At 38.9% G+C, this 144,179-nt stretch overlaps 1 pseudogene across 1 annotated transcript; it reads left to right on the top strand.

Annotated features, from left to right (window-relative positions):
• The first annotated feature begins 86,569 nt into the window (after positions 1-86,569).
• Positions 86,570-90,096, top strand: LOC147608154 (F-box protein FBW2-like; annotated as a pseudogene). Its single transcript, XR_015264615.1, has 4 exons — positions 86,570-87,023; positions 87,281-87,876; positions 89,437-89,513; positions 89,694-90,096. The product of XR_015264615.1 is annotated as an F-box protein FBW2-like (transcript).
• The last annotated feature ends 54,083 nt before the right edge of the window (positions 90,097-144,179 follow it).

Here is a 144,179-nt window from a genome sequence, read left to right as displayed (position 1 = left end):
TATTTTTAAGAAAAATAACACTTTTAAAATAAAAATAAATCCTTTATGCATCTTTCTATGCATAAAATCAATTTTAATGAAATTAACACTTTCGAAATAAAAATAAATTCCCTTATGCATATTTCTATGCAAAAAATCAAATCAATGAGAATAACTCTTTTGAAATAAAAATAAATTCCCTTATGTATCTTTCTATAAATCAAAAATTAATGAGAATAACTCTTTTTAAATAAAAATAAATTCCCTTATGCATCTTTCTATGCATAAAATCAAAATTAATGAGAATAACTCTTTTTGAAATAAAATTAAATTTCTTTATGCATCTTTCTATGCATAAAATCAAAATTAATGAGAATAACTCTTTTTGAAATAAAAATAAATTTCCTTATGCATCTTTCTATGCATAAAATCAAAATTAATGAGAATAACTCTTTTGAAATAAAAATAAATTCACTTATACATCTTTCTATGCATAAAATCAAAATTAATGAGAATAACTCTTTTGAAATAAAAAAAATAAGTCTTTTATGCATCTTTCTATGCATAAATTCAATTTTAATGGAAATGACACTTTTGAAATAAAAACAAATCTTTTAGAATGCACAAACGGAAGGAATTACTCTTTTAGAATAACCTAATGAGATAAACTTTAGTTCCACAAAATTTAAGAAAATTTTGCCATAACCTCCTTTGTATCGCTGACCATTTCTCAATTTTAACATTCAATTTATGACTTGAATTAATCCAATTTGATTTCTAATATCTCTAATCTACTCCATTTTCTAAAAATCAAGAGAGTAAACAATGAAAAGAGTTTAATCAATCTTTTAATTAAACTTTCTAGTGTTAAGAAGGGCTGAATTGTAAAGAAGAGAAGGGGGTGGCCTTTCCATCAAGGCATAGCATCAGATTTTAATTCAAACATTTACAAAGCATAAAATTTAAGAAAACCATAGATTTAAAATTCACAATAAATAAGAATTAAGCTTACATGGAAGTTGTAAGCTTTCCTTTGGCGGCTTGAGGGATTGAGGGTTCTACTCTTGTTCGCAACCAGTTCTTTTGGAGAGGATTTAGTAAAAAACAATTGAATTATCAATTGAATTCAATGTATTTGACTATGGGGAGGAGTAGAGTAACAATGCATAAATACTATTAATGTTTTACAAAGGGGGGGAGGCTTCATTTTTTAGGAAAAAATGAGCCTCTAACCAAGCAAACTGATTCTAGAATTTTCCAGATCAGTTTGGTCAATTTTTGACCATTTTTTGGTCAGTTTAGCTCACTTTTTGGATCTAGTTGAAACAGGAGAGAGGAGAGATGAAAATATCTCATTATTTGTGAGTTTAAAACTCATCCACACATGTGAAATAGGCACCTCCTTCATGAGGGGAATTTCCCACACTGAGGTGTCAAAAATGCATCATTTCCTCTAAATATCTCTTCTTTTTTAACTGATAAACCTTGTCCTTAGTTTTAAACTCTTCATCTTATGTGAGTATTTACTCATTTTTGGGGGATTTTTCTTTTATTCTTCAATTTATCTCCTTCCTAAATTTGGATTAATCTTATTGGTCCATAAGAATCTTAATCCAAAATTTTCAGAAAATCTGGACCCTCAGGCTAAGGTCCTTTTTACCTATTTTCAATTTATTCCAATTGCACACTGGAAAGTTCTTTTTGAATTTCTGTTTAAGAGGAAATCATTTTAATAAGAAGGGATATTTTTCCATCCAAAGATATCTAGAAACTGAATTATCTCTCTCTAGAACATTTTCTCTCTCTAGGCCAAAACAGATATAGAAACAAGATGATCTGTTATTATTCTAAAAAGGGGATTGATTACAGGGGGAGAAACTGGACATCTTGAGGGGCTGTGGGAGGAATCTTACAAAGGCCACCAAAAAAGCTAATGCAAGGTCCACGGCAAAATTTCTTTATGAGTGCATGATCACTGTAAGATTCCTCCCCAGCTCCTACATATGTGTAAGTTCTCCTTTCAGACCCCAATGATCATCCCCTTTTCATAATGCAAAAAGGCATTGTTTTTCCTTGTTTTTGGCCTAGAGAGAGAAAATATTCTAGAGAAAGGTAATAAAATGTTGAAATATTTTTGGATAAGTATTTTCTTCCAGCCAATAGGAATAGGAGTTGGGCAGTCCTTGATCTAGTGCCCAAAACCTTGAGAGACAAAACATATGTTCTCACTTCAAAGCTCTTCCTTCTGTATCCTAGAAAGAGCCGGAGTTCCAGAAAATATGCTCCAAGAAAAAGGCCTTCCTTCCATTCTGAAACTTCTGATCTCCTGGGTTTGATTAGGACCTTGTTGTCTCTTAGGAGATGGAAAGTTGGAAGTACTTCCTAGGGTTTGGAATCTTTTGAAAGACGAGGGTGCTGGCTTCGGCGGAACCTTGACAACAAAGGCCTTGGTGAAATCCTTTGCCATCCGCACTGTTTCGGCCATAGAAACTGGCTTAGCATTTTCACCAAGGTATCCAAAGGTTCATTCATTCCCCAAATGAACCTAGCCACATATGTTTGAGGAGGAGACCGAATGCCTAGTGATATTCCTTCGTGGTGGTTCGGCTTCCCCCTGGGTTAGCTCCAGGAACTCATTTATCATTGTTTCCAAGAAGCCTGGAGGACAAAATCTCTTTCTGAGGTATGCTTTGAGATCATCCCACATCTGGGTGTTCTGATCCAAGTGGTTTGTCTCGTAGTGGTTCCTCTACGCTACTCTAGCTATTTCCATGATCTTCGGCCTAGCAAGAGCCACCTTACTTTTTTTGTTGTAACCTGTGACATTGAAGTACTCCTCCATAACTTCGATCCACTTTTCTACGGCCTCACCTAAGTGTTCCCCTTCGCCCTTGAAGGGACCTGGCTGAGATCTATGTAGAGCTTTACGAACGTCAGGGTCAAGCTCATCCTCATTCGTGTGAGGATCTGGTTGTCTACCATGTTACGCACGTCTCATGATTATGCCAAAACGATACATCGTTAAATTTTCGATTCAACTTCGTTCCGAGATTCTAAGACTTAAGAAGTTCAAAAATAATTCTTTCAAACAAAGTGATCGTTCTACTATAGATCCATGACATACATCTTGAGAAAACAGAACTTATTCCTTTAAACTCAATATCTGGTGCTCACAATCACTAGACAACTATAATTTTTGCAAAACATTCTTTATTTACATAAGGTTTATAATATATACATAGAGGAACGTGGCTCCAAAAAGTCAATGCCTCAATTGCATACACATGAAGTGGCAATACTGCGATGTGGACATGCCACGATGTAAGTGGTCCTCACCACCATTGGTGCTACAATCCTAATCCTTGGGATAAAATGGCTAAGAAGCCTGAAAATATGACAAGTGATCCTAAAATATCGAGGTGTGGGGTGATAAAGTATAACACCACGAACCACCCCTAGTCTCATCAAAACCAAAGCTAAAGAGGTGTTCTGTCTCAACCGATTGCAACAGGTGTGGATATATTACCCTAAGAACCACATGTGTTGTCGTCTCTCCACTGGGTCCAAAAAATACAGCTCCTGGAAATGATTAGCAAGACTGGCTCTACTCGATCGAGTCTTGGTGGAGGACAGAATATGCTCAAAAGAAAAGGCAGTCTGTAAGGTTTCCCCCTTCCACAAATAGGGGAAACGCTTAAGATAGTCCACTAAGTCTTATCTTAGAGGAAAATTTCCTACTCATCGACACCTTGGCCATGCAGAGATTCAAGGATACGATTCATAGGTAAGATCTAGTTCTTTCCCGCAGGGGGAGCATAGTCTTCTAAAAATCAAATCACCCATAGGGTAATTGATCATAAATTGGGCAACTACAAGACTTGATTTCTAGAGGCAATGCTTTTTTCCTCATCCATGCAAGCCGCTAGCCTAGTCTTCTAGAATAGAATTGCCTGAGAACCTATTTATCTAGCGTAGGGCTTTCACTTAATCTGTTGGAAAGCTACCCGGCTAATCGAGTCCACCCGTCCTCCGTAGGATGGTGCCGTCGGGGCATTCCATCCTCCCACTTTCCACCCTACTCACGCGTCAATTTGTTTTCTAATTAATCCTACCACACTGTTTTGACATAAATAAACATGTTCTTTAATTAAGGTCTTTTTCACAAGGTTTGTTAAAACATCCTTTTTACACAATACAATAATGCCAAGATAAGATTTAAAATAAAAGAGTTTATACATGAATCAATTTCATATAAGCCAAATCGGCTCTCTTATTCTTTTCCTTTATATCGCCGATGATCTAGAATTCGGCCTTCCAGCCTCTACATGCTAGGCAAAACCCTACGGGACCATACACCTCATCGTCGGCCGCTGGGGCGAGGACTCAAGCCGGCCTGTCGCCCTCTCAGGCTCCATCTCTCAATCCTCTCGCCCCTCAGAGGGATGTCTGTGCACTAGGGTGGGCTAATTCACCGCACTAGCCTGGGCCCGCAGAACTAGGCAGCCTCACAATCACTCGCCTCAATCGACAAACCTCATTCTCCCAATGGTATGAGGGATACCATGGCCAACTCCGGGCCTTACTAACGTCTCCGTCGTCCGGCTACACAAGCACAAGAATGGGGCAGCATCAAGGCAGGGAGAAGTTGTACCTGTACCTTAATTTAACCAAGATAACAATCCATTTACTCACTAAACCATAGGACTAGGATCCATGTCACCTTCTTAAGAAAACAATCCTTTTCACAAAGATTTTAGCATTTCAAGACATTCTTTATTAAGGCATATGCTGTTGTTTGAAAGAATACAAATTTTAAATAGTAAATCAATCAAATAGATCACTATTAGCAATTAATAGAGAAGCCGGGGCCATACCTCAACCCCTAAGAATGATATGTAATTGAAAAACAAAATATGTATATACCTTATAGAAATTTATCGTTTATCATTGCCTTTGCTCATTAACAAGAGCTTTAGAACTTGACATATGAGAATAGAGTCTTCTAATACCTTCTCTTATGATTGAAATCATCCAATCATCTCGAAGCTTTATCTCCTCTTACTCGTACTGTGACTCTTCTCTCTAAGGTCTATGGCAAAATAACCCTCTTACAGGGCTACAACATACTATTCTTTCTCTAAAAGAAAAGCTATGGAGTTTTGGTCTCTTCCTCTGAAAGACCATAGCAATCTAATCTTCTTTTCTAAGATATTAGATAAGAATGAAGGGATATATACATCTCAAACTCTAGGATTACCTTGAGGTTACTTGCTGCCTTCTCACAGATTTCTCTGTGTAGAGACCCTGGCAGAAACAGCAAATTGTTTCGGCCATAACTCTCTGATTAAACTCAGAATATGGTCATATAACCAGTCAAAAGAACGGGAAGGTATCTGGTCTACAAGCCATTGTATGGAAAATAGGCAAAAACGTTTGAATATAGCCACAAACATGCCATCTTTAGAAACGCGTTGTTTTTCCACATTTTTAGTATGCATAGACTCTAAATGTGTAAAAGTACTCTAAATATAACCTCTTATCACCTAAATTTGAAATTCTATTTTCGGGGATACTTATCTCTTAATAGAACTATTCTTATGTTCTTATTTCTTTTAGGATTTTTGGAGCTAATATTTTTATTCTAACACTTTCCTAATGTTTCTAGCCTTGTTGTCTCACTCTTCTCTAATTACACTCTCTTTCCTTATTGAAATCTATATTAAAAGAGACACCACATACATACATGGCTTCGGAGGGACCTTATAATCTCCCCCACTTAAAAGATTCGAGATGTCCTCATCTCACGAGCTGGGATAGTATCTAAGTAAATCCTCCTGTCTCCTTCAAAATAGTGTCCCCACTAGATAGAAATCTTCTTTTATCTAAACATTGTTCCGAGTCCCTTATTTTATGTGTTTGGCTTGTTTTGTTGTGCCTCCAAAATGTCTATTATTCTAAAGTTAATTGGCCTGATTATCCTAAGTTCATGCATCCATATACCTCTCATATGATATGAACCTTCGAATTCCTTATTCTATACCCCCATGTAATATGGTACTTAACAAATTATCATGGAAAAACGTAAGGGAATCAATTCTTTACGCAATCTAATCTATGATAGCAATTTCATAATTTTAGTATCATCTTGTAGAATACCTCTATTCATCATGCACATTACTTCACATGAATCTTGCACCAATCCTCTTCTATTTACTCATAGAAATACTTGTTGAATTCAGTTATCTTTAACCCTGCTATCCCTATTTCTTGACCTAATTTTTGCTCTAGCTCATGATTCCTTGTAGCCACGGGTGGGCTTGACGTTCCTCTTGAATTAGGAGACCTCTTCTTGATTAACATGGAAGGACTCATGTCGAGAAGACTCATGTCCTTCTCGACACTTTCTATATAAAAAAACTTTATCATAGTCTCTGGCTATAATTATGGCTTCTGAAATAGAGGATGGTTTTACATTCTTGATGAGGTTATTCAAAGGTAGATTAAGCTTCCAAATGAATCGATGGAGAAGAGTTACCTCATCCATATCTAGAGCAAATCGGAGAAGTTTAACAAAAGTTTGGTGGTATTCTTTTTGGGTCTTCCTTTTTTGGGTTAGCTCCAAAAATTCATTCATTTTATCCTCTCGAAATCCTGGAGGACAAAACCTTTCACGAAGGTGTAATTTCATGGAATCCCATAACTGATTCTAGTTCTAGTGGTTAGATTGACAACAGTGCTTCCAACTAATTCGGCATTTCTTTCAATTTTTAGACGAGCAAGGGTGAACTTGCTTCTTTCATTATATCCATGAAAAGTTCAAAACTATCAAATACTTATCATAGCACCACATTTAAAGGCAGTAAAAATTAGTACATCTAAGATCTTCATGTTTTTGAGAATTACACATCTGGTGCCTTGGGATTGACACATCCAAATATTATCAGGATTGACACATCTGAGATGATTAGTTTTTTGAAAATTACACATCTAGTATCTTGGGATTAACACATCTAAGAGCATGATCCTGTAGGAATTACACATCCGAAGTTAGACTCATGTTTGTCTGAGATGGGTTCTAGATCTTGGATGATCGTCCTAGTGTAAAGCATCCAATGGATGACATTCACACGTCAACTATTCAAACCTTAATAGAGTTATAATCTTAATAATTTATAATATGTGAACTAATGAGATATATCCTGAAAATTTCTCTTAACAAAGTTTTGGTCTATCCTTCTATTCAGTCTCTCACTAGATTCTTAATTTGATCACCCTATATTTTTTCTCACAAAAGGGTTTCTCCCCAATCTTATTTCTCAAATTTATTATATAAATATCTTGCGTGTGCACCCCCAAGATACAAGCACAATTTCATAGGATGATTGTCTCAACATGTGAGGATATTCAAATCACTTCTATGGCCAGTAGAGATGATTGATTCGTCCTCATATGATAAACAATCACTTGTTTTAATCCCTTTGATAGTTAATCTTTGAAAAACAAATCCTAGGAACTAAGATCGGCTCTGATACCACTTGTAAGGTTCCCTCCTTCCACAAATAGGGAAAACACTTAAGATAGTCCACTAAGTCTTATCTTAGAGGAAAATTTCCTACTCATCGACACCTTGGCCATGCAGAGATTCAAGGATACGATTCATAGGTAAGACCTAGTTCTATCCCACAGGGGGAGCGTGGTCTTCTAAAAATCAAATCACCCATAGGGTAATTGATCATAAATTGGGCAACTACAAGACTTGATTTCTAGAGGCAACGCATTTTTCCTCATCCATGCAAGGCACATCCGCTGGCCTAATCTTCTAGAATAGAATTGCCCGAGAACCTATTTATCTAGTGTAGGGCTTTCACTTAATCTGTTGGAAAGCTACCCGACTAATCGGGTCCACCCGTCCGTAGGATGGTGCCGTTGGGGCATTCCATCCTCCCACTTTCCACCCTACTCGCGTCAATTTGTTTTCTAATTAATCCTACCACACTGTTTGACATAAATAAACACGTTCTTTAATTAAGGTCCTTTTCACAAGGTTTGTTAAAACAGCCTTTTTACACAATACAATAATGCCAAGATAAGATTTAAAATAAAATAGTTTATACATGAATCAATTTCATATAAGCCAAACCGGCTCTCTTATTCTTTTCCTTTATATCGCCGATGATCTAGAATTTGGCCTTCCAGCCTCTACATGCTGGGCAAAACCCTACGGGACCATACACCTCATCGTCGACCACTGGCGAAAACTCAAGCCGGCTTGTCGCCCTCTCAGGCTCCATCGCTCGATCCTCCCGCCCCTTAGAGGGATGTCTGTGCACTAGGGTGGGCTAATTCACCACACTAGCCTGGGCCCTCAGAACTAGGCAGCCTCACAATCACTCGCCTCAATCGGCAAACCTCATTCTCCCAATGGTATGAGGGACACCATGGGCCAACTCCGGGCCTTACTAACGTCTCCGCCATCCGGCTACGTAAGCACAAGAACGGGGCAGCGTCAAGGCAGGGAGAAGTTGTACCTGTACCTTTATTTAACCAAGATAACAATCCATTTACTCACTAAACCATAGGACTAGGATCCATGTCACCTTCTTAAGAAAACAATCCTTTTCACAAAGATTTTAGCATTTCAAGACATTCTTTATTAAGGCATATGCTGTTGTTTAAAAGAATACAAATTTTAAATAGTAAATCAATCAAATAGATCACTATTAGCAATTAATAGAGAAGCCGGGGCCATACCTCAACCCCTAAGAATGATATGTAATTGAAAAACAAAATATGTATATACCTTATAGAAATTTGTCGTTTATCGTTGCCTTTGCTCGTTAACAAGAGCTTTAGAACTTGACATATGAGAATAGAGTCTTCTAATACCTTCTCTTATGATTGAAATCATCCAATCATCCCCAAGCTTTATCTCCTCTTACTCGTACTGTGACTCTTCTCTCTAAGGTCTATGGCAAAATAGCCTTCTCTTACAGGGCTACGACATACTATTCTTTCTCTAAAAGAAAAGCTATGGAGTTTTGGTCTCTTCCTCCGAAAGACCATAGCAATCTAATCTTCTTTTCTAAGATATTAGATAAGAATGAAGGGATATATACATCTCAAACTCTAGGATTACCTTGAGGCTACTTGCTGCCTTCTCACAGATTTCTCTGTGTAGAGACCCTAACAGAAACAGCAAATTGTTTCGGCCATAACTCTCTGATTAAAACTCAGAATATGGTCATATAACCAGTCAAAAGAACGGGAAGGTATCTGGTCTACAAGCCATTATAGGCAAAATAGGTAAAAATGTCTGTATATAGCCACAAACACGCCATCTTGAGAAACGCATTGTTTTTCCACATTTTTAGTATGCATGGACTCTAAATGTGTAAAAGTACTCTAAATATGACCTCTTCACATATAGTAGTTGTGTACTAACCCATATAGTGTGTACTCTTACATTTATGTTATGTTGGTTGAGTAGAGAAGAAGAAGATAGAAGAAAATTCAGATATCCATCTCTCTTGTGTCTTTCTCTCTCGTGTGTGTGTGTGTTTTCTTGCTAGGGTTTAAAGCTCTCCCTCTCCCCCACATTCTCTTTACCTGACAGCGGCCCTAAAAATGTTATGGCTCACTCAAACACCCATCTTGCGAAACACATCCAACAAGAAGATTGCCTGGTGAACCGCAACTACCATGGGGGATCTTTCCATTAGTCGAGCTTGTAACCCTTGAGGTATCCAAGCTCCACAACTCCTTGAGAAGAAATTCCACCACGCCTACCATGGGGATCTTTCCATTGGCTGAGCTCATAACCCTTGAGGTTTCCAAGCTCCACAACTCCTTGTTGAGAAGCAATTCCACTGTGCCTCCCGCGTGCGTTGTCACACCACCTCACAGTGGAATTGTTGAGAAGCAATTCCACTGTCCCTCCTCTCACCTCACGTCACTCACACACTCACTAGCATGGATTAGAGAGAGATTCGCAAGAGCAAGACTCCATTACACTATGGGAGAGTTCTTTGTATTATGAGAGATTTTCACTTATATACATGGCCATGTGTTCACCACTCACTTAAATTGTGGTCGGCCATGCACTTTAGGCTCATAAGAGGCCTAATGCTATCACAATGAATACTCTCATAATATATCCATGAAGTACAGCACTTGGGACTTCATCCTAATTTGCTATACCACACGCTCTTGAAGCGAAAATTGCCATAAGTATTCCGTTTGGGACCATTACGGGCACCCGTCCAAGTTGCAGATTTAGACACCATTGCTTTATATCTTGAATGTATGACCTTTTGGTATGCCTACCTTGACTCCTTGATGTAAGATAATGGTAGTAACTCTTGTTAACCCTAGAAAAAGTGTACTTTTTTTGAGTCAATCAAGCAATACGGGTGATGGCTCCCATAGTTAAGGAAGCTCCTTAACTATGTAAAAATGCTAACTTTTAGAGTGACACAAGTTACATCAATACAATCGTAACATAAAAGATATATTAGACAAGTTTGTGCGTGCTCTTTTCGAAAAATTTCTATACTCTTATTTTCCTGCAAAACATAGGTTTCTTGCCATGCAAATGATAGCCTTGCAAGACATAATAAGAACCTTGCCTAATGAAGCTTGTAATAACACCACATAGACCTGGAAAGCAACTATAGAATCGCTCCACCAAGTTCTTTTCTATGCATGAGCTCCATATGAAGACTCTGAAGTGCTTTCTGGCTGGCCCACAGCAAAAATTGGATAGCAGAAGGGCACACAAGGAAGTAAATTCTCCTTGGCTTTAGCACTAGAATCTGCTGATATCAAATATGCCAAGATGGGAAGAATAACTCTTCTTGTAGATCCACTTTATGAATGAGAAGACCATTTATATCAAGAATTAGAGCCATAGAAAACCCCTGAACCTTTTATCTCTTCTCTTTTTTCCTTTGACCTTTTCTCTTTTTATTTTTATTTATACTTTTTACTTTTTCTTTTTACTTGTTATATTTTACTTTTCACATTTTTAGCTTTAATTGTCGATTTTACCAAAAAGGGGCTTTCTTAGGATCTTTGACTTGGGGCCTGCACACAATAAATGCATCTAGCCCCACTCAAACTCACCCAAAAATGGGTACTGATAGGCTTTTGGACTTTTTAGGCTAGTGGCCTAAAAGCCTACACACATCAAATGTGGAGAGCTAGTCAAGATGTCCCATATTAGAGAGAGGACTACGCTTAATTAACTCACATTAATTACGCTAATGTAAAAAGGTAGAATGTGTAGAAAACACTTAAATTTTTGTGTTGTAAAATCCTCCCCCTAATTTTTTTTAAAATCTCGATTTCTCCACGTAAGGAGTCAAAATTGGGATAAATACTATGCTAAGAAACCGATTTTATGGTCTATTTAGCCCAATTCTTTCAATTCCATGTTCAATTGACTATTTTTTTCCTTTTTTGAAATTAAAAAATATAAAAAAATAGAAAATGTAGAAAAAAAAGAATTGAAAATGATAAGTGGGAGAAGAGTTAACCTAAATGCACAAATTGTAGAACTTGTAGAAAATGCACAAATTGTAGAACTTATAGAAAATGCACAAATTGTAGAACTCACAGAAAATGCAAAAATTATAGAAATTGAAAACATGCAGAAATTCAAAAAGATGTAAGATTTTTTAAACATGTAGAAATTATAGAAATTGAACATAAAGCTCTTCAGCTTTCAACAACAATGTAATAAAATAGACAAATTTTTAAAAATTCATTTCTACCATTCTTGAAAAAAAAATATAAAAATATAACAAAATAAAATCATACGTACATGAGGTGGGGCTATTCCCTAGCAGTGACGCCACTTATGGGAAGCCCTTACACCATAGAAAGAGTGCAAGAACAAACCAATGTCATGGGGCTTTTCCCCAACCACACTTGGGAGCATAAAACAACTCAATCAAAAAGCCAATATGCCATGACCTAACTCACAATTGCATGGTCAAGGTGTGTCATTCACCTCATGAGTATTTGTGCTTGGATTCTCATAGGAGACAATGTTTCCATGTAACCTCTCTCCAAAGCTCCACTCTACCACTACCACCACTGCTACACTCCAAAGGAAGCTCGACACTCCTCTCACACTGAATCTCTCTCTCTCTCTCACACACACACAATGAGCATATATAATATCTCACACTGAATCTCTCTCTCTCTCTCACACACAATGAGCATATATAATATCTCTAATCGAATTAGGCAGCAAGCAAGACCTAAGAAAGTAAGAGAGTAATAAGAAGAGCACTCTATTGGTTTCATAAGAGAATGAATCATGAGAGTTATATTTTAGGTTTTGTAGGTGACTCTAGGGTTCAAATTCTTTGGCAGCCAAAGTTAAAAGTCTGGTCCTCGGGCTCATTTTGCCACTCTAGCTAGTGTAAAGACCTATTCTAAAGATAGAACTCTCCACCTAAAATCCCATGGTGTGCCTTTAATATACAAGTGGCAAGCACACACGTAAAATATACAATACATGGTTTTCAAGTGAATTTCACACATTCTGGTGCCTGTGGCCCAAAGGTGGTGAAAATGATATGGTGGCTAGCATTGACACCCTAGAGGTCTCTGGCAAGGGTTAACATATGTCATTGTATTTAGATTGACCTACACTCAATGGAAACCCCACATGTAATTAAATCTCCAAAGTGTGAACAACGCTTAATAGCACTGCTACTAGATAAGCAAGCCAGGAAGTAATAAGCACAAAGAAGAGGGAAAAAAAAAGCAAGAAGAAGAAGATGACAATTGGGTACCTCCACAAAGAAATCCAAGTGATCTTCTAAGTCTACAAAAAAAGGTACTTCTTCAAAATCCATGAAAGAAACAAGGAAAGTGGAAGAGGTGGAAGAGGGAACTAAAAAAGAAGGCAAGAATGAAGACCATTACATGGTCACACATGGAACTCGTCTACAACTAGAATTCTTGCAGGATAATTTAAACAAAGTAAGGTAATTGTTATCCACTTTTTAAGTAATCTTGCATAAGGTCTTATTTTACGAGTGGCAAGCACAACCTCTGTGTGTACATTATAGGCAAAGTGATCCAACCACTCCCCTTTGCCACCTATTCCCTTATGCAAACTTGTGCCAAACCCCTCTATAAGAAAAGTACAGTTTAGGTACAAGAAGTTGGCAAAAGGTAATTCTACACAAATGGCTATGTTGCCAATCGATGCATTATTTGCTCTATCTCCTCATCCCACAATCCTATTAGAGAAGTATCACAGGATGATGTCACAGTGGGATGGGATGACATATGGCAAATGAAAAACGAGGAGCTTAAGAATGTGATCAAAGACACAGAGTGGGTATTCGTATCAAAGAAGATGTTTTATGTATGGGATGACAATTATCGCGTTGTGGCATGGATGGAGGAGATTAGTAAATGTGAGTCATTTTAAATTGCTAACTTTTTAAACATGGTGTTAAGTTTTTTAAAATAGGAATGGACTAATTAGGTTTGTACTAAATGTAGCATTTAAGAATGTTGTATAGAGACATCCATGTGTTGATGCTATCCTTATTGAATTTAATGAGGATAGTGAGATGGAGATTCTCACAGTCATAGCTCGCTCAAATAGGTAAGGGAACATACACATTATGAGAATATATGTCTTAAATATCTTTGACTTAGGATGGTCCAAGCGCAGTATGTTTTATCTTTTGTCATAACTCGTAACTTGTTTGCCATAGGATAAATGAAGTGGGATATGTTTCATCGTCTCTTATATGGACAAAGTGCATTAGGGTACTCGGATTAATAAATAAAGAAAGAGTGTGATATTCAAGACAAGGAACTAGATGGAGCCCAATCAAATTGTTACACAATGTAAAATAGGGAGATGGACAATCTATCCAAGACTATATCAACTGGGTGAGATACCTCCATTCTCGCTATAAAAATAGAGATAAGTTCTTTGATAAAAGACTGATCGAACGATTCCTAGAGGGCCTCGAAGATGTAGCCCTACACAACACCCTATATGATCTAGCCCACACTTCCTTTTTAGCAATGCTCCAGGAGTGCCATTTATTTCGAGGACAACTTCAAGGGAACTCGTTCCCAAGAATTGCATGAGGGAACTTCTAAAACATCTTTCAACACTACTAGCACGAAAACTAAAGGAAGGGGAAAAGAGTCCTTTTCAAGATAATAAGTGGAGTAGTTAGCTGCTGCTGCGCGAATGCAACAAATGACTCAACACTAGAGAACAAGCTAAGATTGTGACCAATTTGGACAACCCCATCTTTACCCAAAGAGAGAACTGGTATGGTGCCTGATTTGTCAAGCTAACTACACTAGTATGGAGTGTCCACATTTAAGACCCCCGAACAACTTTCTATTGTGCTTACTGCCAAAGGTGGGGTAATCACAAGACCTCCAATTGTTACCACCAAAGGGCCACTCAAGCACAAGCCCTACCCCAGTTCTTGCCTCCAAACCCTAAACAACCACTAGCCTTACCAACCCTAGCACAACACAATACACCTTAACCAAAACATGAAGTGGCCCTCGGGAGGAATCCTTAGGGTGCACGAGGTACCCTTACCACCCCTAGTCCTCCTAGCGCAAGCTCCATTAACTCGAATTACCTCGGTTGTAGGATCCCTGTCCCCACCGCGCAACAATTTCACGGGTGCTAGCAGCGGAAGTAGCACTTCTTGCGGGGCAGGGTCCCACACTCGGGGCCTCGCCCCCACGGATATCCGAACAAGAGACTAATCCATTGGTTTTTCCAAAACCGAACCCGGAAAAACTTCCTTTGCCTGGAAAGCACGGGCGATTCCACCAGGATAACTTTTCCCTAATGTAGTCAAAAGCCTTAACTAACTGAGCTCATCTAACTAAACCCGTAAGTCCCATAGTCATATCAGGGAAAAAGACTGTACTTGGATCATAGAGACCAATGCTTTTTTCCTCATTGAGAGGCACATCCGTTGATTCTTTTCCATAGAACAATTTTTGTCCGGAATTTACTTCATCTATCGAACTAAACAGAACTTGAGTCTCAATTTACGGATCCATCAGTCTAGCTAACCCCATCCAGTCCATGGGTTAGCCAACCGCCCAACCACTGTAGTGATGGGATCCAATTAGGAATTTGGTTAGGTTTTGTCCCGGGTACAAGGGAAAAGAGTTCCCATGCCCCCTAGCCGGATGTTCATGCAAACATAAAACTAGTCACACCACTTACACACCCAATATGAAATTGCCTTTTTCTCAGCATCAGCTATCTTCAAAATAATCCTTTAATGAAACCATTGTGTCACTGATCACAATCCTCAAAATCTCAGGTTGAATCTTAATTTCCATCAATCATTCCTTCATCGGAGTATCTATGGCATCATTGGCAACCAGAACGCTCACCACCTGTCCACTCAGGGGCCTTTTCAATAGTTCCTAGCTCATAGTACCCGGCAATATAATCACTTATAAAAATCAAGATGGAATATCCATTGAAGATCAGCAAGATCAACCAATAGATCCATTAAAAAAACCATGGACTCATCCGTTGATGAGGACCGGAAAGGTTAATCAACCAGTTCCATGCCCGGTTTCAGAAAACAACTCTTACTTCTTGTTTCAATATCTTCCACGACGCACGTGTGGGTATCTTTGGCAACCTAGAGTCCGAGCACCGTATGGTCACTACCCTCTTAGATCCTTCACAGGTCACCTAGCGCTTCACTCATAGGCCGCTTCCTTGGTCCCTCATCCACCGTATCGGAAGCTCACCATTTAAATCGAACCGAGGCTGGTCAAGACCTCGGTCGACCATGCTACGCGAGACGTCCTCCGTTGACTCTCCGTCAGTTGTTGCAACTTTATCAGTTAGGTCTCCACGATCTTAATCACAAGACGGTCAAAATGCTTCCCCAGCATTCTTGACATAAAACAATCATTTACAAACAGGTCACAATTACACTTTCTATAATGAACTCTCGTCTTTCCACATTATCTCTCATCAGTCCACATTACTTATTCCACATTCCATTCATATGTGTACTCATTCTCATCCAATTACATCATTTTTCATCTCATCACATCAGATTCATTCACATCACATATCATTTATTCACATCCCAATTCACATGTCATCACATCTCATCCATTCACTCATATCAATGTCACATCATTTCACATACACATTCGCATTCATTATTCCACATACACATCCACATTCGTACATCCACATCCATACATCCACTTTCACGTTCACATCCACATCCATACATCCATTTTCACATCCACATTCATACATCCATATCCACATCCACATTCATACATCCACATCCCCATTCACATTCATACATCCACATCCACATTCACATTCATACATCCACATCCACTTCTACATTCATACATCCACTTCCACATCCGTACTCATACATACACATCCATATCCACATCCATACATCCACATCCATACATCCACATCCATACATCCACATCCACATTCATACATCCACATCCACATCCACATCCATACATCCATTTTCACATCCACATCTTCACACATTAAACCACATCATCCATACATCAATCTACATTAATCTACATCATTCACACATCAAACCTCATCATCCATTCATCCATCTACATCAATTCACATCATTCACACATCAAACCACATCGTCCATTCACATTCGATTCACATGCCATCATTCATTCACATCCCTTATCATTCATTCATATCACGATTCACATGCCATCACATTCCTTCACATCCTATACCATTCATTCACATCCTAATTCAGAGGACATCACATCCATTCGTCCATTTTCATTTATCTGATTCATATCACTTCCATCCATCCATTTACATCTATCTGATTCCTATCACATCTCATCACATCTATTTATAGAATGTAAGAGAATTTTTTTTAATATAAAGATTCTTTACGCATCTAATTAGGCATAAAGACAACTTTATGCATCTATTTATGCATAAATTTAATTTTAAGGAAAATAACACTTTCGAATTAAAAATAAACCTTTTATGCATTTTACTATGCATAAATTCCATTTTAATGAGAATAACACTTTCAAAATAAAAATAAATCTTTTATGCATCTATCTATACATAAATTCAATTTCAATGAAAATAATACTTTCAAAATAAAAATAAATCTTTTATGCATCTTTCTATGCATAAAATCAAAATTGATAAGAATAACTCTTTTGGATTAAAAGTAAAATTCTTTATGCATCTATTTATGCATAAAATCAAAATTGATAAGAATAACTCTTTTGGAATAAAAATAAAATTCTTTATGCATCTATTTATGCATAAAATCAAAATTGATGAAAATAACTCTTTTGAATTAAAAATAAAATTCTTTATGCATCTTTCTATGCATAAAATCAAAATTGATAAGAATAACTCTTTTGGAATTAAAAAAAATTCTTTATGCATCTATTTATGCATGAATCAAAATTGATAAGAATAACTCTTGGAATAAAAATAAAATTCTTTATGCATCTATTTATGCATAAAATCAAAATTGATGAAAATAACTCTTTTGGAATAAAAATAAAATTCTTTATGCATCTATTTATGCATAAAATCAAAATTGATGAAAATAACTCTTTTGAAATAAAAATAGATTTCTTTATGCATCTTTCCATGCATAAATCCAATTTAGTAGGAATTACACTTTTAGAATAAAAGAATTTCTCTTATGCATCTAATTTATGCATAAAATCCAATTACGATGAAAATCACACTTTTAATATATAAAAAAATCTTTTATGCATATGTTTATGCATACAATTCATTTATAATGAAAATCATTGTTTTAATATAAAAGAATTTCTTTTATGCATCCATTTATGCATAAAAATCATTTATGATGAAAATCACACTTTTATAGGAAGAAGTTAGATGAAGCTGAATTTGCTGATTTTGAAGCCAATTTCTCTCAAATTGAAGATCGAGCATCATTGCCTGAATGCAAAACAGAGCAACCTCATGTGGTAGGTGTTAATTCAGAATTTTCTAGAGTTCAAATTCAGTTACAGAAGGCTGAAAGTGGTTCAAAGAATGCTCACATTAAAGAAGAACTCACTAATCTACTTGATTTTGACTCAAATTCAGATTTTTATGATGCTTATAAGGTGAAACATGAGCAAACTGATTTTGTTTTGCCAAAGTGTGTGAAGAAGAGGCTAATACAACGATTTTTAGCCCTGAATCAAATCAGATTGGGTCTGAAATAGATTGGACTTGTAATTTCATGAATAGGAAAAATCAGGAACAGAGGCTTTTGGAGCCTAAATCAGGTTCTGAAGTGAGGGATTCACATTTACAGATGTTGCAAATGTTGAAGAAGCAAACTTGGATAGTTGCAAAAGTGTTTTTCAACATTGAACCTTTCTTATGTCACTTTGAAGGGAAATCTGATTTGTCTGAAGTGTTATTTACTGCTAATTGGTGGTTGAAGATCATTTTGGAGATGTTTTTGGGTTGTATGAGCATGATTGCTAAGCCTAAAATTGTAAAAGTTTCTAATTTTGAAAGGTTTGAGGATCAAATTTCTATGCCTGAAGAGCAAATTTCTGAATTTTTGATTTTAGAAGTTGAAGATCAATTTTTGCAGAAGCAAGTTGATGAGTTTGATGATTCATTTGTCCATGTTTCATATGGTTTGAATAAGATTTTGCAGACTGATGATCATGCAAAGAGGGTTTTATGCATGATTTTGCAAAAAACTTGTGGATTTGATAGAGATGATATGTTTTGGATGTTGTTCTTACTTAAATTGCAGAGTTTGATGAGTGGGATGATTCAATCTCAAGGAAGGTGTTGTTTTGGGTCACCAATGCCCAAAATGCTTGATTTTGAAGAGGAGATGATTGTTGTTCATTTGAAGCAAGTTTTCTTTACTTGTTGGGAGCATTATTCTCATTTGCAAAGGTGTTTTGGGACTGAATATGCAGATATTTTATGGAATCAAGCTGATTTTCTCATGGAGGTGGATATTCCAAAATCAAATTTTTAGGTCTTGATGCCTAAATTACAGAAATCTGATTTTCAAAACCAGATTTTGATTTTGTAGAGATTCCAAAGATTGATTCTACTCATGTCTACTCCATTATCTTGGAGAAGGGACATACTCATTGACTTTTGGTTTCATAAATTCATTTTGTATGATGTACATTGGATGTTGATCTATATGAAAGGTTCCCAGCCTTGGCATGTTGCCTTAAAGTGGTTCACATGTATTCACATACTCATAAGGGATGCACAATGGGTATGCACTTGTAATGCCTTTAAGCTACATCTTTTTGAAGAATCTGGGGGGAAAGTAATTATCAAGCTAGTTGTATGTTTAAAGTATAATAAAGCTGAGGAGATAGCAATCAAATGGGTGGATGTTGTGCCAGAAGTTCTAGTGGAAGATTCAGCGGATGTGACTGATTATCAAGGCAGAAATGCTGACATATGGCTGCGGAGTTGTAGCGGAATGCGGATTGGATCCGGAAAGGAGGATGTTAAGAAGGTGGTAGTGCTGACTGAAGACAAGGAGGCAGAGCCGGATTTAGTCGAATGTCAAGCAACGGAAGGCGGAACAGAGGATGCAGTAAAGAAGTCATTGGAGGCTGCTGATAAGGAAAGTGGCTAAGCGGATCAAGGGATATGCGGATCCGAGTCAGATTTCTTTGAAATCCACCATCGGGACGTGCCATGTGTTGAAGGCATAGTTCTCTTAAGTCAGAATGTTGCTAAGTCGGATATGTAGTAAGTCGAATATGTGCTAAGTCGGATATGTGCTTAGTCGGATATGTGCTAAGTCGAAATTATAAGGCGGTAGGAATGTATGATGACTTTCTTGGGATCTTGGAAGTTAAGATATGTAACGGTTACTCAAGAATAACATTTTGGGAAAAGAGAAATGTTTTTTGAGCAACGTAGAAAAGAAGGGGAAGCAAGGTAATGTGGGGAGAAGAGAGAAGAAGAGGAGAAGGGAGGAAAGAATGAAGCAGATTTTTAGGGTTTTATCTCTCTTGTGTGACTTTGCTTTGTTAAAGTTCTGTCTGTGCATTACGTTTCTGCTATGTCTGAATCTCTATTTTTGCCTAATCAACATATTTCTTGTGGAGAAATTGTATCTGCTTAACTGCTTGGCTGTGTAACCATTAAACAATCTCCTAGTAAACACGTTTTGCAAAATTATGAATTGTGATAGCACCTCGGATGTCTCACATCAGCCCAATGGGGCTTTGTAATCTTTGTTTACCCAACATGGTAGCTCTTTCTACTTCTGATGCATTATGCTTTACCCAATCATGGATGACTCTTGGTAATTAGAGTGCAATGCTACCAAACTCGCCTTGTACCTGCTTATGCTTCCATCATTGTTATGTTTTACTTTGTACACCCACTTGCATCCAATGGCTTTCTTGCCTTCAGGCAATTGCACTAAATCCCATGTCTCATTTCCATATAGTGCATCCATCTCCTCATCCATAGCTTTCTCCTAACACACATTTCCAACAACCTCATCAATGCATGTGGGCTCTACAACCTGCACAACTTTTGCCATGTATGCATAGTGATGTGCCACATAACCATCATAGGTAAACCTCTACACAGGATTCTTCACTCTCCCAGATCTTCGTACCTTTGCATTCATGGCTTCCATAGCCTTCTTTACACCAGGTGTTCTCATAGCTGGTATCCCAAGCTCCTCATCAAGGCTCATCTCTGAGCCACAAGACTCTCCATCAACATGAGAATGCCCACTCCATGGTCTATCACTGAACCACTAGATGAGGACTCTCTTGGTCCACTCAAAGACTGTGATTGCTGACTTGCATTCTATGCAACCACATTTCAACTCACATCAGCCCCAACAGCTTCTTTTTCAGCAACATACCAGCTGCTCATCTCATCAAAAACAACATCTCTACTTACCCTCAACTCACATGTAGCAGGGTTATAACACCTGTATCCCTGCTTACCCTCACATCACGTGTAGCAAGGTTATAACACCTGTATCCCTTTTGCTCAAGGGAATACCCAATAAACACACATTTTTCAGCTTTTGGATCCAGCTTAGTTCTCAACTCATCTGGCACATGCACATATGCAATGCATCCAAAGACTTTCAGATGAGACAAATCAGGTTTTTTGCCAGTAAACCTCTCCTCTAGAGTTACATCATGTATGGCTGCAGAGTTGGAGTCCTGTTCATGATGTAAACAGCTGTAGAAACAGCCTTGTGTTATCTCTTTTGAGGGTTACTCTATACCAGAGGACTGGGTACTATTTAGTACATATATGAGTAACTCATTTTGGTGGCTTATTTAGTACGTCACATTTAAGGTGCAGCCAATCATGGATTGGGATGCAACGGTTCCAAACATTACAGTTTAGATATATGCTAAGATCATCAAGGGAGTGGTCCTTGATGGCAAGTCAGGAGTGAACATTATTTTGGATGCTACCCACTGGGAATCGGGAATCAAGGATCAGGACCTAGAGCCATTTTAAATCGGAATGGCTGACCACCAGCAAAGAGTGAAAACTCTTGGTCTAATATGAAGTACATATATTCAAATAGTAGGATGTGATTTCCAAGTCGCATTTATTATGTTAATGATAGAGAGAATATTCGGATCTTACCCAATGCTGTTGTGTAGATCTTGGTCTCAATAAAACAAAAAGCAAGCATAACTAGGCAATTGATCAAATTACAATTCAAAACCGAAAGAAGAAGTTTCGAGTATAGATGGCATCCGAAAGAAGAAGGTTCGAGTATAGATGGCATCCGAAAGAAGAAGGTCCGAGTATAGATGGCATCCAAAAATATGCTATAGCCAATCAGTCTACGTGATATGTGCTAAAGGATTGAATTGGTTGGAAGGGGTATATATTAATAAGGAGGAAGAGATTCTCATTCAGAATCCAGATTTGGTCTCATTATTGTTTGAGGTGGATGTGGACCAGATTATGTATTAGTTTATCCCAACTAGCAATTTGCATACATACATTTTTGATCTACAAACATCTTGAGGAACATCCTTTATGGTCAGAGGTTCTGCTCCACCCAAAAGTTTCCTGTACCACTTAGGGAATGGCTTACCTTTTTGTGTCACACTCTTGTTTGTTCATCTTCAAAATCCATGTTCATAGGAAATGGTGGGGAAGATTGTCCTCCATTAGAATGCGATGAAGCATGTGTTGCATGTGGAGGTTGTGTTGCTTTGGTGATTGCCTTCTTGCATGATGAAGAAGAAGGAAGCTTGTCCTCCATCCAATGAGGTTGTTCTTGGAATACCACATCACAGCTGACTATTTTCTTCTTTACCAAAGGGTCAGAGAGACCATATCCGTTTGATTCCATGATGTAACCTAAGAAGATGCATTTATAGCTTTTAGCATCCAATTTGGTCCTTTGAGCATCTGAATCATCTACATAATATTCACACTCAAAAACTTTTAAGTGTGTAGCTGCTTACTCAAGTAGGCCTGTAATGGATTCATCCCTTTGATGGCCTTTGTTGCACTCACATTAAGAATGTACAGAACCGTGTTAACTGCACTACCTAGTCCAAAAGTATTAAGGTATATTCTTACTATTAAGAATTCTCCTTGCCATCTCAACAATAGTATGATTCTTGCACTCTATAACACCATTTTGTTGCAAAGTATGAGCAATAGTGAGTTGCCTCTTTTTTTTAGAAACCCAACAATTCATTAGACATGAACTCTCCTCCTCGATCTATTATAAACTGCTTCAATTTTGTTCTTGTCCCACAAAAGCCATTCCTTAAACTTTCCAAAAGCCTGAGACTTTTCCTTAAGAAAATACACCCAAATCTTCCTATTGTAATCATCTATCAATTTGAAAAAATAGGAAGAACCTCAGAGTGCACTTTCCATAAAGATCAACGTGTAGAACTAAGGAGGAGTCTTGGCTCTAAAACTGGCCTCTTGTTAAAAGGGTTTTTGGTGCTACTTCACTATCATGCAAAATTTACATACATTAAAACTATTGGAAATTGGTGGCAAATTCTTAACTAGCTTACCTTTCTGCATCTGAAAGAGTTTGCATACTGAGATGTCTATATCTCTCATGCCAAAGTTTTCTATTACTCAAGTCAGTTTGGACTACAAATGCTAAAAGCTCATATAAGTTATTCCTCCGCATGCCCTTTAGAGTGAGCGTATTACCTCCATCAGGAATGACTGCACTATGCTTGTCAAAGTGAACTTGCAAGTCACAGTCCATGATGGCTAAAAGGAGGGTTCTCTTTATATTTATAACCCAAAGAACATTTGAAAGAATTTTTGTACAACCTTCTTTAGACATAAGTGAAATAGTACCTGAACCTTTTATTGGGAACTTTACATCATTGCCCATTTCCACCATGATGTCATCTCCCATAAGCTTTAGGGAGGAATACCAATCCTTGTGGGACTGTGGTCATGTGCCTAGAAGACCATTTCCACCATGATATCATCTCTCATAAGCTTTAGGGAGGAATACCAATCCTCTCGTGAGACTATGGTCATGTGCCTAGAAGCCCCACTATCAATGATCCAAGAATCATCATGTGATACAACATTAGCTTTCTCACTACACACTTCTTCAATGACAAATAGCTCTATTTTTGGCAGCATGACTAGATTATTCCTTGGTCTTCAAAGTGCCATTCTTGGCATCTGCTTGCTTTTTCCTACATTCTTTGGCTATTTTTCCTTTTTTTGTTTTATAATAAAAGCATTTAACCTTTTTCTTTTGATTTGAAGAGTTAGAATCCTTACCCTTCTTCTTTGTGTTGGTGAAGAAAGCCTGGTCCCTACCATTGCGACTTTGCATTCATTCTTCTAATTTGAAGAGTTAGAATCCTTACCCTTCTTCTTTGTGTTGGTGAAAGAAAGCCTGGTCCCTACCATTGTGACTTTGTATCCTTATCCGAAAGCAATGAGCGGAACTCCTCGAATGTAAGAGGAGGCACGATACCAACTGTATTCAAAACTGCCATACTTAGGTAGCAATACCCCTGAGTGAGATCCTAGGGATAGCACACTCATGTCTATTGCAACCATATGGTCATAGAGATCTTTGATTCCTCATGAGAAACATCTTTATTCAACTTCTCTTGTTGAAGCTGATTTTAAAGATTTTGAATCTTTGAGGGATTTATGGTCTCGTGTACTAGCTCCACGTGACAAGGTCACAAAGATAGTGTGGAGACATGCTGAATCATGGTCATCACACTCTCTTCCACACTCATGACGATGGCACAGAGAGAATCCTTGAGGGATTATGGTCTCGTGTAATAGCTCTGTGTGACAAGGTCATAAAGATAGTGTGGAGACATGCTGAATCATTGGTCATCACACTCTCTTCCACACTCATGATGATGGCACAGAGAGAATCTGAATCCCTTCATCTCTAAGCTGGACAAGGTTGGTAGCAGGTGGTATAGGGTTGTTGTTGGCGGCATCCCTTTTTGGTAGTGGGTGAACATCAACACTAATGACAGTGACCAAAGCTCATAGGAGGAAAGAATAGCCTTAAACTTGAACATCTAGAGAGGATAATTGGTGCCGTTTAGCTTTCCATGAGAATCGTGAATGGTGGTGGGCAGGGTCTTTTGAGAAGATGGCATTTCTTTTAGGGGACTACTAGCAAAACAATTAGAAAAGAAGTTCTGTCCTAAGCCAGATCTCTCATACCATTTAAAAGAATACAACTTGTGGTGTATATAAGAGAACACTTACAAGAAGTAGGATCTTTCATAACACAAAACTTTAAAACTCAAATTGCACAATAATAGAGATAGAGAAGAATATTGTATTACTGAAGTGAGATAATAGATGGCATATCCCCACACCCATGTGCTCCTATGAAGGGAGCTTTGATGGCTGATCTAAAACTTCCAAGGTAGAGGTTGTATACTAGAAGAAGGTAGGGAGTAAATTCATAGTGATGTGACTGATGAACTGTGTGGAGAAGTGGCTGTTATGTATCTATATAGGTCTATATACATGGGGTGGCTATGACATGATCACATAGGTCCATGGTCATGGTTGTTGCCACCATCCATAGTGTAGACTTGGCCCATAAAGATGTTTTAGGACATGGGTAGCATTGTATAGCAGTTTCCCCACCTCCCACTGCCATCTAGGCTCATCTTGCTCCTCGTTCAAGGCCTGCAATGTCTGTCTAAGAGTAAAGTCTACCTACTCCATCTATGGACCATTATGAGCTAATGATCTAGTGTAGCATGTAGCCTATTTGGCAGTGTGCCAAATCTAATTCAAGCCCTCTCTAAACAATCTGGCCTCATAGGCTACCTTATCGTGTGATATGAGTGAAAGATCCTTGCCCCCTCCGTGCAACAAATTCTGGGGTGCTAGCAGCGGAAGTAGCACTTCTTGCGCAAGGTAGAGCCTCTCACTCGCGGGGCCTCACCCATGGATATCCGGACAAGAGACTAATCCCTCGGTTCTTCCAAAATCGAACTCGGAAATACTTCCCTCGCCCAACTGACATAGGCGATTCCTCCAGGATATTTTATTCTAACGTACTCAAGGTCTTCACTAACCAAACTAATCCGACCAAACCCGTAAGTCTCATCATGGTCAGATCAAGGAAGAGACTTGCACTTGGATCATAGAGTCCAACACTTTTTTCCTCATCAAGAGGCACAACCGTTGATTCTTTTCCATAGAACAAGGGTTATCCGGGATTTACTTCAACTATCATAATTTAACAGAATTGAGCCTCATTTTAGGGATCCATCATCCAGCCTAACCCCATCCAATCCCAGGGGTTAGCCAACTGCCCAACCATTGTAGTGATAGGATCCATTTAGAAATTTGGTTATGTTTTGCCCCGGGTACTAGGGAAAAGAGTTCCCAGGCCCCCTAGCTGGCGCTTCAAGCAAACTTCAAGATAGTCACACCACTTACACACCCAATATGAAATTGCCTGTTTCACAGATTTAGTTGTCTTTAAAATAATATTTTAATGAAACCATAGTATCACTGATCATAATCCTCCAAAATATCTAGCTTGAATTCCAATTTACAGTCATTCCTTCATCGGTGTGCCTATGGCATCATTGGCAACCAGAAACCTCACCACCTGTTCACTCAGGGGCCTTTTCAATAGTTCCTAGCTCATAGTACCCGGAAATATAATCACATAAGAAAATCCAAATGGACTCTCCATTGAAGATCAGCAAGATCAACCAACAGATCCATATAAAAGAGCCATGGACTCATTCGTTGAGGACCAGCAAGGCGAATCAACTAGATCCATGCCCGAGTTCAGAAAACAACTCTAACACCTTGTTCCATTTTCTTCCTTGACGCATGCGTGGGTATCTTCGGTGACCCAGAGCCCGAGCACCGTATGGTCAGCACCCTCTAGGCTCCTTCCAGGTCACCTAGCGCTTCACTCATAGGCCGCTTCCTTGGTCCCTCATCCACCGTACCGGAAGCTCACCATTTAAATAGAACAATCGAGGCTAGTCAAGACCTCGTCCTCCATTGACTCTCCATCAGCTGTTGCAACTTTATCACTTAGGTCTCCACGACCTCATTCACAAGATGGTCAAAATGCTTCCCTAGCATTCTTGACATAAAACAATCATTTAAAAATAGGTCATAAATACAGTTTCTAACGAACTCTCATCTTTCCACATTATTCCACATCATTTCTCGTTATTCCACATTCTTCTAAATCAATTCACTTTGCTTATTCCTCATCTAGTCATATCTATTCCCATCATCCGTCATCCATTCTCATCCAATCACATCATATTACATCTCATCACATCTATCCACATCACATCACATTCATCCACATCACATCCACTTACATCTATTCAGATCCTCATCACATCATGTCACATCCATCCTCATCACATCTCAGAGGTGCCACCAAGGCATTGGCTAAGATTGTTTTTAGAGCTCCTCGAGAAAGACAAGAAGGCGATGTTGTGAATGGCAAAGTATGAGCACTACCTACCCTTGTATACATTATATAAACAGGTTTACCAAACTACACCATCAAACTATTTTGTGGGACTTCAATTTTCCTAAGGCTATATCTATGAGGTCTGCACACCTGGTTCTGTGAAGTGGGCCCTAAACCATAAGCTTCATCAACTTAATCTCTTTTTATGCAACATCCTTGACTTGATTAAGGGTTGTTGCAATTCTCTTTCTACTTAAAGAAAAACATCACAAATTTTTTGGTTTTCTTCTTCATAAATCAGCCCATTAACACTCTTGTAATCTCCCTTCAATACCCAATGTCAAAGGAAAGCACCCAAATTAAGAAGTTCTCAGGAGAGGGCTTCCACACTTGGCAAGTTCTTGTCAAGTATAAGATGATGTCAAAAGGTTTTTGGCCATTCATCTCCGGCACTAAGATTATTGATCGAACTAAGACTGAAGATATTGAAGATGATGAGAGGGCACAAGCCATCATCATGCTCCATCTTGATGAGGCTCTTATTCACCATGTGGACCAGCTTCCAATTGCAAAGGAGAAATGGCATGAGGCTGACAAGCTCTATGGAGCTCGTGGTAAGAATTCCAAGATCTCACTTAAATTTGAATTTTTCAGCTTGGAGCTCAAAGAGGGAGACGACATTGGAGCCTTTATCTCTTATTTGAAGGTCCTTATGGCTCAACTTGCATCAATGAATGCGAGAATGGATGAAGATGAAGCAGTGGGGCTATTTTGTTAAAAGCAGTCAAGAAGGTGTACCCCACCTTAGTCACCACCCTGAAGAACATACCTAATCCCACCCTTGAAGGAGTCATTCAATCTTGTCTTGATGAAGAAAAGAGGCCAAAGGGAGGAGCTGAATCTTCAAGTGCATCCACTCCATTGAATATTGAACTAGCTTTGTCACATCAAGTGAGCAAAGTAAGGTGTACCCATTGCAAAAAGGTAGGTCATTTTGCAAATAATTGTTGGATCAAATATCCCAACAAGATGAAATGTAACAAGTGTAAACAAACGGGACATATCACTTCTAAATGTCCTAACAAAGAGTCAGAGGCTAACTTTGTATCAACCTCTAACTCCTCTGAGCACTTGTTTTAAATCTCAATATAACAACACCTATATTCCTAACCTTGTACGCCTAATGTTATAAAGGCAACCTATGTCCAATACCACCTATTCCAATTCTTTCATAGTTGGTATTTGAGGGAAGGTATTAAGAGACTAAGGTCATGTAAAAGGGTAGGAGAAGGTTGTGTGTGTGAATGGACTTATGGTACACTAGCTCACCTATTTAAAGGTGAAGGTAGAAGGCATTATGTAGTGTGCAAAGGCCAAGTTGTATGCCTTCTACCTTCACCTATTTAAAGGTGAAGGTAGAAGGCATTATGTAGTGTGCAAAGGCCAAGTTGTATGCATAAGCAACTTAATAAACAAGATTTGTTCTTGTATTTGATGGGTCTCTCTCCTCCACTCATCTTGATCTAGCATAAACACCACGAATTTCAACAGTGATCCGTCGCTCGCGAGAGGCTTCCATCAATGTGTCAGCCACCAGACAGCACTCCGCATGAAGCCTCGTCAAGTCGGACGAAGTGGTCAAGACTGTCTGAGGGAGACTCGGAAAGAGCCCAACCTGGGGAGTTATGCATAAAAATCAATTTTAATAAGAATAACACTTTTGTAATTAAAAAATTTCCTTTATGCATCTTTCTATGCATAAAAATCAATTCACTTCTCTAACTTCAGTGGGAAAAAAAGCATGCTCAAGGTGGTGGTTCTAGAGGAACACCTACCTCAGCTCACTTTGGTGTTCTTGAAGTGCAAGGTATCCGGTCTCCACCTTAACCCCTTCAAGTGCCACTTCCTTGTGGGTCATGGTGCCCTTCTGGGTCACATCATCTCGGCCAATGGTCTTTCCCCTGATCCCGACAAGATCATCGTTATTCTCAAGTTAGGCCCCTTGTCCAATCCTAAAGGTGTGCAGGAGTTGCTCGGGCATACAGGCTACCAGCGTCGGTTTGTCTGCATGTATGCAGATATTTGTTTTCCACTCAACCGTTTGTCCCATTGTGGCCTAGATCAAGAGAGAGCCTTCACTTTTCTCAAGTACATGCTGGTGCATGATCCTGTCCTCACATCACTCCAAATTGGGAGTTGATCTTCCATGTGCACAGAGATGCCACTACAATAGCAGTAGGAGCAGTACTAGCACAGCCAGATGTGGATTTAAAGATGGATAGGCCTATTCACTATGCAAGCAAGCAGCTCAATCGGGCTGAGAGAAACTACTCCACCACAAAGTAAGAGGGTCTACTCATTTCAAAAATTCAGGCATTACTTATTAGGACATCATTTTGTGGTGATCACTAACCATCAAGCACTGAAGTATTTGTTGAATAAGGCCTAGGTCACCGGCAAGATTTGGAGATGGCTCCTTCTCTTTCAAGAATTTGACTTTGAGATTATGGCCCAGGGAAGGACCATGTCATGGCTGATCATCTGTCTAGAATCCCGACGAGTGGGGAGCCAGCCCTCGGATGAGGGGATTTGTGATGATCTCCCGGATAGCATGTTGTTTGTTGTGGATGCCACCCTTACTTGTTGGTATGAGGACATAGTGATGCTGTGCTGATGAGCACAGCAAGGTTTCCCCAGAATGTTGATGCCAAGGCAAAAAGGAGGCTTTTACTTAAGAGTAGGCCTTATCTGCTCATTGCCGAACAATTTTAAAAGAGGGGCAAGGATGAAGTGTCGAGGAGATGTGTCAACCCTCATGAGGTTTCCCTAATCATGGAAGATGCACATTCCAGATCAAGTGGTGGTCACTCGTCTGGCCTTGTCATCGCCCGAAAGATCATGTAGTCTGGTCTATGGTGGCCCTCCCTGTTCTCTGACTGCAGAAAGTGGGTACAACAATGTGACATATGTCAAAGCTCTAGACCCAAACCAAATAGTAGGCACTACTTGCCTCTCCATGCCACCACCCTCCTGGGAGCCTTTCGAGAAGTGGGGCATTGATTTTGTGGGCCCCATCACCCCACTGGCTGTGAGTACATTTTGGTGGCCACTGACTATGCGACCAAATGGGCTGAGGCCAAAGCCACTAACACCGCTGTTACAGTGGCCAAGTTCCTGTATGAGAGCATCTTCACCAGGTTTGGGTGTCCCATAGAAATTATCAGTGATAGGGGGAAACATTTTGTGAATGAAGTCATAGATACCCTGCTGGCACATTACCAAATCTTCCATCGGAGGTCTTGTGCATACTACCCCAAAGCTAATGGGCAAGTAGAGAGCACCAACACGGTCTTGTGCAAGTCCTTGTTACGGGTAGCCAAGGAGCACTCTCACCAATGGGACCAAGCCCTTTTGGGGGTATTGTGGGCCTATCGCACATCTTACAAGAGGCAACCACCTTACACACTCCTTTCCAACTTGATCCCTTCCATTGGTGAACGGATCTAGGGTCAAGAAGTATTGGCTTCCTCGAGGGTGACAAGCGAGCTAGTGGGCATAAGAAGGCAAGGGATTGTACATATTTTTATACATTTTTTGTATCGTTTTTTTTGTGACAATTTTTTTTTCTCCTTCATTTTTAGAGGGTTAGAGGGTGGCTTCACCCTCCCTTCCTCATCGACCCCCTCTCCTCTCACTTCTCCCCTCGGCCTTCTTCACCACTCAAAAAAAAACCCTCTAAGATTCGTTTTCCTTCTTCTTTTACAAGAGATGTGCTAAAAAAATAAATAAATAAATAAATCTCTCTCACCCAACCTCCTCACCGTCTCCCCACCATCTAGTGCCTCCCCCTTGTTCGCTCACCCGTGCTCGCCCCTCTCGCCCTTTCAAAAAAAAAAAGAAAACCAAATCCCCTCACCCACCGACCAACACATCTCCCTCTCCCCTTCGGACCCCACTGACCACCATTCCTCTCCTCTCCCCCTTCCCTCTGGCGACCCCATCACCTTCTCTTCCTCACCGTCACCCCACCGTCCAGTGGCCCCCCCTTGTTTGCTCACCTGTGCTCCCCCCTCTCGTTGGCCCTTTCAAAAAAAAAACCACAATCTCCCCACCTCACCCACCGACCATCCCCCTCTCTCAGTCTCCCCTCTCGCTCACCCCACCGACACTCCCTCAACCCACCGACCATCACAAACCCTCGGTCTATATTGTAGAAGAATAAGGTAACTTGGAGCATGAAATTGATGGCCCTCCTGAAACATAAAAGTAAAAAACTTCAAGAGGGACATTTAGAAATGTGTTTAAGTGTGTTTTTATCCCACAAACACAAGATTAATCAATTTGATTAATCTTTGATCTCACTCTTAAGCTTTAATCTCACTCTTACCAAAATAGCCTTCTGAGGTGTGTACATGCCCGATTGAGGTAGAAAGAAATGATTTCTGTCAATTTGGAGGCTGTAAATTGATTCACCATGCCCAAAAACCCCCAAATTTGATAGTATACGAGGTAATTTGGCCTAGAGAACCCACAGCAAAATCGAAAAGCTTCAAAAAAACAACTAGCATTGTATGCACGAATTAGCGGCATTGGTAATGATTTTTCCTTGCATGTGGCAATGAGCAGTAATGCCTAGAAGGTGAGAACCCTTCCCAAATTGAATTTTGTCAAATTCTTTTGTGTGGAGAGAGCATTCAACAATCAAAGGGCTGTAGGTTTTGAGAGAAAGAGGGAAATCTCATAGAGATTATTATTTTGATAATTATATGGTAATTAGGCTTACTTACAACATAAGCTAGTAGTCACTACTTTAATACAAGTGTAAAAGAGATTAATCCTAGGCTAGGTAAGCCCTTAGATTTGTATATATGCACATAATGAATTGACTAAGTCTTGTGTGTATAAGATTTACTTTTTATAGATTTGATTATGAATGTATATTGCAATTTGTGATGTTACTAGAATGTGGAATGCTTGTGCATGTTTCATGTTTTCTTTTCTTTACCTTGCAATCGAGGATGATTTCCTTCCTTTAGAAAGGGGGTATATAATCAGCCTATGTTCTTTTACACATGAAGCCACACATGCCACCATTGTGCACATGCTACATGGCACTGCCATAAAGTATTTGATGACGTGGAAGTTGGGTGTGTGTCGGGCATGCATATGTGAAGGGGATGATGGTTGTGCACACTCTCTAGAATTGCGGTTGATTCTCTCTAAATTTTTATATAATTTTTTTAACTTTTTTTACCCTATTTTGAAGGATTGCTTTTTTTGTGGTCTCTAGCGAGAAGCATGAAATGTCAAGAATTTATGAAGTACTAGTAAACAAATTGTAATTGTGTGATGAAATTCATACAAATTGATATTCAAAATAAAAAAATTCATAAATTGGTAATTGGGTCTTCAGATGGAAGTACTGTAATTGTATGGAATCCCTGACTTGCTTGAGGCCTAGATATGATGGTATTTACCTTATAATTCCAAGGATTGTGACTACTCGTATATACTGTGGGTATAACTGTAGCTCTTTACTAACAATATATACGAGTAAACCTAAGACTTGAAGTTATAAGCAAAAATGCTATCTAGATGATGAATTCGAATGCTGGTTGATATGATTTTAGAATTATGGTTGAGAATTGATGAATTGATTTGAATTCTGATTGAAAGATGATGATTCCTGAGTTGAACAAAGCCACAATGGGGATGAATGGGACGAATCCCAGTAATGATGTTAATAACTGGAATGACGATAATGACTTCAGCAAATCACTACAAGATTAGTGGATTGTGTTGACAGATTGCTGTTGTTTGACCTTTGACCCAGTGGCTCAAATTAAGGGATGACAAATTGAGACTTGCATAACTGAAATTTCTGTGGAGGAATGTTCAGCTGGAATTTTCGGTTTGAAGGACCATTATTGTGTTAAGGATATGAATGATATGTTCTGATGAATGAATTGATATCTGATAATGAGTTCTATATGTTCTTCTTGTAGAAGGGATCGTTATCCCAAGATTTTGTTGGGTTGATAGAACTATAAGGAACCCCAGAATCAGTTGGATCTTAAGGAAAAGAGTTTGTCCTCCAGTTGCGAGATGAGGACATCTCGCGTTTTTTAAGTGGGGTAGGATGTAAGATTCCTCCCTCCAGCTTTTGAGGTGTAAAGGTGTAAGAACCTCCCCTTCTATTCTTGTAATTATTCCCCTCTCTGAAATAAAAGAAAGATCTTGTTTTATCTTGTTTTGGCCTAGAGAGAGAAAATATCTAGAGAGAGGTAATCTAAAATTGAGATATTTTGAAATGGGTTCCCTTGAAACAGAAGTTCAAAATAAATTCTCCAAAGTGCATTAGGAATCAATTAAAAATGATTTAAAAGACCTTAGCCTAAGGGTCAAGATTTTTTGAAAATTTTGGATTATGGTCCAATTAAGGTTCCTATGGGCCAATAAGATTAATCCAAGTGTTGGGATGAGATAAATCCAAAGAATAAAAGACAATACCAAAAAATTAGTAAATGCTCACATAAGATGAAGAGTTGACTGAGTATAAGGTTTATTAGTTAAAAACTATGAGATATTACTAAAAAAATGAGATTTTTTGGAATAATGATACATTTTTGACACCTTGGTAAGGGGGGAGACTTTGAGGTAGGCACCTATTTCACACATGTGGATGAGTTTTTAATTCAAAAAAAATTGTAATATTTTTATCTCTTCTCTCTCTCCTAGATCAAACCAAATAAAAAAGGGAGCCAAATTGGTCCAAATCTTGTCCAAATTCAGCCAAACTGAAGCTGGAAAATTCTAGAACCTAGTTGGACTCAATTAGTGGCCTCCCTCACCTATAAATAGACCCTCTTCTTTTGTATTCTCATCTTTGAGCTATACCATGCCAGTATTACATTAAAATAATGATATTTTCTATTATCCCTTAAAAATCCTCTACTTTTGGAGAGAGTGGAGCTTCTCTCTCTCTTCAACCGTCCTTGGAGCTTTACTCTCAACACACTAACCAATTGATTGGTTTGGGGGCTTCTTCTAAGATAGAGAAGCAAGAAAAAACAAGAGTTAAGATGTAATTTCATGGTTTTTCTCTACTATTCTCAATGTTTTCACTTCTCAACCCCTCTCAAGCTCGAGAAGTTTCTAATTAAGTGTTTATAATGCAAATCAAGCTTTTCTTAAGAGTTATAATGAATAATTAAGAAAAGTTTATCTTTATGCTTAATTTAGGATGTTTTTATGTATATATCTCTCTCCCCAAAAGAATGGTCATTCCTATGACCAATTCTCTATTCAAATGATGCTTCTCATTGATAAATTCTCAATTCACAAATCAAACTCTAGGCTGTGAAGCTAGAGGTTGAGAAAATGGCTTTTTATACTTTTATGCTAATAAAATTATGGTAATCTTATGATTTAAATCCATAAATTAGATTTAAGTCTAAAAGATAGTTATACTATCATAATTGTATTACTAAGTCTTATTCTTTTAGAAAATATTAAAAATTATCAGTAATAGCAAACGAAGCTATGGCAAAATTTTTAAGAAATTAATACATAACTCATTCTTATGCATTATGTGAAAAGAGGACTTCCTACCATATTCTAGGATTGAATATCCTAGGCCAAAAGAATGATTTTCATCAAATTCATGGTAAAGTATTTTTTAAGGTTTATGCATAATTAAATAATTAAGAAAAGAGAAAATTTTAGTAATTTTATTTAAATGATAAAAGAGAAATTTCCATGACATTTGGAATTTAATCATTTAAATGGTAAAAGTGAAATTCTTGGCATATTTGAAAAATGGATATTTTTATTAAAGAAAAGAGAAATTTTAGATAAAATTATTTTATGATAAAAGTGGAATTCCAATGACATTTAGAATCCAATCAATTAAATGCGAAAAGAGGAATTCCCATGATATTTGAGATCCAAGAAATTAAATAGAAATAGAGGAATTTTTAGCATAATTTAAATTATGAGTATTTATCAAAAGTGAAATTTGAGCATTATTGGGAAATATGGATAGAATAGAGTTTTTTTTTATCCCATGAATCTTTTACTCAAAAAGAAGAATATTGAATGTATTTCACTTGAGAAAATTGAGAAAGAATATGAAAATATCTGTTGAGAAAAAGAACCTTTAACTAGGCCAAGCAATTGGCAAAAATTTAGAAAAGTCCCATCGGTATCAAAAATAGAAAATGTTACTAAATGTGAAATGGATGCGGATGTGAAACAAGAGATGAGAATGAGATGTGAGGATATGTTAAAGGATGTGATATAAATGGATATGGATGTGAATGAAGAGATGAGAATGAGATGTGAGGATATGTGAATGAAGAGATGAGAATGAGATGTGAGGATATGTGAAAGGATGTGATATAAATGGATGTGGATGTTAATGAAGAGATGAGAATGAGATGTGAGGATATGTGAAAGGATGTGATATAAATGGATGTGGATGTGAATGAAGAGATAAGAATGAGATGTGAGGATATATGATAGGATGTGATGTGATGTAAATGGATGTGGATGTGGATGTGATAAGATGTGGTGTGATGTAAATGGATGTGGATGTGGATGTGATAAGATGTGGTGTGATGTAAATGGATGTGATAAGATGTGGTGTGATGTAAATGGATGTGATGTGATGTAAATGGATGTGGATGTGATAAGATGTGATGTGATAAGATGTGGTGTGATGTAAATGTATGTGATGTGATGTAAATGGATGTGGACGTGGATGTGGATGAAATATGTTATGATGTGAATATATGTGGATGTGAATGTGAATGAATGGATGGATGTGGATAGATGTGCATGTGAATGACTGGATGGATATGGATGAATGAGATAGAATGTGTATGAATGTGATGCGATATAGATGGATGTGGATGTGATGTAATGTGGATTTAATGAATGAGATATGATGTGGATAGATGTTGATGTAATGTAATGTGGATAGAATGTATGTGATGGGATGGGGATATAATGAATGTGATGGATGTGAATGGATGAGATGTGATGTGAATGGATGTGATGTGATGTGAATCGGGATAGATGTGATGTGAATGGATGTGATATGATGTGAATCGAGATAGATGTGAATAGATGAGATGTGATGTGAATGGATGTGATATGATGTGAATAGGTATAGATGTGAATGAATGAGATGTGATGTGAATGGATATGATGTGATGTGATGTGAGTTGGGATAGATGTGAATGGATGAGATGTGATGTGATGTGAGTCAGGATAGATGTGAATGGATGAGATGTGATGTAATGTGAGTCGGGATAGATGTGAATGGATGAGATGTGATGTGAATCGGGATAGATGTGAACAGATGAGATGTGATGTGAATGGATGTGATGTGATGTGGTGTGAATCGGGATAGATGTGAACGGATGAGATGTGATGTGATGTGATGTGATGTGAATCGGGATAGATGTGAACGGATGAGATGTGATGTGATGTGATGTGATGTGATGTGAATCGGGATAGATGTGCATGGATGAGATGTGATGTGATGTGATCTGAATCGGGATAGATGTGAATGGATGAGATGTGATATATGAATGGATGTGTGATGTGGATCGGGGTAGATGTGAATGGATGAGATGAGATGTGAATGGATGTGATGTGATGTGATATGGATATGGGTAGATGAGAATGGATGAGATGAGATGTGAATGGATGGATGTGGATATGGGTAGATGAGAATGGATGAGATGTGATGAGGATAGATATGGATAGATAGGATGAGATGTAATATGATGTGATTGGATGACAATGGATGAAGGACGATGGGAATACACATGATTGGATGTGGATTAAGCAATGTGAATTAATGTAGAAGAATGTGGAATAACGGGAAATGATGTGGAAAGATGTGAAAAGATGAGAGTTCATTACAAACTATATTTATGACCTGTTTTTAAATGACTGTTTTATATCAAGAATACTGGGAAAGCATTTTGATCATCTTGTGAATGAGGTCATGGAGACCTAAGTGATGAAGTTGCAACAGTTGACAGAGAGTCAATGGAGGACGTCTCGCATAGCAAGGTCGTCGGCCGAGGTCTTGACCAGCCTTGGTTCGATTTAAATGGTGAGCTTCCGGTACGGTGGATGAGAGACCAAGGAAGTGGCCTATGAGTGAAGCGCTAGCTGACCTGCAAAGGATCCTAGAGAGTGCTGACCATACGGTGCTCGGGCTCTAGGTCACCAAAGATACCCACGCGTGCGTCGAGGAAGAAAATGGAACAAGGTGTTAGAGTTGTTTTCTAAACTTGAGCATGGATCTGGCTCATTGACCTTGCTGGTCCTCAACGGCGGATGAGTCCATGGCTCTTTTATATGGATCTGTTGGTTGATCTTGCTGATTTCAACGGAGAGTCCATCTAGATTTTTATAAGTGAATATATTTCCGGGTACTATGAGCTAGGAACTATTGAAAAGGCCCCTGAGTGAACAGGTGGTGAGCGTTCTGGTTGCCAATGATGCCATAGGTACACCGATGAAAGAATGATTGAAATTAGAATTCAATCGGATATTTTGGAGGATTATGATCAGTGATACTATGGTTTCATTAAAAGATTGTTTTAATGATCTGTGAAACAGGCAATTTCATATTGGGTGTGTAAGTGGTGTGACTATCTTGAAGTTTGCATGAAGCACCGGCTAGGGGACCTAGGAACTCTTTTCCCTGGTACCCGAGAACAAAACATAACCAAATTCCTAACACCTACCATAACGAGAAAACATTATGTTTGGATATCCATAAATAACATGTATACATAAAGGGAAATATTTGAGAGATTATGACTTACCCGTTCTCCATTCTCATCTCCATTCTCATACAAATAACTTGAATCCACATGAACAGACATTGTTCGATGCATGACCAATCCACTTTCTTTCTCATGGAATATATTTTAGGAAGTTGATCCATTAGACTCAAACACACAAACCAACCCTCATCAGCCACAAACAAACCAACAAAATTGAGTGTGGCACGTATCAATGATGAAGAAACTTGATTCCATGAGGGACACCCATCCGTATCTACATCAACAACCTGTAAACCTGTAGGAAAGTCAGCCCATACGAGGCGAGCCACTGTATCTGAGGGAGCACCTCTATGAGATAGAGCCTTGGGAATCTTTTCATCAAGAATTCTTCCACACTACATAAAAGATTTATGATGTTTGGTTTTGGTAAGTATAACTTGGAAAACTAATTATATGGTGAAATTGTTCTTTTTACCTATCTGAGCCCTCCGAAAGAGTGTGGACATCTACCAACAATATGTGTGAAAAACATCTCTCACCTGCAAGTAAACAAGACAAAAAATGAGATGCATTTCGAAAGCACACACTTCTCAAAATAAATTTGCGATGGAAAGTACTCTTACTAGTCATGTCCATGATGTCACGTTGTCCTGACACCTCCCCCTCTTGAAGATGCTCTGGAGGGTCTCTCTCTTGATCTTCATTTGTGGGGTCTCCCTCTTGAACATCATACATAATGTCAAGACGTCTCTTTGTTCGCCTCTCACATTGCACTTGATGTAGATGTATGCTCTTGGTGTGATTGTGGCACTCGTGACAGTGGTGTGGATGGTTTTGGGGCCACGTGCACGAGGATCCAACTACTGGAGACTGGGTCGAGTTTGTTGGCTGTGGGGAAGGTATTCTAGAGTCTTCTTGAGTTGGGGGCTCTCTTTCAAGCTCAGATTGGTAATTCTTAAATTCTTCAAGAAATAGATCAAGATAATTTAGTAAAAAGGTAGAAATCCCCAGACCTTTTTGTATATGTATATGTATGTAGGTTTATATGCATGTATATATATATGTGTATATGTGTATATGTATGTATATATATATATATATATGTATGTATATGTGTATATATGTATGTATATATATATATATATATATATATATATATATATATATAACATATGTATATGTATATGCATATGTATATATATATGTATATGTATATATATATGTATATATATATGTATATGTATATATATATATATGTATATGTATGTGTATATGCGGTATTTATATATCAAAACTTAACAACGTTTCTTTAAAATCTAATATGCCAAACCTTAAATGTAACATGAACTATGTATGTACGTATGTATGTATGTATGTACAAATTTGTAAAAAATTTGGACAGCGTCTCCTTTGCATTTTCTAAAAAATCCCAAAATAAACTTCAAAACTTAACAATGTTTCTTTAAAATCTAACATGCCAAATCTTAAATGTAACATGAACTTTGTATGTATGTAGGAATTTAGTATATAATTTAGTGTATGTATGTAGGTATGTATTGTCAACGCAGCGGTTGGCATCACAGACATGTGAGTGGTCTTCTTCTTTTTCTTTTTTTAAATTAATTGCCAAGGCATGGAGGTGAGCATGAGGGTGCACCCCTTGCACTCCCCTCCACGTGTGCCGAGTGGCAGAGGAGACCCCTAAGGAGACATGGGGAGCCGCATGGAGAGAGTGGAGACTCCTGCCATATGGCAAAGAGAGATGGGTGAAGTGAAGTGAAACATGTATGGTGCATGCAAAGTTGGAGCTAGTGTGAGGGCCATGGATTTATAGGTTTAAACTAGTGATGAATGTTTTGAGGCATTGAGGAACAATCACCTAGGACACGTGGACGAGTGGACAAGCGTGTGAGTCATAGTGGGTGATACTATCGAGTTAACTCACTCATGTTGGGGCGCATGCCCTCGTACGTCGAGTTAACTCACTCATGTTGGGGCGCATGCCCTCGTACGTCGAGGGGACCTTATGCATGCATGCACCCACTATGACTCACTCATGTGAGTCATAGTGGGTGGTACTATATCGAGTTAACTCACTCGTGTTGGGGCACATGTCCTCGTACTTCAAGGGGACCTTATGCATGCATGCATGCCTGGGATGGCTAATCCTTTGCTGAAGAGGTGGTGGATTATATAGATGCTTGGGGGGATTGGGAGCTTGAACAACAAGAGGAGATGAAGCACCCACGTGAAGATGAAGGTGGCGAGAGGGCAAAGAAGAAGAATGTCCTACACAAGATCAATGAGAGGCTTAGTAAACAGTCTGTGAATCAAGGGAAGGTAAGCATGATAGTCAACCCTGAGTTGATAAGGAATCAAATCAGGCTCTTCTCTTTGTGTAGTGTTATCATTTTTTGCTTGAGCAAGCCTCCTGCTAAAGCTGAGGTGGGCAAGTGGTTGCAGGAGGACATCTTTCATGAGAGAGTGGTTTCAAATGTGTTCTATCTAGGCAAAGGGTTTTTTAACATTTTGTTTATTAAGCATGATCCTGTGACAGAATTGTTTGAAAAGACTCCTCTCTTTATGGGGCATAGGTTGGTGCATGTGTTTCCCTTTGATCCTTTGTTTGATGTAAATAAGAGTCTACAAAGAGGCCTGCCTGGTATGGGTAGAAATTACTGGGCTTCCACCTTGGCTTAGACCTACATCATTAAGGGATATTGCATGTGCCTTGAGTCCAATTTTACACCTTCCAAGTGATGATGCTGCGAGTCGACAAGCTAATAGTGTGTGCATATCTTGGAATACTAAAGTTGAAATTCCTAAAACTATAGAGGTTGAGCTTGGGATGCTAGGGAAATTGGAATTAGGACTCAAATTTGGCCCTTTTCCGGGTGCATGTTTCAAATGCAGGGGCGTTGGTCACATAGCCAAATATTGCCCAGGATTGTTGCATGCAAAATCTGATGGGGGGAAAAAGAAGTAGGGGAATTAGGAGGGGAAAATAGTGCTAAGGGGGTGGAGGCTATTGCAACCTAGGGGGAAGAAGTAAGAGGGAAAGATAAAGTGTGTGGAGGAGAAGAGATACATTTAGAAGGAGAGTGGGTGAAGACAAAATAGAAAGTTAATATTAGGCAGATTAAAGATGAGGCAAGAAGAAATCATACCAAAACATGGAGGGAAGGGAAGGGAATAAATCTCAAGGTAGTGTGAGTCCATTGATATATTTAAATCCATTTAGTCCCTTCAGAGAAGAAGATAGTGGCACATCCTCTGTATAGAGATTTGGCTGTCAAGTAGAGGAGGCTTGGAGGATGATTCAATAGGAAGATGATGGGCAAAAGGGGGTTGAGGAAGTGGACATGGTACTTGAAACTATCTTGTCACATGAATAAGTCTGTAGATATCCCTAGGTGTACATGGAATGTTAAAAGTATTAAGGATAAAAGAAAAAAATGCTACTTTTTGGGGTTTGGCTAAGGAATGGGGATTATCCATTATCGCTATTCAAGAACACAATCTTTTTGGGGTTTGGCTAAGGAATGGGGATTATCCATTATGGCTATTCAAGAACACAATCTTTTTGGGTCTGAAATCTTTAGGAAAGATATGTTTAAGGATTGGGTTATTATGTATGGAGGGGTGAAGACTAGGTATAATGGTGTTATGGCTATTATCAAAAGTGATTTAAACCTGAGAGACCACCATACCCTTTTTCCATTTCTCAATATCTACAGCAGAAGACTAGCTTAAGGGTAGAGTGACCTCACTTGGGGCCTCGACACGACACTATCTCCATGTTCTACTACTCCAGCAGTTTTACCTCGTAACTACTAGCGCAAGCTTAACATTGAGAAATGCGTGTGATTCCTCCAAGGGTCATCCCTCCATAATTCTCACAAATAGGAGGCATATCAGTGGGCTCAAAGAACCATCGTCGATGTCATATTCCTTGATTATAGAGCAAAAAATTCTACGTGAGTGACACTGATTTTAATAAACAATCCCATTTTTCCCAAGTGTACCTAAGTTCACAATAATTTTTGTCTCAATTATTCCTTCCTTTTTGGGGAAAGCACCCGCATCTCGGGTCCACCCTTCCTCTCGCTTTCTGCTGATAGTTTAATCCGGTGACTCAACCTAGCCTCGATCAACACCATGGGTCTAACTCACCCTGCCCAACCATTGGGTCGATGGATCCGGTGTGAACTCACACACCCATAATTGACATTCCTTTTCGTTACGCACACATGCTAACAGCAAACAAGAAAATAGTTTACACACACACACACACCATAAAATAGTCCTTAAAAAATTCAATGTAGTATAACATATGTCCACAAGATCTCCTAGCCTACAACTACGATCCTTAGACTAGAAAGATATGCACTACTGCCCGAACACTCCGAGAGGACCACTAAGCCATCCAGCGTGGAGCCCACATGTCTCACACCCAATACTAACATCGTGCATATCCAAACAGAGCCGTTTTCTGACAACCATATCACTTTCGAGGCACGAACACTCGGACCAACCAATGCACCATGGTTCTTACAGCAACCGTCACCACTCGGATCGGTTCTCATAGCAACCGTGGCTCAGTACAATCGAGGTTGCCCCTTGTCCCATCACACAAGTTGCATCTGGAGCACACCCTCGTTCACCAAGATGGGTCAAGGTCTCGGTCGACTGTCTTCACAATGTGATCCCCCCCTTGGGCGAGATCCGTTTGGTACAATAATAATCTTACCTAGGTACCTTCACAAACTTCACAATCAATGGAATCCCATAAATAGAGTATTTAAATAGAAATCATGAACAATCAACCATGCATCACACGTGTTGTCCAATGTAGATTAAACCATTGCAAGTGGAGCAAGACTTTCTCAGTCCTCGAGTCGACACTTTGAATGTGAATCTCTCGTTTTATGAATCTGCCTGGTCGATAAGCTTACTTGTCTTACTCGATCTTGTTGTAGGACTCTTGCTATGCCTTCAACTAGACATATCTACCTTAATCATGGTCAATTTCTAAGGCCTTTATAGGACTACCAAAGGTATCCTAATAATCCATCCGAATTAGGTCTATCCTTTTGGAGTATTGCGGTCAAAACTTAAGTTAGGTCAACCACACCTTAAACTAGAGAACTAGCTAATTTTCTTGGCCTTATGATACTCTTAGGTTTAGATGTTGTATAGGATAGGTATTCTCATCCAAGGTATAATTTCAATAAATCAAGGTCTAAATCGATTCATAAGATCATCTTCTCTCTCTAGAAACTAGTCAGTTTCTCACTCTAGGATCTCCTTTATGGGTTCTGAATATGCAGGTAATCTGGAATATATCCAAGTATCTTAAGTCATTCGTATTTTTAGGTCTTGATGTCTTTCTAGGAATGATATAAGGCTTTGTTTCTCAAGGATCATTCTCATTTCTAGGCTTCATTCTTAAGAGTTAATCCTGTATGAACAATATGCATTTTTTTCACATGGACATAATTAATCCTCTCTTTTGATAGCCACTTAAACTACATGCCACTTCCTAAAGATTTGGACCATAATCTTAAGCTTAAATATGAACTACATATCCTTGGGAATTAATGTAGGAAAAAGCGTGTTACTAGAAAATTATTTGAATAAGGTATTTAGAGCTAATTAGAGTATTCATCCTAAGGTCTACTTGAAATTTAGATTAAAGACTCTAAGGTTTCCTATGAATGCTAATTTAATTTCAAGTCTTGATGCACATTTGTACACATCTTCATCTTTAGTTCATGGTATGTCTAACCATAACTAATGAAGCACAGTTCAAAAGGGTTTCAAAGCTTTATTCTAAGGTTCACTGTAATTTAATTTCAAAGCTTTATTCTAAGTCTCACTAATAACCTTAGCCTTTTATCCCATTATTTATAATAATTAATTGCCTAAGGTTTCTTTAACCTTAGTTTAGAGAGATTTTTAATTTATTTCATGGACCTAGACCTTTTCAAAAATCAAACCCTCGTAACCTTACGATAAACACCATATTCTGGACACATTGGGGGTCTTAGACTTACCAATTTTCAACTCTATCACATAGGTGTTGTTCACATGCACCTTAATCGGGTTGTGCTTTTGTGCTAATTTTGACCCTTTTCTTTGGCAGATGTTAGAGTATTGTTAGATTTACACATCCTAGGGATAATTTTGACCTTTTTCTTTGGCAGATGACCCTTTTCTTTGGCAAAGTATTGTTAGATTTACACATCCTAGGGATAATTTCATTTATTACTTATATTCACAATAGATTTTCTATGGGGTGCTATCCTCTAAACTGTTCGTACTTGCCTTTACACACAATGTGCACGTGCACCTAGGGGAGTTTGATTTTTTTGCGAGCTTTATTTGGCGAGCTTTTTGGAGATAAGATAGTTTTATGCGAGCTTGTAAGAAAATGATAGATTTTGGTGAGCTTTTATATAGTAAGTATTTATGAAAGAGAAATAAATACATTCACATACATACATACATACATACATACATATATACATTCATATTCTCAAATATACCTACCTACCTACCTACCTTTCTACATATATACACACATGTGTACAATACATACATACATACATGCATGCATACTCCCAAACATATACATGCATGCATACATACATACCTACATACCTACCTACCTTCCTACCTTCCTACATGCATGCATACATACATACATGCATGCATACATACATACATACATACCTACCTACCTACCTTCCTACATATAAACACACATTTTATGTCAAAGAAACTTAAATATAGGCACAAACATACCTATCTATGTACCTTTCTTCCAATACATACAATTTATGGGACAAGGATAATTCAACTTTTCATGCATACTCAAAGACCAATATTTATTTCAACACAAGTAAAAACAAGTATACCTGGTTCATATTTTCTTACAAAAAGATTGAGTTCACATTTCCTTACAAGAAGATATATGATTGGTACAACTCCTTTACCATAGCGTCGCAAGCTACCTACAATAAGACTTTAGAGTACATGACAGTATACTCCATCCCAAAGCAAGACAAAAATATTGGGTTCAAATTTTCTTACAAAAAGATTGACTTCACATTTCCTTACAAGCTTAAGTAGGCACAAACATGAGAGGCTTGATTAAAGCTTAAGTATAGGCACAAACATCCTTGCTTCGAGGACGTGATAGTATATTGCCCACATCCTCTGGTGATAGTGTCGGTTGATGCATTACCATATCCTCATTCTTATGTAATCCCAAAACTCGCAAGAAGACAAAATAGATATGCTCACATGCAACGTAAGACTTTCCTCTAGATTCTCTTTGCATGAAATCAGGACATGTACACCAAGGTTGTACCTTGATGTGTATAAAATAGTCCTCCCCACTCTCACATGCCAAATGAAAAATAGAGTAGGGGAACGGCTGCATTGCACTCTCATTAAGGACTGTCGTTGTCATGGCCTCGGCACTACCAATCCTCTTTTCTGCTTCTTTGGAAATCTAATGCCGCCACTTGGTTGATCTCTTTGTATTCTGTGTAGCATCATGTGGCCTCTTGTCACTTTCTTTGTTGCCCGCTGCTTGTGTGGACGTTTCTCCCACCCTTGACACAAAAGGTTCTTCATGAGTAACATCTAACTTGAACCCTACCTTTACTAATTTCTCTACCTCTTGGCTGGTTATGTGTTGAAAAATAGGTAGAGGGAGAGGAGACACACACACAGGAGCAAACCCTAATGTATATTACAAACCCTAACCATAGAGGGAAGCCATCTCCCTTCGCACACAATGCATAAAGCCATAATCCAAAATACACAAGACACACACTGTGTTGTGTCCACACACATCTAACCCTAGCTAATGTCCACACACTATGACGAGTTGGACGCGGTCATTTATGTCTCACACATGCTGCTACCTAACATGGCAGCACATAGCATAGCTAGCACACACTGACATCGAGCTTGAATCTCAATAGCCCCTCTCAAGCTCATGATGCACTGCCATAGATGAAGATGTAGATGAGCTTGGACTATCAAAGCTCTCAACACTCCCCCTCAAGCTCATCCCACGTTGTGTGGACAAAAATAGGAGTTGAAATGTGTACATACATGTACATGGTGTGTGTGAAGTTTCGCTTTTGAGAGCATTGTCAGGTGTACAGAGTAAATGTATTGATGTGAGCATGTACAGGCCTGTCCGGTGAGAGGTCCACTGAGGATGATATCAGCTGCTCGATGGCTTTGAATTGTGTACGCATCCCCAAAGAAATGAGTGGGAATTTACAGGTTTTATTTGAAGGTGTATGGAGTGGCACTCTTATGCTGCATCTTGAAGAGGTATGGAAGCATGGGCACTGCAAGGCTGGGTTTGAATGTGTGTGGAAACCGGGAAGCAATATGTGATGTGGCCAATGTTGCCTTTGTTGGTGTGAAAAGAAATATAATAGGTGGCTTTAAGTAAAAAATAAAAAATGAAAATGATAAAACAATGTGGCCAGCTGTTAAAGGTGAGCGTGGAGGCTAACCGGGCTGCCAACGCACCTTCTGGAGGTTGGCGAAGCTTGGTGAAGCACGTGAAGAGTGCGGGGCTGGTGATTGCGGGCACGGCAGGGATCGTCACCAAATAGAAGGCTATGGACCAGTTGTGAGGTGGCTTTTGCTGTGGAGAAGTTGCAGAGACAGGCACAGGTGAGGTGCTTTGATAAGGTAGGCCGCCGTGTTGTGGATGGGGGATCTCTCGCATAGCTGCAGACAGAGCCAAAGAAAGGCTGCAGGCAGGCGCAACTGAGGGTGCCGTCTTGTGAGAGGGGAGAGCTGTGCTGGAGGTCGCCAAAAGGTTGGAGGCGCCCAAGTGATCGAACGAAGAGAGGAGCAGCTGCTGGGAGAAGCTGCTGACGAGGAGCCTTTTAGCACGCTACCTGCTGGCGAGGACAAACAAAGGGACCCTCTTAGCACACCAGGCACAGGGAAGGTAGCTGATAAGGGGCTGTTTAGCATGGAGAGCTCAGTCGCAAGCGAGAGAAGCTGGCGGGTTCCTTTGGAAAGCGTGGATGACTGGTTGGAGTAGAGAGAGGGCCGTGTGGCTGCCTAGAGGTTAGGGACGGGGGGGCCCTATTCATTCAGCAGAGGATAGTGGACAGAGTAGCGGGGCCATCGTGTAGTCGTGGGGGGCCTCCCTTGTGGAGAGCGAAGACGTGAAGGCCGCCTGGTGGGAGGCCTGTAGGTAATCGCCCGGGCAGAATGAAGAGAGGCTAGCAGAGGCACTGTGGTTCCAGAAGGAGTTGAAGCCTCGTTGATGAGGGTGATTGCCTCGTCATGGTGAAGGAGCTCTGGTGAGCTGTAGACAGAAACAAAGAAAGTAGCTGCCTTGCAGTAGAGGTACTGGGACGACTCTGGTGATTCTGAAGATAGCTGGATGCAGACAACGGCTGGTGATATACAGTGTGGCTGCTTGGTGATGGGCTGGTAGCATTGCAAAGCTTGGGTTTGAAGTGTGGCTGACAAAGGATCAGCACAGAGAGCGAGAGAGAGAGTGCGTGTGTGTGGTATTTTGTGGTTTTCTACCTCTTCTGGGGACTCAAGCCAGAGTTGTAAATTTCTCTTGATTAGCTGTGGCTGGTGTTTGGTGATGCCAGAGAGTTTTTTTGTTTCTTTGTCTGTTTGGGTACAATCATTCCACATTCATTGACATTATCCCACATCATTCCACATTCATTTGACATCATCCCACATCATTTTCACATTCATTCACATCATCTCACATCATTCCACATTCATTCACATCATCCCACATTATTTCCACATTCATTCACATGATCTCACATCATTCCACACATCAATCCACATCAATCCACATCAACCACATCAATCCACATCAATCCTCATCAATCCACATCACTCCACATCACTCCACATCATTCCACACATCAATCCACACATCAATCCACATCAATCCACATCACTCCACATCATTCACATCATTCCACACATCAATCCTCATCAATCCACATCACTCCACATCATTCCACATCATTCACATCATTCCACACATCAACCACATCAATCCTCATCAATTCAATTTCTACAAACAAGATGGTCTCTTTTCGCTTTGAGCGAATCAGGTTTGATTATCAACTTTCCTTGATCTAGTTATCAGAATCTTGTTTCACAATCAACCATGTTAAAAGTACAGTTACTCTACTTTTCATACTGACAGAACTTTCTATGTCTCGACCATTACTTGGCTTAGTTAAAGGAGCTTTTTCTCGACTCAATTCAATTAAGTCTATATTTCCATTCTCTTTTGGATCCTCGATCCTTTCAAGAATTCCAGATTCCTTTCCTAGGGAATCTAGGAATAATTCAATCACAAGTATTTACATTCATCCAACTAAGCATGTTTCTGGTCTTTTTTTTGGGAAATCCTTTTCTCGTTCAGAGTGTACTTAAGATTCTATTTCTCGAGAATCTAGACGTATACTTCATAATTCTAAAAGTTAATTATATTCATGATTCCTCTTTCTGATTAAAAATTTATCCATGTTTTCTCGATGCATTCTTAAGAATATTTCACGTTCTTATCTCAAATTCTCCAAAATGAAATATGCACAGTATTCCTCTTTTTTGAATAAAAGATTTATGCATACATCCTTATGAGATTTATAAAATTAATTATACCCATAATTCCTCTTTCAGCATAAAACATTTATGCACACATACTAATTCATTTTTATCTAAATGAATTATATTCATAATCCTTTCCATAATTCTCATAAATTAAGTGAATCTAGAAAATTTATGCATAACCTTCTTTATTTTTCTAGTAGATGAATAATGCTCAAAACTCCACTTTTAGCATAAAATTTATTATGCATAAATTCATTCTCTAATGATATAAATTTTGCCATAGCTTCCCCACATTTTCTATAAAATGAAAATACTCAAAATTTCTCATTTAGCATAAAATTTAATTTATGAATAAACCTTCATTTTCTAATGATAAAATTTTGCCATAACTTCCCCGCATTTTCTATGAAATGAGAATGCTCAAAATTATTCTTTTTAGAATAAAATTTATTATGCATAAATCTTTATTTTCTAATGATAAAATTTTGCGATAACTTCTCCACATTTTCTATAAAATGAAAATACTCAAAATTCCTCTTTTAGCATAAAATTTAATTTATGAATAAACCTTCATTTTCTAATGATAAAATTTTGCCATAGCTTCCCCACATTTTCTATGAAATGAGAATGCTCAAAATTCTACTTTTTAGAATAAAATTTATTATTCATAAATCTTCATTTTCTAATGATAAAATTTTGCCATAACTTCCTTGCATTTTCTATGAATCGAGAATGCTCAAAATTTGACTTTTAATATAAAAATTAGTTTATGCATAAACCTAAGCATAAACATAAGCATTAATTCATCTAAACCAAATCATAAATCAAGAAAGGAATGGTTTTAAGAGGAAACCCATAAAATAAAATGCTTCCCAAGCATGAGAGAGGTTGGGAAGAAGATTAACATAAAAAAAAGAGAGTAAACATCATTGTTTAGTCTTACCCTTGGTTTGCTTGATTCTTTACCTTGCAAAATTTGTGTACCCTTCAAAGAAGAGGCTTGGCCACTAAGAAAAGAGGGTAATCTTCAAGAGAAGAAGAGGTTTAGTGAAGCACCAAAGCTTCACAATGGAGAGGCAAGGAAGAGGGATAAATGAATTACACTAAAATGAAAATTACACTAGCATGTAAATACACTAAGATGAAAATACAAAGGAATGGGGTTCTATTTATAGGTGAGGGAGGCCACCAACCAAGTCCAACGAAAATACAAAGGAATGGGGTTCTATTTATAGGTGAGGGAGGCCACCAACCAAGTCCAACGAAAATCTAGAGGCTTCCAGCTCCAGTTTGATCCAATTTGGATAAGTTTTAGACTAGTTAGGCCAACTTTGTTGATCTAGTTTTGAAAGAGGAGAGATGAAATATCTCTTTTTTTTAATAAAAGAATGGGGTAATGATGGAGATTCTAGGCGCCTCCTTCATGAGCTCCACTCACCCTCCCGAGGTGTCAAAATTCACATTTTTATATTGTTAAGTACCAGTACTAGTCAACTCTTTATCTTATGTGAGAATTTACTCAATTTTGGTGGATTTTCTTTTATTCTTGCATTTTTCTTATTCAAACACTTGGATTAATCCTATAGGCCCATTAGAACACTCTTTGGACCTTAATCCATAATTTTTTGAAAATAGGTACCCCTAGGCTAAGGTGTCCAGTGCACATATTCAATTAATTTGTAATGTTCTCTATTGTTTCTCCCAAGTTCTTCCCTTCACCTTTGAAAGGTCTAGGCTAAGATCTATGAAGAGCTTTAAACATCTGGGTCGAGATCTTCCTCATCGAGTCGGGGGCTAACATTTCTACCACGATGACCTCGATCCATGATCTTATCAATACGAAATTTTTTTGTCAAGTCCCTTTTTCCAACTTAACCAAGATGCTCAGGTGAAAAGACCACTTTATTTATAAGTTAAACTTTAGATCATCTAACTGATTCTGGGGTTCCTTAAAGTTTGGTCAACCTTCTCAGAATCTTGGGATAAAGATCCCTTCTATAAGAAGAAACATACAAAACTCATTATCAGAAAATAGTTCATTCATATCCTTAACACAATAATGGTCCATTAGACCAGTAATTTCCAATTAACATCTGAACATTCCCCATGGGAATTTTAATTATATAGGTTCTTAATTTGTCATTCCACAATTGGGTCCACTGGCAAGCTATGAACGAACAATCTGTCAGCCACCACGATTCACTAATCTTATAGTGATCTGCTGAAATCAATGGAATTCTCTCCATTCATCATCATCATGACTTATTCAACTCTTCTACTTTCAACCAGAATTCAAAAATCATCATCCTTCAATCAAAATCCAATTCAATTCATCAATTTTCAACCAGAATTCTAAAATCATAACAACCAGCATTCGAAATCATCATCTAGGAGGATAGCATTTTTGCTCATAATCCCTCGGTTCTTCCAAAACCGAACCTGGAAAAAACTTCCCTCACCCAGAAAGCATAGGCGATTCCTCCAAGAAAATCTTCTAACATAGTCAAGAGCCTTAACTATCCTTTGTATTCTGACCGAACCCGTGGGTCACATGGCCAGATCAAAGGAGGAGCTTTCCTTGCATTTTTCTTATTCGAACACTTGGATTAATCCTATAGGCCCATTAGAACACTCTTTGGACCTTAATCCATAATTTTTTGAAAATAGGTACCCTTAGGCTAAGGTGTCCCCAGTGCACATATTCAATTAATTTCTAATACACATTGGAAAACTCTTTTTTAGCTTCTTTTTCAGGGGATCACTTCCTATTGATTGGAAGAAAATACTTATCCAAAATATTTCAAAACTGTATTACCTCTCTCTAGACCAAAACAGGGTCAAACAATATCTTTTTCCATTCTGAAGGGGGGGATGATTACAAGAGACTAAAGGGGAGGTTCTTACATCTTTACATCATCAAAAGCTGGAGGGAGGAATCTTATAGGAAGCCAGACTTGGATGCAGCTAGACTGATCCTCAGGTACATAAAGTCCACAATTGATTATGGACTTTTCTACGAGGCTGGTGTACAGAGATACAGTTGCATGGGTACACAGATGCTGATTGGGCTGGTAGTATTGTAGTAGATAGGAGATCTACCAATGGTTTTATGTTCTCATTTGGGAGTGTAGCTGTGAGTTGTGTTAAATTTGCAACAATCTGATGAGCTATGGTGGATCAAATGCTAGAATCAACATCATTAACAAAGAGATTAGATGATAATTAAGATATGATTAGTGGATAGCTTAATGTAGGCATGGATAATCAAAAACCAACAAATTCTCATTAGGCCAATCCCTCAATTTATAGAGTTTACATCCAAGCATCCAATCCCACTGATTTCTCCTTGATTCACTCCACCTCTTTTGCTTGATTCTCTCCACCTCTCCCACAATATCTCCACACCTCCTAAATCTCCTCATGCTACCCTTTATTCTCTCCCAATAGATACTTCTCACCTTTTCACAGGTTCTCTCACATTTAGAGATTCTCTTTTACAGCCTCTTGCTAAGGGCTTGTTCCCGCACACACCCTATTTACTTGTATATTTTAACACCTCCCCTCAAGTGAATACTCCTAGCATACCTAGACCCTATACCAAGTTTCCCTCTTACTTGATAGTTCGCGACCAATGCCTCAAGTCCCTAAACTCATAGTCCTTGACTCTCTCTCTCTCTCTCTCTCTCTCTCTCTCTCTCTCTCTCTCTCTCTCTCTCTCTCTCTCTCAAAAGATGATCCGATTCCACTTCCTTAGGAGCCTCCATGAAGTTTGCCGATGTCATTCCTTCTCCACCACGGGGTTTGCTATAGCACTCTCTTGCCATGTGTCCTGGCTTTCCACAATTGTGGCAAGTGAAGGTCCTTCCTCCTATTTTGCCTCTTCCTCGTCCTCGTCCTCGAGAGAATCCTCCTCGGGTGAAGAATGCTTTTTCTTCTCCAGCTGTTGAGTCCAGCCATTTCTTCTCCTGCTGTTGAGTCCAGCCATTTCTTCTCTTTGCCTCTGGTCTCTTGCTCTAGTAGAGCTCCTTCTATCTCGTGTAGCTTCAATTCAGGTACATTCTTTAATGTTGCTACAATGTTTTCATATTCACCTTTGTCCACACTCTTCAGAAGCACTGCTCAGAAGCACTGCTAGTGCCTCATCATCTTCTACCTTTTTGCCAATAGCTGCCAGTTGTTGCTTAATGCTTTTATATCTATTCAAGTGTGTGATTAAAGGTTCACTTTCCTTCATATCCAATTTGTAGACTTGCATTAACAGATTTATATTTGAATTTTTAGCTTGTGGCCAAATAATTTATTGAGTTCATCCCATGCATCTTTTGCCCACTGTATCCCTATGACGTGATGAATGATTTCATCATTTAAACTAAGTGTGATAAGTCCCAATGCTTCTTCATTCCTGCTCTTCCACTCATTTTCCCCTCTCACCTCTGGGCATTCATCTCTTCCCTCAACTAGCCCCCACAGATTTTTCCTCATGAGGAGATACATGGTTTTTGTCTGCCATGTGTAAAACTGCTCCCCATTAAATTTGGCTATCTCTTGTGCCGTACTCATGATGATGTGAAGGGGATCTTACCTCTTGATCCAATTTCAAGATTTAAGGGCAGTGTCTACCCTTTTACAACTCAATCTGGTGTTTAGGTGATGATTACAACAAATTTATCAGCATAAAATCACCAGAAATTACATTAAACCAAAGGTAACAAATCTGTACGGAATGGTTGGAGTATCAAACCATCTCCGAATTGCAATATGAAGTTATAGGGATCTGTATCAAATACCTAAGGTTAATTTGAACCCTCAATTGCACCAAAATACAGTGATTACTGTTGATTAATCATTGATTAGCAAATTAATCCTCTATTTTGTGCACAAAAAACAGAGTATGCGGGGAGTCCAGATCTGAGGCCTTAGAGTGAGCTCAAATCCTTTCAAGGCCATCAATAGAAATTAGTCTAGTAGACGATTAAGCCAAGAAACATAAGATTTGAACAAACATTGAATGCTTAATCTCTGTTTTACCAAAGTCACCTACAAATTTGATGAAGAGCTTGGATCTCACTGTAGACTTCATCAAATCAAAATCTGTCTTCACCATCTTGTAGAGCACCCTTGAAACCCCCTAGGGCCAAGAGGAATTATACCCATTGCAACTAGAGCAGCAGAAATCACAGATTTGCTTCAGAAAAGTGGCGCGTGCTTTCTACAAAATTGCAAATTTCCGCAGCTGTGGAAGGCAGTTTGGCGTGCTGATTGGATGGGCTGAATTGTGGGGATATAGCTATGTTGGGCTAGAAGCATTTCCCCTAATGTTTCTCCTGGAGGGAGATCAAGCCCCTCCACTGGCTGCGGGTGCAGAGGGTAGTTGAAAAAAGAGGTAAAAAATCTAATTATCTACTAATCATAATTAGCCAAGTGAGTAGCAAGGTAATGGGCTCATAAACTTGATGGATTCTAGGCAGGCTCTGATACCATGTTAAATTTGCAGCAATATGATGAGCTATGGTGGATCAAATGCTAGAATCAATATCATTAACAAAGAGATTAGATGATAATTAAGATGTGATTAGTGATAGCAATTAATGATAGCTTAATGTAGGCATCAAAACCCAACAAAGTCTCATTAGGCCAATGCCTCAATTTATAGAGTTTACATCCAAGCATCCAATCCCACTGATCTCTCCTTGATTCACTCCACCTCTTTTGCTTGATTCTCTCCACCTCTCCCAGAATATCTCCACACCTCCTAAATCTCCTCATGCTACCCTTTATCCTCTCCTAGTAGATACTTCTCATCTTTTCACAGGTTCTCTCATATTTACAGATTCTCTTTTATAGCCTCTTGCTAAGGGCTTGTTCCCGCACACACCCTATTCACTTGTATATTTCAGCAAGTTGGAGCAGTAAGAAGTAGCCAAAAGTTACCTTGTTGAGTACAGAGGCAGAGTACATGGGTGCTGCTATGGCAGCTTGTGAGGTAGCTTGGTTTCAGAAGCTACTTGGTGACATGGGAGAGCGCGTGAATAGGGCAGTTGTCATATATTGTGAACATGAACAACATACAGTTGACCAGTAACCCAGTATATCATGATAGAACGAAGCACATTGAGGTGCATTATCACTTTGTGAGGGAGAAGGTTCTAGGAGGAGATGTAGATCTAGTATATGTCAGCACAGAGGATCAGGTAGCTGACATCTTCACGAAGAAGGCATTGGGCAGAGAGAAGCTCCATAGGTTTAGGATCTTACTTGGAGTGCAGTGTGTGGAGTTGAGCTTGAGGGGACGTGTTGAGATATCACACTTAACTAGTGCTACGGTGGACATTAATAACCCGCCTAGGTGATAGCTTTTGCATCTACACCACTAGCATGGTTGGTGAGATTATGGGTGATATGTAGTCAGTGGGATGATAGGCTGTGTGACAGCCATTTTGGGGACCGACCCTTGTATGTTGTAGTAGTTGAGTACTAACCCATATAGTGTGTACTCTTATCTGTATGTTATGTTGGTTTGAGTAGAGAAGAAGAAGATAGAAGAAAATTTAACTATCCATCTCTCTCTTGTGTCTTGCTGTGTGTGTGTGTGTGTGTTTGCTTGCTAGGGTTTGAAGCTCCCCCTCTCCCCCCCACATTCTCTTTATCCCACACATTCGCAGAGAAGCCTTGCTTCGAGGCTACGTAATTTTATCCTAGGAAATACACAGTCAAAAGAACCTCAACCCAGGATGAGAGGCATGAACCACAACCCCAGGAAAGCGAGTCCACTCCTTCTCTAGATCCTAGAGCAAAAGTAGGGCAAAGAGAAAGCCAATAGACCTAGACAAAACCACCCGTCTGGAGAGCCGTACCTGTTTTGGGTGGTATAGCTAATCTATATAGGGCCCAAGGACCGGCACAAAGTCCAAGGCCAGGTCCATCATCTCAAGGACTGGGAACATCACACCAAGGAGAAAGGGTCTACCCAGGCCCTTCACATTATCCCAATCTGCCCGTATATTAACAGTACCCACCACAAGGAGTTTACCCGAGGTACCACACGGAACCACAAGGGATACATTTAAACCCACCAATCAGACAGGGACCTCCTATGGTATACTATCCTCCCAGCCCTACTCCTCCACCAACCCTTCCTCAAACGACTTTGACACCAGCCATGGCAGGCCTAACGCTAGAAATGCTGAGATTGGCCATGGAATTAGGGAGGGGGTTGGCTATACAATTGCAATACTTCCATCTGAAGACCCAATTACCAATTTATGATTTTTTTATTTTGAATATCAATTTGTATGAATTTCATCACACAATTACAATTTGTTTACTGGTACTTCATAAATTCTTGACATTTCATGCTTCTCGGTTGATCCACTTTAGCCAATTCGCTCTGATACTAGCTGAAAGATTCCTGCCCCCTCTGCGCAATGAATTTGGGGGTGCTAGCAGCAGAAGTAGCACTTCTTGCGCAAGGCAGAGCCTCTCACTTGGGGCCTCGCCCACGGATATCCAGACAAGAGACTAATCCCTTGTCTCTTCCAAACCGAACCCAGAAAAAACTTCCCTCGCCCAGAAAGCACGGGCGATTCCTCCAGGATATTTTTATTCTAACGTAGTCAAAAGCCTTAACTAACCAAACTGATCCGACCAAACCCATAAGTCACATGGTCAGATCTAGGAAAAGACTTGCACTTGGATCATAGAGACCAATGCTTTTTTCCTCATCGAGAGGCACAGCCGTTGATTCTTTTCCATAGAACAAAGACTATCCAGGATTTAATTCATATATCGTACCATAACAGAATTGAGTCTCATTTTAGGGATCCATTAGTCCAGCCTAACCCCATCTAGTCCCATGGGTTAGCCAATCGCCCAACCACTGTAGTGATAGGATCCATTTAGGAATTTGGTTATGTTTTGTCCCGTGTACCAGGGAAAAGAGTTCCCAGGTCCCCTAGCCGGCGCTTCATGCAAACTTCAAGATAGTCACACCACTTACACACCCAATATGAAATTGCCTGTTTCACAGATTCAGTTGTCTTTGAAACAATCTTTTAATGAAACCATAGTATCACTGATCATAATCTTCCAAAACGTTATTCCACATTCTTCTACATTAATTCACATTGCTTAATCCACATCCAATCATGTGTATTCCCATCGTCCTTCATCCATTGTCATCCAATCACATCATATTACATCTCATCCTATCTATCCTCATCACATCTCATCCATTCTCATCTACTCATATCCACATCACATCCATTCACATCTCATCTCATCCATTCTCATCTACCCATATCCATATCACATCACATCACATCCATTCACATCTCATCTCATCCATTCACATGTACCCCGATCCACATCACATCCATTCACATCACATCTCATCCATTCACATCTATCCCGATTCACATCACATCACATCACATCTCATCCATTCACATCTATCCCGATTCACATCACATCACATCACATCCATTCACATCACATCTCATCCGTTCACATCTATCCCGATTCACATCACATCACATCACATCCATTCACATCTCATCTCATCCGTTCACATCCATCTCGATTCACATCACATCTCATCCATTCACATCTATCCCGACTCACATCACATCACATCTCATCCATTCACATCTATCCCGACTCACATCACATCACATCACATCCATTCACATCTATACCTATTCACATCATATCACATCCATTCACATCACATCTCATCCATTCACATCTATCCCGATTCACATCACATCACATCTCATCCATTCACATCTATCCCGATTCACATCACATCACATCCATTCACATCATATCTCATCCATTCACATCTATCTCGATTCACATCACATCACATCCATTCACATCACATCTCATCCATCACATTCATTATATCCCCATCCCATCACATACATTCTATCCACATTACATTACATCAACATCTATCCACATATATCTCATTCATTCCATCCACATTACATCACATCCACATCCATCTATATCTCATCACATCCATACACATTCTATCTCATTCATCCACATCCATCCAGTCATTCACATGCACGTCTATCCACATCCATCCACTCATTCACATTCACATCCACATATATTCACATCACATCATATTTCATCCACATCCACGTCCACATCCATTTAAATCACACCACATCTTATCACATCCACATCCACATCCATTTACATCACATCACATCCATTTACATCACACCACATCTTATCACATCCACATCTACATCCATTTACATCACATCACATCCTATCACATATCCTCACATCTCATTCTTATCTCTTCATTCACATCCACATCCATTTATATCACATCCTTTCACATATCCTCACATCTCATTCTCATCTCTTCATTAACATCCACATCCATTTATATCACATCCTTTCACATATCCTCACATCTCATTCTCATCTCTTCATTCACATCCATATCCATTTATATCACATCCTTTCACATTTATCCTTTCACATATCCTCACATCTCATTCTCATCTCTTTACATCCACATCCATTTACATCACATCACATCCATTTACATCACACCACATCTTGTCACATCCACATCTACATCCATTTATATCACATCACATCCTATCACATATCCTCACATCTCATTCTTATCTCTTCATTCACATCCACATCCATTTATATCACATCCTTTCATATATCCTCACATCTCATTCTCATCTCTTCATTAACATCCACATCCATTTATATCACATCCTTTCACATATCCTCACATCTCATTCTCATCTCTTCATTCACATCCATATCCATTTATATCATATCCTTTCACATATCCTCACATCTCATTCTCATCTCTTCTTTCACATCCACATCCATTTCACATTTTAGTAACATTTTCTATTTTTGATACCGATGGGACTTTTTTAAATTTTTGCCAATTGCTTGGCCTAGTGAAAGGTTCTTTTTCTCAACGGATATTTTCATATTCTTCCTCAATTTTCTCAAGTGAAATACATTCAATATTCTTCTTTTTGAGTAAAAGATTCATGGGATTTACAAAAATCAATTCTACCCATATTTCCCAATAATGCTCAAAAGTCCACTTTTGATAAATACTCATAAATTGAATTATGCTAAAAATTCCTATATTTCTATTTAATTTCTTGGATCTCAAATATCATGGGAATTTCTCTTTTTGCATTTAATTGATTGGATTCTAAATGTCATTAGAATTTCACTTTTATCATAAAATAATTTTATCTAAAATTTATCTTTTCTTTAATAAAAATATCCATTTTTCAAATATGCCAAGAATTTCATTTTTATCATTTAAATGATTAAATTTCAAATATCATGGTGAAAATTCCTCTTTTATCATTTAAATAAGATTACCAAAATTTTCTATTTAATTATGCATAAATCTTAAAAATTACTTTACCAAAATTTGATGAAAATCATTCTTTTAGCCTAGGATATTCAATCCTAGAATATGGTAGGAAGTCCTCTTTTCACATTATGCATAAGAATGAGTTATGTATTAATTTCTTAAAAATTTTACCATAGCTCCGTTGCTATTACTGATAATTTTTAATATTTTCTAAAAGAATAAGACTTAGTAATACAATTATGATAGTATAACTATCTTTTAGACTTAAATCCAATTTATGGATTTAAATCATAAGATCACCATAATTTCATTAGCATAAAGGTATAAAAAGCCATTTTCTTAACCTCTAGCTCCACAAGCCCAGAGTTTGATTTGTGAATTGAGAATTTATCAATGAGAAGCATCATTTGAATAGAGAATTGGTCACCATTCTTTTGGGGAGAGAGATATACATAAAACATACTAAATTAAGCATAAAGATAAACTTTTTTTAATCATTCATTACAACTCTTAAGAAAAGCTTGATTTGCATTATAAACACTTAATTAGAAACTTCTCAAGCTTGAGAGGGGTTGAGAAGTAAAAACATTGAGAATAGTAGAGAAAAACCATGAAATTACATCTTAACTCTTGATTTTACTTGCTTCTCTATCTTAGAAGAAGCCCCCAACCAATCAATTGGTTAGTGTGTTGAGAGAAAAGCTCCAAGGATGGTTGAAGAGAGAGAGAAGCTCCACTTTCTCCAAAAGTAGAGGATTTTTAAGGGATAATAGAAAATATCATTATTTTAATGTAATACTGGCATGGTATAGCTCAAAGATGACATTACAAAAGAAGAGGGTCTATTTATAGGTGAGGGAGGCCACTAACTAAGTCCAACTAAGTTCTAGAATTTTCCAGCTTCAGTTTGGCTGAATGTGGACAACCAGTTTGGCTCCCTTTTTGATTTGGTTTGTGATCGAGGAGAGATGAGAGATAAAAATATCACAATTTTTTTGAATTAAAAACTCATCCACATGTGTGAAATAGGTGCCTACCTCAAAGTCTCCCCCCTCCTTTACCAAGGTGTCAAAAATGTATCATTATTTCAAAATATCTCATTTTAGTAATATCTCATAGTTTTTAACTAATAAACCTTGTACTCAATCAACTCTTCATCTTATGCAAGCATTTACTCATTTTTGGGTATTTTCTTTTATTCTTTGGATCTATCTCATCCCAACATTTGGATTAATCTTATTGGCCCATAGGAACCTTAATTGGACCATAATCCAAAATTTTCAAAAAATCTTGACCCTTAGGTACGGTCTTTTAAATCATTTTTAATTGATTCCTAATGCACTTTGGAGAATTTATTTTGAATTTTTATTTCAAGGGAACCCATTTCAAACACTGGGAGGATTTTTTTATCAAAAAATATCTCAATTTTGGATTACCTCTCTCTAGATATTTTCTCTCTCTAGGCTAAAATAGGGTAAAACAAGCTCTTTCTTTTATTTCAGAGAGGGGAATAATTACAAGAATAGAAGGGGAGGTTCTTACACCTTTACACCTTAAAAGCTGGAGGGAGGAATCTTACATCCTACCCCACTTAAAAAACGCGAGATGTCCTCATCTCGCAAGCTAGAGGACAAACTCTTTCCCTTAAGATCCAACTGATTCTGGGGTTCCTTATAGTTCTATCAACCCAACAGAATCTTGGGATAAAGATCCCTTCTACAAGAAGAACATATAGAACTCATTATCAGATATCAATTCATTCAGAACATATCATTCATATCCTTAACACAATAATGGTCCTTCAGACCAAAAATTCCAGCTGAACATTCCTCCACACGGAAATTTCAGTTATGCAGGTTCTCAATTTGTCATCCCTTAATTTGAGCCACTGGGTCAAAGGTCAAACAACAGCAATATGTCTACACAATCCACTAATCTCGTAGTGATTTGCTGAAGTCATTATCGCCATTCCAGTTATTAACATCATTACTGGGATTCGTCCCATTCATCCTCATTGTGGCTTTGTTCACCTTATCTTCTTTCAACCAAAATTCAAGAATCATCATCTTTCAATCAGAATTCAAATCAATTCATCAATTCTCAACCAGAATTCTAAAATCATATCAACCAGCATTCGAATTCATCATCTGGATAGCATTTTTGCTTATAACTTCAAGTCTTAGGTTTACTCATATATATTGTCAGTAAAGAGCTACAGTTATACCCACGGTATATACGAGTAGTCACAATCCTTGGAATTATAAGGTAAATACCATCATATCTAGGCCTCAAGCAAGTCAAGGATTCCATACAATTACGGTACTTCCATCGGAAGACCCAATTACCAATTTATGAATTTTTTTATTTTGAATATCAATTTGTATGAATTTCATCACACAATTACAATTTTGTTTACTGGTACTTCATAAATTCTTGACATTTCATGCTTCTCGGTTGATCCACCTGAGCCAATTCACTCTGATACCAGCTGAAAGATCTCTGCCCCCTCTACGCAATGACTTTGGGGGTGCTAGCAGCTGAAGTAGCACTTCTTACGTAGGGCAGAGCCTCTCACTCAAGGCCTCACCCACCACCACGGATATCGGACAAGAAACTAATCCCTCAGTTCTTCTAAAACTGAACCCAAAAAAAAACTTCCCTCACCCAAAAAGCACGAGCGATTCCTCCAAGATATTTTTATTCTAACATAGTCAAGAGCCTTAACTAGCCAAACTGATCAGACCGAACCCGTAAGTCATATGGTCAGATCTAGGAAAAGACTTGCACTTGGATCATAGAGACCAACGCTTTTTTCCTCATCAAGAGGCACAGCCGTTGATTCTTTTCCATAGAACAAAGACTATCCGGGATTTAATTCATCTATCGTACCATAACAGAATTGAGTCTCATTTTAGGGATCCATCAATCTAGCCTAACCCCATCCAGTCCCATGGGTTAGCCAACCGCCCACAACCACTGAATGCATAAGTGATTGGGAATACATTGAAGTATAAGTATCCATCTTCAATTTTGTATCCTTGTATCTTATATATTTCTGAAGCAGTTTTACTTTCCTCATTTGATAAGGTAAGGATTGGTGCAAAGAACTCATCTGATCCAATTTCTTCTTTGATTTAAGTAGGAAGAGGGTTAGAAAATCATGGTTATAGAAAGCAAGGATGCTTTTCGACTCAAGGCATCGACGACTGTATCTTCTTTACCAGATCTATATTTATTCTCAAAGTCAAACTCTTATAATATCTGCATCCATCTTCTTTGACACATGTTAAGATCACTCTGAGTAAAAATCCATTTTAAACTTTTATGATTAGAAATAAGTGTAAATCTCTGGCCAAGAAGGTAATGTCTCCATAATCTTAATGCATGAACAATCGCTAATAATTCTAGATCATGAACTACATAATTCTGCTCTCATGAGGCTTGAGCTTTCGAGATTCACAAGCTACTAGCTTTCCTTCTTGCATGAGGATTCCTCCTATCGTAAAGCCACTTGCATCAGTAATGACTTCAAAAGGCTAATCAAACTCTGGTAGCTTCAATACTAGATTTGAAACTAGAGCAACTTTCAGTTTATCAAAAGCACTTTGGACACATCGACGAAGTCTAGTTGAAGAAAACATCCTTCTTGAGAAGAACTGTCAAAGATGAGGCTATCTTAGAATATCTTTGAATAAATATTTGGTACCAACCTATGAGCCCAAGAAATCCTCTAACTTCCTTCACATTTTTTGGCTCTGGCTAGTCAATGATAGCTTGAATCTTGGCAGGGTTTGTCCTTGGATACAGTAAATCCCAAGAACTCAATAATGCAATCAATGAATAATGTACACTTACTTTTCTTTGCAAAGATTCTATGTTTCCTCAAGATGTTGAGGACTTTTTGAACATGAGCCTTATGATTAGAAGCATTCTTGGAATAAACTAGGATGTTATCAAGAATACCAGAACAAAATCATCCAGATATTCCCTAAAGATTTCTTGCATTAGCCGATTAAAGGTAGCAGGGGCATTTGTTAGTCCAAAGGGCATCACAGTAAACTCATAGTGCCCATATCTAGTGTTGAATGTTGTCTTTGGTTTGTCCTTTTCCTTGATCCTAATTTGATAATACCCTGATTTTAGATCAATTTTGGTAAACGATTGTAAGCTCTTCTTGAAAAGGTCTCAACTCCTGGCGCACTAGCTTGATCTCGTGATCTAATTCCCTTGGTGGTGGCATCTTAGTTAATTCTTCTGAAAATATATCAACATACTCACTAAGCCAATTGGGTTCGTAAGAGCCTAATTCTTTTCCTATAGAATTTAGCTTTACTAAATAGATCTATTCTCCCTTCCTAAGTCCCTTCAACATCTTGGATGGCTTTATAAGATTTAGGGTTGGAGATCATGTTACTCCATTTCCTTTGACTTTGTTCCCATGAAGGTCTACAAAAGAGAGAGTCCCCTTATGGCAATGGATATCTGCCTGATTCTTGCTAAGCCAATCCATCTCGAGGATTCCATCATAGACTCCTAGTGATAAGATCTTAAATTTACATTGAGTCAGATTGAGGATATCAATCTCATGGCGATGAGTAAGTAGCATCAGAACACCGCTCAGCTTTGGAACTCGTGCTCATTCATTCATTGCATTGGTGTCAGAGCCTCCCTTTATTGCATGTCAATTGTATTCCTTGTTGGTAGTAGTTGCGTACATTGTTTGCCCCAAAGCATAGTGCATATTGCCTAGTAGAGCTGCAAGCAAGTCATTTTATCCATGTCTATAATACATAACTAAGACTTGCAAGACCAAAAAATTAAAATTTCTAGTGTCCAAAGAGCTAATTCCCCCTTACATTATATACCAAATAACCATTGACAAAATGGGCTACTTCGGTGTGCAAAAGAATTAGAGCAGGTGGGGGATGCATGCTAAAATATCATGTGAAGGATGGTCACACCAACAAAGCTTATTATGTAATGGTTCTATTTAGTGGAGTGTTACCACCTAATCTTGGAAGATGTAATGGTTCTATTTAGTGGAGTGCTACGTCAGATGTTCTAGAAGTGATATTTACATCTTTTCTGTATCTAGGTCTCCAGTGCTCTAGTTCCAGACATTGGCGCTGCTTGGTGGTTGCAGCCTTGGTGGGAGCATCTTTCTCCCCTCTGAAGTCTGAGAGAAGAAGAATTGAGAGCATGGATGTTCTGAAGGAAGGGGTTTCCTAGTCAATATGGACCTTATTCTATCTGCATTTTGAAAGTAATGTGGTAACTCCTTGTTGGCCTTCAGTAGCTCTGAGAACATCACATGAGAGGCTTCAAAAAATGGGTTATCTATGCTGGCCCATGGAACGACTGAGCTATTGACTAAGCTATCTTTTAGGTGCTCATTTTCTTTGTTCATGGCTTGGTTGGCATCCTGCAGCTTCCGAACCTCAATTAGTAGCTCCCCTTGCTCCTTTCTTGGCACGTCGGCCAGCAATATCTTTGTGCTCTTTGTGGCAAGCTCCACATTAGCTTTCACCTTGGCGATTCAATCTTGTAGCCTTGCAACTTCTTATTTTGCTTCCCTTATCTCCAGTTTCCCACTGCAATCTTGTTTTCTAAGTCAATTGTATCTTTTTCGCCATTGGTCGTGCCTCCTCTATCTGCCTCTAGAGGGCTATCTTGTATTCTTCCCAATCTCCGGATCCTCATTTTCCAGAGAGTTGCAGTTCAGTTCTTTGATTATATCCATTTCAAATTTTGTGCTCTTCTCTAATTTTTCCTTGTACTCTTCTGCTTTGGCCTCATCTCTATTTTTATAGGTTTCTCTCAGAATTTCTACATACTCATGGGAGGGTGTTGCATCTTGCAATTCCTGATGTAATTCTTTGTTTATCTCTACTAGCTTTTTGGCCTCCTTCTTCTAGTGAGTTGCTTTCCATGTGGTAGCCTTTAGGGCTTGCACCACTTTGCTTCTCGCTTTTCGCTTGCTTCTCATTTCTAAAAGTGCTTGGCCTAGGAGATCCCTAGCTTGCAAGCTATTGTTCTGTTGCTGCTGTGTTGCTATTGTGTTTGATGTTGTTGTTGTGGCTATTGTTGTTGCTATTATTTTGCTGCTCCTTGTCAACATCATCATCTTCATCTAGGTCATGGATGACCTTTTGAGCTTTACAAGCTGTTCTTGTATTTGCAATCAGAGCTTCTAAGGCTTGGTCCCATACCTTGCTGAGTATGGCCTTTGCTATCTATAATTACTGTTTTGGCATCCAGTGGAAGACACAATCTCTTCTTCCTCCTGGTTCTTCAAGGCTTGGACCTCTGTCTGGGTAACTGTCAATTCTGTAGCACTCTCCAGCACTTCTTTTTTCAACCCTTGGATGGTGTTACCCCAGACTTTGGCTGGCTTTTGCGCTTCTACTAATTCCGCCCTGAGTCTCTCCACCTGAGCCTAGAGATCTGATCTGATCTTTTTTCTAGAGAGGGTTCTTATCTTCCCTTCACTCAGCTCTCTTTGCTGAACCAAGGCCTTCTCTACCATGGCAAGTTTGTTATGCATCTCCACATTATGCTAAGCCATGATTTGTTCCTTGTTCTCCAAATCCTTGGCTTTATTTGTAGCTTTTATAAGTAGACCGTGTTATTAATGGTTCAGGCGCACATCTTGTGAATAGTGTTATGGGCCTTTAATTCATAATCCTCCACTATAGTGATGGCCTGAGAAAGAATGTTTTGGGCCACGGTCATCAGCCATTTGTTCATGCTTAGCCTGTTGAGTGGGGAGTTGCACGTCCAGTTCTCCGGGCAGCTTTGGGCTGTGGCTTGGACGTTCCTGTATTTTTTGTCTTAGAGTTGTCACGCCGAAGTTCTCATGGTATACAAAGTTATGGCATTGCAACCATCTTGCCCTTCTGTGCCTCTTCTTCTCTCTTTTTTTGATGTTCTCCTTCTCTTTTCTTTTTCTCTTTCTCCTCTTTTCTTCTCTTCTCTTCTTCCTCCTTTTCCCTTTTCTCCTCTTCCAACTTCTTTTTCTTTTCTGCTTCTGTAGCAGCTTCTTGCTTCTGCCTCTCCTATAGTTGCCTTTTCCTTTCCTCTTCCATTTTCTGTTTCTTCACTTCGTATGGGTCTGGCAACAACATGTCTTCATCCACTCTGTACTTTCTCTTTTTGTTGGCCTTCTCGGCTATTTTCTATCATTCTTCTTCATCATCCATGTCATCTTCGAGTGAACTGAAAGTCATTTTGGTGGTCTTTGAGGATCCTCCAGCTTCGTGGTGTGATCGTCCGACATTGGATTCTCTAGACCTGAGATCCACTGATTTGGCAGTGTGGAATTACCCTTAAGTGTGCATGCACCACCGTCGGGCTGATTTTCTTTGGCCCATGTGGTTGCTCTTTTCGCCAGATTTTCCTTGTAGATAGCTGCCCAATTTATCTTCTCTCCTACTTCTGCTACTCTGAGTAGCCTATAATTCTTGTTTGACATGTCCTCCGACTTTCCCATGAACATCACATTCTGCAAGAAGATGAAAAATTGCTCTATTTCGGATCTCATCTACCACATCCTTCACCTGGTGCATGTTGCCTGTATTTGGGATTTCTTCCTCCACCTTGGGCTTCATATTCGCGTCCAGCACACCATCCATTGGCAACCTTAGCACGTGGTGCACTGCGAGCTCCGAAAACTTTATGGGCTCCTTCCCCTCCACATGCATAGTGTTTGTCTTAAGAAACAGATTAATCAACTTGCCCCCATCCTCAGGGTCCCAGTAGGTTCTCCCACCGGTGACCCAACAGCTTTTTGAAGCCATGCTTCTTTGCCACTCCTGGTGTTCCTTCTTCCTGATGTTTGGGGACCATCATCGGCATACAGAGGCTTTTTGTTGGCCTTAAAGTCTTGCTGATTTTTGGCATGGCTCCGTCTTCTAAGAGAGTGCTATGAATCGGTAAGAAAGCTGGGAGTAAGAAAGCAAGTTGAGAATGTGTGCATTTTGGCTCCTTGTGCTCTTTTTTGCGATGTTTTTCTCTTTCCTTCCTTTCTTGGGGTGTCGTCATTTTCGGCTTCTCGCTTTTTTATGTGACTTAACCCTTGATTCGCATCATTCCCGCCGTCTTGGCTTAAAGACATTAAACTTTGCTCGCCACCTCCTTGCCTTACCGTTGCATGTGGAGTTTTAATAATATTGTGACAATTGTCCTCCATGCAGTCACTTGTTATGATATCGTGACCATTTGCATTGCTAACATGGATCTAGTTGGTGTACACTTGGTTGTTTGCTTCTTTGCTGACCTAGCCTTGTTTGGTTATGGAATTGTGATCTTTTGTGGACTAGCCAACCTTGCGAACTCCTTCCGCAGCTTTGTTGCTTTCTAGGTTTTTCACATTGTTATGTGCATATACTAGGAGGCTAACCCACCCTAGGCATGTGAGCATGGAAGCATGGGAACATACTCTAGTGGGGCAAGGGTTAGGTCTAACCTTGGGTTGAGGTTAGGGTCATGCAACCAAGGGTCACACATGGAAATGGGGAGTCAAGAGTCACTTGAGTGCTCTCTTATATAATAGGGGCATGGGGTACTCTCAAGGGATGTTCTCTTGTGTAGAGCATTGTATCTACTCTCTTGCCATTTCATGCTAGAGCTATGTGCTGCTAAATTGAAGTCATACCTCTTGGTGGTATGGGACACCAAGGTTAGGTATGTGGTACTTCATTGTATTGATGTGTGTACCCTTGGGCTTCGGGGGTGGTTGGGTGGATGAGTATATGCCTGGTTTATGCATAGTGATTAGTTAGAGAGATCTTTGGGGTTTTAACAGTGGTATCAGAGCGGTCTCTAGTTAATTTTTTACGTTTTTTCTCCTCTTAATTTTCTCTCATTATTCCAAAATTTTAGCATTTTTTAAGTAAATTTTAATATTTACTAAGCAAAAAATGTTATTCTTTGGTTTGTTTTGGTATCCTATGCATTGGGAACATCAATATGGCGATCGAAACCTGGCGCTTTTCGACTTGGATGGACGTATTGACATTGTGGGAATATTTCGTGAGTGGAAATGCTATTTTTTTCTATTTTTATGGTTAAAATAAGTATTTTACATATTTTTGCCAAAATTCCACACATGCTATTGCAAGTATTTTTTGTAGAAAGGATTCCCTAAATTTTTACAATTTTTAGGAATTTTTTCTAATTATTTAAGAAATTTTAAGAGCATTTTTATGGTTAAAAATGTATTTTTACAAGTTTCCCGTGGGCATGCTATCAAATTTCTGCTGATTTTCTATTGAATTTCAGTAGGGGGCAGCATGTTGATGCATCAAGTTCTCTCCCGTGTGCATGGCATTTTTTCCATCTCTCTAATCTGAATTTTCCTTCATTTTCTCTCTCCCGCGTGTGAACACCTCTTAGGTGGGAAGATTTGATTAATGCTAATCATAATTAGAGATTAATTATGACTAGTGTATAATCCAAATTATGCCATAAGCTCTCTGTTAAACAGAGAAGAGAAGATGGAGAAGAGAGAATTGATGGGAAGAGAGTGGAGATGGAGAAAGAGGAAAAGAGGGTAGTGGAAGCGCTCCCTCCTTCTCCCTCACGATCGCGCGCACATCAAGGGGGGGATTTTTTTTTTGACCGGCGGCAACCTGCCCCCCCATGATTCTTCATTTTTAAAAAAAAAATCTTTATAAGCTTTTGATTAAAGCTTCTTCTTTTTTAAAGAGAAAAAAAACTTTATTCTCGTGTTTTTTTTAAAGAGAAATTTCAAACCTTTTGGCCTTTGGGGTACAATTTTTTTTTGACCTTTCAAATTTCGGAGTTATTTGTCTCTTCTTTTTCCACAACCCTTGGTTGTTCGCATTCCGTGGTGTCCATTTGGGTTCCGAAATTTTTTGTTTGTTTGTATTCTAATGCATTCGAGGTACAATAAAAAATCTAAAATTTCGTGAAAAATTAGACAAAGGTTATTTCCAATTTTTGGAATATCTGGGTTTGTTGATTGGCATGTGGTGTGTCCGTTCAAGTGCCTGTGATTGTTCAAATTCCTTTGAAAATCTATTTTTTTGTCCAAAAATTTAGTAATTCCATTAAAATTGGAGATTTTGATTGGATTTGAGAATTGTCGGGCGGAATTGAAAAATTTTGTGATCGATGGGATTCTTGGAGTAATTCTTTTATAATTACCAAACTTAGGAAAATTCTAAAAATTATTTTAGAAATTTTAAAAATTGGTATTTTTGAAATATCAATTGTATTTTGGAAAATTTTATCACTAAAATTTTCTAAAAGAATTTAGATTTGGAGTTCCATAAGATAGAATTTGGTGGAGTTAAAAATTAGTAATTTTTGAGACCCTAGAAAAATAGAGAAAATTAGGAAAAAATCATGATAATTTTTTTTCTCGAGAATTTAATATTTTCGGGGGTTATTTAGCGTTGAAGTACGTCTTCACATGCTGACATTAGATAGATGCATGTTATTCACTTATTATTAATGCAAGTGTGCCTTGTATTAGTAGTTATTTCTGTTTGGATTGATTCTAGACAATGTTTTCATGATTTTTTACCATTGTTTAGCCACACCAAATGCTAATTCAAGCATTTTTTACTGTCAGTTCTAGCAAATTAATTTTCTTTATCATTTGGGTCAAGGGTGGTCAAGAGAAGTGTAAATCGTGATTTTCGAAGAACATTATTACCATGGCTCATATTGACTTCTCAGTCAATGATAATGTCGATGAGATGAGTGATCATCCCAACTCAAGTAGGGAAGATCTTAAATTCCAAGATGAAGAAGAGGAGGTTGTGGCAAAGAGTAAATTTTTGGAAGTGACAAAGTGTCTGGAAGCAACTATTGCCAAATGCCATGATGAGATTGAGTCACTGAAGATGCAGATCTTAACTCTACAAAAGGCTCTTTTAGCGATGTCTCCTGCTCCTACCAAAATAGTTGCTCTGTCTTTTGCACCAAAGGTGTACTATGGTGAGAAAAAGGAGAGGACTCACGAATGTGTAGATGCCTGGCTCCATAGGTGGACTACACACTTTACCTTTCATCCATTCATTGATGCACAAAAGCTACAGATGGCATAGAGGTTATTGAAGGGGAAGGCATTAACTTGGTGGAAGGATCTCAAAGAAGATTCCATTCCTACCACTTGGTAAAGTTTCGAGGAAGCTTTCAAAAAAAGAGTTTGTCCAACCAGAGGATGAATTCCATTCCTACCACTTGGTAAAGTTTGGTAAAGTTTCGAGGAAGCTTTCAAAAAAGAGTTTGTCCAACCAGAGGATGAATTCAAAATAATTGCCAAGCTTGTTAAAAATAGCATGGGAAATCAGTCTTTTGACAATTATGTGCAAAAGTTTAGACAATTGGCTGCCAAAGCCAAGTCTGATGATCATACCTTGTGTGGGATTTTCATCAATGGTCTAGCTCGTGAATATCAGTACGAGGTAAAAAAAAATGCAAGGTCAAAACGACTGAGGATGCTATTCAGGCAACTTAGGTTATTTATAAGACTATGGTCGGCGCTAACACTTCAAAACCATCGTGTAATGAAAAGAAATATACGTTCACTTTTTTAAATAATGGACAAAAAAGAAAGTTTTCACACCAAAACCAAAAAAATTTAACGCCGCCATCAGGAAGCAGAAATTTGTAAGCAAGGATAATATGACATGTTTCAAATGTAAGGAAAAGGGACACACAAAGAAATTATGTCCTATGAATGGAGCTACAGCACCTTCGATGCTGCCTGGACAAAAGGCGGCACCAAAGAAGTTTATACCAAAGAAATCTGTGCACATTACAGAACTTCAAGGTAAATTTTCTGAAGTCAATATCACGCATCTTGAAGGAAGCCAATGTTCAGATTAGTACTTTCAGTAAAGACATTTTTGGTCCAAACAAATTATTTCATGTTTATGGAACGATAAATAGACAACAGGTTTATATATTGTTTGATCCCGGTAGTACTCACAATTTTATTGACAACATTGTGGTACAGAGGATGAAGTTGGAAACCACACAGAATGATCACATGTACAAGGTTAGGATGGCTAGAGGACAAGTCCAATTCTAGGAAAAGAAGGTGTCAAAACTACTAGTAGACATCCAGTTGTACTCAGATAGACTTGATTTTTATGTCATGAGCTTGGGTCATGTAGACATCATTTTAGGGATGGAATGGTCTCATCTCGAGAAAATAAGGATTTTTTTGTTGATTGGGTCAAACATTTGATGTCTTTTCGTCATAATGGAAACCTTGTTACTCTTAAGGGAAACGTTGTTGTACCCAAGGAAACTTTCATTAATGAGCTTGAGTTAAACCTTTTTAACTACAAACTTTTCCAATTGGTTATGGATCCAGTGTCTTCATGTGTTCATTTGGATGTCAACACTGTTTCTTTAGATGTTTGGAAAAGTAAAGTGTTAAATTCTAGTAAGGTCAAATTTTAGGATGTATTTCCTGATGAGTTACCTCATGGATTACCTCCTAAACAAGAGGTGGACCATAAAATAGAGCTAGTGTGGCCTGTTAGTATTCCTCAGTATCGGCTTAGCCAAACCGAGGAAGATGAGGTAGCCAAGCAACTAGTTGAATACTTGAGGATGGGTCAGATTAGACCAAGTAAGTCTCCTTGGGGTGCACCAGTTCTCCTAGTTAAGAAAAAAAGATCAAGGTACCTAGCGGATGTGTATTGATTACAAACGTCTTAACAAGGTTACAATCAAGAACAAATACCAATTGCCTAGATTAGATGATCTTATTGATAGGTTGCAAGGAGCTAAGTATTTCACAAGGCTTGATTGCAAAACGGTTATCATCAGATCCGTATTGCAGAGGAAGATGTTCCTAAAACTGCTTCTAGGACACGTTACGACTATTATGAATTTTTAGTGTTACCCTTTGGTCTCACTAATGCGTGGTGATTTATTTCGGTACCTGTTAGAAAAATACGTGGTGATTTTCTTAGATGATATTTTGATATACAGTAAAACTTTGGCTCAACATGAGGATCATCTTAAAGAGGTTCTACGAAGGGTCATGAAGTAGAAACTATATTGTAGATTATCTAAGTGTGATTTCTTCAAGAAGGAATTGTTATACTTTGGTCATAAGATCTCTCAAGATGGCTTAAGTATAGATTTGGATTAGATCCAAAAGGTTTTGGAATGGCCAGTTCTGCGTACAATCAAAACCTTTTGGATTAGATCCAAAAGGTTTTGGAATGGCCAGTTCTGCATACAATCAAGCAGTTAAGATCTTTTTTAGGTTTTGTGGTGTTTCTTCAAAAATCTGTCAAGGATTATTCGAAGTTGATAGTGCCTTTTATCAACCTTCTTAAGGGTAAAAATAAGAAGTCCAATTCTCCGATTGAGTGGAATGAGAAACTACGGGGAACTTTTGATACTTTGAAAAATGAAGTTCGAGATTCTCCTGTGTTAGCATTACCAGATCCTAGCAAGCCTTACATTGTTGAGATTGATGCTAGTGATTTTGCGGTAGGCGCAGCTTTGTTCCAGGATAGGAAGGCTATGGCCTTCGAGAGTAAGAAACTCAATGATGCATAGATTAGGTACCTAGTTCAGGAGAAAGAGTTATATTATGCAATCATTTATGCTTTAAAGGCATGAAGACAGTATCTCTATGGATCTCAGTTTATGGTCTTGACAGATCACCAGTCTTTGCAGTTCATTTGTGATCAACCGGACTTGAAAGGTAGAAAGTCCACATGGGCTGAATTAATGCAGGACTTTGATTTCATAATTGAATACAAGAAAGGTAGCTTAAATTGCATTGCTGATGTGCTGAGTGAAATTGGTGAAGTTAACAAACTTAGCTTCACGAAAATTACTTCTAACTTCTACAATTCGCTCAGGGGGAAATGGAGTACAGATATTTTCTTTGGAAAATATTAGAATTTGGCAAAATTAGGGTCCAACTCTGAGGTAGATCAAAACCTGGTGAATGAAGGAAAAGCCAACCAATTTTTTATTCGGAATGATCTTTTATTCCGAAATGATAAGGTTTGCGTGCCGGATGTGCCAAAAATTAAACTGAGGATCCTATTTGAATGCCATGATGCACCATTGGTAGGACATCCTAGCATACAATGTACCTTGGCTTTAGTTAGGACTTTTTTTTGCCAAAAATGATGAATTTTGTTCAGAATTATATGGTCAAGTGTCATCAATGTTAGATTAATAAGGCAGAGCGCCTTAAATCTATTGGGTTATTACATCCTTTGGATATTCTATCTCGAAAGTGAAAAAGAATTTTGATGGATTTCATTACGAGACTTCCATGTACCAGCAGGGGTGATGATGCCATTTGGGTAGTCGTGGATAGATTGACAAAGATGGCTAGGTTTTTACCCACAAAAACAATTGTCAAAGTGTCAAAATTGGCTTTACCAATTTGTTGAGCAACTGTTTGGACTGTATGGTCTACCTTATGATATTGTGAGCGATTGGGAATCTTGCACCCTTGGGCTCGAGGGTGGTTGGGTGGATGAGTATATGCCTGATTTGTGCATAGTGATTAGCTAGAGAGATCTTTAGGGTTTTAACACGCGTCCATTTACAGTGGTAAGATCATGCCACAGTAAACGCTCCATATCGGCTTCGCATCTTGTGCTTGTTCTTATTCTGGTGTGGATACTACTAGTTAGCCCATGTATTTTCTCATCCTAAAGCCGTTTATTGTTTTGGGGAAAGGTATGCCATCCAAGCCTTCTAGTGTAAAAAAAGGTGTTCTGACTTACCGAGTTTTTTAAACCATGAATGGCCCTATCCACCGGATCTTGAATTTTTCGGAGTACGATCCCAACTTGGAGTTGTAGAGACCAATACCAGGTCTCCTTGTTTGAAAATTTTGTGCTTGAGATGCTTGTCAATCAAGGCTTTCCTTCTCTGCTGCACTATCTCCGCCTGTAGAGAGTTGAGTTTCCTTTCCTCCTCTAAAGCTAAGAGCTCCTATATTCTGTGCTCCCAAGATTCCTCCATTGGTAGATTCTCTTGGATGGCCACTCTCAGACTGGGCACCGCAGATTCCATGGTCATTATAACCTCCAACCCAAATACCACCTTGAATTGTGTTTTCCCCTGTTGAGACTTTGTATGATGTGCGGAATGCCGGCACCTAGCTTCTGGTCCCAATCATTTTTGTTGGCATTTATGATCTTCTTTAGAATTTTGGTCAAAACCTTGTTGGTGGATTTTGCCTGGCCATTGCAGTGTGGGTAATATATTGAGGACTTCTAGTGATTGATAAGGTATCTTTCCACCAACCTTTTCATTACTTTGTTCATGAAGTGTGTGCCCTGGTCACTAACTATCTCCATCGGAAAACCATGCCTAGTAATGATGTCCTTGAAGAGAAACTTCACCACCTTTTATGCGGATTTGCTCTTTACAGCTTCAGCTTCTGGCCACTTCGTGAAGTAATCAGTTGCCGAAATTATGTATTCACACCTACTGCCTTTTGTGGGTGGCTTGATTGGTCCAACGAAATCTAATCCCCACTTCATAAATGGAAACAGTGCAGAATGGGCGAGATGGGAAATCTATTAGAATCACTGGGTTGACCCATCCGCTGACAGACATCACATTGCTTTGCTTCAGTGTTGGCATCCCTCATGACCGTTGGCCACCACAAGCCTGCTTGCAAAACTTTTCGGGCTATGATTTCTTTACCCATGTGTCCTCTTGTAATGCCGCAGTGTGCTTCTCTTATGACCGCTTGCTGTTCATGATCCGCGACACACCTGCGTGGCGCAGGATCTAGTCTATGCCTCTTTTATATAGCTGTCCGGCAGTTATGGTGAATTTGTGCTCCTTATTAAGGCAATCCTCTTCTTTCTATCAGCAGTGTACCCTTCCAAGAATGTTCCATCCTCTAGAAACTGCATCATATCATAATACCATTCTCCTCCAGTCCTGCAACTGCTACCGTGAAGAGGTTGGTATCCGAAAGTTGATCATCCTCTCCATCTAGGGCCGGTTCTCGAGAATCCAGTCTAGATAGAAAATCTACTACTGCATTTTCTTTTCCAGGTGTATGCTGGATGGTGAACTCAAATTCTTGTAGTAGGAGCATCCACCTTACCTTCTTTCCTACCAGAAAAGCTTTGTTTACCAGATAAATTAGGGCTTGATGGTCCACATGGAAAACAAAATTGTTTCCCAAGAGGTAGTGTTAGAACTTGTTCACATCATATATCATTGAGAGAGCTTCCCGCTCTATTGTGCTTTAGTTCCTTTCCACCCTTATGAGGGCTTTGCTTGCATAGTGAATACGTTGCATGTATCCCTCTTGCTTCTCTTGCATCAATGCAGTGCCCACCACTACTTTGTCTGAGGCATCTACATATACATGGAATATCTCATTCCACTCTGGGGTGGTCACCACTAGTGTAGTTAACACCATTCTCTTCAGCCATTGGAATGCTTTTTGACACTCCAGGTTCTATTCATACTTTGCATCTTTCTTGGTAAGTGCATACAGTGGGTTGGCCACATGTGCCAAATATTTTAAGAATCTAGCATGCCACTTTCCTTACCATGGAACCTCTCAAGTTTCTTGATGTTCTCTGGAGCGGACATATGGCCTCCACTTTAGCAAGATCTATGGCCAATCCTTTTTGGGATGACAATATGTGTCCCAATAGAGTTCCTGATTTTATTACAAATGCACACTTGGCTGGATTTAGCTTGAGCCTTGTATCTCTGCATCTCTGTAGACACAGCCTCAAATGATAGATGTGCTTTGCCTTATCCCTAGATACACTGAAATCATCCACAAAGACTTTCATCAAGTCTGTTAGGTAATCATAGAAAATCTATTGCACCATTCTTTGAAAAGTAGCTGGTGCATTCTTTAGGTCGAACATCATGACAATTGCCATGAAGACACCCCATTCAAGGCTATTTTCTCCCTATCTTCTTGGCACCATTTTTACCTATTTGTACCCATTGAATCCATCTAGAAATAAGTACATTTTCTTCCCTACCACCTCATCCAGCAAGGAGTCTGTAAACGAAAGTGGGAAGGGGTCCGAGGTAATTCCAGAATTTAGCTTGCAGTAATCCACACAGATCCTGATCTTCATGTTCTTTTTGGGAACTACCACAATTGGGAATATCCAAGTAGCTTTCTCCACTAGCACAATGAATCCTAGTCTTAGTAGCCTATCTATTTCTTCTTTGACTTGCTTGGCATAGCTAGGGTTCATTCTATTACTCTAATGTTTGACTGGTATGGCTCCTTCCCTTAAATTGATGTTGTGCTGAAAGAATTTGGGGTCAATTCCCTCCATGTCCTCATACAACCAAGAAAAGACATCTTGGTACTCTTTCTGGTAAGGACACCAACTCTTGCTTGAATTCTTCTTCCAGTTCTAGACTAATCTTCACAGGCTTTTCTTCTTTTTCATTTCCCAGATTCACCTCTTGTAGTTTGTCCAGGCTTAACAGATTCACCTCTTGTAGTTTGTCCAGGCTTACTTTTGCAGCATTTCCCTTCGGGTTCTCTTTTTGCTTTTGCACCCAATCGCGAATTTTTTGCATTTCTTTCTCTTGCTCTAGATTTTGGGCCAATTCAACCTCTTCTGAGGCTTTCTCTTACATGGTTTTGCTCAGTTTGGTTCTCCTTGAACCCTCTGGTTTTGTGGAATTGGATTCTTTTTCCTTTACTTCTTTGGCTGCTACTTCCGCTTTCCCATCCTTTGTTTCTGTATAGTGCCCCATCACTTCATCTACATGTAACATGTACAAGGGAACCAATTCGGGATGTTCACGGAGTATTCTTTCCTCTTCATCATCATCAAAGCCTTCTGACATATTGAATGTTTCCATAGGAACTGGCCTTTGGGCAGGTTTTACTGATCCCCTTACTCCGGAAAGGTCGACATGGACCTTTCGCTTCCCTTTTCTGATGGAGATTCTGTTTCTACCCTAGTCATGCTTCACTTTGTCATGTCTTAAACTAGGGTTTTTCCAATAACACCTGGTAGGACCCGGTGTGGTTTTCAGTGATTATGACCACTAGGTTGACCCATGAAGTCTACTTGCTTGACTTTCGTGAGTGAGGACATTTTTGACAATTCCCTTGGGAACCACCATTCTATTATCTTCCATTGTTATGTTGAATGGAATGGGTTCCCATTTGAGACCCAATCCTACTTCAGTTTCCTCTGTAATGACATTTACTCCGGATCCACGATCCAATATTGCATCATTGATGAGTGCATTGTTGAGTTAAATTGTGACTTTGGACACTTCTGTTAAATTTGCAGCAATGTGATGAGCTATGGTGGATCAAATGCAAGAATCAACATCATTAACAAAGAGATTAGATGATGATTAAGATGAGATTAGTGAGCAATTAACTGACAGCTTAATGTAGGCATGGATAATCAAAAACCAACAAATTCTCATTAGGCCAATGCCTCGATTTATAGAGTTTACATCCAAGCATCTAATCCCACTGATCTCTCCTTGATTCACTCCACCTCTTTTGCTTGATTCTCTCCACCTCTTCACTTTTCCCAAAATATCTCCACACATCCTAAATCTTCTCATGCTACCCTTTATTCTCTCCCAGTAGATACCTCTCACCTTTTCACTGCTTCTCACTCATTTACAGATTCTCTTTTACAGCCTCTTGCTAAGGGCTTTTTCCCGCACACACCCATTCACTTGTATATTTCAACACCTCCCCTTGAGTGAATAATCCTAGCACACTTGGACCCTATACCAAGTTTCCCTCTTACTTGGTAGCCCACGACCAGTGCCTCAAGTCCCTAAACTCATAGTCCTTGACACACTCTCTCTCTATGTGTCCAAGGCTACTACAAGTGCTTGTGACCTTGACTAAAGTGCTCACACATACATCTACCACATGGCCTACATCATCGGTGGCTCAGAGGTGGTTTTACTATGTTGGGGCAGGTTACATTGGGTTGTGGGGTTTCTCTCTCTCTCTCTCTCTCTCAAAAAAGATGATCTGACTCCACTTCCTTAGGAGTCTCCATGAAGTTTGCCGATGTCGTTTCTTCTCCACTTGGTTTTCTGTATAGCAGTCTCTTGCCATGTGTCCTAGCTTCCCACAGTTGTGGTGGCAAGTGAAGGTCCTTCCTCCTACTCTACCTCTTCCTCGTCCTCATCCTCGTGAGAATCCTCCTCGGGTGAAGTGGGGTGAAGAATGAGTCCAGCCATTTCTTCTCTTTGACCTTGGTCTCTTGCTCTAGTAGAGCTCCTTCTATCTCATGCAGCTTCAATTCAGGTACATTCTTTAAGGTTTCTACAATGTTTTCATATTCACCTTTGTCCACACTCTTTAGAAGCACTACTAGTGCCTCATCATCCTCTACCTTCTTGCCAATGTGGCTGCCAATTGTTGCTTAATGCTTTTGTATTTGTTCAAGTGTGTGATTAAAGGTTCACTTTCCTTCATATCAAGTTTGTAGAAATGCATTAACAGATTTATCTTTGAATTTTTTGCTTGAGTGCCAAATAATTTATTGAGTTCATCCCATGCATCTTTTGCCCATTGTATCGCTGTGATGTGGTGAATGATTTCACCATTTAAATTGAGTGCGATGAGTCCTAATGCTTTCTCATTCAGACTCTTCCACTCATTTTCCCCACTAACCTCTAGGCATTCATCTCTTCCCTCAACTAGCCCCCACAGATTTTTCCTCTCATGAGCAAATACATGGTTTTTGTTTGCTATATATAAAACTGCTCCCCATTAAATTTGGGTATCTCTTGTGCCGTGCTCATGATGATGTGAAGGGGGTCTTACCTCTTGATCCAATTTCAAGATTTAAGGGCAGTGTCTACCCTTTTACAACTCAATCTGGTGTTTAGGTGATGATTACAACAGATATATCAGCCTAAATTCACCAAAAATTACATAAAGCCAAGGGTAACAAATTTGTACTGAATGGTTGGAGTATCAAACCATCTCCAAATTGCAATCTGAAGTTATAGGGATCTGTATTAGATACCCAATGGTTAATTTGAATCCTCAATTGCACCAAAATACAGTGATTAGTGTTGATTAATCAGTGATTAGCAAAATAATCCTCTATTTTGTGTGCAAAAAATAGAGTGTGCAGGGAGGCCAGATCTGGGACCTTAGAGTTCAAATGAGCTCAACTCCTTTCAAAGCCATCAATAGTAGTTAGTCTAGTAGAGGATTAAGCCAAGAAACAAAAGATTTGACTAAACATTGAATGCTTAATCTCTGTTTTACCAAAGTAACTTGCATATTTGATGCAGAGCTTGATGCCACTTCTCCTTAAGGAATTTCACAAATCTGACATCACCAGCATGTAGAGCTTCCTTGAAAACCCTTGGGGCCAAGAGGAATTAAACTAATTTCTTCTGTGGAGGAGTAGATCTACAGATTTCTTCCATAAACATGCGCTTGAAAAATCGCGATTTTCAGCAGCGGCGGCGGTTTGGCGATTTGATTCGATGGGCTGAAGCGTGGGCAGCTTGGCTAGATGTGGCTAAGTGGGTTTGGGCTAATGTTATGGCAAGAGGGAGATCAAGCCCCTCCACCAGCTGTTGGGGGTACAGAGGCTAATTGAAAAAAGAGCTAAAAATTTGATTATTTTCTAATCCTAATTAACTAGGTGATTAGCAAGATAATGAGCTCATAAATTTGATGGATTCTAAGCTAGGCTCTGATACCATGTTAAATTTGCAGCAATGTGATGAGCTATGGTGGATCAAATGCAAGAATCAACATCATTAACAAAGAGATTAGATGATGATTAAGATGAGATTAGTGAGCAATTAACTGATAGCTTAATGTAGGCATGGATAATCAAAAACCAGCAAATTCTCATTAGGCCAATGCCTCAACATAATTAACAAAGAGATTAGATGATGATTAAGATGAGATTAGTGAGCAATTAACTGATAGCTTAATGTAGGCATGGATAATCAAAAACCAGCAAATTCTCATTAGGCCAATGCCTCAATTTATAGAGTTTACATCCAAGCATCTAATCCCACTGATCTCTCCTTGATTCACTCCACCTCTTTAGCTTGATTCACTCCACCTCTTTTGTTTGATTCTCTCCAGCTCTTCACTTTTCCCATAATATCTCCACACATCCTAAATCTTCTCATGCTACCCTTTATTCTCTCCCAGTAGATACCTCTCACCTTTTCACTACTTCTCACTCATTTACAGATTCTCTTTTACAGCCTTTTTCTAAGGGCTTGTTCCTGCACACACCCATTCACTTGTATATTTCAACAACTTCATCATCTCTCGAAAGTGGGGGTTCGTCAGCTTGTATTCCAGAGTTTCTCCTTCTTCAGAGTTTTTCAATTCTTTACTCAGTCCTTCAATGCATACCATCAAGATTTTAGCCTTAAATCTTGGGCACAAATCCAACACTTGTCTCAATAGGACCTGTCTGTCCAGCAGCATTGAGACCACATTGGTTTGCAACCAATCAACATCCTTCTTGCTTTCTTCCAAGCTTCTTTCATTGGTGAGCTTTACTCGCATCTTGTGTAGATTTTTGCTTGCCTCCGGTAGATCTATGATGACTTTACATGAGCTATCCTCCTTTTGCTTGCCTTGCCTTCTCTCATTTCCTTTGTGGCTTGCCTTTCCTTCTCTCTTACTAATCCCAGTCTACAAATGCCTTCTTGCGGGCTTTAGGTGAGTTAGGATTATCCACCGGAGTTATCACTATACTAGATTCAATAGGTTTAGCCCTTGTGATTGCCAAGATGTCTTGAACCTCTATCAACATGTCAGCCGACTGCATCATGTTGGCGCTTGGTGGATTTTCTTTGAGTTGCATCAATTTCGCCTATCTTTCCTCATCATGCTTTTTCTTCATGGCACATTCCACCTTTGTTGCCCAGGTTGTTGGCAATAGTAGCATATGAAGGTGGTAGATCCACCAGCATGTCCTTGGCTTGTCCTTCTTGATTAATTTACGCGGCCTCTGCTCCCATACCTTCCCATTCCTGGGGGTATTCTTTCTGCTCCTTCAATGCTATTCACCATGGGAGCTCTATTTTTCATGTTGTACCTGTAGTTCCATGTACTATGATTGTACATGTTACAAATGGTACACATCGGTGGCACTGTGCATTCCTCCTTGAGGTGGCATTCTGTTTGCTTGAGAGCAGAACACATTTTTGTGAAATTTTAAGCTTTTGCTCTTTTTCATTTCTTGCATTAGTTGCTTCACCTACAGCACAAGTTCTCAGAGGCTCATTTTTGCCTTCGCGGATTTCTTCTTTTTGTCCTTTCTTTTCTTCATTGTCACTGGGGTGTCCTGTGAGGTGTTGCTTGAATCCTCCTCCTCAATTGTGACACTTTTCTTGGGCTTCCTCTTTTGACTTCTTTCTTGGAATCTTTTTTTTTTGGCTTTTTTGGCCAACTCAACCAGTTCTTCAAACTCCTCTTCAGTTCCGGCCTGCTTTGTGCTGACCGTTGCATGGATGTCTGGCTTAAGCCCTTGGACAAACCAATCTACAACTATTTGCATCGAGGGTCAGGTTTGTTCCTCAAGCTTAGCAATTTTATTGCATAGGCTTCCACATCCATGTCTTCTTGTTAGAGTTCTCTCATTTGATCACTCACAGAGTTGAGTTACAAACTTTATCTTGTGAAATCTCCCCAAAAAAGCAGTCATGACCTCTTCATAAGTCTGGAAATGGTTGTCTTGGTATCTTGATATCCACTCTGTGTCTCTGTCTTTAAGGGTACCCGTTCATGAAAGCATCTCTACATCTCTGCAGATTTCACTTAGCTTTGGCTTTTCCACATCCCGAGATCTGGCTACTTTTTAGTATTGCTCAAACCTCCTTACATGCAAATCTGCATCTTCCCCTTTCTCTCCTGATGAGAACACCGGGAAATTTTTGGCTAATGATGCCATGGCTCCCTTGAACCTTTTTCGAGGGTTTTGTTGTTGTGGTTGTTCTTTTGGATTTTGTTGCTCCACCCTCCTTGGGCTTCCTAAACCTGGACTGTGCACAACTTCTAGCTCTTGGTACTTCTATTCTTGGTCCAAATTATTCTTGAAGCCCGAGACTCCCTCTTACTCGTGTGGTGTTGTGGAAGTTTCCACACTATCTTCTTGGTTGGAACAGTGCGAGGCACTCCCACAGCTACGAGCTTCCTAGAGGGTTTCTTGGAAGGCATTACTTTTCTCCATTCTTAGGTTCACCATCATGCAAAAGGCATGCCTGAATCCATTCTTGCTAGTTGGGTAGTGTGGCGAAAGGTTCTCCGCACACTGAACTTCCCAAAAAATTCCCTCCATGTTATGACTTCTTTGCAGGCTTGATATAGAGTCAGTTGTGCAGAACCGGAGTTTTCCTTTTCAGAGTTTCCTTTCTTGAAGGTGCAAAATGCTACTCAGTGGAGATTTTTTCACTTCACCAGGGTATCCCATAAAGGAGAGTAGAGATTTAGGAATTTTCCCAGGGGGTTTGCGGTAGTAGATCCCTAGCAAGATCTTCAGGTGTTTCACGCTATTTTCTCTCTCAACAGAATGGCAAAATAGCAGTCCAGGGTAACGAACCACTTAGGTAATGCCGTGGGAGACATGTAGCCATCCGCTAGAGCTTTTGGATTTAAACACCAACTCTAGTGTGGTCATGGGGACACTTAGAACACCCTCGGCTTGGAACTTCATACACTCACGCTTTGCTCTCACACCACCACATAACTGTCTCTCTCTCTCAAGTACACAACATGTTTCTTAAGACAGAGATACAACATTCCTATCCAACACATTGCACAGATTACACATAGATGAAGGGAAAAATAACATTGCTCTTGTATTACTTTCAGAACAGTACAAGCAACTGAGCACGACACCGGACTAAAAACATACTCTTCCACAATCTTCAGTTGGCACTCTCTCTCTCTCTCTCTCTCTCTCTCTCTCTTTTTGTTGCTTACCTTGCTCCATCCTTTTAAGCTCGGTCTTCTTGATCTTGGCAATGACTACTCCGGTGGTTATAGCCCGCCATCTTCACACGTGCAGTACCAAGGTGGTGCTCACTACATGGAAGGTGGTCAAACTGGGCGCTTTGCCGCCAGTGAGCTACTGGGCACAACATAATCCTCCAAGGATCATCCCTCCATAATTCTCACAAATAGGAGGCGTATCGGTGGCTTAGAGAACCATCGCCGATGTCCTATTCCTCGATTATAGAGCAGACAATTCTACCTAAGTGACATTGATTTTAATAAACGATCCCATTTTTCCCAAGTGTACCCAAGTTTACAATAATTTTGATCTCAGTTATTCCTTCCTTTTTGGAAAGCACCCGCATCTCGAGTCCACCATTCCTCCTGCTTTCTTGTAGTTTAATCCTTTTTTAACTTATACCAGATCCGATAACTCAGTCTAGCCTTGATCAACATCATGGGTCTAGCTCACCCTGCCCAACCACTGGGTCGATGGATCTGGTGTGAACTCACACACCCGTAATTGACATTCTTTTTCATTACGCACACACGCTAATAACAAACAAGAAAATAATGTACACCCCCCCCATAAAACACTCCTTAAAAGTTGGAATGTAGTATAACATCAAAATAACATATGTCCATAAGATCTCCAAGCCTACAACTGCGATCCTTAAACTGGAAAGATATGCACTATTGAGCTCGAACACTCCGGGACCACTAAGCCATCCCGTGTGGAGCCCACATGTCTCACACCCAGTATTAATGTCGTGCATATCCAAAACAAAGTCGCTTCTGACAACCATATCACTTCCGAGGCACGAATGCTCATACCAACCAATGCACCAGGGTTCTTATAGCAACCGTCACTCGGATCGGTTCTCATAGCAACTGTGGCGGCCCAATACAATTAGAGCCACCCCTTGTCCATCACACAAGTTGCTGCATTTGGAGCACACCCACATTTGCCAAGACAAGTCAAGGTCTCGGTCGACTGTCTTCATCTTGCAACGCGATCCCCCACTCAGGCGGGATCCGTCCAGTACAATAATAATATGTGAGGTACCTTCACAGACTTCACAAACAATTGAATCCAATAAATACAGTATTTAAACAGAAAGCATGAACAATCAACCATGCATCACACGTGTTATCCAATGCAGAGTAAACTATTGCAAGTGTAAGTGAGACTTTCTCAGTTCTCGAGTTGACACTTCAAATGCAAATCTCTCGTTATGTGAATCCAACTGGTCGATAAGCTTACTTGTCTTACTCAATCTTGTTGTCTTAGTCTTTCAATCTCTTGAGGACTCTTGCTATGCCTTCAACTAGACATATCTACCTTAGTCATGGTCAATTTCTAAGGCCTTTATAGGACAAGGTATCCTAATAATCCTTCTGAATTATGTCTATCCTTATGGAGCATTGCGATTAAATGTAGACAAAACTTAAGCTAGGTCAACCACACCTTAAACTAGAGAACTAGCTAATTTTCTTGGCCTTATGATACTCTTAGGTTTAGATGTTGTATAGGATAGGTATTCTCATCCAATGAACAATTTCAATCAATCAAGGGCTAAATCGATTCATAAGATCATCTTCTCCCTCTAGAGACTAGTCAGTTTCTCACTCTAGGATCTCCTTTATTAGTCCTGAATATGCGGGTAATATTATGGAATACATCCAAGTATCTTAAGTCATTCGTATTTTTAGGTTTAGATGTCTTTCTAAGAATGATATAAGCCTTTTTTTCTCAAGGATCATTCTCATTTCTAGGCTTCATTCTCTTAAGAGTTAATCTTGTATGAACAATATGCACTTTTTGCACATGAACATAATTAATTCTCTCTTGATAGCAACTTAAACTACATGCCACTTTCTAAAGATTTAGACCATAATCTTAAGCTTAAATGAACTACATATACTTGGAAATTAATGTAGGAAAAAGAGTGTTACTAGAAAATTATTTGAATAAGGTATTTAGAGCTAATTAGAGTATTCATCCTAAGGTGTACGTGAAATTTAGATTCAAGACTCTAAGGTTTCCTATAGGGTCCAAGTGGGGATGGAAAGCCTTCAAGTGCTGTGACAAAGAGCAATGTGACCAAGGAAGATTAATTTAATTTCAAGTCTTGATGTACATTTGTACACATCTTCATCCTTAGTTCATGGTATGTCCAACCATAACTAATTCAAAAGGGTATCAAAGCTTTATTCTAAGGTTCACTGTAATTTAATTTTAGAGGTTATTAAAACCTTAGAATTTGATAATCCTTCACTTTCCTACTACCCAAAGGTTGTCTATAATTCCAGAAACTATTTCTCTAATAATAGCATTCTAAAATAAGGAGGAGGGGTATTTACTCAAACAATTTCTTATTCAAATTCTTTGTAATTTTGACAGAGAGGAGTAACATAATTTATTTAAAAAGACAAGATTCAAACCATCAAAAAGGACATGTACTTGGTAGAAATTTAAATATTTGAAAGCTAGTTAGGATCACTTACTTATAAACTTGCTTTGGCTTAGGGTTGATGCACTGTAGGGTGTGTAGAGAACTCCCAATCTCCAAGAGGAAAATTTGGCTATTTCTCCTTGAATTCAGTGCCCAAGACAAGCTCCCATTTGATATAAAGGACCAATATGACAAGAAAAAGGGGTACTATGACATGTGAGGGTTGTAGGGTACTGTTGCAAGGCATTAATTGCATAATATTCTAGCATCTACACCTTACGAAGGGGGCGTTGTTAAAAAATGAAGGCTAGGGGGGTCTTTTTATAGGGAAACACCCACCTTGGTGCATGGGAAGGCTCCCAGTTTGGTATAGCCACCATGCACTTTAGTTGAACTCCATCTACCCTAGCTAAATCCCATATTACTTAAGAAAAAGGGGGCTAACTCATGCATGCCACTTATTTTGTGGGCTAGACTAAGGTGAACTCAAGCACCACTTAGTGAACTAATAGAATAAGGAGCCCGACACCACCAAACCACCTTGGTGAATACCATGTACCCAAAACCACAAAATGGAATACCTATTATCACTTTTCACAAACCATTTGCTCAATTCCACATGGTATTCTTGCAACCCATGGTTTTCACTCAACCCCTTGATAACCTTAGCCTTTTATCCAATTATTTAAAATAATTAATTGCCTAAGGTTTCTTTAACCTTAGTTTAGAGAGATTTTTAATTTATTTCATGGACCTAGACCTTTTCAAAAATCAAACTCGTGTAACCTTACGATAAACACCATATTTTGGATGCAATGGTAGTCTCAGATTTACTAATTTCCAACTCTATCACATAGGTGTTGCTCACATGCACCTTAGTACAGTTGTGCTTTTGTGCTAATTTTGATCCTTTTCTTTGGCAGATGTTACAGTATTGTTAGATTTACACATCCCAGGGATAATTTCATTATTACTTATATTCATAATAGATTTTCTATGAGCTGCTATCCTCTAAATTGTCCTTACGTGCCTTTACACACGATGTGCACGTGCACCTAGGCATATGTGCACCCCTAATTGGATTTTCTTTTGTCAAGCTTGCTTTGATCCAACCTCTTAAATTCCCAAAATTTTTAATACAATGAACACATGGGAATAAATCTGTCAATCTTTTCCTCAAGAACTTAGAATTGGAATTTATTGCACATAATGTTAGAAGGGATCTTTTGACATGGGGAGCCGCGTGCAGAGATTCCATGTGGCAAAGAGAGATTCTCTCCTTAACAGAATAGATGGGTAAAGTGAAACATGTATGGTGCATGCAAAGTTGGATTTATAGGTTTAAATTAGTGATGAATGTTTTGAGGCATTGAGAACAATCATCTTAGAAAGGAACCTTAGAAAGCATGTTTTAAAGAATTTTGTGTGTAATGGTGTGAAGGAGGGCACAAGAGCGAGATGCCCTAGGTCAGCCTTAAACGGAGCCACAGCTTCTGATAGACACACCTACACACATCCACCCATCTCTTGGCAGAGATGGAGGTTTCATCTGCTAAGCTCCATGGCCAGCAAGAAGAAGCAGATCAGGAGGAAATGACGAAGGGGATGGACCCTTGCCAAGATCTTCAGCCGCTAGGCGACATCCCCCGGTATGCCGTTCACGGAGGCGCGTCTCACAGTACGCGGTAGGAAGCCGGAGACACTCGAGAGGATGCTGGTGCTCTTGATAAATAGGAGCCAAGGCTGCCTCACAGAAATTCATGTTCCAAATCTTAGCAACGATAGCATGGCTTGGAGGTCAATCTCTTGCACTGCACCTTTTATTTTTATTTTTTTCTGAGAGAGAGAGAGAGAGAGAGAGAGAGAGAGAGAGAGAGAGAGAGGTCCCCCCTTGTGGCATTTTAAAGAATGTTTTTCTCCTGAGGCCTCTAAATAGCTCCACTTTGTGTTGCTCTCTTTCATATCCTAATCCGTGGGTTCTAGGCTCTTATGGAACTACTCAAGGCTCTGCATCCGTAGTATCATTAGTATTCTAATAACATTGTGTTTTGCAGCCGGTCACCACTTCGGGTTCTCCGTATTCCTAACAGTCTAGTGACCAAGGATTGCATATGTTAGCTGGCTCCCAAATTTGCTTCAGTCACCTACCTGGACATAAGTGGTTGTGTTCTGTCAAGAGCTTCTGTGGAGTCAATTGGAAAATACTGCCGCCCCTTGACAAGGCTCAACATGAACATGTATCCACACAGCTCTAATGTTGCACCAAGTGATGACATGGCTTTTGCAGTTGCTGAGTACATGCCACAACTGAAGCACCTGGAAATGGCGTATTGGACGCTATCTAACACTGGAGTGATAGCTTTGCTCGAGAAATGTACAAACTTGGAATATCTTCATCTTTGAGGATGCTGGCAATTGGACGTAGGGGAAAGCTTTGTTGAAGAAGCTAAAAAAAGGTTGAAGGTATTTCATCCACCCCTATACACTACATGTGTGTTAGATTTGGATTATGCTTTGTTTACTACTTGTTACACATGTGGAATGACATAAAATTTGAAGGCCTTGATGATCTTGGGATGGATATGCATGAAGAAGAGATATCCCTTGATGATCTTAGGATGGATCTATGGGACTTTGTTTTTCTGGCCTGGTATGTCTCCTTCTCTGTGATGCTTTGCAAGACCTGAGGCTTCTTAAAAATGGGTTTGTGCTGGTAGTACTAGTCCAAGAGGCACTGCTGTAATGACAAATGATCCTAAAAAGATCATTTAAGCAATCATCTGCCTACTGTACTTAGAGACGGCTAGCATTGTTTTTCAGCATTCATGCACTTCAGACACTTGTTGGCATGCCAATCTAGCATCAAGAAAACTCAAGACAGCATTTGGGTTTTCATATTGGACATGACAAGGTCATACCGCTATTCTCAAACATAATGCTCTTTCAGGATCAGAAAACAAGATGTGCTGCCCTTGAGATTTGCAGTTAATGTAAATGTACAGAGGCAATGTTGATTGAGATGGACATGTCCAATAGCATTTTGACAGCCAAACCCTTGTCCTCCGTCTCGAAGTACATGCCATAGCCAGCGCTCTCGTCGGTCTCTCTGAAGGAACCGTCGGTGAAGATGTTGTATGTTGATGAAGAGATTGCAGCAGAGAAGTCCCACCTCTCTGATGTGTCAATGGTCAGCATGTAGATTGAGAAAAATGAGAACTATTGGAGGCTCAATGTTTCTGTGTGTTCAAAAAATGCAAAACGTGGGGGCTTATATAAATGTTTGTTTGTGCTTTTTTTTTTTGAACAAACGCAAACATTTATATAAGCCCCCACGTTTTGCATTTTCTGAACACACAGAAGTATTGAGCTTCTGATAATTCTCATTTTTCTGAAGCTACATGTTGACCATCGACACATCAGAGAGGTGGGACCTCTTTGTTGCGATCTTTTCATCAACACACAACATCTTCACCGACGGTTCCTACAAAGAGACCGACGAGAGTGCTGGCTGTGTGGTGTACTTCAAGGCGAAGGACAAGGGTTTGGTTGTCAAAATGCTATTGGACATGTCTATCTGAAGGTGTGGTGCCCCTTTAGTGCAAGTGTACGTTCACATTTCTTGCTAATGTACAATAGTTACTGGTTTATACTTCGCAACTCAAATAACTTCAATAGGAGTGAGTCTGGATACATTCTTATGGTGTAAGGATAGCATTTGTCTTTCTACGGCTGTCAGTTGGCTGCCAGCTGTGCGAATCGGCCAGTGGGTTTCACTCCTAGGTGCCTGGCTTTGGAGTGTCCAGGCTGCTTTTGAATGGTGCGGATCTGGTCTTTAAACCTGCCCAAAAGCATATATATATATACCCATAGCTATTTACTACGGGCTTTCATTATACAAACTTAATGTATGTATTCTTATTCAAATATATAAAAACACAAAGACAATCTATATATATAAGAATACATACATATATGCAATGTGCATACATAGCACAATACATATATATATTTATTTAATCCACAACAGTAAATAAATATAAATAAATAAATAAAAACACAACACTTTTCAACCATCTTAAAAAATAATTAATTCAAATAACAAAAAATAAAAAACCAACATGCAGGTCTAACCGCCAGGGAGAGGCACTTTGTGTGCAGGTGGCGTTAGCGTGAGGCGAGCACTCTTATTCTTTTTTTTTTATAACATCAGGTGGAGCACAGGTCGCGCAGGCCATGCAGGTTGAGGTGAGGCTTGCGGATGTCAGACTGTGTCTGCATCACAGATGTGTGAGTGGTCTTCTTCTTAAAGAATGTGCATTTTAAAGAATGTATTTCTTCTGAGGCGGTAAAAGGCTCCAGTTTGTGTTGCACTCTTTCATATCCTAATCTGTGTGTGTCAGGTTCTGAACTACTCAAGGCTCTGCATCAGTAGTATCATTAGTATTCTAATAACATTGTGTTTTGCAGCCGGTCACCAGTTCGGATTCTCTGAATTCCTAACAGTCTAGTGACCGAGGATTGCATATGTCAGCTGGCTCCCAAATTTGCTTCAGTCACCTACCTGGACATAAGTGGTTGTGTTCTGTCCAGAGCTTCTGTGGAGTCGATTGGAAAACACTGCCGCCTCTTGACCGAGCGCACTCCGAAACATGCAAACGCACACATGCACACATCCAACATATATATCATTTTCCTACATGGTACCATGCCAAGTGGTCTATCGGGTTCGAATCTGCGACATCATGCTAGGTTTTATTGAACATCCTGTCCACCTGAGCCAATGCTTGCTTGTTGCATACTAGGTTGCCCGAACACTTGCTGGATTGAATATTTTTTATGGTTAAACATGAAAACAAGTTTTGAAAGGTTAGGAAGGTTGAAAGGATAACCCTAATGCCCCAAAACTTGGAAATTCATTAGTTGCTTTTGTGTGTCCTAGAGCTGTTGAATGAGAGTTAAATGTTGGAAGGGTTCATAGGTGACATTATGACGCTAATAAGAAATAAGGCCTATGGAACTTTCTTGAAGCGTGTATTGAGTTTTCCAACCTCATTGAGAAGTTCTGGACTGTGTCATTAACATGCTGAAAAAGCAAGCTCATTATATAAATTATTTAAAGTCTCAAGCTACAACAGTAAAACATTTCTCATTTGCTAGTTCTAAGGGTGGTTAAACATTTCTCATTTGCTAGTTCTAAGGGTGGTTAACAAACTTGGGGCGATGCTCAAAAGTGGAAGCAAAATGTGGATGTAGCAAGAAGACACATGGGCGACCTTAGTATGTAAAGCTCCTAATTTTCTCAGACTACTCCTTGGAAACATAGTATACTTCATCTATATACTTACATGTAGCAATACATAAGAGAAGAATCAAGACTTATAATGGCATGACCACATTTACTCCATTTTTATGGTTGTTAGCTTGTTTCATATCTGCCCAATTGAAGATTGTTGTGCAATGACACTTGTAATTCTGAGAGAGAGAGAGAGAGAGAGAGAGGGAGGCACTTTTAGGTGCTTACATATATGCAACACAAAGATGGTTCCACATGAGATTTTCTTGCCAAAAAGTCTCATAAAACTTAGAAAATACTTTTCATTAATCCACTTTACCCTAATATCACACCTCATCTATAGGCCTTAGTAATCTTTAGGTATTTTATGTGGCAACTTGCACGAACCAGGGGGTGGGGAGCATAGCTAGGTGGTTAAGGTGGCATCTTCTTGAGCCTAGAACATAGCTTCAATTTTGGCCAATGTGAAAAAAATAAAGTAAAATAGTTGCATGACGCATCAGCAATGTCCACTGAACTTGGTGGAGGATTTAATGAGTTTAATGTCCACTGAACTTGGCTGATAGCAATGGCTAGATGGAGTGGAAGAGAAGAACTTATAAGGCATTTCCCTATTCATTGTAGAATTATCTCCCTCCTATGGAGTAGATCCTAGAATAGGCTTTCGTTTCCCCCTTTTGAGAAGGCTTAAGGTCAAGATATTGTAATCTTTTTGTTTGCCGCTTTTGGGAAGGCCTAAGGCCTAAAGGCCAAGATATTGTAACCTTTTTATACCTCTATGAATATATTCAAAATACAGCTCTCTCTCTCTCTCTCTGATGATTGTCCTTGCATCAAGTGTTCCTATACAGTGCTTAGGGCTGAAAGAAAACTCTTAGAGCTTTTTCATGTGACATTAATACATTACAACATAAAAAGATAACAATTCATACCATACATTTACAAGGTAAACAGGGATGGCATAACATATCTTTGTATTTCTTGTATTACTATAAAAGTTCTCTTTGACTGATGAGCATTCAGTACATTGTGAGCTTACGCTTTACGCTATATGATAATTGAAAAAGATACAAAAGCGACAAATACTACTTCAGTATGCCAATTGATATCTAAATGCAAAAATGTTGAGTAAGGTGACTAAGGTTTTAATACTATATGGGTAAAACTATAGATTAACAAGCTTAGGTTCTTCACCTAGGCTAGCTAAGTTTATTTCCTTGACCTCGATGGGACTTTCATATGAATGTTAATCACTCCAGTTAACATGGCCTTGACCATCATATTTTTGTAGGGCATTCTGTCAACTTACGATGCCCACTTTATTTTTGCTCTAAAGATATGTATGTATTTCAAAAGACGCAACATTTTGTATGATGGTAACTATACTTTATGAGTGCCAGGTTTACACTGGGCTTATTCTAAAATAGGGGAAGTCTTGGACCTCATATGTAACTGCCTAGTCTAGTAGTAAAAGGCCACCATGGACTATTTTTAAGTCACGGTTGGCCAAGAATGAACACTAGTCACATGTACATAAGTCAATTTCTCAATAATGAACACTAGTCAAGGTCTCCCAAGAATGAACACTAGTCAAGGTCGCCCAAGAATGAACACTAGCCACATGTACATAAGTCAATTTTTCAATAAGCAAAGCATAATCATTCTCTTTGGGATAGATTGTATGTGAGCTCTCTCTCTCTCTCTCTCTCTCTCTCTCTCTCTCTCTCTCTCTCTCTCCCTCACATGTGATTTGTTGTAATCTTGCATTGCATGATGGAGTGCAATTGTGATTATGATTAGTGGTTTTCTTTTACATTGTATTTTCTTTTTCAAGTGAGTGTGAGAGATTACGAAAGTAGACAGACACTTCTTGCTTCCATTATAGCAACATTGAGCACACTCTTCATATCCCATTGTCTATGGAGCTCTCTGGTGGTGTGACAACAGAGTGAGGATGCAGATGATCAGCTAGCCACCCACCACAAGAGGAAGTTGTAGATTACCACCGCGTGCGACTCTTTAACAAAGTTCCCTACGACCAGTTAATTGGTGGAAGACAAGGTGAGTGCTTCTAATTAACACATTTGGTGGCGCTACCGGGGAACAACCTTAGGGCTTATGGTTGATTCTGTCCATTCCAAGCATTGGGTACCCAATATTGCCTATTGTTGATTAGGAGGTCACACTTTGAAAAACAATTGGAGAATTGGAAGTGATTTTGAAGGATTTTGATTATATTTTGATGTTGTTTACATGACTTTTTGATTTGGGTTAATTTACATTGCATTCGAGTAGAGAATTTGCAAAAGAAAAGAGAATTTACGAAGAGGGTTTATGCTTGAAAAGAGAGAAATCTTTGTGTTTTTGCATTAATCCAGTGTTTTTTGTTTGTTTTAGTTGCATAATCTTGTGTAGCAAATGCATACGGTCATTAGGAATAAAAAAATTACACAAAACCTCTATAAATCGCCTAACTTTTGTTAATTAGTCCTTAGTTTTTGGTTTTTTGATTAGTAGGTAGTTAGTAAACTTGAAAAAATTAAAAAAAACACATAATTAAACTCAATTTGTGAGATGTGGATTGATTAGAAGTGATTAGAGTGTTAAGGGGCTAGTCATAGTTCAATTTCATCATCAAATCATCACTTCAAACCCCAATCTATGCACATTAAGCATAAATCAATCTCTTGAAGCCCCAATTTCCCTCTTCAAATTAGGGGAATTAGAGACCAAAAAAGAGTGATGAGATTGACTAATCACACATATGCTTTAGCAATCTAGTTACTAAGTTACCGAAAGACCACTTAATATATATCTTCACTAAGATTATTTTTATGTTGCAAAATTAAGTACTCAATTAATCCTATGGTTTATTGAGAAGATACTTGAGAGCATGAAGGTTCGAGAGATGATGATAAAGTGGGAGCCCAAGAAATAGTGTCGGAACTTTTGGCATGCATAGACAATAGCCAAGCCTTTCGCTCAGTTGTGGAGCAGTTTTGATCAGCCGATGTTAGGAGGTTACTGTCATAATAGATGGGTATGCCCATCTTATATTTCTCATTGGGTTGAGTCAAAACCATGCCTACCAACAAGTGAGGTTGGCATCAGTATGGACGTGGAAGATGATCGACCAGTTAGGGGGAATGAGGACGGGGGGGATTCTGTGAGGCACTTTTTGAGGTAGGAGAAGGCAGACGAGGTTGTGTCAAGCCACTGGAAGATGGGGGAAGGCTTAACTAAGCAGGTTAGTGGAAGGGCCACATTGGTGTACATGTCGATAAAATGACGATGATAGTCGGTGTGTCCGAAAAAAACTTGAGTTCCCTTGGGACTGATTGGAGGAGAAAGGTGGAGAATTATGATGGTCTTATCAAGGTTGGGAGCCAATCTGTCAAAAGAAATGATGTGACGTAGGAGAGTACCCTAGACTACTAAGAAATTACACTTGAAAGGATTCATGCGTAGCTTAGAAGAGCGACACTTGGCAAAACTAGAGCTAATTGGTGGATGAGATGACCATGGGGAAAGCCGATCAGAGTGTTCCATGAGGGAGATGATTTTGGCATCCTCCATCTTTTCTAGCTCCACCTTGTTAGCTTCCACATACTTGGGGTTGAGCTTGTAAGCCCGGACAGGTCGGGTGCCCTCTTGGAGGGGTATGGTGTGGACACCGATGTCAGCTGGAACACCCTCTAAGTCTTTGTAAGTCCAGGCAAAGACATCCTTATAAGATTTGAAGAAGGCAGCAACTTACTCAAGGAGGATGGGGCGATCCCATAGCCAAGAGGCTAATAGGATTGGGCGAGGCTTGTTGGCGGAAGTACCGAGATTGAATTCCTATACTGGATCTTGGAAAGATGGAAGGTTAAGTGGTTCGTTTGATTCAACTACTTTGGACTTAGGGTATTACTCCTTGGCTGAATTAGTGGGTTAGTTTGTCGGAATGGAAGTTGGAGTTGTTAGCCTTTTGGGAGAGAGATTTGATCATTTTGTGCCCTCTGTGGTGGCGACCCTTGACTAGTTCTTCGAGGCCTACAGCCGTGTAGTGCTCAAAGGAAGGGTCGCGGAGTCAGTTAGTACCTCCACGACATCCACCATGTAAGATGTCAGACCTTCCATTGCCCGAAGTGTTAGAAAATATGTGATCTAGCATCCATTCTTAGTGTGTTTTCCTTAGTGATACCTTAGAGTGGCTTATTCTAAGGTTAGAAGGCTTAATTACTAGAGTAACTAGGAGTAGGTCTAGTTCTTATCTTCCTTTGATTGGGGCATCACCTTTTATGTGAGTTGATAGGAACATTCTTTACTATCATTGAAAGGTATTCCTTGTGAGAACCTCTTTGTTTCATTTGTTGCATTTGGGGCTGATTCATCACTTCATTGAGTGGCACATTGGAGTGAAGAAGAAGGTGTCAAAACTGTTCACACGTGTGTGTAGGTCTCTATGTGAGCATAACATTCTTTGTGAGTCTTACCTTGAGATCATTGTCTTATCTATTTCTCTCATTCTCTTAGCAAGTGTCACAATAAGATATTAAGGGAGAGATTATCACTTAGTGGGGAACACCATTGTGGGTGTGAATGAGCATTAGAAGAACGGAATCGCTATGTGAGGGAAACTTTGTGTGAAGAGCAAAGTAGTGGTGGTGAGTGCATTGTGAAGGGAGTTGATTGCATCAACATTGAAAGCATTGAAGCTGAGCTCAGGGATCTTCTTCAAGTCATCATCGCAATCCAAAGCGTCACACTAAACTCAATAGGGAACAACATGAATGAAGGTACTTGCTATTTTTTTGAGTGACAGAAACATTGTGCAAAAAGGTGCAAATTGGAGGGTCCAATCACACTTGAGTGATTTTCCATTGCCTCCATTGCTTTGGGGCTTCTGTAGCCCATCACAGGGCGTCAGGATTAGAGCTTTGGGCCTACATCAAAAGCACAACAATCGCCGCCTACAAGTTGTCCAACAGGCGGGGGTCTTAGAGCTTGAGAAGTGAAGCTGATTAGAGGCCATCATTTCACGAATCAAGACACGCATCAATAGCACTCTTGTGAGGATCTTGTAGCCCATTCTGTGGAGAAGCGGCTGATCCCAAGAACCAGTAAATCCAGTGCACGACATTCACAGTCTCCTTCAAAAGGGTTCTGCAGAGTTTGTACAAGAAAGTAAGTGTTAATTAGGATCTTAATTGATGCTTAATTAGGTGTAGTTGGTGAGGAAATTGTGAGGGCTCCTTTGGCGCATACAAGGGCGATCCCCTCCAGCAGAAATTCTACGAAGAACTCCCATGCCTGTAGGAGAATTTGGTCTCCCCAAATCTGCTCACCTTGCCCCCTTGATTATAGGAGGGAAAGTTAAAAAGTTAACATTTAGCTTTGTGATTATTATTTGTTAATTTTCAAGGTGTAAAAGGCATGTTTACATAGCCTCTTTGTGAGGACTATCTCATTGGCCTAGCTACACACATCTGAGTGGACATTACACTCCTCCTTTTGTGATGAACATTTTGTAACATGCTCTAGCAATTATAAAGAGCACATTGCATTTCATATTGCATTGCTCAGTGACAAGAAGTTGAAGGGTTTTAGAATGCAAGGTGCTAGCCAAATTACAAGGTTTTTACAAGCTAAAACTAAAGCTCAACTTGAACTAGCCAAAGAATCTAAGCCCAAGTTCAAAATCCAGGCCAATTCACATTATCTGGAGTGCTTAAAATTCATGTGCACACACCTTCATCTGTTTGGTGAAGGAAACCTTGAGTAAAAGCACTTCTAGGTGAAAATCCAAGCTCCATTGTAATGTCCTCATGGTATAAAGGACTTGGATCAACCTTTGTGATAATGCATGTGATACTCTCCATGTGTGAGATGGTCACTTGCATACCTTGTGAGTTCTACTTCGTGGTTATTTCTATGTTACCTTTGTGGTACATTCACTATGTGAGAACATGTATTGTAGACATCTCCTTTGTTGAGGTTCTTGGTGTGGTACTCTTTTATGGTCTCTATGTGAGACCATGATAATTTGTGGTGGTAAACTTCATCGACTTCTTGATGGAGATTAAATCTTGGTGGTGGTTCTATTCCTATGTGCTAGATGGGACTTCATTCATGATGACTACCTTGGTGGTGCCTACATTGACTTGGTGACTTTGTGGCTTCTTTGTGATGGTTTTCTCTTGAAGATGGCATGGGTGGAAACATGCTTCTATTCAAGGCCTTCATGGAATTCTTCAAATAATCATGAGTGGCAGCATGCTACATTTACTGGCAACAGTACATTCGTATGACATTTTATAGCCCGTGGGGCAATGTTGTTATCTTAGTGATATCCTAGTGATTTCTTATCTTAGTGATAGAGCTGATCCAAGCACACCTTGCATGGTATGGATGCTTGATCAAGGGAGGGTGTTAGAAAATATGTGATTTAGCATCCATTCTTAGTGTGTTTTCCTTAGTGATAACTTAGAGTGGCTTATTCTAAGGTTAGAAGGCTCAATTACTAGAGTAACTGGGTGTAGGTCTAGTAGTTATCTTCCTTTGATTGGAGCATCACCTTTTAGGTGAGTCTTGTGAGAAATATTAGGGCGATGGAGAGAATCAAGGGCCCTAGGTGTCTCCACCATAAAAAAACCCTTGAATTTGACTAATTTCTCTTAATGGACTAGTTTTTGTCATTAAGGGTGATTAATCTTGTTCAAAAGGCCAAAAAATTAGAAAATGTGTTAATTGGGGTTTGAATGGATCATATGAGTAGTCTAAATTGGTGTTTTTGAGTGTTTTGAGAGCATCTAGATGCATCAACACCTAATCACATCAAATTTTTCATCAATTGGAGAAATTTGACTCTCTTTGCTTAATTTTACTTTAAAAGAGGAGACCATAATTAAAAGTCTTATTAATCTCCTCTTTTAGATTAATTTACACAATTGTTGATGCACAAAGATTAGCATTTTCTTGCTCTATCCAATGATGTGCTCAATTGTGTGAATTAATTAGTGATTAATGGTTAATTAAAGTCCTTGATTAGTGTAAAAGAGAGCAAGATTAGTGAAGGAATTAATCTTGGATTCATCCTTAATCACTTTTTTACATAACTCATTAAGGCTAATGAGCATTCAATGAGTAGATGCTCATAAGTTGTTAAAATTGTGCATTTTGGGGGTTATTTATGAAGGGTGTAAGGGGTGTCATTAAATTGACTTTTTTGATTCCCACTTTTTTTTTTGGGAAAATGCCCATACCCCTTTTCTTTTAAATTTAAAAATATTCCCACCCCTAAAAAAAGGAAAATTCGTATTTCCCACGACTCCAAAAAAAATCGACCGTGAATGGAATTCTGGCCATGAACAGAATTCCGGCCATGAATGGAAATCTTGCTGCGTGAACGGAATTCCAGTCCCATGAATGGAAATCTTGCCATGGCGTTTTATAAATTTTGATTTTCTTTAACGTTTCATGGCGTTAGAAAAAAAATCAAAATTTATAAAACTCGTGAAGTCTGTCAACGGCGGTCGACGTGAAAAGGGGTATGTCGGACTCTGGAAACCACCCCTGTTTGGAGGCCCGTATCTCCTAAACCGTATATCCGGTGAAGAGCGCTCTAGGGCTCATTGGAAAGCTGACATCGAGCTCTTTGACTTTGGTCTTCCACCCGAAGTCAAAATCGACCATTTGGTATCCGACCAACAACCTCAAAATTTGACCCGAAAATCGAGGCAAAAACAGTCCAAAACCACGAAAAATCGTAAAAAATAGCACGAAAACGACGATGAGCCACGTTCAGGTTACTTTTTGAGGGTCTAAATGACAAAATCACAGACAACTCAACCGAACAAAGTTGTAGTACTCCAAAAATACTACAACTCCCTCGTACAAGGTTTTTCAAAATTCCTTTTGGAACTCTCAAAAACGTGCTATGAAACAAGGAAAAAATTCTTAATTTTTTTTTTTTGTGTCTTGAGACGGTGATGGAAAATAGTTTTTCGGACTTCCTCTTTCATCTAGGAAGTTGCTAGCATAAACTTTTTTCAAAAAATATCTATAAGGTCATCCGCGTACGTATAGCGCCTAATCTAATTAGGGCGAACGGACACCCGTTTGACCCATCGAAGAGTACGCCAAGCCTCTTGAGGCTGTAATGGGCTGTGGGAAAGTATAAAAAGCAAAAAAAAATTGTGATTGCTCATTAAGGAGCATTTAGGCACTTTGCCATGGCCACGATAGAGGAATTGCCAGGGATTACACAAGGACTGAACCCAATGGCTGACATCTTCGAGCCATTGAGATCTATGCTACAAATTCACCTCCCAATACCATTGGCCATGCCTATAACAAGCGTGTGATCAAGTTTTACACTCCCTATCGCTTTGATTCCACCAAGCTTTGGCCCCTTGCCTAACATTTTCGTAAATCCTATAAGTACCAACCCTTTCCTGGATGCCCACACCTTGATTATACTGACTAGTCTAGGAAGGGGAATGGCCCAAGGACTCACTGAGTCTCTTCTGAAAGATCCCTGCCTCCTCTGCGCAACCCATTCGGGGGTGCTAGCAGCCGAAGTAGCACTTCTTGCACAGGGCAGAGCCTCTCACTCTCGGGGCCTCGTCTACGGAAATCCGGCAAGAGACTAATCCCTCGGTTCTTCCAAAACCGAGCCTGAAAAAACTTCCCTCACCCAGAAAGCACGGGTGATAACAAGAATATTTTTATTCTAACGTAGTCAAGAGTCTTAACTAACTAAACTGATCTGACCTAACCCCTAAGTCACATGGTCAGATCTAGGAAAAGACTTGCACTTGGATCATAGAGACCAACGCTTTTTTTCTCATCGAGAGGCACAACCGTTGATTCTTTTCTATAGAACAAAGACTATCCGGGATTTAATTCATCTATCGTATCATAACAGAATTGACTCTCATTTTAGGGATCCATTAGTCTAGCCTAACCCCATCCAGTCCCATGGGTTAGCCAACCGCCCAACCACTGTAGTGATAGGATCCATTTAGGAATTTGGTTATGTTTTGTCCCGGGTACCAGGGAAAAGAGTTCCTAGGCTCCCTAGCCGACGCTTCATGCAAACTTCAAGATAGTCACACCACTTACACACCCAATATGAAATTGCTTGTTTCACAGATTCAGCTGTCTTTAAAACAATCTTGAAACCATAGTATCACTGATCATAATCCTCAAAAATATCCGGTTGAATTCTAATTTCCAATCATTCTTTCATCGGTGTACCTATGGCATCATTGGCAACCAAAATACTCACTACCTGTTCACTCAGGGGTCTTTTCAATAGTTCCTAGCTCATAGTACCCGGAAATATATTCACTTATAAAAATCCAGATGGACTTTCGGTTGAAGATCAGCAAGATCAACCAACAGATTCATATAAAAGAGCCATGGACTCATCCGTTAAGGACCTGCAAGGTCAATCAACCATATCCATGCCCGAGATCAGAAAACAACTCTAACACCTTGTTCCATTTTCTTCCTCGACGCACATGTGGGTATCTTCGGCGACCCATAGCCCGAGCACCATATGGTCAGCACTCTCTAGGATCCTTCGCAGGTCATCGAGCGCTTCACTCATAGGCCGCTTCCTTGGTCCCTCATCCACCGTACCAGAAGCTCACTATTTAAATCGAACCGAGGCTGGTCAAGACCTCGGCCAACCTTGCTACGCGAGACGTCCTCCATTGACTCTCTGTCAGCTGATGCAACTTTATCACTTAGGTCTCCCACGACCTCATTCACAAGATGGTCAAAATGCTTCCCCACCATTCTTGACATAAAACAGTCATTTAAAAATAGGTCATAAATATAGTTTGTAATGAACTCTCATCTTTTCACATCGTTCCACATCATTTCTTGTTATTCCACATTCCTCTACATTAATTCACATTGCTTAATCCACATCTAATCATGTGTATTCCCATCGTCCTTCATCCATTGTCATCCAATCACATCATATTACATCTCATCACATCTATCCACATCTATCCTCATCACATCTCATCCATTCTCATCTACCCATATCCACATCACATCACATCACATCAATTCACATCTCATCTCATCCATTCTCATCTACCCATATCCCTATCACATCACATCACATCCATTCACATCTCATCTCATCCATTCACATCTACCTCGATCTGCATCACATCACTTTTCTTTTATTCTTCGGATTTATCTCATCCCAACACTTGGATTCATCTTATTGGCCCATAGGAACCTTAATTGAACCATAATCCAAGATTTTCAGAAAATCTTAACCCTTAGGCTAAGATCTTTTAAATAATTTTTAATTGATTCCTAATGCACTTTGGAGAATTTATTTTGAACTTCTGTTTCAGGGGAACCCATTTCAAACACTAGAAGGATTTTTATATCCAAAAATATCTCAATTTTGGATTACCTCTCTGTAGACATTTTCTCTCTCTAGGCCAAAACAGGGTAAAACAAGATCTTTCTTTTATTTGAGAGGGGAATAATTACAAGAACAGAAGGGGAGGTTCTTACACCTTTACACCTCAAAAGCTAGAGGGAGAAATCTTACATCCTACCCCACTTAAAAAACGCGAGATGTCCTCATCTCGCAGCTGGAGGACAAACTCTTTCCCTTAAGATCCAACTGATTCTGGGGTTTCTTATAGTCTAATCAACCCAACAGAATCTTGGAATAAAGATCCCTTCTACAAGAAGAACATATAGAACTCATTATCAAATATCAATTCATTCAGAACATATCATTCATATCCTTAACACAATAATGGTCTTTCAGATCGAAAATTCCAGCTGAACATTCCTCCACGGAAATTTCAGTTATGTGGGTTCTCAATTTGTCATCCCTTAATTTGAGCCACTAGGTCAAAGGTCAAACAACAAAAATCTATCAGCACAATCCACTAATCTCGTAGTGATTTACTGAAGTCATTATCGCCATTCCAGTTATATTAACATCATTACTGGGATTCGTCCCATTCATCCTCATTGTGGCTTTATTCAACTTATCTTCTTTCAACCAAAATTTAGGAATCATCACCTTTCAATCAGAATCCAAATCAATTCATCAATTCTCAACCAGAATTCTAAAATCATATCAACCAGCATTCGAATTCATCATCTGGATAGCATTTTTGCTTGTAACTTCAAGGTCTTAGATTTACTCGTATATATTGTCAGTAATAAAGAGCTACAGTTATATCCACGATATATACGGGTAGTCACGGTCCTTGGAATTATAAGGTAAATACCATCATATCTAGGCCTTAAGCAAGGCAGGGATTCCATACAATTGCGACGATACTTCCATCTGAAGACTCAATTACCAATTTATGAATTTTTTTATTTTGAATATCAATTTTTATGAATTTTATTACACAATTACAATTTGTTTACTAGTACTTCATAAATTCTTGACATTTCATGCTTCTTGGTTGATCCACTTCAGCCAATTCGCTCTGATACCAGCTGAAAGATCCCTGTCCCTTCCGCGCAACGAATTCGGGGGTGCTAGCAGCGGAAGTAGCACTTCTTGCGCAGGGCAGAGCCACTCACTCGAGGCCTCGCCCACGAATATACGGACAAGAGACTAATCCCTCGGTTCTTCCAAAACCAAACTCGGAAAAAAACTTCCCTCACCCAGAAAGCATGGACAATTTCTCCAGGATATTTTTATTCTAACGTAGTCAAGAGCCTTAACTAACCAAACTAATCCAACCGAACCTGTAAGTCATATGGTCAGATCTAAGAAAAGACTTGCACTTGGATCATAGAGACCAACACTTGGATCATAGAGACCAACACTTTTTTCCTCATCGAGAGGCAGAGCCGTTGATTCTTTTCTATAGAACAAAGACTATTCCGGATTTAATTCATCTATCGTACCATAACAGAATTGAGTCTCATTTTAGGGATCCATCAGTCCAGCCTAACCCAATTGTCCCATGGGGTTAGGCTGGACTATAACAGAATTGAGTCTCATTTTAGGGATCCATCAGTCCAGCCAAACCCCATCCAGTCCCATGGGTTAGCCAACCGCCCAGCCAACTGCCCAACCACTGTAGTGATAGGATCCATTTAGGAATTTGGTTATGTTTTGTTCCGTGTACCAGGGAAAAGAGTTCCCAAGCCCCCTAGCCGGCGCTTCATGGAAACTTCATGGAACTTCAAGATAGTCACACCACTTACACACCCAATATGAAATTGCCTGTTTCACAGATTCAACTGTCTTTAAAACAATCTTTTAATGAAACCATTATCACTGATCATAATCCTCCAAAATATCCGGTTGAACTCTAATTTCCAATCCTTCTTTCATCGGTGTACCTATGGCATCATTGGCAACCAGAACGCTCACCACATGTTCACTCAAGGGCCTTTTCAATAGTTCCTAGCTCATAGTACCCGGAAATATATTCACTTATAAAAATCCAGATGGACTCTCCGTTGAAGATCAGCAAGATCAACCAACAGATCCACATAAAAGAGGCATGGACTCATCCGTTGTTGAGGACCAGCAAGGTCAATCAACCAGATCCATGCCCGAGTTCAGAAAACAACTCTAGCACCTTGCTCTATTTTCTTCCTCGACGTACGCGTGGGTATCTTCGACGACCCAGAGCTCGAGCACCGTATGGTCAGCACTCTCTAGGATCCTTCGCAAGTCACCTAGCGCTTCACTCATAGGCCACTTCCTTGGTCCCTCATCCACCGTACCGGAAGCTCACCATTTAAATCGAATTGAGGCTGGTCAAGACCTCCGCCAACCTTGCTACGCGAGATGTTCTCCATTGACTCTCTGTCAGCTGTTGCAACTTTATCACTTAGGTCTCCATCCATGACCTCATTCACAAGATGGTCAAAATGCTTCCCACCATTCTTGACATAAAACAATCATTTAAAAACAGGTCATAAATACAGTTTGTAATGAACTCTCATCTTTTCACATCGTTCCACATCATTTTTCGTTATTCCACATTCTTCTACATTAATTCACATTGCTTAATCCACATCCAATCATGTATATTCCCATCGTCCTTCATCCATTGTCATCATCCAATCACATCATATTACATCCCATCACATCTATCCATATCTATCCTCATCACATCTCATCCATTCTCATCTACCCATATCCACATCACATCACATCACATCTTATCTCATCCATTCTCATCTATCCATATCGATATCACATCACATTACATCCATTCATATCTCATCTTATTCATTCACATCTACCCCGATCCACATCACATCACATCACATCACATCCATTCACATCACATCTCATCCATTCACATCTATCCCGATTCACATCACATCACATCACATCTCATCCATTCACATCTATCCCGATTCACATCACATCACATCCATTCACATCACATCTCATCCGTTCACATCTATCTCGATTCACATCACATCACATCACATCCATTCACATCACATCTCATCCGTTCACATCTATCCCGATTCACAGCACATCTCATTCATTCACATCTATCTTGACTCACATCACATCACATCACATCCATATCACATCACATCTCATCCATTCACATCTATCTCTACTCACATCACATCACATCCATTCACATCACATCTCATCCATTCACATCTATACCTATTCACATCTATCCTTATTCACATCATATCACATCTATTCACATCACATCTCATCCATTCACATCTATCCCGATTCACATCACATCACATTCATTCACATCACATCTCATCCATTCACATCCATCACATTCATTATATTCCCATCCCATCACATACATTCTATCCACATTACATTACATCAACATCTATCCACATCATATCTCATTCATTCCATCCACATTACATCACATCCACATCCATCCATGTCTCATCACATCCATACACATTCTATGTCATTCATCCACATTTATCCAGTCATTCACATGCATGTCTATCCACATCCATCCATTCATTCACATTCACATCCACATATATTCACATCACATCATATTTCATCCACATCCACGTCCACATCCATTTAAATCAAATCACATCTTATCACATCCATTTAAATCACATCACATCTTATCACATCCACATCCACATCCATATACATCACATCACATCCATTTACATCACAGCACATCTTATCACATCCACATCGACATCCATTTACATCACATCACATCCTATCACATATCCTCACATCTCATTCTCATCTCTTCATTCACATCCACATCCCTTTATATCACATCCTTTCACATATCCTCACGTCTCATTCTCATCTCTTTATTCACATCCACATCCATTTATATCACATCCTTTCACATATCCTCATATCTCATTCTTATCTCTTCTTTCACATCCACATCTATTTCACATTTAGTAACATTTTCTATTTTTGATACCGATGAAACTTTTCTAAATTTTTGCTAATTGCTTAGCCTAGTTAAAGGTTCTTTTTCTCAACGAATATTTTCATATTCTTTCTCAATTTTCTCAAGTGAAATACATTCAATATTCTTCTTTTTGCATAAAAGATTCATGGGATTTATAAAAATCAATTCTACCATATTTTCTAATAATGCTCAACATTCCACTTTTGATAAATACTCATAATTTGAATTATGCTAAAAATTTCTCCTTTTCTATTTAATTTCTTGGATCTCAAATATCATGGGAGTTCCTCTTTTTGCATTTATATGATTGGATTCTAAATGTCATGGGAATTTCTTTTTTATCATCATAAAATAATTTTTCTTAAAATTCCTCTTTTCTTTGATAAAAATATCTATTTTCAAATATTTCAAGAATTTTACTTTTACCATTTAAATGATTGAATTCCGAATGTCATGGGAATTTCTCTTTTATCATTTAAATAAAATTACTAAAATTCTCTCTTTTCTTAATTATTTAATTATGCATAAACCTTATAAATTACTTTACTATGAATTTGATGAAAACTATTCTTTTAGCCTAGGATATTCAATCCTAGAATATGGTAGGAAGTCCTCTTTTCACATTATGCATAAGAATGAGTTATGTATTAATTTCTTAAAAATTTTACCATAGCTCCGAGAATAAGACTTAGTAATATAATTATGATAGTATAACTATCTTTTAGACTTAAATCCAATTTATAGATTTAAATCATAAGATTACCATAATTTTATTAGCATAAAAGTATAAAAAGTCATTTTCTTAACCTCTAGCTTAACAAGCCTAGAGTTTGATTTGTGAATTGAGAATTGATTAATGAGAAGCATCATTTGAATAGAGAATTGGTCATAACAATGACCATTCTTTTGGAGAGAGAGATATATACATAAAAACATCCTAAATAAAGCATAAAGATAAACTTTTCTTAATTATTCATTATAACTCTTAAGAAAAGCTTGATTTGCATTATAAACACTTAGTTAGAAACTTCTCAAGCTTGAGAGGGGATGAGAAGTGAAAACATTGAGAATAGTAGAGAAAAACCATGAAATTACATCTTACCTCTTGATTTTACTTGCTTCTCTATCTTAGAAGAAGCCCCCAACCAATCAATTGGTTAGTGTGTTGAGAGGAAAGCTCCAAGGATGGTTGAAGAGAGAGAGAACCTCCACTCTCTCCAAAAGTAGAGGATTTTTAAGGGATAATAGAAAATATCATTATTTTAATGTAATACTGGCATAGTATAGCTTAAAGATGAGAATACAAAAGAAGAGGGTCTATTTATAGGTGAGGGAGGCCACTAACTGAGTCCAACTAAGTTCTAGAATTTTTCAGCTTCAGTTTAGCTGAATGTGGACAAGATTTGGACCAATTTGGCTCTCTTTTTTATTTGGTTTGTGATCAAAGAGAGAGGAGAGATAAAGATATCACAATTTTTTTTGAATTAAAAACTCATCCACATGTGTGAAATAGGTGCCTATCTCAAAGTCTCCCCCCTCCTTTACCAAGGTGTCAAAAATGTATCATTATTTCAAAATATCTCATTTTTTTAGTAATATTTCATAGTTTTTAACTAATAATACTCAGTCAACTCTTCATCTTATGTGAGAATTTACTCATTTTTGGGTATTTTCTTTTATTCTTTGGATTTATCTCATCCCAACACTTGGATTAATCTTATTGGCCCATAGGAACCTTAATTGGACCATAATATAAAATTTTTAAAAAATCTTGACCCTTAGGCTAAGGTCTTTTAAATCATTTTAAATCGATTCCTGATGCACTTTGGAGAATTTATTTTGAGCTTTTGTTTCAAGGGAACCCATTTCAAACACTAGGAGGATTTTTATATCCAAAAATATCTCAATTTTGGATTACATCTCTCTAGACATTTTCTGTCTCTAGGCCAAAACAGGGTAAAACAAGATCTTTCTTTTATTTGAGAGAGGGGAATAATTACAAGAACAGAAGGGGAGGTTCTTACACCTTTACACCTCAAAAGCTGGAGGGAGGAATCTAATATCCTACCCCACTTAAAAAATGTGAGATGTCCTCATCTCGCAGTTGGAGGACAAACTCTTTCCCTTAAGATCCAACTGATTCTGGGGTTCCTTATAGTCTGATCAACCCAACAGAATCTTGGGATAAAGATCCCTTCTACAAGAAGAACATATAGAACTCATTATCAGATATCAACTCATTCAGAACATATCATTCATATCCTTAACACAATAATGGTCCTTCAGATCGAAAATTCTAGCAGAACATTCCTCCACGGAAATTTCAGTTATGTAGGTTCTCAATTTGTCATCCCTTAATTTGAGCCACTAGGTCAAAGGTCAAACAACAACAATCTATCAGCACAATCCACTAATCTCATAGTGATTTACTGAAGTCATTATCTCCATTCCAGTTATTAACATCATTATTGGGATTCGTCCCATTCATCCTCATTGTGGCTTTGTTCAACTTATCTTCTTTTAACCAAAATTTAGGAATCATCATCTTTCAATCAGAATCCAAATCAATTCATCAATTCTCAACCAGAATTCTAAAATCATATCAACCAGCATTCGAATTCATCATCTGGATAACATTTTTGCTTATATATTCAAGGTCTTAGATTTACTCGTATATATTATCAGTAAAGAGCTGCAGTTATACCCACGATATATACGGGTAGTCATGGTCCTTGGAATTATAAGGTAAATACCATCATATCTAGGCCTCAAGCAAGTCAGGGATTCATACAACTTCAACACAACTTGCAACCTGCACATGAACTTGCAAACATCTCGAAACTAGTCAAAAAATTTGATGGGATGGGAGATCTGATCCCACATTTAGAGATGTTTAATCAAATTTGTGATGCCTTCTTCGGCCGTGTGGAAGATTAAGTAATGTAAGTCAAAAGGAAGGAGAGATCATCAGAGACTATATCAACAAAGTTAGATATCTCCACTTGCGTTGTAGTGTCAGAGACAAGTTCTTTGATGAAAGGTTAATAGGGAGATTTCTAGAGGGTCTTGATGATGTTCCCTTACACAACTCATTATATGCGTTGGGCCATACCTCCCTTGAGCAATGCTGCAGGAGTGCTATGGACTTTGAGGACAATTTCAAGGGAACCCGTTCCCGAGAAATCTACAAAGGAACATCAGAATATTCCTTCAAGACCACCAGTACAAAGCCTGATGGCAAAAGCAAGGAGTCCACGTCAGGACAAAATGTGGAGCAATTGGCTACTGCTTTAATGCAGCAAATGACCCAGAAATGGAGAACCAGAACCAGAGAGGCCAACCTCATCTTTATCCTAGGAGAGAACTTGTATGGTGCCCAACATGTTGAGCTAACCATATGAGAATGGAGTGTCCACACCTAAGACCCCATCCAAGCCTCTAATGTACATATTGCATAAAATGGGGTAATCATGAAGTCTCTAACTACTACCTTCAAAAAACTACCTTAGCTCGAGCTGTACCTCAGGCATTGCCCGCCAACCCTAGGCAACCGCTGGCCTTGCCAGCACTTGTGCATGATAATGCACCTTAACCTGGTCAAGAAGTGGCCCAAAGAGGAATCCTAAGGGTACTTGAAATGCCCTTACCACCTCCAATTCTTCCACCTTGGCCTCCATTGCCAAGAGTCACACCAATTTGTCAGTTAACCCTGACGAAAATCTTTGAAGATGAGAATGAGTGGGAAATTTCAGAAGTTCGTATCTATAAAACCCAAGAGCCTACAAGCCCACCCTCACAACTCTTTAGTCATTATGTTATGGAGGGAGATCAAATGTACCATGTGTACTTAGCAACCCCAGCACCGCGGGCCAGAAACATGAATCAAATAACAAAACGACCACCCATACAGCGCTATGATTGTGCAGGACCTTCACCGAGTGTGGCTGAGTGTCCCAACAGGAAGGAGATGGCGAGTAACTCTGCTGGTGCTCCTGCCATGACCCCATTGTGTGTTGGGTGTGGTATTGATCATATGTATAAGTATTGTCTGCAAAGACGGGAATGACGGGAAAGGCTCACAAAGTTAATTCTAGCACCAGCATTAACCTACTGAGTGTTAAAGATGGCTTCATCCGAGTAGTCCCTCTCAACGTTGTCACACAAGACTACAAAACTGATAGAGAGCCACAACACATGCTTGAGGCATCGACTTTGAAAGCCCAAAGCCAAGCAAGAGCCCTCGAACACGCACGAGTGATTCGGCATCAAGAAAGAAAGCCACAAAGATTGGCAAGGGTGAGAGCCGAGTAGTTCTTTAAAAGTGGTTCGGAAGACGACACAACAACTCACCCTTTGACTTCTTCATCTGAAGAAGAAGATTTGGTACGCATTGCCACCCGTGTGCCATAGAACCCATTGACACCCCTTAATTTCCTAAAAAGCTCACAAAGTATCCTGATCTCATTGGGGAAAAGGAGAGATTCCTGGCAACCCAAGAGCTAGTCAGGGAATGCCAAGCACAATTTGGAAGATGAACCTCCTACAACCTACCTTGAACCATGTCCATTGGTCTTAAACTGGAGACCTGCGGATTATTGGAAATGTGGTGCCAAGATGCACAAGTTCTTGTACTAAGGGGGGGTGTGAAGAGACCATGTGAATCCACTCCTAGCTGGTGGAGATGAGATATTATCAATGTGTGTGGAGGATAGATATGGTGAGGTGGCACCATTTGAATCCACATGACTTGAGAGCCACATGCTAATGATGAAGACAGATAACTCATTTTGGTTCATCCAAGTCGTGGTCTCTTGTTTATGCTTCCCTAAGTTGATTAAGCACACTAACTCTTCTTCCTCATGCACAAATCCATGGCTTCCTTCACATTCCATCCAGCATAGCTCTCCCCTTTCTCACGTATCCATACCCACAACCCTAATTTCAACTTGGTATCAGAGCCATTCTAATACTAGAAACATCCTTCATCATCCCCCCATTCATTCCTTGAGCCCACTAGTCATCTCATAATCCTAATCTTATCCACTTCAAGCTTCCATGGAAGCTTGACCACCTACTGGTCTTTTTTTCTTTGTCATAGCTAGAGCTATAGTCCACCTTTTTCAGATATTTTTGATGCAAAATCTTCCCAATTGATAGGCACACATTTTCCCTAACAAGCCGGCTGACATTGTGGAGCGTAACTGGTAGAATCGACGGAGCTGTATCACGCTTACTACATTGCGCCATTTCACCTCCTATGGGCTGTAGACGGGGAGATTCCCTAATTCCTCCTACAGAGAGGGTCATCTTGAAGTTATCTAGAGACTCACCAAAGGGTTTCTCAAATTATGCAAGGAACTGGTCACACCATTTGAAAAAGTAGAGGATACCCTAGCTGCCATAGCCAAAATCTTGAGGTATTGTGAAGAAACTTGATTAAAAATCCTAATCACAATACTTAAGGGCTAATCTAGACATAAGTACAAGTTTTCTTGAGTCATTCTAAAGTGTTTGGTGGAAGGCTTGCTAAAATATCCCTTTGTATCCATGTACTCATTGAGAAATCATCTTTAAATACCTTGTAATGCCTAGCTCTCACTAGTGAATCCTGTCATGTGTGTTGTGTATCACATCATTGATGTGTATGCTACCAACTTGAGACATTCTGTAAGTCAGTAATGAATATGGCATGCATGTAAGCATCCTCCACATTAAGGCAAAGTGGTCATAAGTCTCTTTGAGAGCCAACCATTGTAAAGGGTAGACACTGCCAGCTATACCACCACATAGAAGTGGGAATTGGTAAGACCCCCTATTCACCATGGCCCAAGATGAAATTGTCAAGTTTAGTGGTATGGGATTTCACACATTGCAGTCAAAGATCATGTATGCACTCATGAAAAAAAATCTATGGGGAATAATTCAAGGGACGGATACTCAAGCAAGCATAGGAAGCACATGGAATGAGAAAAATGAGAGAGCCTTGGGACTCTAGCACTTGCATTAGATGATGAGGCAATTCATCATATTGCTGGGATTGAGGAGGCCAAGGAGGCATGGGAAGAGCTAAACACATTTTTTGGTACACAAGCAAAGCACTCCAAAGTTTACTTGCTCATGCAATTGTATCAACTCAACCTAGGTATAGTCTTGATCTAACAAGCCACATCAACAAGTATAAAAGTATCAAAAAACAACTTGCTACCATTGGTAAAGTACTTGATGATGATGAAGCTAATGCTATTTTGCTTGCTAGTTGTGAAAGGAAAGAAGCGTATGCCAACATAGTTGAAATCTTGTCTAACAACTCTAACTTAACCTTAAATGATGTATAAGCTTCATTGCTTGAACATGTGTAAAAGATGAAAAGCAAGTATGAAAATGGAGCGTCCTCATCAAGGGACTTGGCACTCTATGCTGGTAAAAGGGAATTTAAGCCTAGATGCAATGATTGTGGCAAGTTGGGTCACACAATTAACACATGCAAGTTCAAGAACAAACCAAAGCTTGAATGTACCATGTGTGGGAAGCTGGGACACACGGAGAGGAGTGTTTGTCAAAGAATCAACCTCAATAAGCAAATGTGGTTGAAGCCTCCTATCCAGGGGAGGACACTGAAAGACTTTTTTGAAGCTATGGAATTTCACCTACCCCTTGTACTATTTGTATTGTTTGTACCCGCTGGCACTGATGATGTAGCCATGGTAGATTGTGTGAGGCCAAGATGCCTAGTTTATGTGTAAGGCCAAGATGCCTAGTTTATGTGTAAGGCCAAGGTGCCTAGTTGTGTGTGAGGCCAAGTTGCCTGGTTAGGCCTAGATGCCTATGTTATATACCTCTCACCCAAGTGTCCAAGATGCCTATGTTATATACCTCTCACCCAAGTGTCCAAGATGGCACCAAGGGGGGTTGTTGGAAATGTGGTGCCAAGATGCACAGGTTCTTGTAACTAAGGGGGGGTGTGAAGAGAGCATGTGAATCCACTCCTAGATGGTGGAGATGAGATATTATCAATGTGTGTGGAGGATAGAGATGGTGAGGGGGAACCATTTGAATCCACATGATTTGTAACCTTTGGCTATATTAAGAGCCGCATGCTAAATGAAGAGAGAGAACTCATTTTAGTTCATCTAAGTCGTGGTCTCTTGTTTATGCTTCCTTAAGTTGATTAAGCACACATTAACTCTTCTTCCTCATGCACAAATCCACAGCTTCCTTCACATTCAATCCACCATAGCTCTCCCCTTGCTCATGTATCCATTCCCACAACCCTAATTTCAAATGGATGAAGCTCAAGTATATCTTGGAGAGCTTCTAGACCAACTCCCCCCACAAAGGCTAACGGAAGCAACAACTTCCACTGTAGTAGCTACCCCCCACCAGGGAGACAGGGTGGCCGAATATCTTAGAAACCTTGGGGGGATGAACATCTTAGAGGAATGAGCACAGATGTCCCTATTCCCATCCCTTACACACAAAAGAGTTTAAGACCGAGCCAAACCAACTTTCCTCACACGAGACAGCCTAGTTTCAAGAGATATTGTAGGTCTCTCTTCCTTTCTCTCTTCTCAGGTCCAAATCCCTATTGGCACTTTGCTCCATTGTATATACATTTGTGGTGCCTGGGCCTTTGGTATTATACTTGTTAGACCCATAGGAGTATTGGTTATGCCAGAAGCTGACCTAGAGCTTGAGGGTAAGGCTTTTATCACCTCTTTAATAATGACCTGTAAATCTGCCAAAGAAATCTCTACATCCAAAGCTTTTTTACCTTTGTCATTTTAAACCATGGCTATAGATTTGTCTTTTTCACATGAAAGCCATGTGGGTTTACACTTCTTCCCAGTGGATTTCCATTGTGGGATCAGGGTGTCTTCTCTCAACTGACCTGTAGTCTATTTTTTAGCAGCCACTTCACTGGCTTGATTCTTCTTTCATTGACTGCATATAAGTCTACATTTGTGGGTTTTCATGTAACGGCAGCTAACTTCCTAGTGGGAATGGCCTTTATCACAAGCTTATAAACCATAAGAACCTTGATGGTCTTTATCACAAGCTTTTCTACGAGTAATAATAATTTGAATAGAGGAAAGTGAAGTATGTTGACCTTTATCACATAAGCTTATAAACCATAAGAATCTCGATGGCCTTTATCACAAGCTTATGAAGCATAAGAACCTTGATGGCCTTTATCACAAGCTTTTCTATGAGTCATAGTAATATGATGTAGAGGAAAGTGAAGCATGTTAGTAATTATAATATGAGTCATAATAATATGATGTAAAGGAAAGTGAAGCCTATAAACCATGAGAATCTCAATGACCTTTATCTATCACAAGCTTATAAACCATAAGAACCTTGATGATCTCTATCACAAGCTTTTCTATGGGTCACAAGAGATTACTTGGTGAACCGCAACCAACTGTCGTGTGAGGATCATTCCAATGGCCGAGTTCGGACCCTTGAGGTCTCCAAGCTCTACAACTCCTTGAGAAGCAATTCCACCATGACTCCCGCGAGTGTTGTCACACCACCGCGTTCCACTACAAGTACTTGTCTCTCCTCTCACCTCACTTCACTCACACACACTCACTAGCATGCATTAGGGAGAGATATTAGCAAGAGCAAGACTCAATTGCACAATGGGAGAGTATGTTATATTATGAGAGATATTCACTTATATGCATGGCCATAAGTGCTCGTGAGAACACTCACTTAAGTTGTGGTGGCAGGCCAGGCACTGTAGGCTCATAAGAGACCTAATGCTACTACAAGGACTACTCTTGTAATATATCCATGAAGTACATCACTTAGGACTTCATCCTGACTTACTACCACACGCTCTTGAAGTGAGAATTGCCATAAATACTCCGTTACACCATTACAGGCGTCCATCCAAGTTGTAGCTTTGGACACCATTGCTTCATATCTTGAATGTATGATCCTTTGGTGTATCTACCTTGACTCCTTGATATAAGATAATGGTAGTAGCTCTTGTTAACCCTAGGAATGGGTTAACATTCACATATAGCGGCTCCTTTGATGGATAAGTTGAAGGAGGATATCCCCAAACTTGATGACAAAGAGATGGAGATGCATGTGTATGACCACAAGAGATGATTGCTATTTTGCATGCAATTAAGAAATGGCATCACTATCTTTATGGAAGCAAGTTTTATGCGCAGTGACAATAGGATTCTTCCTATCACAATGAAATCTTTATGGAAGCAAGTTTTATGCGCAGTGACAATAGGATTCTTCAATTCTTCCTATCACAATGAAATCTTTCACCTAAGCAAATAAAGTGGTTAGCTACCTTTCAACAATATGATTTTAAGATCAATACGAAGGGAAAGAAAAATGTGGCGGCAGATTCACTTTCTAGAATGTGGGCATGTTCATTATCGACATCTCTCAAGAGTGCATAACAATTGGATTGAGGAGATTCAAGAGGAATATATGCTTGTTTTTATGTTTATTTTGGGGTTTTTAACAAAATACAAAGGAGACGCTGCCCAAATTTTTATAAATTTGTACACACATACATACGCACATACATACATACATAAAGAGATACATACATACATACATGCACACATACATACATACATGCATGCATACATACATGCATACACACACACATGCATACACACACACATTCACTAAAATATGTGCGTGTATGTGTGTAGATCATGGACGACACACCAAACCCAATACCTGGCTACACACCAAACCTCACACCTGGCTACACACCATAGCCTAGCACACTCCCTTCTCCCACCATCATGAGTCCCGAACAATCTCGGGACTTCATTTCCCAAGCCACACCAGATCAGAGGGCGATCATGGCAAGGATGCTCACACCGAGTGCGGGGCCTTTGGGCACCATTGTTGTGGAGGGGATGATGCGATCACGCCTCCACGTGAGAGGCCACCTATTGCTTCTACGGCCTCCACTCCTCGTTCAATGGGCTTGTGCTCGTCTTCACGTGGCGTTATAGTTCGATGCCGTTGCCCGAGGATGACGCTTGTGCCTACACTTGTGTTAATGGCCTCATCGTCATGGACAATGTGAGCCAAGAGATGAAGGCGCGTCTTCGCCAGCTCACCCACACCATCTTCGCACATGAGATCATGACGCACTTTCCGAGGCTGTCACAAGCCAAGAAAGATCGGATAGTGCAGCAGATCTTGCGTAAGTTCCATCTAGCTGAGGGCTCGCCCGTCTTACCCGAATCGTTGGATATTGGAGCAAATGAAGATGGGTTTGTCACATCGTCATAGCGATGTGGCACAAGCCGTGAAGAGGGGGGCGCACAAGCCTTGGTTCTTGGACCAAGAAGAGTGGGACAGGGAGGTGGCGGCGCATCGAGAGAATCCCCGTCGCTATGAGAAGCGAGTACCTAGATGAAACCAAGCTAATTTCTCCATATGGCGTCTATGTTGAGAAACTACATCAAAAAACTTGGTTTGATAAACAACTGGTTAAACATGAATTTAAGGAAGGTGATCTTGTAGTTATGTATGAAGTTAAAAAAGAATAAATGGAAATTGAAACTGATAGGTATAAGAACTTCTTGAAGTTCCAAATTTACAACCTTTGGATGTGCAAGACTCGAAACCTTGGATGGAATCCCCTTTGATTCTTTTGTGAATGGAAGCAAATTGCATAAATTCTATGGACCTATGATGATTGAATCCATGTTGAATGAAATGCTTAAAGCTCAACAAAAGAAACAATTGGAAAAAGAGAACAGAACTAGAAGGCCCCGAGCTGAAAAAGTAAAACAAAAAAGAAATGGAACATATATAAATAAGGTTGAGTGCTTGACACACAATCTTAATGATGATGAGGAGTATGTTACTCCTGGCCGACTTTGGTTGGGTTTTCCAATGCAAATTAATTCTTTCCTAGCCCTGGGTCTTTTAGATTCGGGAGCTGATAAAGACCTTCTATCCTATGAAACATGGGAAAGATTAGGAAAACCAAAACTTAAGGGAACAAATCTATTGGTTAATTTAATGGTTATGATTCAAAATGCCTCAGCATATTAACAACTTCCTACCATGTTGTAAATGATCTTTTGAAAGGTAGTTTTTATGTTATGAATGTAAGTGAGATGTTGAAAGAGATCATACTCAGCCGAAACTAGATGGCTAAGTACAGATGCAACCCTAACTAGAAAGATCATACCATGAGCATGATGCTCTCCTCTAGAGTAAACACTATATATCTGACTAATGATATGCCAACAGTATGGTCTGGCTCAGTGAGGAAACCAAAGCACTACATGTTAGATACATAAGGGAGGATTATATTAAGTGTGCCAGAACCTGGGCCATATTTGGAGACATTGTTGTCCACTGAAGCTAAACCTTTCTAGAATCTCACCAAGTTCCTGCTAAAGAATCTCCTGAAGTCTCAATTCTTCTAAATTAAGACATGCCCAATGCAGTGGTAAATGGATACTGATGGTTGGGTGACACAAAAACATTTAGTGAATCTAGCTTTGTCTAAGCATAAAACTTGATTTGGGGTTCTCGAAAAGTAAGTACATCTCATGATGAATGGATCCCTCTAGCAATGAAACCTCAAAGAATTTTTTTCACCTAGGTTTTGATGCATTATAATTGAACATATTTCATGACTTACCAATCTTGCTCTTCTTTTATATCCTGTTTATCGCACTTATCTATTTCTTTTCTTGATCATTCATAAGCACAACTCTCTCTTTCACAATGCATATAGTGCCCTCAAACACGCGGTATGTGCTCTTTTTTTTGTTTCTTAATCAAAATGTTTGTATTTTCTATGTTCTTTTAAAAAAAACGTAAAATAGATATATTTAAGAAATTAAACAATAGATAGATATAAGATATCTTTCTAAACTCCTGTCATTTCATTGTTCAACAAGTTCTATATCTCTCTTATCCTCTCAGACAAAGGAGGATTGCTTCTAAGAAATATGATAACCTAGTTGCACACAAGCAACTAGGTTATTCTCTTAGACAAGTTCTATATCTCTCTTATCCTCTCAGACAAAGGAGGATTGCTTCTAAGAAATATGATAACCTAGTTGCACACAGGCAAAGATCATAGCCTCACAGGAATAGCCTTTAGAGGATTGCTTTTGTAAGATTCCTCCTCAAGCTGAATATTGATTAAGCCTCTACTTCAATTCCTTGTAATCATTCTATGTTTCTAAATACAAGAAAATATTATTTTTTCTTGTTTTGCCTAATGAGATAAAAAATTATATAGAGTAGTAAATCAAAATTGGGATATTTTTGAATAAATAAATTCTACAGATATCAAAAAAATGTTTCCTTGAAACAGAAAATCAAAATAGTTTTTTCAAGGTGCAATTGGAATTGATAAAAATTGATTTAGAAGACCTTAGCCTAAGGGTCAAGATTTTTGATTTTTTAAAATTATGGTCCAATTAAGGTTCCTATGGACCAATAAGATTAATCCAAGTGTTGGGACAAGATAAATCCAAAGAAAAAAAAAAAATCCAAAAATGAGTAAATGCCCACATAAGATGAAGAGTTGACTAAGTACTAGGTTTATTAGTTAAAAATATAAAGTATTAATAAAAACATGAGATATTTTAGAGTAATTATTCATTTTTGACACATGGGTAAGGAAAAGGGGGCCCTTCAAGGAGGTTCCACATGTATAGATGAGTTTTAAACTAAAAAATAATAGGATATTTTTATCTCTCCTCTCTCCTAAATCAAACCAAATAAAAAAGGGAGACAAACTGATCCAAAACTTGTCCGAATTCAGCCAAACTGGTCCAAAACTTGTCCAAATTCAGCCAAACTAAAGCTGAAAAATTTTAGAATTCAGTTAGTGGCCTCCCTCACCTATAAATAGACCCTCATTCCTTTGTATTCTCATATGTGAACTAAACTATGTCGGTATTACTCTAAGTTAAGCTTATTTTCTATTATCCTCTAAAAACCCTCTACAAATTGAAGAGATTGGAGCTTCTCTCTCTCTTTAATCTTCCTTGGAGACTCCAACAACATACCAAACCAATTGATTGGTTGGGGACCTCTACTGTGATCAAAGAATCAAGTAATTCAGGAGGTAAGTAAGGATTATTATCTTCTTTTTCTTAAATCTCCAAATGTTTCTCTTCTCAACCCCTCTCAAGCTTGAGAAGCATTAATTTGAATGGCTTTTGAATACTATTAAAGTTCTTTACTGTATTGTAATGAAGAAATACATAAATTTCTATTTATGCTTAATTTATAATGGTTTTTAAGCATTTCTCTCTCCCCCAAAGAATGGTCATTCCTATGACCTATTCTCAATTCGAATGAAGCTTCTCATGAAGCATTTCTCTAATCTAAAAGTAATTTCTATGCTTGTCTAATTGGAGGTCAAAATAATGGCTTTTTAATACTTTTATGCTATTAAATTTATGGTAAAATTAAAAATCAATCCATAATTGGATAATGATCCAATTAGTGGTTATTCTAATCACATGAATAATACTAAACTTTATTCTTTCAAATTTATTGAGAGTTACCAGTAATAACAGCGGAGCTATGACAAAATTTTTGTAAAATTAACACATAAATTATTTTTATTTATAATATAAAAAGAGGACTTCCTACCATATTCTAGGATTAATTATCCTAGATTAATTGAACGATTCTCATTTTATAATCATGAAAAATTAATTTTTATGTTTATGCATAAATAGTTAATTTTACGAAAAAGAGAAATTTCTAGTAATTTATTTTTATGTTAAAAGAGTAATCCCCCCATGACAATGGAAATCCATGTACTCCAATGAAGTAAGAGAGAAATTGTGATGCTAAAATAATGCATATTTTATTTAAAAATTAAAGAAGGATTTTAGTTAAATTTATCTTTTTGCATAGATAAACTTTAAATGATGAAAGAGGAATCCCCACTATATTGGAATCCAAATATTTAAATGAGAAAAGTGTAATTCCTAGTGTAAAGGAATTAATGATTTTTATTTAAATTTTTAAAAGAAAATTTAGTTAAATTTATCTTTTTGCATAGATAAATTTTAAATGATGAAAGAGGAATTCCCACTATATTGGAATCCAAATATTTAAATGAGGAGAGTGTAATTCCTAGTGTAAAGGAATTAATGAATATTTTTATGAAATTTTTAAGAAGAATTTTAAGTAGATTTAATAAAGAGGAATTCCCATGATAATTGGATTGCACTCATTGAAATGGGAAAAAGAAGGATTTCAAGTTTATTCAAAAAAAGCTCCCGAGAAAGCGACTTCTCTCTAACATCAATACGATGAAGCTGCTGGCGTCGAGTCGGCATATGCCGCACCGTAGACGCCTGGCTCGTGAGCACTAGGTATTGATATTTTAGTTAAAAGAAAAATTTTTATGATATTTAAGAAAAGATGGATTTGAATTAAATTTTAGTATCAAAAAATAAATTTTCACCATAATTCTACCTAATGAATTAAGGTTGAGAAATTATGTGATAGAAGAAATATCTTTGGATATTTAATTAGTGAAATCACTAAATTGATATTTACCCAAAATCTAGATGTTTAGTTGAAGGGAATCCTTGTAGAACTAAACCGAATGAATTTGATATTTAATTAGTGAAATCACTAAATTAATATTTACCCAAAATCTAGATGTTTAGTTTTGAAGGGAATCCTTGTAGAACTAAACTGAATGAATTTGTTTAGTGGAGGGACGGACAATAAACCTAATTGTCCTTCTCTTGATCTGAATCAGACAAAAACTTCATGACCAATTCTAGTTACTAAATCCAAAGAATAGACTACTGAAACTAATCTAGTTTTTCCTTGACCAAACTCACTAAGAATCTAGTTGGACAAATGGACAAAATGATGGGTAGATTACCCTCATGAGAGATCAAGGATCCTCATTTATGAAACTGGGAATTATGGAAAAAGGGTTGTCGGAACCGATCTCAAACTGGAATTTTACTTGCATTGGAACCTCTGTTTTTTCATTCGAAGGACTGTTTTATGCCAGAATATTGGAGGAAGCATTTGGCTTATGTTTTTCTAAGAGGAGGTTCATTGGAACAGCTAGCGGCGGGGAGTCGTCAAGGGACGTTGCTCATCGCGGCAAAGCCTGCCGAGGTCTTGATCAGCCTCGATACAGTTAAAATGGTGCGCTTCCGGTACGATGGGCGAGGACCAACGAAGCGGTCCCTGAGTGAAGTGCTAGGACACCTAAGGAAGATCCTAGAGGGTTATGATGACGAGGCGATGCACGGGCTCGCAGTTGCTAGGACACCCATGCGTACGTCGAGGAAGATTTTGGATGGACAAAAAGGAAAGATTTTTGAGAACCAAATTTTGATACCAAATCTCGTTGTGGTATGCCAGCTAGTCTACGGAGAGTTCAGAGGATACATTTTTGTAATACAATGGACTCGAAATTTTAAAAAATGATGATCAGAAATATTATGATTTCTATTGAAGGATTGTTTTTAAAGCCACTCGAATCTGTTATAAATGGCAATTTCATATTGGGTGTGTACGTGGTATGCCTACCTTGATTTTTGCATGAATCGCCGGCAAGGGGACTTGGGAACTCTTTTCCTCGATACCCAGGCAAAAACCCAACCAAATCTTTATAAAGGAATCCCACCAATTCAGTGGTCGACGGGAGTGGTTGGCTAATCCATGCGCCGCATGGCTGGATCGGGATTCCTGAGAAACAACTAGATACGATTAGTTACATTAATTAGTTTTAAATCCTGAGAAGACCTTGTTCTGGTGGGAGGGGATTATCGGCCGTGCCTCGTAAATGAGGAAAAAAGCGGTGATTCCATGGACCAAGTGCAAGTCTCTTCTTCATCTGACCATATGACTTCAGGTCAGTTTATCTAGTTAAGACTTGACTTGTTAGAGTAATTTCCCGTTAGAAGATTTTTTCCCAACTGGCGGAATCGCCCATGCCTTCCGAGCGAGGGGAGTCTTCGGCCGGCAGTCTCGGAGGGGCCGCACGGGCTAGCCTCTCGTCCCGGACATCCGCGGACGAGGCCCCGAGTGTGTGGACCCCGCCCCGTGTAAGAGGCTGACATCGCTTCCACCACCGGCAGGAGCCTCGGAGCGGGCGAGGGACCTCACAGCTGGTATCAGAGCCTTGTTGAAAGCTAATAAGGATAAACAAATTCTTATTAGAAATTGATAACAAAAACTCAGAAAAGGCATTTTTTATAATCTATTTTCATTCCGTACGCTTCTTTAATGAAGAATTTTTAATCAAAGAAATTATTTTTATAGATGGAAGTTCCGTACTTATCTAGTATTCCCGACCTCACCCAATAGCAAGACATGACTGCGTTCGTCTTTGAGCATCTCATCTCTTTCACTGCAACTCGAACAAGCCAAGTCAGACTCACACGCCATTTCGAGGATTTATATTTCCTGACCCAGCGGAGAGACGATAGCATAAGTGGTTTGCAGGGCATTATGTCCACGCCTCTTGCGACCGATGTGCAGTGATGAGGCAAAACCTCTCATTGGCCATGATTCTGATACAGTTGAAAGTGGTACATGGTGTCATTCTATATCATTCAACGCCTCGGAATTTCAGACTCTCATGCCAAATCTACAGACTCCTTAGTCACTTTATTCCTAAGGAGAAGGTAATAGCTCCATTGGCAGTATGTGTACATTTGTATCAGGGCATGGCTATGGCCTAGTACCATCGTCTTATGCGTCTCCCGAGGAGATTTTGATTTCTGGAACCGAGCTGCTCTATGTACATATTGAAACTTTTTTATAAATAAAGAAATGTTTTTTGGAGAAAAATTCCCTGCTGTATAAGTGATTCTTTATGGACGTACTAATAAAGAAAAATCTGTTATCGGATATATGTCATATATCTCCAATAAGATCATTTGTCTTGTTCAAGAAATTGTTTTCTAAACCTCTTAAGTCTTAGCATGAGGGCCAAAAACATCTCAAAATGGGCTGTGTAAGGAATTTCGCTAACTTGCTAATTAGTAGAATGTTGACGGTCAAAACGCGGCTCCAAATTTGACCGTTTTGGATATTTAAAGCGTATCTATGTGATTGAACACGTATCTAAGTACATATTTTAAAATCTAAAAAAATATATCGTTTTCATGCTACTCTTTAATGGCTCGTCTCAAAATTTGTCCTCTTTTAGTGACTTCGCGGGGCAAATACTTATTTCTCTTACTTTTGAATGACCATTCCCTCCGAACGCGCTCTCATCCATTCTCCAAAAAATTTCACTCCTCTGCTTCTCTAAGAATTTCACAAGCTACATCTCATTCTCATTCTTCTGCGTCTCTCATGTTCTAATAGCTCTGCTAATATTTTTAGCTCTGTTAGTAAATGAGTGATACATCTAATCGTAAGTTTCATTTGAATATCAAGCTCAACCAAGAGTATGCAACTACACGGAGTGTCTACCAAAGACCCCTTTCATGTGCGAATGAAGCTCAACATCTTCGCAACGAAGGAAAGAAGCATATTGACCTATGGACAGATGGAAGTCTATATCCACCGGATCCCAGAACAGGACGGTATCCTTCTTTTCACACACCACATGATTTGATTAGATTTGTTGGTGATGGGGTGGATGGCTTACTTGGTTATAGTTCAAGACTATCTCAATCACATGCAGAATATATTACATATCTTCAAAATACTTTATCTTTGAATGCAACAAAAATTATAGAACTTGAAAACAAAATACTGTCTTTGAAACAAGAAAATGATCAATTGAAAACCTTAAAAGAAACTCCAATAGGGTTAAGAGCACGAGTAAAACGAATGCGGGATGTAGTTAACTTGACAGAGAGATCTGGACAAAGGAAAAAAAGGTTAAAACTTGTAAGAGATCATGTTACTACCCTTCTAGGATTTGACATGTCTAATGCTCAGGAAAGGGTAAGATTTTTGAATGAGCTTACGAATAGGTCGGATATCTTGAAACTTTTGAAACTTCCTGAAAATCAAACTAAAAAAAAACTAGTCTTTCAACATCTACTAAAAGATATGGACTTATTGGTCCAGCCTTCCCAAATGTAAGAAGTTTGTGACACAGTGGGAGTGAGTAGAAAGGGATACAGAGCCATCTCTAAAACCTGGTTCAAGGTCCTTAAGTATTACAAAATCAAAGCTTTTGGGTTGCCTAGACCTCACAATGTTGGAAAATATAGAACTCTATTAAATGAGGAAATTTCCAAACATTTCGGAGAGTATTTCTATATTGAGGGAACAATGCCATATGAGAGACAAAAAAAATCGTCTTTTGAATACAACGTTTATAATAATATTTGGATGAACATTAGAAAAGTCCAATCTTTTACGGTGAGATATTACAACATTCGAGAAATAGATTGTGAAGGAAAACTTGTATTTGTTATAAAATTAGATGAAGCTCAAATCCAAAAATGTCAAAAAATGGAAAGAATATCTATATCCCTAATGAATAAAGCATTGGACTATAGTCAAGGTAAGCTTGATTCTCCATACCACAAAACTCAATCTAAAATGGAGCTATGGTGGATTGGATCAGCTCATGTGCCAATAGAGAGTCATGAAACATTAAAGTGGCTCTTCTTACATACAGACATTCCTTCAGTTATTCAGAGCCAAAATGCAAGTGAACATCTTCATGTAGACGACATAGGTGATTTCATTGTGGAATGGCATTTGAGTGCCGATCTCAAGGCGTTGAAGTGTATGTTTGGTGTATGTAGAGGAGCAAATACCAAATATCCATGTCTTTATTGCATGGCAAGCACAGGGACAAGAGAATGGCTTGCAGAAAATGAGATTGAAAAACCACCATCCAGAAATAATGTGAATGTTGTCGATTATCCAACTTCTGTTAAAATTTGGGATCCAATTCTACCAATACATTTAAAAAATGTGCATATATGTACATTGCATGCAGAGATAAGAATCTTGGACAAATTGCTCCGACTTCATCTGGACTATGCATATTCTATTAAGCCGACTAAACTTGCAGATGAGTGCATAGAAAAATGCGAAGCCTTGCTCTCTCAAATGGGTTTCCATGGTGGCGAAGTGCATCTTAAAAAAGATCATGTTCTTTCTAGAGGTACAGGTGATGTTCTGCAAGATGTTTCAATGGGAGGAGCAAAAGCAAGAAGATTTTTGAGCAACCATGACACCAAACAAGTCAATGCAATGTGGAACTGCTGGAAACATCTACGATATGAAAACAATGAGCTTCAATTGACATTTCAAATTGTTTATACTCCTCTTCAAGAATGTCCTTAAGCTTCATCAAAACATCTGAAAGAACAAACCTTGGATTGAATATCTCCATTGCATCTACGTATACCTTCATGTCATGACTATCTTGCAAAATAGCATTCAAGAGTCTTTCACTTGGGCTTTCTTCAACAAGTTCATGTCGTCCCTCAACACTTTTACTCATTGTGATATTTGAGAAAAACGCTGGAATAATTTTGAAGAAGGCTTAGAAGTCTTGATATGAAAGAGCCCAAACGAAGCGAAAATAAGTGGTCCAAAAGTTATGGAATGCTTCTATCGCTTGGTGCGGGCTTTGGCAATTTGAAGGTTCGAAAAAAAAAGAGAGGGTTTTGCAAAATAGGGCTTGGAAGTCACTATATGGCACAGCCCGACTAAGCGAAAATAAGTGGTCCAAAAGTTTAGAAAAAAATTGAGAGAGTTTTTGAGAATATCCGATGGAGCACGTGGAGCGTGGCAAAAACACCTTAAATAGTGACCGTTCGTGCCACGTGGCAAAAATGATTGCATGACACGTGTATCCAACGGTCCTATGTACGACGGATTCGAGGTATAAAAAGTTAATTTTCTTGAAAACATTTCTATTTTTCACCGACACGGTATCAAGCGAGATCACTCCTCCGAAATTCCCGGAATCTCCTTTTACCCTTCTCACCCATATCAAGCGATAGATCTCATCCATATCAATCGAACCTTCTTCATCGCTTCGTTTCGGATCCTCCCCTATCACTTGGCCATACCGAATCAAGCAAGAGATCTATATTTTCACCTTGTTTCGGACATAGCTAGAACCAAGCGATTGCGCATTTCCAATACTTTTGGAAGCTTTCAATCGCTTACTTTCATCTCCATTTGTCATTGCCCGAATCAAGCGATAGTGCTTATCCAACCACTTTGGATCCGCCCCATCGCTTCGTTCGGGCCACTAAGTTTTTTTTATCTCAACACACAAATCACCTCGATCAGGTCTCTTTTTTTTCTTTAACTTCAATGGCGAGGACAAAATAGACTGCAAGGAAAGTCTACCCCCCTTTGGAGACTGAAAAAGCTGAAGACAAACCAGGATCTTCCAAAAAGCCAGTTATCGATGAAAAACAAGAAAAGCCTCCTCCAAAGCCTCGTGTTGCTAGGGCAACAGCAAGAAAGAGATTAAACTATCAGGTGAAGTCATTAAGAGAGATCAGAGCGGCACAGAAATCTACTAGTCTTCTCATCCCTCGACTGCCATTTATTCGGGTTGTCAGGGACATATCAGAAAGGTTAGTTGGCAAAATGAGAAACACAAATCTTGATAAAGTCCGATGGGAGTCACAGGCCCTTATGTGTCTTCAAGAGGCTGCTGAAGATTTTTTAATCGACTTTATGAATGATGGATACATTGCTGCTGCATTTGCTCATAGGATCACTCTTATGAGCAAAGATTTTGTGCTTGTGTCCAGACTTAGATACAAGTTTGACAAAGCTTTGGAACCCATTCCAAGTCAAGATATGAGGGCTTTTGAAATTCTAAATATTCCTCTAGCAAGACAACCCAAACAATCAGTTGCTATTGAAGATATTTCGCATACTTATAGTACAAGAAAAGCTCAGGATATTAAAAAAGAAGTGGAGAAAGAGAGAGAGCAGGAGAAGATTACAGAGGATGCCATTCTTTCTCAGCAAGCTGAAATTCTTCATGCATTCAATTCAGAACTTTATCAGAATGTAACAGGTCAAATGATAGTAGATGTCTTCATGCATAGAGAGGATGAGGTTTATTGTGACATTGCCCCTGAAGACACAAGTATGCTTGTGAATCACAATATTGAGATATCTGACACAGTCCTCTTCATCTGTCTGAGGTTTGTGTGGATTTCCTTTTGCTTTCTTGATGAATTTCTCAGATCATATGTTTTGTTTATGTCTCCAGATGTCTTATGAGGGATCTTCCTGACTCAATGGCTATGCAAGTGACCATTCTTGATCCCCTTGTTACACAGTGCCTTTTCAATAGGCAAGGGGATCTTGCAAGTTTTCTCAAAAACTTTGATATGCTGACATGCAATTACATTGTATACCCTTATGTTGAAGTGTAAGACTCACACTCAATTATCTTTTGTCCATCATTACAATATTCACAACTAATTGCAGTATTCATCTTATCACAGAGACCATTGGAGTCTTATTATCTTCAATCTATTGGATAGAGATGTAATCTTTATGAATTCTTTAGCATCCATTCATGGGAGAAGTAAAATGTAAGAATCAACTTTACCATGGTTTATGTTCTAGAGCAATATTTTGTATGTTTTCAATTGTTTGGTTGACCCTCAATATTTTATGCTTGCAGTGCTGCCAAACTTATTGAGTTTTCTAGGTTCCACCTATGAAGACTACAAACTTGAAGATTTTAAGTACTACAATCAGGAAGTTCCTTTGTAGAAAGACTCAACATCTTGTGGATGGATGGTGCTTGCTAATGCTTGGAGATATCTTGAGTCAAGATTTAGAATGACAACACTTACTGTAAGTTCATGTAATAATAGTATTGATTGATTGGGTCAATACATTTAGTGACTTTCTCATATTAAGAAATTTTCTTATTTTCTTTTACCTTAGTTGCATGAATATCCAGATTCTTGGGTAAGTTGGGTAAGGGAGAAGGCAGTGTCTATGGTTTTGGATAGATCTATCAATCCAGTTGATCCTGATTCCCCCTTTCCACCTAATAAAGGAGCCAAGGGTACAACTTCAAAGAAAAGAAAAAAGGAGGAGGAAAGCCATGTCAAGGATGACTCATCCAAAAAGAAAAAGACCTCTGCCAAAGAGAAGAAGAAAAGAAAGAAGAGCCCTACTAAGAGCAGATCTTCCAAGGGGAAAAAGAGCACTACTAAAGAGAAGACCCATTCTAAAGGAAAGAGCCCTTAGGCTACAGAGAAGAGCCCTAGCCCTCCTGCTAAAGAGAAGACCCCTAGCCCTCCAAGAAGAGGGGTCTCCCTCCTGCTAAAGAGAAAAGCCCTAGCCCTCCTGCTAAAGAGAAGACCCCTCTTCTCGGAGGGCTAGGGGTCTTCTCTTTAGCAGGAGGGCTAGGGCTCTTCTCTTTAGCAGGAGGGCTAGGGCTCTTCTCTGTAGCCTGAGGGCTCTTTCCTTTAGAATGGGTCTTCTCTTTAGTAGTGCTCTTTTTCCCCTTGGAAGATCTGCTCTTAGTAGGGCTCTTCTTTCTTTTCTTCTTCTCTTTGGCAGAGGTCTTTTTCTTTTTGGATGAGCCATCCTTGACATGGCTTTCCTTCTCCTCCTTTTTTTCTTCTTTGAAGTTGTACCCTTAGCTCCTTTATTAGGTGGAAAGGGAGAATCAGGATCAACTGGATTGATAGATTTATCCAAAACCATAGACACTGCCTTCTCCCTTACCCAACTTACCCAAGAATCTGGATATTCATGCAACTAAGGCAAAAGAAAATAAGAAAATTTCTTAATACGAGAAAGTCACTAAATGTATTGACCCAATCAATCAATGCTATTATTACATGAACGTACAGTAAGTGTTGTCATTCTAAATCTTGACTCAAGATATCTCCAAGCATTAGCAAGCACCATCCATCCACAAGATGTTGAGTCTTTCTGCAAAGGAACTTCCTGATTGTAGTACTTAAAATCTTCAAGTTTGTAGTCTTCATAGGTGGAACGTAGAAAACTCAAGATAAGTTTGGCAGCACTGCAAGCATAAAATATTGAGGGTCAACCAAACAATTGAAAACATACAAAATATTGCTCTAGAACATAAACCATGGTAAAGTTGATTCTTACATTTTACTTCTCCCATGAATGGATGCTAAAGAATTCATAAAGATTACATCTCTATCCAATAGATTGAAGATAATAAGACTCCAATGGCCTCTGTGATAAGATGAATACTGCAATTAGTTGTGAATATTGTAATGATAGACAAAAGATAATTGAGTGTGAGTCTTACACTTCAACATAAGGGTATACAATGTAATTGCATGATGTCAGCATATCAAAGTTTTTGAGAAAACTTGCAAGATCCCCTTGCCTATTGAAAAGGCATTGTGTAACAAGGGGATCAAGAATGGTCACTTGCATAGCCATTGAGTCAGGAAGATCCCTCATAAGACATCTGGAGACATAAACAAAACATATCAACAAACCTCAGACAGATGAAGAGGACTGTGTCAGATATCTCAATATTGTGATTCACAAGCATACTTGTGTCTTTAGGGGCAATGTCACAATAAATCTCATCCTCTCCATGCATGGAGACATCTACTATCATTTGACCTGTTACATTCTGATAAAGTTCTGAATTGAATGCATGAAGAATTTCAGCTTGCTGAGAAAGAATGGCATCCTCTGTAATCTTCTCCTGCTCTCTCTCTTTCTCCACTTCTTCTTTAATATCCTGAGCTTTTCTTGTACTATAAGTATGCGAAATATCTTCAATAACAACCGATTGTTTGGGTTGTCTTGCTGGAGGAATATTTAGAATTTCAAAAGCCCTCATATCTTGACTTGGAATGGGTTCCAAAGCTTTGTCAAACTTGTATCTAAGTCTGGACACAAGCACAAAATCTTTGCTCATAAGAGTGATCCTATGAGCAAATGCAGCAGCAATGTATCCATCATTCATAAAGTCGATTAAAAAATCTTCAGCAGCCTCTTGAAGACACATAAGGGCCTGTGACTCCCATCGGACTTTATCAAGATTTGTGTTTCTCATTTTGCCAACTAACCTTTCTGATATGTCCCTGACAACCCGAATAAATGGCAGTCGAGGGGAGATGAGAAGACTAGTAGATTTTTGTGCCGCTCTGATCTCTCTTAATGACTTCACCTGATAGTTTAATCTCTTTCTTGCTGTTGCCCTAGCAACACGAGGCTTTGGAGGAGGCTTTTCTTGTTTTTCATCGATAACTGGCTTTTTGGAAGATCCTGGTTTGTCTTCAGCTTTTTCAGTCTCCAAAGGGGGGTAGACTTTCCTTGCAGTCTGTTTTGTCCTCGCCATTGAAGTTAAAGAAAAAAAAGAGACCCGATCGAGGTGATTTGTGTGTTGAGATAAAAAAAACTTAGTGGCCCGAACGAAGCGATGGGGCGGATCCAAAGTGGTTGGATAAGCACTATCGCTTGATTCGGGCAATGACAAATGGAGATGAAACTAAGCGATTGAAAGCTTCCAAAAGTATTGGAAATGCGCAATCGCTTGGTTCTAGCTATGTCCGAAACAAGGTGAAAATGGCCAAGTGATAGGGGAGCATCCGGAACGAAGCGATGAAGAAGGTTCGATTGATATGGATGAGATCTATCGCTTGATATGGGTGAGAAGGGTAAAAGGAGATTCCGGGAATTTTGGAGGAGTGATCTCGCTTGATACCGTGTCGGTGAAAAATAGAAATGTTTTTAAGAAAATTAACTTTTTATACCTCGAATCCGTCGTACATAGGACCGTTGGATACACGTGTCATGCAATCATTTTTGCCACGTGGCACGAACGGTCACTATTTAAGGTGCTTTTGCCACGCTCCACGTGCTCCATCGGATATTCTCAAAAACTCTCTCAATTTTTTTCTAAACTTTTGGACCACTTATTTTCGCTTAGTCGAGCTGTGCCATATAGTGACTTCCAAGCCCTATTTTGCAAAACCCTCTCTTTTTTTTTTTCGAGCCTTCAAATTGCCAAAGCCCGCACCAAGCGATAGAAGCATTCCATAACTTTTGGACCACTTATTTTCGCTTCGTTCGGGCTCTTTCATATCAAGACTTCTAAGCCGTCTTCAGAATTATTCCAGCGTTTTTCTCAAATATCACAATGAGTAAAAGTGTTGAGGGACGACATGAACTTGTTGAAGAAAGCCCAAGTGAAAGACTCTTGAATGCTATTTTGCAAGATGTTCATGACATGAAGGTATACGTAGATGCAATGGAGATATTCAATCCAAGGTTTGTTCTTTCAGATGTTTTGATGAAGCTTAAGGACATTCTTGAAGAGGAGTACAAACAATTTGAAATGTCAATTGAAGCTCATTGTTTTCATATCGGAGACAATGATTTTTGTCACCTTACCGATTTTACTCAGCTGTCAGTGGAGAAAGCCAAAGTTACAAAGAGGTTCAGTAGATTTTCAAATAGAATCTCTTTCACATGCCCTTCATCCATTTCTTGTCCAATTCATAAAAAGCTTTGTAACCTTGTCCCCAAGGATGTCTCCTTTCTTTTCTTTCTATTTTTGAGAGCAGAAATACAAGATAAAGAGTAAGAATCAGAAATTGATGCAGAGAAGGAGGAAGAAAACTTAAATGTCACCACAGTCTCAAAGCTAGAGAAAAGTGAGATTTTAGAAGAGGAAGAAATTGATGTTCAAGCTGAGGAGAAAGAAAGTGCCAATCTTGATGTTGCTGAATTTAGGGCTTTCACTGTTACTGAAGAGCCCTCAGAGGAAGCAAGCATATCTGAGTCCTCTGTTACTGTTCCAAGCCTTCCTTTCTTCTATATCAATGAGAAAGATTTTATTTCTTTGTCCTATCTTCAATGTCTCTTCAATATCAGGGAAGACTACTGTATTGCAGCAATTTCAGAAGTTTGTGAGGTGACCAAAGACTTTATTGATATACAGAAGTAGAGTCAAAGGAAGAGTTTTTGGCACTTGATTTACAAACATCTCACCACTCATTTATCCCTGTTCCTGATGCACTTGCCTTGTGCCTTAAAAGAGTGGATGAGGAGAAACCTTTCCTTAGAGATGAGGATTTTGAGAACAGGCTTATTGAGTTAGGTATAGTCTTTTGGCAGAGATTTCAAGCTTCAGGCAGATTCTGATAAAGTGGAAAGGGTTGGCTCATGCAACTTGATGAAAGACAAAGTAGTAATTGAGGATGAGTTGCAGAAGGTAGTTTCCATTTAATCTTTTGCAAAATGTTATTGTGATTGTAATTTTTTTAAAGTGAGATTTTTGTCGTGCAGATTGAATTGCTTGATAAGGATGATTTTCTAGGAAGAGCTAAAGGCAGCAGAGTGAAAGCTACAAAGACTAGGTCAAGAAGGCCTTCATCTGCTCTCATGCACTACTTACCTACATTGGATAAGGCTGTGTTCTGTGCATTCCACATGAACTTCTCTGAAGATGCTGAGTTGCCAATATTTGCCTTGAAGGTGTTGTCAAGGTTCATGGGATACACTCCCCTTCAAATAAATGCTAACAAGGTCTTGCTTCTAGAGAGAGCTGCTGCTCTTAGAATCTTTGGATATGCTGCAGGTTTCAATGCCTCAAGAGCAAGATACTTTCTTTGCTACTCTAGCTATGCAGCTGCAGCTGAGGAGTCAGATATCAATCTTCCTTGGAGGTTATAGAAGTGCAAGTTTAGTCGGCTTAATAGAATATACATAGTCCAGATGAAGTCGGAGCAATTTGTCCAAGATTCTTATCTCTGCATGCAATGTACATATATGCACATTCTTTAAATGTATTGGTAGAATTGGATCCCAAATTTTAACAGAAGTTGGATAATCGACAACATTCACATTATTTCTAGATGGTGGTTTTTCAATCTCATTTTCTGCAAGCCATTCTCTTGTCCCTGTGCTTGCCATGCAATAAAGACATGGATATTTGGTATTTGCTTCTCCACATACACCAAATATACACTTCAACGCCTTGAGGTCGGCACTCAAATGCCATTCCACAATGAAATCACCTATGTTGTCTACATGAAGGTGTTCACGTGCATTTTGGCTCTGAATAACTGAAGGAATGTCTGTATGTGAGAAGAGCCACTTTAATGTTTCATGACTCTCTACTGGCACATGAGCTGATCCAATCCACCATAGCTCCATTTCTGATTGAGTTTTGTGGTATGGAGAATCAAGCTTACCTTGACTATAGTCCAATGCTTTATTCATTAGGGATATAGATATTCTTTCCATTTTCTGACATTTTTAAATTTGAGCTTCATCTAATTTTATAACAAATACAAGTTTTCCTTCACAATCTATTTCTCGAATGTTGTAATATCTCACCATAAAAGATTGGACTTTTCTAATGTTCATCCAAATATTATTATAAACGTTGTATTCAAAAGATGATTTTTTTTTGTCTCTCATATGGCATTGTTCCCTTAATATAGAAATACTCTCCAAAATGTTTAAAAATTTTCTCATTTAACACAGTTCTATATTTTCCAACATTGTGAGGTCTAGGCAACCCAAAAGCTTTGATTTTGTAATACTTAAGGACCCTGAAACCAGGTTTTAGAGATGGCTCTGTATCCCTTTCTACTCACTCCCACTGTGTCACAAACTTCTTGCATTTGGGAAGGCTGAACCAATAAGTCCATATCTTTTAGTAGATGTTGAAAGACTAGTTTTTTTTTAGTTTGATTTTCAGGAAGTTTCAAAAGTTTCAAGATATCCGACCTATTCATAAGCTCATTCAAAAATCTTACCCTTTCCTGAGCATTAGACATGTCAAATCCTAGAAGGGTAGTAACATGATCTCTTACAAGTTTTAACCTTTTTTTCCTTTGTCCAGATCTCTCTGTCAAGTTAACTACATCCCGTATTCGTTTTACTCGTGCTCTTAACCCTATTGGAGTTTCTTTTAAGGTTTTCAATTGATCATTTTCTTGTTTCAAAGACAGTATTTTGTTTTCAAGTTCTATAATTTTTGTTGCATTCAAAGATAAAGTATTTTGAAGATATGTAATATATTCTGCATGTGATTGAGATAGTCTTGAACTATAACCAAGTAAGCCATCCACCCCATCACCAACAAATCTAATCAAATCATGTGGTGTGTGAAAAGAAGGATACCGTCCTCTTCTGGGATCCGGTGGATATAGACTTCCATCTGTCCATAGGTCAATATGCTTCTTTCCTTCGTTGCGAAGATGTTGAGCTTCATTCGCACATGAAAGGGGTCTTTGGTAGACTCCGTGTAGTTGCATACTCTTGGTTGAGCTTGATATTCAAATGAAACTTACGATTAGATGTATCACTCATTACTAACAGAGCTAAAAATATTAGCAGAGCTATTAGAACATGAGAGACGCAGAAGAATGAGAATGAGATGTAGCTTGTGAAATTCTTAGAGAAGCAGAGGAGTGAAATTTTTTGGAGAATGGATGAGAGCGCGTTCGGAGGGAATGGTCATTCAAAAGTAAGAGAAATAAGTATTTGCCGCGAAGTCACTAAAAGAGAACAAATTTCGAGACGAGCCATGAAAGAGTAGCATGAAAACGATATATTTTTTTAGATTTTAAAATATGTACTTAGATACGTGTTCAATCACATAGATACGCTTTAAATATCCAAAGCGGCCAAATTTAGAGCCGTTTTGACCGTCAACATTCTACTAATTAGCAAGTTAGCGAAATTCCTTACACAGCCCATTTTGAGACGTTTTTGGCTCTAATGGATCTCGTGGACAATATCAAAAATGAAAATTTAATAATATATCATTTTTGGCAGAATCATGAGATGAGGAAACCGTGGCCGTCAGCCAGACCCTCTCTCTGAAGATAATGAGCTTGACCCTGACGTTCACAAGGCTCTTCATAAAACTCAGCTACTAGGACCCTTTAAAGGAGAAGGGGAGAACCTGGGCGAGGCTGTGGAGAAATGGGTGGAAGCCATGGAAGAATATTTTGACGTCACCGGCTACAATGAGCAAAGCAAAATGTCTCTTGCTAGGCTGAAGATAGTGGAAACAGCCAGGGTGGCATGAAGGAACCATTGTGACACCAACTGTCTAGACAGAAATACTCAGTCCTAGAACGACCTTAAAACCAATTTAAGGAAGAGATTTTGTCCCCTGGAATTTTGGAAACCAAAATGAACGAATTCTTAGAGCTGAAGCAGGGGAGCAAATCCATCAAGGCATATCATCAGGCCTTCGCTCTTCTACTCAAATATTCACCACCTCTAGAAGATGAAGAGCAACTCATGGCCAGATTCATTCGAGGAATGAACGAGCCCTTGGACACACTGGTCAAAAATGCCAAGCTAGTGTCCATGGCTGAAGCTGTCAAAATGGCGAAGGACTTTGCCAAAGCCTTCATTGTAAAAGTCCCACCAAAGCCAGCTCCCTCATCCTTTAAAAGATTTCAAACACCAGGAAGTTCTTCCAACTTTTTGCCTCCAAAGAGAAACCAACGTCTTAACCAGAATGTGGAGACGGAAAGCTTCAGAAATGAAGGAAAACCTTTCCCCCGAAGTACATTCTTAGGAACTCCGGCTCTCTCTAGAATACAAAGGGTAGAACTTCGAAGCGAGAACAAATGCTTCGGATGTCAGGGATTTGGGCACCAGCTTAAGGATTGCCCATCTCCTTCGGTGGGCCAAGGAAGCTAGGGTTCCAGAGTTCAGAGACCAACTCCTTCATTTCAGTCCCAATCAGGGTCCCACGCGCGCCAGAATCAGGGTAACCCAAGAAGAGTGCCAATTCAGCCTGCAGCCTCCATGCAAAGCAGTTTCCAAACTCCCTTCCAAAATTGGAATAACCAAAGAGAGAGAGTTCCACCTCAGACTGCAGCAGCCAGAGCAGTCACCATAGTTGAGGAAGTGGAGGAAGAAAAAGAACAGATCTATGTAGCAATTAAGCATCAGGGGAATAACCGTCAATTCTCAGTCCTCCAGACTCCAACAGAGTACCAGGGTAAGAAATTCAAGCTTTTAATTGATTCAGGAAGTACTCATTCTTTTATTTCCCTAGGATGTCTGCGTAAATTAGTCCTAAATCAAAAATCAGGGAAACCTATGCAAGTGAAATTAGCCAGTGGGAAGATTCTTTTCACTCACCTTGAGACTGGCCTTATTCAGTTTAGCCTAGATGGGAATGTAACAGAGTGCCAGTTCAGAGTCCTACCCTCGGGAATATATGATGGAATCCTTGGAATGGATTGGCTCCAAAAGAATCAGGCTGACATTCATTGTCACAAAGGAACCATCTCTTTCCTTGACCTTCACGGGAATAAAGTTCAAGGAATTAGAATTTACGGATCCCCAGTGCTGCAATTAGTCAAGGCTTCCAAATTATTAAAAGGGCTCAGAAAGAGGCAAGCTGTGTATGTCATTAAAATGAATCCAGTAGACATAAAATGCAAGGCTAAAGAACCAGAGTGGTTAAGTGAGTATGCAGATGTATTTCCTGAAGAGCTGACTGTGAAGTAGATCATGAGATCGAATTAACCCCCGGAGCTCAGCCCCAGTAGCCCAGCGTGCATACAAAATGCCAGTCCCTGAAGCCATAGAACTTAAGGAACAATTAAGACAACTATTAGAGCAAGGATTCGTCAGACCCAGTGTCTCACCTTGGGGTGCGCCCATTCTCATTCAAAAGAAGAAAGATGGAACATTAAGACTCTGTATTGACTACAGAGGATTGAATCAATTAACAATTAAGAATAAGTATCCTATTCCTAGGATTGATGAACTTCTGGATCAATTAAGTGGGACCCAAATATTCACAAAGATAGATCTCAAATCCGGTTACTACCGGATCAGAATCAAGGAGCAAGACATCCCAAAGACAGCATTCAATACTCGCTATGGGCATTATGAGTTCACAGTCATGCGGTTTGGATTGACTAATGCCTCGGCGACATTCAATCGTCTTATGCAGGATATTCTCAGAGAATACTTGGATGATTTTGTTCTTGTCTTCTTTGACGATATCTTAGTATACTCAAAGAATGTTGCAGACCACCATGAAGATCATGTACGCAAAGTCCTGGGAATCCTAAAGAAAACACCAACTCTTTTCAAAGAAGAGCAAGTGTTCCTTCTCTGTTGACCAGGTTGAATACTTGGGATTCATAGTGTCAAAGGATGGGATTCTCCTGACCCCACAAAGATCCAAGCAGTAGAGTTGAATGGCCAGAACCCAAGTCAGTAAAAGAAGTCAGAGGATTCGTAGGGTTGACCGGATGGTATAGGATCTTTATACCTAGGTATGCTCAGATAACATCCCCTTTGACTAACCTTCTCAAGAAAAGTACACTTTTTCAGTGGACTCCAATGTGTGAGAGTGCCTTTGACAAGCTAAAGAAAGCCTTAGTAACCAACCCTGTTCTTAAATTGCCAGATTTTACCAAACCCTTTGAGGTAGTTACTGATGCCAGTGGATTTATCTTAGGCGGTGCTCTAATGCAGGAAGGTTATGCAGTGGCCTATGAATCCCGAAAAGTCAGAACACATGAGAGAAATTATGCCCCGTCATGATTTGGAGTTACTCTCAGTAGTGTATGCTCTGAAGTTGTGGAGACATTATCTTTTGGGACAAAGGTTCACCTTGATGATGACATATCATCAAAGTTTGAAGTGGATCTGCACCCAAAGGGATCTCAACATGCGTCAAAAGAGATGGATGCAGACCCTGTATACGAATTTGATTTTGAGATAAAGTTTCCGTCGGGGAAAGAAAATGTGGTTGCAGATGCGCTTAGCAAAAAAGCCTCCTTGCTTGCAATTACAGTGGTGTCAAATCCATTGATCAATGAAGCAAAGGAGAAAATCATACAGGACAAATTCTTTGCCCCTATTACTACCCTTCTATTATAGGAAAGCAAGACTGCTCAGGAAATGAGTCGAGTTCTTGGGTACAAATTGGATGAAGGATGCATGTATTATAATAATCGACTATGTATCCCCAATGATGAGGGAATAAAGGCAAGAATTCTGAGAGAAGCCCATGATAGCTTGATAGCTGGACATCCAGGGTTTATAAAAACCTATATGTTTGTGAAGAAAAGCTTCTTCTGGCCAGGACTCAAAAAGGATGTACTTGATCATGTACGAAAATGCTTGATGTGCCAAAGAGTCAAGGCAGAGAGAGTCAAGATGCCAAGAAAACTGCAGCCTCTAGACATTCCCACAGAGATGAAGTGGGAATGCATCAGTATGGACTTTGTCACTGGATTACCTTTAGTGTAATCACGTTACAACTCCATTTTTGTGGTAGTTGACAGGTTGACCAAAGTTGCCCATCTAATTCCAGTGAAAGAAACATACTCTGCAGTGGATGTTGCCAGAGTTTTCCTTAAGGAGATCTTCAAATTGCATGGTTTACCCAAGAGAATAGTAAGTGACAGAGATCCCAAATTCACATCAAAGTTCTGGACTGCGTTCTTTGAAGCAGTAGGAACTTTCTTGGATCTCAGCACATCCTAGCACCCCGAAATCGATGGTGGCCAGATGGAAAGGGTGAATCAAGTAATTAAAGATATCCTTCGGTCATGCTGCAGCAACAGGGAACCCAAGAAGTGGTTAAGTCATCTGCATTTGGTCGAATTTGCTTACAATGCTTCTTATCATCGGAGCATTGGGATGAGTCTTTTCAAAGCTTTGTATGGACAAGATTGCCTTACACCATTGACTTGGTCTGATCCATTGATCAGAGTCGAAATGTCCAGATAAATGCTTGACGACATGGACTAGCAGATGCAATCCATCTGTAAAGATATAAAGGCAGCCCAAGACAAGCAAAAGCAGTATGCAGATAAAAAGAGATCTGAGAGAGAGTTCGAAGAATCAGATATGGTCTTCATTCGAGTACAACCAAAAAGAAGTTCCTTATCCTTAAGGACGTACAAGAAGCTCTCTTCCAGATACTGTGGGCCGTATGCTATCATAAAAAGAAAGTGGGCGATCTAGCCTACAAACTTCTTCTGCCTCGCCATCTCAAGGTACATGATATATTTCATGTCAATTTGCTTAAGAATTATGTACCTAGCCCGAGTCAAGTGCTGGATGATGAATAATTGATCTCTCCAACTCAAGGCCAGATGGTACTCCAACCTGAGAAAATCCTTGACGTTTGGGAGAAGATTCTCAGGAGTAGAGTCCTCAGAGAATTCTTAGTAAAGTGGAAGTTCTTTCCTCTAGAAGACGCCACCTAGGAGAAAGAAGAAGAGTTGGCGAAGGGTTACCCCCACTTTGCGAGATGAGGACATCTTGCATTTTTCAAGTGGGAGAGGATGTAAGATTCCTCCTCAGGCTGAATATTGATTAAGCCTCTACTTCAATCCCTTGTAATCATTCTATGTTTTTGAATACAAGAAAATATTATTTTTCCTTGTTTTGCCTAGTGAGATAAAAAAATTCTAGAGTAGTAAATCAATATTGAAATATTTTTGGATAAATAAATTCTACAGATATAAAAAAAATGTTTCCCTGAAATAGAAAATCAAAATAGATTTTCCAAGGTGCAATTGGAATTAATAAAAATTGATTTGAAAGACCTTAGCCTAAGGGTCAAGATTTTTGAAATTTTTTTGATTATGGTCCAATTAAGGTTCTTATGGACCAATAAGATTAATCCAAGTGTTGGGACAAGATAAATCTAAAAAATAAAAAAAATACTAAAAAATGAGTAAATACCCATATAAGATGAAGAGTTGACTAAGTACTAGGTTTATTAGTTAAAAATTATGAAGTCTTAATAAAAAATGAGATATTTTGGAGTAATCATTCATTTTTGACACATGGGTAAGGAAAAGGGACCCTTCAAGGAGGAGCCTATTTCACATGTGTAGATGAGTTTTAAACTAAAAAATAATATGATATTTTTATCTCTCCTAAATCAAACCAAATAAAAAAGGAAGCCAAACTGGTCCAAAACTTGTCCAAATTTAGCCAAACTGAAGCTCAAAAATTCTAGAACTCAGTTGGACTCAGTTAGTGGCCTCCCTCACCTATAAATAGACCCTCATTCCTTTGTATTCTCATCTGTGAACTAAACTATGCTGGTATTACTCTAAGTTAAGTTTATTTTCTATTATCCTCTAAAAATACTCTACAAATTAAAGAGATTGGAGCTTCTTTCTGTCTTCAATCTTCCTTGGAGACTCCAACAATATACCAAACCAATTGATTGGTTGGGGGCCTCTATTGTGATCAAAGAATCAACTAATTTAGGAGATAAGTGTGGATTATTGTCTTCTTTTTCTTACATCTCCAAATGTTTCTCTTCTCAACCCTTCTCAAGCTTGAGAAGCATTAATTTGAATGGCTTTTGAATACTATTAAAGTTCTTTAGTGTATTGTAATGAAGAAATACATAAATTTCTATTTATGCTTAATTTATAATGGTTTTTAAGCATTTCTCTCTCTCCCCCAAAGAATGGTTATTCTTATGACCTATTCTCAATTCGAATGAAGCTTCTCATGAAGCATTTCTCTAATCTAAAAGTAATTTCTATGATTGTCTAATTGAAGGCCAAAATAATGGCTTTTTAATACTTTTATGCTATTAAATTTATGGTAAAATTAAAAATCAATCCATAATTGGATAATGATCCAATTAGTGGTTATTCTAATCACATGAATAATACTAAACTTTATTCTTTCAAATTTATTGAGAGTTACCAGTAATAGCACAACGGAGCTATGACAAAATTTCTGTAAAATTAACACAAATCATTTTCATTCATAATATGAAAAGAGGACTTCCTACCATATTCTAGGATTAATCATCCTAGATTAATTGAATAATTCTCATTATAATCATGAAAAATTAATTTTTATGTATATGCATAAATAATTAATTATAAAAAAGAGAAATTTCTAGTAATCTATTTTTATGTTAAAAGAGTAATCCCCATGACAATAGAAATCCATGTACTCCAATGAAGTAAGAGAAAAATTGTGATACTAAAATAATGCCTATTTTATTTAAAAATTAAAGAAGGATTTTAGTTAAATTTATCTTTTTGCATAGATAAATTTTAAATGATAAAAGAGGAATCCCCAGTATATTGGAATCCAAATATTTAAATGAGGAAAGTGTAATTCCTAGTGTAAATGAATTTATGAAGATTTTTATTTAAATTTTTAAGAGAAAATTTAGTTAAATTTATCTTTTTGCATAGATAAATTTTAAATGATGAAAGAGGAATTCCCACTATATTGGAATCCAAATATTTAAATGAGGAAAGTGTAATTTCTAGTGTAAAGGAATTAATGAATATTTTTATGTAATTTTTAAGAACAATTTTAAGTAGATTTAATTTATGGTAAAAGAGGAATTCCCATGATAATTGGATTGCACTCATTGAAATGAGAAAAAGAAGGATTTCAAGTTTATTCAAAAAAAGCTCCAGAGAAAGCGACTTCTCTCTAGCGCCGAAACGATCAATGAAGCTGGTGGCGCCGATTTGGCATATCCCACGCCGTAGTTGCCTGGCTCGCGAGCAGTAAATATTGATATTTTAGTTAAAAAAAGAATTTTTATGATATTTAAGAAAAGATTGATTTGAATTAAATTTTAGTGTCAAAAATTGAATTTCCACCATAATTCTACCTAATGAATTAAGATAGAGAAATTATGTGATAGAAGGAATATCTTTGAATATTTAATTAGTGAAATCACTAAATTGATATTTACCCAAAATCTAGATGTTTAGTTGAAGGGAATCCTTGTAGAACTAAACCGAATGAATTTGGTTAGACTACGTGAGGGACGGACAGTAAAGCTAATTGTCCTTCTCTCGATCTGAATCAGACAAAAACTTCGTGACCAATTCCAGTTACTAAATCCAAAGAATAGACTACCGAAACTAATCTAGTTTTTCCTTGACCAAACTCACCAAGAATCTAGTTGGACAAATGGACAAAATGATGGGTAGATTACCCTCATGAGAGATCAAGGATCCTCATTATGAAACTGGGAATTATGAAAAAAGGGTTGTCGAAACCGATCTCAAACTGGAATTTTACTTGCATTGGAACCTCTGTTTTTTAATTCAAAGGACTGTTTTACGCCAGAATGCTGGAGGAAGCATTTGGCTTATGTTTTTCTAAGAGGAGGTTTGTTGGAACAGTTAGCGGGGAGTCGTCAAGGGACATTGCTCGCGGCAAAGCCTGTTGAGGTCTTCACCAGCCTCGGTACGGTTAAAATGGTGCGCTTCCGGTACGATGGGCGAGGACTCACGAAGCCGTCCCTGAGTGAAGTGCTAGGACACCTAAGGAGGATCCTAGAGGGTTCTGACCAGGCGATGCATGGGCTCGCAGTTGCGCGTACATTGAGGAAGATTTCGGATGGACAAAAAGGAAACATTTTTGAGAACCAAATTTTGATACTGAATCTCGTCGGTTGGCCAGCTGGTCTTTCAACGGAGAGTTCAGAGGATACATTTTGTAGTACAATGGACTCAAAATTTTAGAAAATGATGATAAAAAATATTATGATTTCTATTGAAGGATTGTTTTTAAAGCCAGTCGAATTTGTTATAAATGGTAGTCGAATCTGTTTTTAAAGCCAGTCGAATCTGTTATAAATGGCACTTTCATATTGGGTGTGTACGTGGCATGCCTACCTTGATTTTTGCATGAATCGCCGGCTAGGGGGCCTGGGAACTCTTTTCCTCGGTACCCGCAAAAACCCAACCAAATCTTTATAAAGGAATCCCACCAATTCAGTGGTCGAGTGGTTGACTAATCCACGGGCCGGATGGCTGGATTGGAGGATTCTTGAGAAACAACTAGATACGATTAGTTACGGTAATTAGTTTTAAATCCTGAGAAGACCTTGTTCTGTGGGAGGGGATCATTGGCCGTGCCTCGTAAATGAGGAAAAAAACGGTGATTCCATGGACCAAGTGCAAGTCTCTTCTTAATCTGACCATGTGACTTCAGGTTTGGCCAGATCAGTTTATCTAGTTAAGACTTGACTCGTTAGAGTAATTTTCCGTTAGAAGATTTTTTCCCAATTGGCGGAATCGCCCGTGCCTTCCGGGCAAGGGGAGTCTTCCGGGCCGGTCTCGGAGGGGCCGCCCGGGCTAGCCTCTCATCCCGAACATCCGCGGGCGAGGCCCCGAGTGTGTGGACCCCGCCCCGTGCGGGCTTCTGCCGTCGGTAGGAGGCCCGGAGCGGGCATGGGACCTCACAGCTTTTCCATGTACTCTCCTTTTGTCCATACTTTTAGCGTTGTCTTGCACCCAAAGAATTCTCAATGAAGGTAACAAATATATATATTGGTCGCTCCTCCTTCACATACCATCTCTTCGTCTTTGACCTAAATTTAGACAGTTTGCCTTCAAATGCAGACTTGTATAGCCTTGCCACTTGACAACATCTGTTAGGAAAACCTAGTATATACAAGAGTCTCCACATGTAAAAATCAGATCATCTAATCCCATATGGTAAGGCTTGGATTAGCTACACCATAGTACCATCATTTATTTTATTAACATAATATACAAACCAACACTTATATACACATTTATGCATCAATTCTATCACATGAACTCCTTGGCAACTCTCTTTCTGAAAAATTATACAATTATTAGAATTGCATATCTCCCAAAGACAACAATATCTAATAATACTAAACCAAATTAGTTGTTCCATCATATATACTGACAATCTACCCAACACCTCGTCCCCCTAATAGCCTTGCATCACTATGCAATTTGAAACCCATTTCCCAATTTTGCCCCAAGTTTCTCTAATTGCTGGACAGTCCCAAAAAGCATGTCTCCCATCCTCCAGTGATGATTTGCATCTAGGGCAACTCCCAGAGGTGAAGATCCTCTATATAAGTTTATACCCAATAAGCAAGGCCCACATACACACTCTCCACAAGAAAATTTTAGCTTTATTGAGAATACCCACTTCCCATATTAGCCTCCACATCTTCATCTAAATGTTAGAGTTCTAACTCACCCTCCAGATTTTATTACAAAACCATACATTCACATCACTCTTGCTCAGCTCCTCATACAGAGTCTTGGTTACCCTTTTATCTAGTTTGTTGACTCTAGTAAACCATAACCAGTCTTTGAGCTAGCAAGTCTCATAAAAAATGTAGTAAACACCCATTCCCTCTCCACTTCTATTAATACCTGTCTCACTGGCTACAATTTCCCAGGTTGGAGCCTAAACTCATCCTTCAGCTGTCCAGCTCGTTCCATCCCACTAGAGACCAATCTCAAAAATCAGCCAATCTCCTCAGATCTTTTTTATTAAGATTTTTAGCTAATTCGATGTCCAGCAGGGCCAAAGGAGGGGTAAACGTATGAGTCCACCATATTCCCAGGCTAAACAAAGCATTCCCTCTGTGACTCCGGTGCAGCCATCCCATTTTATCAGCCCTAACACTTCCTTCCAATTGACACATAAGAACTTACAAAAGGGAGAACTTGTAATTTTTAGGGACGCATGAGATAACAACTCATGTTTCCAACCTAATCCCATCCACTTGTCTTTAAGGAGCACATGAGAATCCTTAACCAGTTCCCTTAACAACTTGGTCCAAGTCTCCTCTTGATGTAAGCATTTTGGAAGGTTCATAGCTATCTTGGCCTTAACATGTATGGGTAAGTGCAATATGCCAATGCCTCCTTCCCTCTTATGCATGCTCAACTTATCCCAGGCAAGCTAGACTACCACTTTCCTGTTACTCCTTCCATTTCCTGCAATGAACTAGCATTGATCACTCAAGCCATGAAGTGATAACATGGGATGAACCTTGAATGCATAAAAAAGGTGTTCCATCCCTTCCAACATAGAGGCAGGCTGCTATGTTCCTTCATCTTGAGTGCTTCATCTTGAGGTAAAACTTTCCACTTAACAAGGTATTCACACAAAGTGCGGTTGCATAACACCTTCTCTCTTTCTCCCAACACCTTCTTGGGAATGTACTCCACCATGCCATCTTCACTCATGGGTGGAAGCTCATCCAATACTTGCACCTCCTACCCAACATGTGCCTTCAAATGTGATACGTGAAAGACATCATGTATCCTTGTAGTAGATGGAAGTAGCAATCGATAAGCCAATTCACCAACCTTTCTCAATACATTGTAGGCCCATAATAACGGTGTGCAAGCTTTTTGTTGGTACTTCCTTTGAGAGATCCATATCAAGTCTTAGGTATCCTCAAGAACACAAAGTCTCCTTCTTTGAATTCCAATGACCTTCAATATGCATCTTTATAATGCTTTATCTTCTCTTGAGACTTCTTGATGTTCTCTTTGCATGTTTGCAAAAGAG

Source organism: Cibotium barometz, chromosome 54 (genome assembly GCF_041138505.1).
Source record: "Cibotium barometz isolate CiBa-2024 chromosome 54, ASM4113850v1, whole genome shotgun sequence".
Taxonomy (NCBI): domain Eukaryota; kingdom Viridiplantae; phylum Streptophyta; class Polypodiopsida; order Cyatheales; family Cibotiaceae; genus Cibotium; species Cibotium barometz.
The sequence above is the reverse complement of the archived record's forward strand: the minus strand, read 5'-3'. Positions and strand labels throughout refer to the sequence as shown.